The sequence below is a fragment of the Saccopteryx bilineata genome, chromosome 4 (genome assembly GCF_036850765.1).
Source record: "Saccopteryx bilineata isolate mSacBil1 chromosome 4, mSacBil1_pri_phased_curated, whole genome shotgun sequence".
Taxonomy (NCBI): Eukaryota; Metazoa; Chordata; class Mammalia; order Chiroptera; family Emballonuridae; genus Saccopteryx; species Saccopteryx bilineata.
The window spans coordinates 95,304,554-95,448,732 of NC_089493.1; the positions used below are offsets into that span (position 1 = coordinate 95,304,554).

The 144,179-nt window shown below is 42.2% G+C and overlaps 3 protein-coding genes, 1 long non-coding RNA gene and 2 pseudogenes across 4 annotated transcripts; 1 reads left to right on the forward strand and 5 right to left on the reverse strand.

Moving 5' to 3' along the window:
• Positions 1–14,827: 14,827 nt before the first annotated feature.
• LOC136334678 (uncharacterized) lies at positions 14,828–18,454 on the forward strand. Its single transcript, XR_010731205.1, has 3 exons — positions 14,828–15,168; positions 17,141–17,217; positions 18,346–18,454. It is a non-coding gene; the product is annotated as an uncharacterized lncRNA (long non-coding RNA).
• A 1,413-nt stretch (positions 18,455–19,867) lies between these two features.
• On the reverse strand, positions 19,868–43,560 carry LOC136335505 (cathepsin G-like). The gene is made up of 5 exons (XM_066276718.1): positions 43,453–43,560; positions 42,021–42,204; positions 21,742–21,889; positions 20,785–20,920; positions 19,868–20,618 (listed from the first exon to the last, which is right to left on the reverse strand). Exons 1-5 carry the CDS (start codon positions 43,558–43,560, stop codon positions 20,382–20,384), a joined length of 813 nt encoding a protein of 270 aa, XP_066132815.1. The 3' UTR covers positions 19,868–20,381.
• Positions 43,561–47,283: 3,723 nt separating this feature from the next.
• Positions 47,284–81,302, reverse strand: LOC136335506 (granzyme H-like; annotated as a pseudogene).
• Positions 81,303–86,148: 4,846 nt separating this feature from the next.
• Positions 86,149–89,028, reverse strand: LOC136334803 (mast cell protease 1A-like). Its single transcript, XM_066275500.1, has 6 exons — positions 88,816–89,028; positions 88,497–88,718; positions 87,776–87,923; positions 87,179–87,314; positions 86,746–87,003; positions 86,149–86,406 (listed from the first exon to the last, which is right to left on the reverse strand). Exons 2-6 carry the CDS (start codon positions 88,546–88,548, stop codon positions 86,245–86,247), a joined length of 756 nt encoding a protein of 251 aa, XP_066131597.1. The 5' UTR covers positions 88,549–88,718; positions 88,816–89,028; the 3' UTR covers positions 86,149–86,244.
• A 22-nt stretch (positions 89,029–89,050) lies between these two features.
• Positions 89,051–91,840, reverse strand: LOC136335507 (duodenase-1-like; annotated as a pseudogene).
• A 1,694-nt stretch (positions 91,841–93,534) lies between these two features.
• On the reverse strand, positions 93,535–97,002 carry LOC136334685 (granzyme B-like). The gene is given in 6 exon segments (XM_066275216.1): positions 93,535–93,777; positions 94,408–94,668; positions 94,850–94,985; positions 95,724–95,871; positions 96,817–96,897; positions 96,900–97,002. Coding segments are annotated over 6 exon segments (873 nt in total). The 3' UTR covers positions 93,535–93,633.
• Between the last annotated feature and the right edge of the window lie 47,177 nt (positions 97,003–144,179).

A 144,179-nucleotide genomic window follows, 5' to 3' on the forward strand; every position in this document is an offset into this window, starting at 1 on the left:
TATAGTTTCACTAATCCCTTTACCTTCTCTGATCACATGCCCTCATCCCTTCCCTCTGACTGCTGTCCCTCTGGTCCCTGTGACACTATCTCTGCCTCTATTTTGTTCCTCAGTTCACTTTGTTCATTAGATTCCACATATATGTGAGGCCATATGATATTTTTCTTTCTCTGCCTAGCTTTTTTCACTTAGCATAATAACCTCCAGGTCCATTCATGTTGTCACAAAAGGTAAGATTTCCTTCTTTTTCACAGCCATGAAGTATTCCATTGTGTATATGTACCACGGCTTTTTAATCCACTCATCCACTGACAGACACTTGGACTGTTTCCAGATCTTCACTATTGTGAACAATGCTGCCATAAACATGGGGGTGCATTTCTCCCTTTCAATCAGTGATTTGGTATTCTTAGGATATATTCCTAAAAGTGGGATAGCTGGGTCAAAAGGCAGTTACATTTTTAATTTTTTGAGGAAACCACATACATTTCTCCACAGTGGCTGCACAAGTCTGCATTCCCACCAGCAGTGCAGGAGGGTTCCCTTTTCTCCACACCCTCGCCAGCACCTATTGTGTGTTGTTTTGTTAATGAGTGCCATTTTGACAGGTGTAAGGTGCTATCTCATTGTGGTTTTAATTTGCATTTCTCTGATGATTAGTGATGTTGAACATTTTTTCATATGCCTGTTGGCCATTTGTATGTTCTCTTTGGAGAAGTGTCTATTCAGTTCTTTTATCCTTTTTTTTTTTTTGTATTTTTCTGAAGTTGGAAATGGGGAGGTAGTCAGACAGACTCCTGCATGTGCCCACTGGGATCCACCCGGCACGCCCACCAGGGGGCGATGCTCTGCCCATCTGGGGCATCACTCTGTTGCAACCAGAGCCATTCTAGCACCTGAGGCCGAGGCCACAGAGCCACCCTCAGCGCCTGGGCAAACCTTGCTCCAATGGAGCCCTGGCTGCGGGAGGGGAAGAGAGAGACAGAGAGGAAGGAGAGGGGGAGGGGTGGAGAAGCAGATGGGTGCTTCTCCTGTGTGCCCTGGCTGGGAATCGAACCCGGGACTCCTGCATGCCAGGCCAATGCTCTACCACTGAACCAACCAGCCAGGGCTCTTTTGCCCATTTTTAAATTGGATTGTTTTTCTTCCTGGTGTTGAGTTTTAAAAGTTCTTTATAAATTTTAATTATTAACCCCTTATCAGACATATTGGTGAATATGTTTTTCTGTTGTGTGGGTTGTCTTTTTATTTTGTTCGGGTGTCTTTTGCTTTGGCAAAAGTTTTTCAGTTTGATGTAGTCCCATTTGTTCATCCTGTCCTTTATTTCACTTGCCCATGGAGATAATCAGAAAAAATATTGCTATAAGAGATAGCAGAGAGTTTACTGCCCATGTTTTCTTCCAAGATGTTTATAGTTTCACTTCTTACATTTAAGTCTTTTATCCATTTTGAGTTTATTTTTGTGAATGGTGTAAGTTGGTGGTCTAGTTTCATTTTTTGCATGTACCTGTCCAGTTTTCCCAACACCATTTATTAAAGAGACTGTCTTTACTCCACTGTATGCTCTTACCTCCTTTGTCAAATATCAATTGATCATAAAGGCGTGGGTTTATTTCTGGGTTCTCTGTTCTGTTCCATTGATCTATATGCCTGTTCTTATGCCAGTACCAAGCTGTTTTGAGTACAAAGCCTTGTAGTATAACTTGATATCTGGAAATGCGATACCTCCCACTTTATTCTTCATTTTCAAGATTGCCGAGGCTATTTGTGTTCTTTTTTGGTTCCGTATAAATTTTTGGAATATTTGTTCTATATCTTTGAAGTATGCCATTGGTATTTTAATAGGAATTGCATTGAATTTAAAGATTGCTTTGGGTAATATAGATATTTTAATGATGTTTATTCTTCCTATTTATGAACACAGTATATGCTTCCACTTGTTCATATCTTCCTTGATTTTTTTGGTCAATGTTTTATAATTTTCTGAGTACAAGTCCTTTACCTCCTTGGTTAAATCTACTCCTAGGTACTTAAATTTTTTTGTTGCAATAGTGAAGGGGATTGTTTCCTTAATTCCTCTTTCAGACAGCTTATTGTTGGTGTATAAAAATACCATTGATTTCTGAGTATTAATTTTATATCCTGCTACCTTGCTGAATTCATTTATCACGTCTAGAAGTTTTTTGACTGAGACTTTAGGGTTTTCTATGTAAAGTATGATGTCATCAGCAAATAATGATAGTTTTACTTCTTTTCCAATTTGGATGTTTTTTTTTTCTTGTCTGATTGCTGTGGTTAGGACTTCCAGAACTATGTTGAATAAGAGTGGTAAAAGGGGGCACCCTTGCCTTGTTTCTGATTTTAAGGAGATTGCTTTTAAATTTTGCCCATTGAATATAATGTTGGCCGTGGGTTTGTCATACATGGCCTTTATCATGTTGAGGTATGTTTCCTGTATTCCCACTTTGCTGAGATTTTTTTTATCATAAATGAGTGCTGAGTTTTATCAAATGCTTTTTATGCATCTATTGAAATTATCATGTTATCATGTGGTTTTTCTCCATCCTTTTGTCTACATGATGAATCACATTGATTGATTTGCAAATATTGTACCAGCCTTGCCTCCCCAGAATAAATCTCACTTGATCATGATGTATGATTTTTTTCATGTATTGCTTGATCCTGTTTGTTGAGAATTTTAGCATCTAAGTTTATTAGGGATATTGGCCTATACTTTCTTTTTTCTGTAGTGTCTTTACCCGGTTTTGAAATGAGAATTATGCTTGCCTCATAAAAGGAGCTTGGAAGTCTTCCCTCCTCTTGAATTTTTTGAAATATCTTGAGAAGGATAGTGTTAGTTCTTCTTTGAATATTTGATAAAATTTGCCTGTGAAGCCATCTGGTCCAAGACTTTTGTTTGCTGAGAGTTTTTTGATAACTGTTTCAATTTCATTTGTTGTAATTGGTCTGTTTAGTTTTTTTGATTCTTCCAGATTGAGTTTTGGAAGATTATATGTCTCTAGGAATTTATCTATTTCATCTAGGTTGTTCAATTTTTTGGCATACTGATATTCATAGTATTTTCTTACAATATGTTGTATTTCTGTGGTATCAGTTGTTACTTCTTCACTTTCATTTCTAATTTTATTTATTTGAGTATTTTCTCTTTTTTTCTTGATGAGTCTGGTTAAAGGTTCATCAATCTTGTTTACATTTTCAGATAATCAGCTCTTGGTTTCATTCATCTTCTTTATTGTTTTTTTAGCCTCTATATCATTTATTTCCTCTCTGATCTTTATTATTTCCTTCCTTCTACTACCTCTTGGCTTTATTTCTTGTTTTTTTTCTAGTTCTTTTAGATGCAGAATTAAGTTGTTTATTTGAGCTTTTTCTTGCTTCTTAAGGTTTGCCTGTAATGTTATGAATTTTCCTCTCAGGACTACTTTTGCTTTGTCCCATAAATTTTGAGTTGTTGTGTGTTCATTTTTATTTGTTTCAAGGAATTTTTTTATAATAATTTTATTTTTTTAATGGGGTGACTTCAATAAATCAGGATATATATATTCAAAGATAACAAGTCCAGGTTATCTTGTCATTCAGTTATGTTGCATACCCATCACCCAAAGTCAGATTGTCCTCTGTCACCTTCTATCTTATTTTCTTTGCGCCTCTCCCCCTCCCCCTTTCCCTCTCCCTTTCCCCCCTCCCCCCCGTAACCATCACACTCTTATCAATGTCTCTTAGTTTCACTTTTATGTCCCACTTACGTATGGAATAATGCAGTTCCTGGTTTTTTCTGATTTACTTATTTCGCTTTGTATCATGTTATCAAGATCCCACCATTTTGCTATAAATGTTCCGATGTCATCATTTCTTATGGCTGAGTAGTATTCCATAGTGTATATGTGCCACATCTTCTTTATCCAGTTATCAATTGACGGGTTTTTTGGTTGTTTCCATGTCCTGGCCACTGTGAACAATGCTGCAATAAACATGGGGCTGCATGTGTCTTTACGTATCAACGTTTCTGAGTTTTGGGGGTATATACCCAGTAGAGGGATTGCTGGGTCATAAGGTAGTTCTATTTTTAGTTTTTTGAGGAACCACCATACTTTCTTCCATAATGGTTGTACTACTTTACATTCCCACCAACAGTGTATGAGGGTTCCTTTTTCTCCACAGCCTCTCCAACATTTGCTATTACCTGTCTTGCTAATAATAGCTAATCGAACAGGTGTGAGGTGGTATCTCATTGCAGTTTTGATTTGCATTTCTCTAATAACTAAAGAAGATGAGCATCTTTTCATATATCTGTTGGCCATTTGTATTTCTTCCTGGGAGAAGTGTCTGTTCATGTCCTCTTCCTATTTTTTTTATTGGATTGTTTGTTTGTTTGTTGTTGAGTTTTATGAGTTCTTTGTATATTTTGGATATTAGGCCCTTATCTGAGCTGTTGTTTGAAAATATTATTTCCCATTTAGTTGGCTTTCTGTTTATTTTGTTATCAGTTTCCCTTGCTGAGCAAAAATTTCTTAGTCTGATGTAGTCCCATTCATTAATTTTTGCCTTCACTTCTCTTGCCATTGGAGTCAAATTCATAAAATGCTCTTTAAAACCCAGGTCCATGAGTTGAGTACCTATGTCTTCTTCTATGTACTTAATTGTTTCAGGTCTTATGTTTAGATCTTTGATCCATTTTGAGTTAATTTTTGTACAGGGGGACAAATTTTAGTCCAGTTTCATTCTTTTGCATGTGGCTTTCCAGTTTTCCCAGCACCATTTATTGAAGAGGCTTTCTTTTCTCCATTGTGTGTTGTTGGCCCCTTTATCAAAAATTATTTGACTATATATATGTGGTTTTATTTCTGGACTTTCTATTCTGTTCCATTGGTCTGAGTGTCTTTTTTTCTGCCAATACCATACTGTTTTGATTGTTGTGGCCCTATAATATAGTTTAAAGTCAGGTATTGTAATGCCCCCAGCTTCATTCTTTTTCTTTAGGATTGCTTTGGCTATTCGGGGTTTTTTATAGTTCCATATAAATCTGATGATTTTTTGCTCCATTTCTTTAAAAAACGTCATTGGAAGTTTGATGGGAATTGCATTAAATTTGTATATTGCTTTGGGTAATATAGCCATCTTGATTATATTTATTCTTCCTAACCAAGAACAAGGTATATTCTTCCATCTCATTATATCTTTTTCGATTTCCCTTAAAAATGGTTTATAGTTTTCATTATATAAGTCCTTTACATTCTTTGTTATGTTTATTCCTAAGTATTTTATTTTTTTTGTTGCAATCGTGAAGGGGATTATTCTTTTGAGTTCGTTCTCATTTGTTTCATTGTTGGCATATAGAAAGGCTATTGACTTCTGTATGTTAATTTTGTATCCTGCGACCTTACTGTATTGGCTTATTGTTTCTAGTAGTCTTTTTGTGGATTCTTTGGGGTTTTTGATGTATAGGATCATATCATCTGCAAAAAGTGATACCTTTACTTCTTCTTTTCCGATATGGATGCCTTTTATTTCTTTGTCTTGTCTGATTGCTCTGGCTAGAACCTCTAGTACCACATTAAATAAGAGTGGAGAGAGTGGACAACCCTGTCTTGTTCCTGATTTAAGGGGGAAAGCCTTCAGTTTTGTGCCATTTAATATGATGTTAGCTGATGGTTTATTATATATGGCCTTTATCATGTTGAGATATTTTCCTTCTATACCCATTTTGTTGAGAGTCTTAAACATAAAATTGTGTTGTATTTTATCAAAAGCCTTTTCTGTGTCTATTGATAAGATCATGTGGTTTTTGTTCTTTGTTTTGTTGATATGGTGTATTACGTTAACCGTTTTATGTATGTTGAACCATCCTTGAGATTCTGGGATGAATCCCACTTGATCATGATGTATTATTTTTTTAATATGTTGTATTCGATTTGCTAGTATTTTGTTTAGTATTTTAGCATCTGTATTCATTAGAGATATTGGTCTGTAGTTTTCTTTTTTTGTGCCATCCTTGCCTGGTTTTGGTATGAGGGTTATGTTGGCCTCATAAAATGTGTTTGGAAGTATTGCTTCTTCTTCAATTTTTTGGAAGACTTTGAGTAAAATAGGAACCAAGTCTTCTTTGAATGTTTGATAAAATTCGCTGGTATAGCCGTCAGGGCCTGGACTTTTATTTTTGGGGAGGTTTTTAATGGTTTTTTTCTATTTCTTCTCTACTAATAGGTCTGTTTAGGCTTTCTGCTTCTTCTTGACTCAGTCTAGGAAGGTTGTATTGTTCTAGGAATTTATCCATTTCTTGTAGGTTGTTGAATTTAGTGGCATAAAGTTTTTCATAGTATTCTACAATAATTCTTTGTATATCTACGGTGTCCGTGGTGATTTCTCCTCTTTCATTTTGGATTTTGTTTATATGAGTTCTTTCTCTTTTTTCCTTGGTAAGTCTTGCCAAGGGTTTGTCAATTTTGTTGATCTTTTCAAAGAACCAGTTCCTTGTTCTATTAATTTTTTCTATAGTTTTTCTGTTCTCTAATTCATTTATTTCTGCTCTGATTTTTATTATCTCCTTTCTTCGGCTGGTTTTGGGTTGTCTTTGTTCTTCTTTTTCTAGTTCCTTAAGGTGGGAAGTTAAGTGGTTCACTTGGGCTCTCTCTTGTTTGTTCATATATGCCTGAAGTGATATGAACTTCCCTCTTATCACTGCTTTTGCTGCATCCCATAGATTCTGATATGTCATATTGTCATTTTCATTAGTCTGTATATATCTTTTGATCTCTGCACTTATTTATTCTTTGACCCATTCATTTTTTAAAAGTATGTTTTTAGTTTCCACATTTTTGTGGGATTTTTTCCCTCTTTTTTGCAGTTGAATTCTAGTTTCAAGGCTTTATGATCAGAAAATATGCTTGGTACAACTTCGATTTTTCTGAATTTGCTGATGTTGTTTTTGTGGCCCAACATATGGTCAATTCTTGAGAATGATCCATGTACACTGGAGAAAAATGTATACTCAGTCACTTTGGGATGAAATGTCCTGTAGATGTCTATCATATCCAGGTGCTCTAGTGTTTTGTTTAAGGCCACTATGTCTTTGTTGATTCTCTGTTTCGATGACCAATCTAGAGCCGTCAGCGGTATATTGAGGTCTCCAAGTATGAATGTATTTTTGTCAGTTTTTGTTTTAAGATCAATAAGTAGCTGTCTTATATAATTTGGTGCTCCTTGGTTTGGTGCATATATATTAAGAATTGTTATGTCTTCTTGATCAGTGTCCCCTTAGCCATTATGAAATGGCCATTTTTGTCTCTGAGTACTTTTCCTGTCTTGTAGTCAGCATTATCCGATATGAGTATTGCTACACCTGCTTTTTTTTGGATGTTATTTGCTTGGAGTATTGTTTTCCATCCTTTCACTTTGAATTTGTTTTTATCCTTGTTACTTAGATGAGTTTCCTGTAGGCAGCATACAGTTGGATTTTCTTTTTTAATCCATTCTGCTACTCTGTGCCTTTTTATTGGTGAGTTTAATCCATTTACATTTAGTGTAATTATTGACACTTGTGAGTTCCCTATTGCCATTTTATATCTTGCTTTCTGTTAGTGTTGTGTCTTGTTTAATCCTTCTCTTTTGTTTTTCTATCTTTTGTTTTTATTTGGTTGTATTCCATACATCTTTCCTCTGTTGCTATCTTTTTTATTTCATGTGCTTCTGCGGTGGTTTTTTCAATGGTGGTTACCTTTGAGTAATGAAAAGGGTCCCTACCCTGTTCATTGTAGTGAACTATTTTGTGAGTACTTTTGCACTCCATCGTCCTTTGCTACTGTTAATCTCCATCTTCTCCCCCCTTTCTTTTTGTTGTTGTCACAGTTTTAATTTGGTTTTATTGTGTTCTTCTTGGAACTTTTACTTGTGGCTCATTTTTTTTTTTGTTCTTTGTATCTGATAGGAGAACCCCCTTTAGTAATTCCTGGAGTGGGGGTTTTCTGATAATAAATTCCCTCATCTTTTCTGTATCTGTGAATGTTTTTATTTCTCCTTCATATTTGAAGGATAGCTTTGATGGGTATAGTATTCGTGGCTGAAAGTTCCTCTCTTTCAGGACTTTAAATATTGGGGTCCACTCTCTTCTAGCTTGTAGAGTTTCTGCTGAGAAATCTGATGATAATCTAATGGGCCTTCCTTTATATGTTGTATTCTTCTTTTCCCTGGCTGCCTTGAGAATTTTTTCTTTGCTGTTGGTTTGTGTCAGTTTCATTATGATATGCCTTGGAGCTTTGTTGGGGTTAAGAAAACTCGGAGATCTGTTTGCTTCTTGAACTTGAGGCTTTATTCCTTTCCACAGGCTTGGGAAGTTCTCATCTATTATTTGTTTGAGTATGTTCTCCATTCCATTTTCTCTCTCTTCTCTCTCTGATATACCTATTATTCTTATGTTATTCTTTTTGATGGAGTCAGATAATTCTTGTAGGGCTATCTCATTTTTTTTTTAATTTTTGAGTCTCTTTCTTCTTCTCTCTGTTGTGCTTCAAGTTGCTTGTCTTCTATTTCACTAATCCTCTCTTCTATCTGACCTGTTTTATTAGCTAAGCTTGTTACTTCGTTTTTCAGCTCGTGAATTGAGTTTTTCATCTCTGTTTGATTTTTTTTTTCAGTTTCAATTTCCTTGGACATATATTCTTTGTGTTCATTGAGTTGTTTTCTGAGCTCCCTAAATTGCCTTTCTGTGTTTTCTTATATACCTCGGAGGATTTTTAGGATTTCTATCTTTAATTCTCTGTCATTTAGCTCCAAGGTTTCCAGTATATTAAATTTTTTCTCCATAGATTTTTTCTCATCTAGCTGTGTTACCTCTCTTTCTTTTGTATCCATGATATTCAATTTTCTCTTCCTTAATGGCATCTGAGGGTGGTTTTGTTGATAGTATTAATGAGATTTAATAAAGAATAAAAAGTTAAAAAAATAAAAAATTGAAAAGAGTTGTTTTTTTTTAAAAAAATTAATAATGAAATAAAGAAAAATAAAATAAAATAAAAAATTTTTAAAAAAGGAAATTATTCCCCCCTCCTTTTTTCTTCTTTTCTCCTCTCCCCTCTTTCTTGAGAAAATCTTGTGGTGAACTGTGAATTATAACAAACAATGCCTATAATGAAGGGCCTGAGTTGGGGAAAAGTAATAAAGGACAAAAAAAAAAAAAGAAAAAAAAAATAGAAAAAAGAAAGGGGGTATGGACCCACAAAAAGCAAATAAGGAAAAAATTTGGGTTAAGAATAAAATGGTTTGCTTTTAGGTGTTGGTTGACTAAGAGTTATGATGAGAGGAAGAAGAGGAAAATAGAAAAATGGGGGGACAAATTAAAAAATTACTATTGTATTTAATGGAACAAGAACTAGATAAAATGGAGAGCCAGGGATGGGAGCACTGCTATTGAGTTAAAAAGGTGAAGTAAAACCACCCTAAAATGCCACAAATATAAGTTTGAGTCCCAGATAAGATAATTTGTTTGTTATTGAGGTTTGAATGAGAGGAGATGTAAAGGAGAAAGGAAGAAACTAATATAGAGGGAGAAAAGAAAGAGAGAGAGAGAGAAAAAAGAGGGAACCACTAAAAGAAGAAAAAAGAAAAAAGAGGAGAGAGCGAGAGAGAGACAGTTAAGGGTTTTGGAGTGCAACCCTCATAGAGAGAAAGAAAGAGGAGAGAAAAGATAATGGGAGATGTAACACTTATGGTTAGTGTAGTTCAAGGAGAGGAGAGAGTAAGACCGGCAGAGAGTTAATCAGCCAAATTGGAGGAGGAAGAAAATATCAAGAATGAAGATAAGAGAAACAAACGAACAAATATAATAAAATGGGATAGGTTATAAATTCTGCAGATTATTCTTGATTTTGAGAGGTTATCTTCTTGCTTTTTCTTTTCTCTCCCTCTTCCTGGTCGGTGACTCTGTACCCCGGGTTCTGCCCCTTTGGCATACTCAGGTAGAGGTTTGCAGTTGATAAGTCTCTATGGTGATGTCATGTGTTGTGCTTTAGTCTCATTGGCAGTGAGGCTCATTAGCATTTATAGGCTCTGACCGTGAGAAGTTAGTGTTCCTGGAGCCTTTCTCCTAGTCTTTTCTTCCTCAATTAGTAGCCTGATAATCCAGCTATGGGGTTGCTGCTGCCTCTACCTGGATAGTAAGAGGCTCATAGAGCTGGCAACTTCCCACTCTATTTCCACTCAGCGCAGGGCTCTGGGTAAGGCTCAATCAGTCAGAACTGCTAGCATAATCAGGCGGGGTTTCCGCCCAGTCAAAGACCTCTGGTTCTGCCACTCTGTCCGGTAACACAGGTGGGCGCCCACTTCCGGGGCGCTTGGAGGAAACTCTCACTCACTATCTGCGCGTGCAGACCAGGATATCCAGCCAGCAGTCTCATGCTCTGAGTGAAACCCCCAACCGCAGGGAAAAGTTGCAGCGTTGGAATTGGCTCTCGGCCCGTCCCTGTGCGTGGCTTTTGCAAGGCGCTGGGGCGGCCTGAGATTCCGCTTTGGCCCACACAAAGGCTCCTGACTCTACCCCTCTGTGCGATAACACGGGCGCGCACTGCCGAGGCACTCGGAGGTATCTCTCGCTCACTATCTGCGCGCGCAAACCAGGATATGAGGCTGGCTGCGTTTCCCTCTGAGTGAATCCCCTACCAGCACAGAAATGTTCCACCGTTGGAATTAGTTCTCGCTCCCTCCCGTGCGTGGCTTTCCCAGGGTGCTGGGGCCACCCAGAGATTCCGCCCTAGGCCCACAGAAAGGCCTCTGACTCTGCCTCTCTGTGGGGTAACACGGGCACCCACTCCCGGGGCTTAGGAAGAAATCTCTCGCCCACTATCTGCACGCCGACCAGGAGATCGGGTAAAATGGCTGCTCCGCTTGTCTTTCTTTGGGTTTGGCGCGATTGTTAGTTTGTATTGCCTGGGTTGCCACAGGATCAGTTTTTCCTCGGCTTGGATCTCCGTGCCACAGCCTGGTTCGGCCGTTTGTGCCGCGGCCTGGATCTATTCACTCCCTTTGCCCGCCTCAGTTTCTATATTCACGGATCCCAGAGAAAGCCACCCTGTTTAGGTTAGTGAGGAAGGCGGAGCATTTCTTACTCCCTATATCCTTCAGGGTTTGGTTATATATTTAGCCAATTTTTCGCTCGACCATACCTTCGGCTGTATTGCGAAACATGTGGAGGCTCCAAGGATAGGTTTTTCTGTTTCTGGTTGAAGATCTTGTTGAGTTTTGGGGGAGATTTATCGGTATCGCTTCCTACCCCGCCATTACTCTCTAAATTCTCAAGGAATTTTTTTTATTTCTTTCTTGATCTCATTGTTAACCTATTTGTTATTTAATAACATGCTATTTAGCCTCCAAGTGTTTGAATGTTTTTTGGTTTATTTTAGTTGATTTCTAGTTTTATGCCATTGTGATCAGAGAAGATGCTTGATAGGATTTCAATCTTTTTAAATTTATTGAGACTCATTTTGTGTCCTTTCTAACATGTGGTCTATCCTAGAGAATGTTCCATGAGCACTTGAAAAGAATGTATATTCTGCAACTTTGTGGTGAAAGGTTCTAAAGATATCAGTTAAATCCAATTTATCTAATGTGTCATTTAAGGGTACTGTTTTTTGTTGTTGTTAATTTTTTGTCTGGAAGATCTATTCATTGATGTTAGAGGGGTATTGAAGTCTCCTACTATTATAGTATTGCTGTTGATCTCACACTTTCTTTACATCAAAATCTGCTTTATATATTTTAGTGCTCATTTATTAGGTGCATAAAAATTTGTAATGGTTATATCTTCCTGTTGGATTGCTCCATTTATCATTATGTAGTAACCTTCTTTATCCCTTACTATATATAGCCTTTGGTTTTATCAGATATAAGCATCAGGACCACAGCTTTCTTTCATTTGCATTTGCATGAAATATTTTTTCCATCTCTTCACTTTTATTCTATGTTCATATTTTGTTCTGAGGTGGGTCTCTTGTAGACAGCATATGTACAGGTCCTGTTTTCTTATCCATGCAGCTACCCCATGTCTTTTTATTGGAGCATTTCATCCATTTACATTTAAGGTTACTATTTATATGTAGTTGTTTATTGCCATTTTATTCTTTAAATCTACAATTCTCTTATTCTAGATGTTTTTTCCTTTGCTCTTTTTACAGCGGGCCCTTTAACATTTCTTGCAGTACTGATCTGTTTGTAATAAAGTCCTTGAGTTCTTTTTTGTCTAAAAAGTGTCTTTATTTCTCTTTCAATTTTAAATGATAGCCTTGATGGATAAAGAATTCTTGGTGGTAGGTTCTTGCTTTGTATCACTTTGAATATTTTTTGCCAATCCCTTTTAGCCTCAAGTGTTTCTGTTGAGAAGTTGGATGTCATCCTAATGGGGGCTGCTCTGTAGGTAATTAACTGATTTTCTCTTACAGCTTTTAGTATTTTTTTTCTTTGTCTCTTAACTTTGACACTTTAATTATGATGTGTCTTGCTGTAGGCCTCTTTGGGTTTCTCTTTAATGGAAATCTCTGTGCTTCTTAAACTTTTGTGACGTTTTCCTTCATCAATTTAGAAAGATTTTCAGGTATGATTTCTTCAAACAGGTACTTTATTCCTTGTTCATTCTCTTCTCCTTCAGGAACCCCTATGATGCTGATGTGGTTTCTTTTCATGTTGTCACAGAGCTCTCTTAGAGTTTCCTCAGACTTTTGGAGCCTCTTTTCTTTTTGCAGCTCTGCTTTTGTTTATCTTGTCCTCTAAATCACTGATTTGGTCCTCTGCTTCATCCAGCTGTTAATTCCTTCTAATACAGTCTTCATTTCTGATATTGCATTTTTCATTTCTGACTGGTTTCTCTAAAATCCTTGAGCATCCTAAAAATCATTGTTTTAAACTCTGCATCTTGTATTTTGGTTACTTCCATCTCATTCAGTTCTTTTTTTGGGGGGGGAAGGTGTTTCTCTTGTTGATTCATTTGGGTCCCATTTCTCTGTCTGCTTATTTTGTCTCTGTATTAAGTAATGCTGTCTGACTTTGAAATTTTTGGGTGATGTTTATAAAGAAGATGGACTCAGTGGTACTGTTCTCCAGGCCACTTGTTTTCCTTGTTCTAGGAATGTTTCTTGAGGGTACTATTTTCCCTCTTGTTGCATGTGAGTATTAGATGCAGTTGGTCTTTTCAGGGGTACGTTTATCCCTTCAGGCTGGCTGGCTCTAAGGGTCAACCTGATTATATGTATGACTCACTGTGCAATGTCTGTCCTGTTGGGTGTGTTTATTCTGCATAGTGTCTCATACCTGCTGGACTCCACCTTTGGGTGTGCTGCTTGTGTAGGTAATTGAGTCTAGGGTTGGTGTTGTCTACCACCCACAACCGGTAGTGTTGGCTCTAGTTCTTCTTGGGTTGGTATCAGCTGCTGTTTGTAACCCCCTGTGGGCTGCCTGTCTGCAGCTACTACACTTTTCGCTGTTTCTGTCTGCATTTTCTATGTCTGTGTAGTCTGGGAGGGGCCAACCTTTGTATAAGGATCAGCTTCCTCCTGCTTAGAGATGACAAGAGCTCCATAAAAGCCCCAAGCTCTGTAAGATTTGTCTCCATTTTTCAGCTGCCCCTTCTCCTCTTACAACTGACTGGCTTTCTCACACAGAGTCTTCTGTAGTAAGAATGTAGTGTGGGCTCAGATTGATTTCACTCAACATTTCTACAAGTTGCACACTTGGTGGGTTAGGGCAGCTGAAGTCATGAATACAATGTTTGTGGGACCCCATACATCAGGAATCTCTTGGTCAGGAGCTCAGTACAGGAAATGTGGCCCCTACTCCAGAGCTTGATCCCTCAGCCAATGCTGGATATTTAAATTTTATTTCTCCCCAACAAGGTGAGCAGCAGGCTCAGACTGAGTGTGGCAGACAGTTCCCTCTGCAGAAGTTCTTCCAGCTGGTGAGACCCCGGTCTCAGGGAGGAGGACTGAGAGAGTCTTATCCTGGGGCTGACTGTGCCCCTCCCGAAGGTGGCTAACCTCCTTGACCAGATCCAATAATAGACTCACAGGGACTCACACTTTAAATGTCCATGCTCCAAGCCTCTCTCCCTTCCCTCTGTGGAATCTAGCCTAGCACAATAGAATATCTAGTGCTCAGACCAGCTGACTATGAAGCTCCACCCTATCCGATGCACATGAGCCACTATGCCAGTGCTGATCACAGAGTGGAACTCACCTCAGCTGGGCCTGGTGTGAGGCTCTTTTCCTTAGGATACCACTCTAGTAAGGGTTGTTACATCCTGAACCAATGCTTTCCACAGCTGGCCTCTGGATGTGCCAGCCGTGGACCTCCCAAGCAGGAACCCAGCACAAACCAGTGGGAGACACTGCCCGTGACTGACTCTCAGCAACCTTCTTGGAGCTACAAGCAATTCAGAGTTTGTAGCTGCCTCTGCTAGGCCCAGGTGTATATGGAAATACCAAGCTGCACTCCTAGGCTGGCTTTTACCCACTAAGGTCCTGGGGGAAAGTCTGCTCAAATGGCCAAGTTTTCTTGAGTCTCGCCTCCTGCAGCCTGTTTGTTGGCTTCTTTTGGGCTCAGCTGCTGAAAAAACACCTGCTAAAGTCTAGAGCCTGTGACAATTCAGTGATTAGGAAGGGTGGTGGGTGTGGCCTGCCCCTTGGCCCCAGGTGTCAGTCTGTCTAGACTTTTTTCATAGCCCTCAGTAGGGCGTGGCCCTAGGAGTCCAGTGGGTGTGGCCTCTGAGACCCAGAGGTGTACTCTGCCCCCCTCTCCAGACAGTTTCATCTAAGTGTCTTGTGAGGTGGAATCATCAGTCATACACTCGGAAGAGTGTGTGTGGGGGGAGCTCTGGTCTCAACACCAGAAAACTGAGTCACTGACATGCCCCCCGCTTCATGGCTTCTCAGAACGACTTGTCACCGTTCCTGGGGTAGGAGAGACTCCTGAGGGTGGAGCAGCTGCTTTTCCTCAGGCTGATGACACTCAGAGGGGATGCTCTGCCCAAGAAAGATGGCGACTGCTGTACTGGAGAATGCTCAGCACAGGGGTTCCAGTGGCTGTCCCCACAGTGTCTCTCCCTGGGCCTCCAACTTTACACTCTCCTCCTGCAACTCCAGTCCTCTCTGCTCTCCCCCGCCCAAGCCCCAGGTAAGTGGCTGTGAACGAGGTTTTCTGCGCAGATGCTTTAAAACAGTCTGCATCCAAGAAGTGTGTCTCTTTCTTGCAGATAGAAACTCGGCTCTCTTCACAGCTAAATGTTGTCTGGGCACCTCTTCTAGGCTCTGGGCTCTAGGCTGGGGCTCCGGGCCTGGGGTGAGGACCCACACCTCTCAGGGCAACCCACCCTGTCATGAGAGTCCCTCAGGGCCGCTGCTCACTCCTGGGAGTGGGGCAGCCCTTTCCGCATCTCCACCCTTCCTACCAGTCTCTGTGTGGTTTCTTCGGTGATCCTTGGTTATAGACTCCTCTTAGTTTAGTCCAAAGTTGGTCTTTCAAGATGATTGTTCTTAAATTAAATTGTAATCAAATTTGGTCCTGGGAGGTGGCAATTGGAATGTCTGCCTACTCTGTCACCATCTTTCTTCTAAGAATGATTTGAGCTCGTGAAGAGAACACTCTGGCTTCTTTCTCCCCTATCCCGAGTCAGACATGTAGTCAATCACCCAGAATTATTTGTTGAATATGTGAATGAAAAGTCTCCAGATTTGCTTGGGCTAGCAACTGGAAGAAGAGGCTGATGCATTGTGAACCCCAGTACAGATTTATCATTCTAGGCGTTTACCCTCAAGATAAAGAAGGAAAGGTACAAGGACTAGAAATCAGGGTGAGAGGGGAAATGCACTGGAGGAGACCTGGGTGGGAGCCAGTCTCCAGTAGGTGTGGGAACAGTGGTGAGGCAGCACTCTGATGGCTTGGTTAGGTTCTGGGTCTCTGCTCTGGTAGAGCTGAGAGGTTTGAGTGAGTGGGAACAGGGAGAAGGTGATGTCTAGGAAACTTGTTCTTTTGTCTTTGGTTCAGACAATTGCACGTGGGATGGATGAGCACTTCTAGCTTGGAGGATGGGACGTTATAGTTCCCACTTTCAGCATCTCCCCTTCACCAGGATCCTGTGCCATGCTAACAGGGTATTTTCAGGTGACTGGTATGTGAACTATGAAAAGGCGAGGTATCCCAGGACTCTAATGGAACAGTTTTCTTTCCTGCGATTTCTGCACACTATGGGGTGAGGCAAAAGTAGGTTTACAGTTGTTTATATGGAAAATAATAGAGTTTACAAATAATATGAGAATAAAATCTGTGTTCCACATACTCATAAATGTAAACTTATTTTTGCCTTACCCTGTATATATCCAGTGACAAATGAGCGGAAATAAGTAGCTCCATGTTGGGCAAATGAATTTGTAAAATTTGTATGGTGCTGGATAGCACCAGGTTTGTGATCAGTGAAATTGCAAATTACCTTTCTGCTTGGGAAGAGCTATTGTCTTGCTAATATTTGCTGGAGGACAGATTTTTGTGCCAGAAAGTATTGAAAAGAGAAGGGAGGAAGCCATATTTTTGCAGAGCTTGTGCAGAGAGAAGGAAGAAGATATGCAGATGGGGAACCAGAGATGAGAGGCTTTCATGAGCTCCATTGAGACCAGTGAGGCGTTTGATTCTAGGAGAAACTGAAGAAGATTCTCCTGGTTGTGGAACCGGAGAATGTGTCAGTGGCTTTGGGGGCCCTGTGTGTTTGCTCATTGGCTGATGCAAGACTTTAATAAAGGAATGACCCACCATTCTTTGGCTCCACTGTTTCTTTACTGTCTGTCTGAATCTAATGGGAACCTGCATGTGCATGGCTATTACTGGCCATACACTCCAACAATGCTGGACACGGGCAAAGCAGGTGGCCAACCACTCTTCAAATAACATTTACCGTCTTTGGAGAGTTGGGTTTTTTTGTATCACAGAGATGTTTAAAAATTACCTTTTAAATTTTGGTAAAATATACATAACATAAAGTTTACCTGTTAACCACTTCTTTAGGTGTAAAGTTTAGTGATATTAAATACATTCCCATTGTTTGCAACCATCACCAATGCCCCTAATATTTTCACTGCATCCATCTTCTTTTCAGGACAGTGAGTTGTGTAGAAAAGGCCGCAGAAGAAATGTCCAGGCCTCTCTGGCCCATCTGAACACATTCAGGAGAAGGTAGGAGGAAGCTCAGCTTCATCCTTGTGGTTGGGGACAGAGGATGACTTGGGGCAGGCTTGTGGGAGGTGGAGAGCCTGGTTCTGGGATGGTTATGTCTTCTGGAAAGCACACCATCAGGTCTGTAACAACCTTTCCAGTAGGAAAGCACAAGACAGACAGTTGTCTTAGACATGCTGAGTGTCAGGAAAAGATGTGGAAGTGAGATGGGTCTGCCCTGGGTATTTTCTGGGGATAAAGACCTGAGACTAGGAGGTGTTCCGAGACCCTCAGTACATGTGACAGAGAATAAAGGTTGGATGAGGATTTTTCTATTCTTTCTCTTCCTCAGCCCCATCATCAGGTAGTCTTTTCATTTGTCAGTGCAAACATTTAATAATGAGACTGTTATCCTTCAGAACATAAAATTAATAGAATTCCTATAGTTAGGTAGTAGCAAATATAGAGAGAACAATTGAGTATTGTCAATGATGCTTTCTTGATTAAAATTTTGTTGATAAATGGCTTATACTGAATATAATGCAAATGACTATGATAAGAAATTATCATAAAATAATGTTCAAATTTACCAAAGCATTTCTGTATATAGCCAGTTGGGCTTGATACGTGTTCAGTGAAAATCCATTCAGAGTGTAGAAACTGCAAAGTTCATGGTAAATGTAACACTACAAGGAATAATTGAAATTTTGATGATAGAAGACTCTCCCAGCTGATTTTTTACAGTCATCTCAAAATGTGTTTAAAGTGCCTGGCCTGTGGTGGCGCAGTGGATGACGCGTCGACCTGGAAATGCTGAGGTCGCCGGTTCGAAGCCCTGGGTTTGCCTGGTCAAGGCACATATGGGAGTTGATGCTTCCAGCTCCTCCCCGCTTCTCTCTCTCTGTCTCTCTCTCTCTCCCTTGCTCTCTCCTCTCTAAAAATGAATAAAGAAAAAAAAAGATTTAAAAAAAAATGTGTTTAAAGTGACCCTGGCCAATTGGCCCAGTTGGATCATTGGCCTGGCATGTGGATGTCCTGGGTTTGATTCCTGGTCAGCGAACACAGGAGAAGTGCCCATTTGTTTCTCCACTCCTCCCTCTCCCACTTCTCTCTCTCTTTCTCTCTCTCTCTCTTTTTCCCCTCCTGCAGCCATGGCTCTATTAGAGCAAGTTGGCCCCAGGCGCTGAGGATGATTTCCTGGTCTCTGACTTAGGTGCTAAGAAGAGCTCGGTTGCTGCGCAATGGAGTAATGTGCCAGGTGGGCAGAGCACCACACTCTAGTGGGCTTGCTGGGTGCAGTCCAGTTGGGGCACATGTGAGAGTCTGTCTCTGCCTCCCCCTCTCACTGAATAAAAAAATATGTGTTTAAAGTGTGATTCTAAGTTATGTGACTTAAATAAACTTTTACATGAATATAATATATTTTTTTAAAATAAATTTTTATTAATGTTAATGGGATGACATTAATAAATCAGGGTACATATATTCAAAGAAAACATGTCCAGGTTATCTTGTCATTAAATTATGTTGCATACCCCTCGCCCAGAGACAGATTGTCCTCTGTCACCCTCTATCTAGTTTTCTCTGTGCCCCTCCCCCTCCCCCTAACTCTCTCCCTCCCTCCCTCCTCCATCCTCCCTCCCCCCGCCCCTGGTAACCACCACACTGTTGTCCATGTCTCTTAGTCTCGTTTTTATGTACATGAATATAATATTGATATTATATTAGATTAGACAGTCGGGCTAATCTTTAAAATAAAAATCACACTATTTTAGTCAACATTTGAGTTGAGTTTGGTATAATTTTAGAGCACAAGAGCAGACCTATTGCACATTGAAAATGAGGACATTGGTCTAGAGTACAGTGAGGGTTGGTTGGCATGAGCAATTGGGAAGACTCAGGCTGTCAATGGACACTTGGGTTGCTTACATCTTTTGGGCATATCAATGGTGGTGTTGTGAACATGGGTATCCATTAAGTATTTCCTTAGGAAATAGATCTTTTTCTTTCTTCTAGGACTTGATAGTTTATTTTTATATTTAGATCTCTGAGTTATAGGAGAGTTATTTTGGGTTATGGTCTGAGGAGTGGATCCAATGTTATCCTCCTCCCCCAATATCCAGTTGTTTTAACAGCATGTATTCAAACATCATTGTTTCCCAGTGACTTGAGATGCCACTGTTGCCATATATTAAAGTGAACCTTGTATGGAATTTCAATTCTTTCCCTTTGGGCAGCCTGAGCTGCACACACCAGTGGCACGGAGTTTTAGAGTATACCTTAATATCTGCTGCGGAGTCCCTGCAATGTGGGGAATAGAGAGCTTGCTCTGGGAGACAACTGGCACTCCCCAAAGCTGTGGCGGAGGGGAGGTGGATGGGAAATGGGGGGGTTAGAGGCAGGGAGTGGCTCATCCTGTCCTCCAAGATGGATCATGGGAGGTTCATTTGTCTTAAGAAACTTCAGTTCTGGAAACATTTGTTTTGTACAGAATGATGTTTAATAACATGAGAAATCAAGAAATTGGTTATTTCCACTGTAGACATGGACATTTATTAAGACTCTGGTAAACCCCCTCTGCCCTGGAGAAGAACAATCAGTTACAGAGGATATTCGTTTGATTACTGCTATTTGAAATGTTTCATTGTTCTATTTATCCAGGGCAGGAAGCTGGAAACCCTGGTGAAGACTTCTGGAGGAGTCCCAGTACCATCTCCATAGGAGACAATGCCATGGGCCACACTGTTACATACCAATGGGCCTCCAGAGTCCCCCTGTAGATGATGAAAAGAACAGACACTAGCCAGGCTTCAGCACTTTATTCCTCCCCATTCTTAGTGCCCTAAGACCCAGCCCTCAGAGAGAGTAGAATTATGGGGTGCAGAAGTCAAGCTCTCAGGTCTCTCTCTGGTTGGGCTTCAACCCTGGTTATGATTAACCCAAGTCAAGCTCCCATTCCCCTCCCCATGAGAACACTGTACGTGTATGTGTTGTGGTCTGGTGCTCCTCCCCTTCCCTCAGAAACTGGATAGACGGGAAAAGCCCCCACTTTACTATGCTCTGGGCCCCAGCTGAGGCCCTGGGGATGTAGTCTGTTCCCACTGCCCATTTCTGCCTAGTACCCTCTGTCTCAGGTAGTTTGCAGATGCCCGTGGTCTTACCTGGAAGGCAGCCTTTCTCTCCCTCTAGTCTCCTATACAAATCTCTGTTTGGGCTTTGTAGACGTTACCAAAGTCACCGCTGCAGCTCTGATCCGTCTGCACTCTCAGCTGCACATCCCGGAGGATGTCTGATCCTCCTCTGCTCTGGCTGACCTGGCCCCAGCCAGCTGCAGAGCATAACGTTCCCGGTCTCAGCCTGGCCTGGGACCTAGGCAGAGCCACTGGCCTCACGAATCGATTCTGTCTGGCTCTACTTTGCAGCTGGCAGGAAGAGTGCAGGCCCTCAGGGAATGTGTATGTGGCACTCTCATTTCCCCACCTCCCCCAGACTCTGCCCTGCTTCCTCCTCCATGGTCCCAGGACAAGGAGAAGCTCCCATGCTGGAAGGAATTCAGCTGAGGGGGAGAACCAATCAGGCAGGTGATACCTTCAGTAACATGATGTCGTTCAGGAGGTTCTCCTCGCTATATTCAGGGTGGCGGATGGCTCTGAGCACAGGTATGCGCTGTTGGGTTCTTTCCTGCCTGCTGACGTTGTGGGCTCCCAGGATGACATTGATAGTGCTGCAATGGAATGGTGATTAGAGGTAGTTATAGCTGCACGAGCTAAAGCCCACCATCTCTGCAGGGCAGGTGGAGAGCCCAGGGAAGCAAGACTGCAGCTGAAGAAAGTGAGGGGCCCGAGGGCTCTGGGCTGAGGTCTCTGTGCTCTCTGCTTCTCCACAGCCTTGAGCGGGGGATAGTGGGAGCACAGGGACCTTAAGGATAAACTTGTAAATATGATAAATTAATAAATAGTTCAAATTCATATTGGAACTCCAATGCATACTTTTTGTCTCCTTTACTTCTTGAAGATTTACACTAGTCTGTTGTTCTCTGCTCACCACAACCTACTCAGTCTCTTTTCACCCCTTAAGGCAGGGGTCTCAAACTCAACTCAGCATGTGGGCCGCAGAGCAAGATCACAGCCGTTCCGCGGGCCGCACTAGGTCTACAAAAGGCAACTGTTACGCAACACTTTTCTCACTGCAGTTGAAAACAAACAAACAAAAAAATCAGTATAACAAGCACAATCGTACATGCAGTTTACTCAGTGTCACAAAACGACCAGAAACTGTAGTTTGCATCACAACTGCTGTTAACTAAGCTAATATCTAGCTAGGATGCTAGAGAAATGAAAAATACAAGTAGGCCCCTAGGCTTACTTAATTTTATCCAAAATATTTTGAACTTCGTGGATTAGTCTGCGGGCCGCACAAAATTGTTCAGCGGGCCGCAAGTTTGAGACCCCTGCCTTAAGGCTAGAACTCTGCTTTCAGCTGCCTGCTTTCATGAGCACTTCTGGGCCTGCGTACTGGACACCTGGATGATTCTTCATTCCTCACCATCCCCAGCAGTGAGCTGCTGTCATCACAAAGTCTTCTCGCACCAGGAACCCCCCACAAGCGCCTTGCTGCCCTGCAGTCTGGACTTGAAGATATGCCATGTAGGGGTGTGAATGTGGTCTGGCCTCTTGGCCTCCGATGATCTCCCCTGGAAGGAAGTATAGAGCTCTTATTTATGTGATCGCTGAAGCTGCGGTGAGGGTGAGGGCACCGCCTTGGTGGCTCTGGAAGAGCTAGACGGTGGGAGGCTACGGAGATGATGCAGGGAAGGAGGATTTGGTGGTGAGAATTGGGGTCTGCAAGGTACCACATTATTGGAGAGGGTTCCAGTGTTCTGCAAGAGACACTGGGGCTTCAAGCCCAGAACTCTGCCCCTCCTCCAGCCCCTCCTCCAGCCTCTTCTCCCCAAATGGAGAACAACTCTTCCTTCACACAAGTCTAGTTTAACCCACTTTAACCTCTCAAGTGGGAGAGAGCTTTGCTGTCCAGATGGAAACTGCACTGGGAGGTAAGAGAAAGGCACTAGAAGCAGGAGTGGCTGCATCCTCCCAGGAAGGCTGTTTAGGCAATTAATGCTGGAGTTTTCTCCAGACAGACTTTTAGCCCCTGACAGGAAGGAAGGATAGGGTGGGAACTTGAGGGTTCACGGTTCCATTTTTCCACTGATGTGATAGGTTTCATCAGCCCTGGCTCACCAGGAGTTTCGTCCACCAACCGTCAGTGACTTGGGGGAAGAGAGTAATCCAAGCTGACAACGGCTCTCCCACAGCTGCTGAATCATGCAGTCAGCAGAAATGGGAACCAGGGCACAAGGAGAGGAGCTTTGGCTATGGTGTCCTAGAACCCTAAACCCACTGACTTTAACAAAGTCTCAACAAGGCATAGAGCTGCTGGCTTCCTACTACCTCCATTTCCTATTTCTCTGGGATTGAGGCTTGCTTGTCCTCACCTGCAGATGCTGGCCAACTGTTGAAATCCTAGCTGATTCCATTTCTTTCCAGAAGTTGTTAGGGCAAATGAGTAGCTCTCTTTCCTGAGTAGGTGACAGGTGCTGTTAGAGAAGGGATATGGATGCACAAGGCTGTGCCACTGATAATTACTATCTCAGGTCCTCTGAGCCCAGAGAAACTCTCAATAAAATTATGACCCAGGTGAAGTCTTCTCTTTGACTTCTTTTTAGTCAAGGTGAAAGCTTTTGTGTCTCAGAAGGTTCTCTGCATGCAGAAAAAGCCCAGTGGCTTGATTTTGTTCAGAGCTACCAAATCTGTATTAAAAACATAAGATTCACTTTTATCTGGAATATGAAATTCATCAGTCAAATTCCCATTCTCTTCCCAGGATTATGGGAGTCTAAAATGGAAGTACATCATTGCCATGCTACCTATGATACATAAATTTAAAACTGGAACTTATCATTCCACATTGAGAGTAGACCCAGAAAAGTACTGCAGAATAACAAAATGGGTTGTGAGACACTGTTATAACTACCTGAGATATTTGTGTATGCGCAGAAAAACATTTTAATCCTGTATAATTTTTGTAAAAATGATATCAGCATTGAGAAGTAATACAATTCTTAAACTTTTAGGGCTCGTGATATGTCCACTTGAAAACTCTTCTGAAAGTTAAGGCTGTTTCCATATATTTAAATATGTGCAGGTGAACCTGACTGGTGACCATGCATTGAATATGTCAACCAGGGATGCTGAGGTATCAGGTTTGAATGCCCAAGGTCGTGGGTTTTAGCACAAGCTTGCCAGATTGAGTGTGGAGTTGCTAGCTTGAATGCAGGATCATCTACATGATTCTGGGATCACTGGCTTGATATGAGTGGTCACTGACTTAAAGCCCAAGGTCACTGGTTTGAGCTCATGGTCACTAGCTTGAGCAAGGTGTCACTGACTGAGCTTATATAGGCCCGGTCAAGGCATATATAAGAAGCAATCAATGAAAACTAAAGTGACGCAAGTACGAGTTGATGCTTCTCATCTTTCTATTCTCTCTTCTGTCCCTTTTTGTCTCTCTGCCTCTCATTCAGAAATAAATATACAAATATTTTCACTTCTTTTTAATGTTGTAAGGAATTAAATGGCTTCTCTAATACATGCTGTATGACTACAACATCATGAAATTCTTTATACATCTGAAAAACAATATACAGAAAAAAAAGATAAAGATAAAATTATATAGGGTTTATTAGTCCCTTAATGTTTGGGGTAATTTTACTTTATTGTTACTTAAAAGTTTCCAACAATTAATTTTTGTCTAAAAACAGTAGGCTGATTTGAAAACAGAAAGAGAATGAACAGCCTGCACTTGTGTAAAGGGGAGTAAAATTTATGCACCAATGATCTGGATAGAGATGTGGGGGGTGAGTTCACTAACAGTGACCTAGAATTTTATGTCTATCTTCCCAGGAAAAACAACCAAAACCAAAGCTGTTTAAATGTCTTAAAACCTTCAAAGCCTTGAAGAAGTACCAGTGCAGGAGTGATTATCAGGCCAAAACTGAAGGCATAATTGGAGTCCAGTTAGGTCACTATTTCTCTGAGGGCATTTTCTGAACCCAAAACATTTGAACCTGTAGGTTGATGACAATATAAAGTTAGGGGAGAAGAAAACAAAGACTAAGAGGCATCAAATTACGTTCAATCGGAGCCCCTTTTCACAGAAGGCCAGGACCTGGAAAGTCTGCGCCCTCAAAGTAACAGAGAAGAGGAAGGGACTAGTCCTTGCAAGTAATTCATGAAAGATTAGAATTACTTGAATTTTTCATGGAACCTCAGACCTTAAACTTGCAGTATCATGTTTCTGGATGTGTGCCAAAGTAGCTGGCAGAATCAAATGCAAGTCTAGAGGAAGTTCACTTAATCCAGACTTGAATCACACCTGAAAGTCATTTTTTTTCCAATTATAATAAAAAACATATATTCAAATGTAAACATGTCAATAAGCAAATAAAAAATGAGAATCCACGACTAAGAAACCATGTCAATAAGACCAGCAAAAAAAAATCCACTTCAATTATTGGATAATATTATAGACATAATCTGATGTAGATTACAAAACAAGTATGTTGATATAAAAACAAGTTTTTTCCCTGGCCAGTTGGTATAATGTTAGTCTGGTGTATAAATATCCTGGGTTCAATTCCTAGTAAGGGCACAGAGAAGAGGCAACCATCTGTTTCTCTACCACTCCCTCTCTCTCCTCTCTCTCTTTCTCTTCTTCCTAGTCATGCTGGATTAATTCCAGTGTTCTGGCCTCTAGCACTGAGAATGGCTCAGTGGAGTCTTCACCTCAGGTGCTAAAAATAGCTCAGTTGCCAAGCAACTTCCTCAGATGGACAGAGCATCAGCCTTATAGGGGCTTGCCAAATGGATCCTGGTCTAGAAGCATGCAGAAGTCTATCTCTGTTTCCCCTCCTCTAGCTTGGAAAGAAGAAAATAAAACAAGCTTTAAAAGAGGTGCAGGAAACAAGAAATTTTAAAAAAGACATACAAATAGAAAACAACTAAATATAATGTGTAAAAGTGAAAAATGTAATATACAAAATTAAAGTCACATTGGATAAAGGTAATAGCCTATTAGACAAGATGAAAAGAAAATTTGTAACTTGTAGTATCTCAGAAAATGATGTCAAGAATGGAACACAGCCTGACCAGGTGATGGCACAGTGGATAGAGCACTGGGCTGGGATGTGGAGGACCCAGATTCAAAACCCCAAGGTTGCCAGCTTGAGCATAGGCTCATCTGGTTTGAGCAAGGCTCACCAGCTTGAGCCTAAGATTGCTGGCTTGAGCAAGGGGTTACACGATCTGCTGTAGCCCCTTGGTCAAGGTACATATGAGAAAGCAATCAATGAACAACTAAGGTTCTGCAACAAAGAATTGATGCTTCTCATCTCTCTCTCTTCCTGTCTGTCTGTCCCTATCTATCCCTCTTTCTGTCTCTGTCACAAAAAAAAGAATGGAGCACAGAGAAATATAAAGATAAACATATAGAGAATAGTACAATTAAAAGATTGAACATATACACAATTGGAGTTTTGGAAGAAAAAGAAAGAATAGCAAAAAAAAAATGAGATGGTGGTTGAGGATTTTTTCAAATGTGATTAAAAACATCCAATTAGAGGTTCATAAAAATAAATAAAATTCCAGTAGAATATTAAAAAGAATTTATACCTAGAAATCTATGTCATAAAGAAATGGCAGTAATCTTAAGAAAGAGGAATTACTAGAGAAAAAAAGATGACTTTTAACTGAGTGGTGATTAAAGACTGAATTTTCACTAGCAATAATGAGTAAATGCTGCCCAGAATTTAGGCAGCATTCATGTTCATAAACATTTAGGAAGATTTTTAGACACATGTTATAAATTGATTAGTAATGATATAGAAGTCCCAAATAGCTGTTGAAAAAAATGATAAGACACATTGCCCAACAAATGAAAATTATACAGGGTGGAAAAAACAGGTTTAAAGTTGTTCATGTGGAAAGTAATATAATAATAAATAATAATAAAAGAGCTCACTCTGTTTTGTGTACTCACATCTGTAAACCTACATTTGCCCCACCCTGTATACTTTACAAGCACATATAGAATCTTTACAAAATACTGACCATAGATTAGGTCTTAAAAAGTGTTCAAAAGATTAAAATTATACATCATTAGCTGTAGGTCCATAATGAATTTAAACTAGAAATGCAGAACAAGGATATAAACAGAAAATCCACATATTTATAAGTATGGTGGAAGAGCAGGAGAAATTCCTGTGGGTAGAGGTGGTATTGGTAGAGCTGGTGGTGGAGTGGCCCTCCTCCTGCCTGTGGATGTGGTGCAGAAGGTCCTGGATGTATAAGAAACCAGCAAGTCCATGCTCCTTTGTTTGATGTTGCTGGGATTCTGTTCCAAGGTCTTTGAGTATTCATTCTTGTTTTTGCAACTCATTTGAGGTTGTGGTAAGTTTCAGAATTCTTCTCTTTTCTGTAATGGTCATTACTAATAGATGGGAAGATTGGAATCTAATCAGCTATATCTGAATTCTGAGTTCACCCCACCATAGCTCCACATGAGCTCTGGATCATGTTCTAGATTTTCCTACAAAAAACTGTTATCTGAATGGGCTGAACAGGAAGAAAATATGCAGTATGTTCCCCTATGTTTTTAAATATAAAGAAATAAACTGTTAGATAATCATAAGACATCAGAGTAATGGCAACATGAGAAATATGCCTGATCTTTCCCCTTGAAATTTTAACAAATTGAACAACTATGACACAGTGAAGAAACCTCAGCTGGGTTCACAGGCATGCCTGAAAGATCAACACACCAAATGAACTAAAGTTGTTTTTTTGTTAGGCTTATTAACAATACCACTCTCAAGGAAGAAGAAATATAATACCATGGCTACACAAAACAGAGATATAGTTCAGAAAGAAAATAAAAAATCTCCAGAAAAATATCTTAATCACATGAAAACCTTGAAGTTAAATGATAGAGAATTCAAAATTGAAGTTCTGAAAATACTCAACAAGATGTGAGAAGACAGCATTAGGCAACTTAATGAGCTCAGAAAACAGATTAATGAACAAAATGAATACCTCACCAAGGAGATTGAAACTTTAAAAACAAAGATGAAGAACTTAATATGTGAATTGAAGACTGAGGAAGCAAGTTTAGCTAATAGAACAAGCCAGACAGAGGAAAGAATCAGTGATATCAAAGACAGGTAATTAGAGATACTACAGAGAAAAGAGGAGAGAGACTCATGAATTAAAAAAATTGAGAGAGCTCTACAAGAATTGTCTCACTCCATCAGAAAGAGAAATATAAGAATAATGAGGCCTGACCAGAAAGTTGTGCAATGGACAGAGCATCAGACTGGGATGCAGAGGACCCAGCTTTGAAATGCAGAGGTCACCGGTTTGAGCACAGGCTCATATGGCTTGAGCATAGGGTCACCAGCTTGAGTGTGGGGTCATTGGCTTGAGCGTGGGATTATAGACATGTCTCCATGGTCACTGGCTTGAGCCCAAAAGGTCACTGACTTGAAGCTCAAAGTCATTGGCTCAAACCTAAGGTTGCTGGCTTGAGCAAGGCTCACTCTGCTGTAGCCCCCTGGTCAAAGCACATATGAGAAAGTAGTCAATGAACAACTAAGGTGCTGCAATGAAGAATTGATGTTTTTAATCATTCTCCCTTCCTGTTTGTCTGTCCCTATTTGTCTCTCTCTTTGTTTCTGAAAAAGAAAGAAAGAAAGAAAGAAAGAAAGAAAGAAAGAAAGAAAGAAAGAAAGAAAGAAAAGAAAGAATATTGGGTATATCAAAAGAAGAAGAGAGGGAAAAAGAAATGGAGATCCTATTCAATCAAATAATTGATGAGAATTTCCCAAGCCCATTGAAAGAGTTAGAGCCTTAAATCCAGAAGCAAACAGAACGCTGGGTTACAACAATAGAAACAGACCTACTTTAAGACACATCATAATAAAATTGTCAAAAATCAATGACAAAGAAAGAATCCTCAAGGCAGCTAGGGAAAAAAAAGAACATAACATATAAAGAAAAGCCTACTAAGTTATCATCACCAGACTTCTCAGTAGAAACTCTACAAGCCAAAATAGAGTGGACCCAAACATTCAAAGTACTGAAAGAGAAAAATTTCTAGCTAAAAATACTATATTCATCAAAGTTATTCTTCAAATATGAAGGAGAAATAAAGGCTTAAAGATATAGAAGCTGAGAGACTTTATTACCAGAAAACCCACACTGCAGGAAATGCTCAAGGGGGTTATTCAACTAGATAAAAAGAACAAAACAAATCAAAACTATAAGTAAAATCTCCAACATGGTCACAATAAAAACAAGAATAATCTGTGACAACAATAACAAAAAAGGGAAGAGGATAAAGATCTACAGTAGCAAAGGAGGGTGGAGTGCAGAAATACTCATAAGACAAAGGACTCTTTAGATTATTTATTTATTTATTTTAGAGAGAAAAGAGACAGAGAGAGAGAGAGAGAGAGAGAGAGAGAGTAAGAAGGGAAAGAGCAGGAAGCATCAACTCCTATATATGCCTTGACCAGGCAGGCCCAGTGTTTTGAACTGGAGACCTCAGCTTTCCAGATCAATGCTTTTGTGTGTGTGTGTGTGTGTGTGTGTGTGTGTGTGTGTGTGTGACAGACACACAGAGAGAGAGACAGATAGAGGACAGATAAGACAGACAGACAGGAAGGGAGAGAGATGAGAAGCATCAATTCTTTTTTATTCTTTTTTTTTTTTGTGGGAGAGACAAAGAGAGTTAGAGAGAGGGACAGATAGGGACAGACAGGAAGGAAGAAAGATGAGAAGCATCAATTCTTTGTTGCGGTTCCTTAGTTGTTCATTGATTGATTTCTCATATGTGCCTTGACCGGGGGCTACAGCAGACCAAGTGACCCCTTGTTTGAGCCAGCAACCTTAGGCTCAAGCTGGTGAGCCTTGCTCAAATGAGATGAGCTCACACTCAAGCTGGCGACCTCAGGGTCTCAAACCTGGGTCCTCCACATTCCAGTCCGACGCCCTATCCACTGCACCATGGCTTGGTCAGGCAAGAAGCACCAATTCTTCATGGTGGCATCTTAGTTGTTTATTGATTGATTTCTCATATGTGCCTTGACCAGGGGATTACAGCAGAGCAAGGGACCCCTGGCTCAAGCCAGTGAACTGGGGCTCAAGCCAGTGACCATGAGGTCATGTCTATGACCCCACAGTTAAGCCAGCAACCACATGCTCAAGCTGGTGACCTCAGGGTTTCAAACCTGGGTCCTCAGCATTCCAGTCCAATGCTCTATGCACTGTGCCACTGCTTGATCAGGCTCCAGGTTCATGCTTTATCCACTTATCCACTGCACCGCAACAGGTAAGGTGACAAAGGACTCTTGTACATGGTAACATTTTTCTCTTAATAACCTAGTGTTAACCAGCCATGAAAAATCCACTACTGATATACACAGCTTAAAAAAAAAAGAAGAAACAGGAAAGAAAGTATGGAATGCCACCAAACAAACACAACTGACAAAAACACAAAAGAGAAGAGCCAAACAAGCCATAGAACTACAAGAAAACAAAACATTAAGTGGCTATAGGAAATCCTCAAGTGTCAATAATTACCCTTAATGTAAATGTACTGAACTCAACAATAAAGAGCCACAGAATAACAGATTGAATCAAAAAGAAAACCCAACCATAACCTTCCTTCAAGAGACACAGCTAAGCTGCAAGGACAAAAGTAGACTGAAAGAGAAAGGTTGGAAAATTATTCTCCAAGCAAATAATATCCATAGGAAAGCAGATGTAGTCATACTCATATCTGAGAACTCTGACTTCAAGACAACAAAGGTAACCAGAGACAAAGATAAATATTACTTAAGGATAAAGGGGATATTGTATGAAGAAGACATAACATTTTTTAATATATATGTACTAAACCAGGGAGCACCAAAATATATAAGACATTTGTTAACTGATCTAAAACAGAAGCAGACAAAAACACAATCATACTTGGAGATTTCAACACATCATTGCATTGATGGTTTTAGATAGATAACCCAAATAGAAAATTAATAAATATCAGCCTTAAATGACACACTGGACCAAATGGACATAACAGACATTTACAAGACATTTCATCCCCAAATGTCAGATTATACATTCTTCTCCAGTGTGCATGGAACATTCTCAAAGATAGACCATATATAGGGCCACAAAACTAACCTTAACAAATTCAGAAAGATTGATATTATACCAAACATATTTTCTGACCATAAGGCTTTGAAATTAGAATTCAACTGTAAAAAAGAAGTAAAAAACCCCACAAAAATATAGAAATTAAACAACATACTTTTTTTTTTTTTTGCCAGAGACAGAGAGAATCAGAGAGAGGGATAGATAGGAACAGACAGATAGGAAGGGAGAGAGATAAGAAGCATTATTTTTTTTTGTTGTGGCACTTTAGTTGTTCATTGATTGCTTTCTCATATATGCCTTGACTGTGGGGCTACAGCAGACCCAGTAATCCCTTGCTCAAGCCAGCGACCTTGGGTCCGAGCTGGTGAGCTTTGCTCAAACCAGATGAACCTGTGCTCAAGCTGGTGACCTTGAAGTCTTAAGTTGGGCCCTCTGCATCCCAGTCCAATGCTCTACCCAATGCACCACCACCTGGTCAGGCATAAATAACATACTTCTAAAAAAACGACTGGGTCAAAGAAGAAATAAAAGCAGAGATCAAAAGATATATACAGATAAATAGGAATGACACATCAAAATTTCTGGGATGCAGTGAGAGCAGTAAGAAGAGGGATGTTTATATCATTACAGGCATATCTCCAGAAACAAAAAAGATCCCAGGTAAACAACCTAACATCACATCTTAAGGAACAAGAGAAAAAAGAACTAAGGCTGCAGAAGAAAAGAAATAGTAAAAATTAGAGCAGAACTAAATGAAACAGAGAACAAAACCTATGAAAAAAGTAATATAACAATGAGCTGGTTATTTGAAAAGATCAATTAAATTGACAAATCACTGGCTAGACTTACTAAGGAAAAAAGAGGAAGGACTCATAAAACAAAATCCAAAATGAAAGAGGAGAAATTACCAGAGACATCATAGATACACAAAAGATCATAGTAGAATATTATGAAAAATTATATGCCACCAAATTCAACAACATAGAGGAAATAGATAAATTCCTAAAACTATACAGTCTTCCTAGACTGAGTTAGGAAGATGTGGAAAACCTAATTAGACTTATAAGCAGAAAGGAAATAGAAACAATATCAAAACCCTCCCAAGAAACAAAGTCCAGACCAGATGGCTACACTAATGAATTCTACCAAATATTCAAAGACGCTTTGGTACTTATCCTTCTCAAAGTCTTCCAAGAAATAGAAGAAGCAATACTCTCTAACACATTTTATGAAGCCAATATAACCCACATACCAAAATCTGGCAAGGACAACATACACACATAAAAACAAACTACAGACCAATATCTCTAATGAATATAGATGCAAAGATCGTAAACAAAATAATAGCAAATTGAATATAACACCACATTAAAAAAATAATACATCATAATCAAGTGGGATTCATTCCAGGAGCACAAGGACAGTTCAACATACAGAAATCAATCAATGTAATATACCACATCATCAAAATAAAGAACAAAGATAATATGATCCTATCAATAGATACAGAAAAGGCATATGGTAAGATACAACATCCCTTTATATTTAAAACACTGAGTAAAATCAGAAGAGAAGGAAAGTACCTCAACATAATAAAGGCCATGTATGACAAATCATCAGCTAATATACTAAGTGGTAAAAAATATTAGGGCTTTTTTTCTAAAATCAGGAACAAGACAAGGTTTCCCACACTCTCCACTCTTATTTAACATAGTTCTGTAAGTTTTACTGGGAGCAATCTGGCAAGAGAAAGAAATAAAAGGCATTCATATCAGAAAAGAAGAAATAAAGCTATCATTTTTTGCAGATGACATGATTTTATATATGGAAAACCCCAAAGACTCCACCAAAAAACTCTTAGATAAAATAAACCAGTACATAAAGGTGCAGGATACAAAATCAATATACTAAAGTCTATTGCTTTCCTATTCACCAATGATGAAACTTTGGAAAATGTACTGCCTGACCTGTGGTGGCGCAGTGGATAAAGCTTTAACCTGAAATGGTGAGGTCGCCGGTTCAAAGCCCTGGGCTTGCCTGGTCAAGGCACATATGGGAGTTGATGCTTTCTGCTCCTCCCTTCTCTCTCTCTCTCTCTCTCTTTCTCTCTCTCTCTCTCCTCTTTAAAATGAATAAATAAATAAAGTTAAAAAAAAAGAAAATGTACTAAAAAAAAATTCCTTTTACAATTGAAACAATAAATAAATAAAAAAAAATACCTAGGAATAAACTTAACAAAGGATGTGAAGGACTATATCCTGAAAACTACAAAACATTATTGAAAGAAATTGAAAAAGACACAATAAAATGAAAAGATATTTCATGTTCATGGATTGGAAGAATTAACAAAGTTAAAATGGCCATATTACCCAAAGAAATATACAAATTTGATGCAATCCCCATCAAAATCCCAATGTCATTAAAAAAAAAAATAGAACAAAAAGTTACCAGGTTTGTATGGAATCATAAAAACCCTGAATATGGCCCTGGATGGTTGGCTCAGGGGCAGAGTGTCGGCCCAGTATGTGGAAGTCCTGGATTCAATTTCCAGCCAGGGCACACAGGAGAGGTGCCCATCTGCTTCTCCACTCTTTCCCCTCTCCTTTCTCTCTCTCTCTCTCTCTCTCTCTCTCTCTCTTTCCTCCTGCCATAGCCAAGGCCCCATTAAAGCAAGGTTGGCCCCAGGTGTTGAGGATGGCTCCATTGGCATCCACCTCAGGTGCTTTAATCGCTCTGGTTGCAATGGAGCAAAACCCCAGATGGGCAAAAGCATCGCCCTCTAGTGGGCATACTGGGCGGATCCTGGTTGGGTGCATGTGGGAGTCTGTCTCTCTGCTTCCCTGCTTCTCACTTAAGAAAAATAAGCCAAAAAAACAAACCCTGACTAACTATTGCAATCCTGAGGAAAAAGAATGAAGCTGGAGGTATCATTCTACCTGACTTCAAAGTACACTATAGAACCATGATAATCAAAACAGCATGGTATTGGTAGAAAAACAGACATATAAACCAATAGAACAGAATTGAGAGCCCAGAAATAAAGCCATATATAATATATATGGACAAGTCATCTTTGACAAAGAAACCAAAAAGACACGATGGAGAAAAGAAAGCCACTTCCATAAATGTGCTGGGAAAATTGGAAAGCCACATGCAAAAGAATGAAACTTGACTACAGTTTGTTCTTTTGCACAAAAATTAATTCAAATGAATCAAAGACCTAAATATAAGAACTGAAACAATAAATTACATAGAAGAAAACATAGATACTAAATTCATGGACCTTGGCCATAGGGGATAACTTACGAATTTGACCCCAAAGGCAACGGAAGTAAAGGCAACAATAAATGAATGGGACTGTATCAAACTATAAAGCTTCTGGACAGCAAATGAAACTGACAACAAAACAAATAGGCAGCCAACTAAATGGTAGATGATATTTGCAAACAACAGCTTGGGTAAGGGATTAATATCCAAAATACACAAAGAACTCACAAAGCTCAGCAACAACCAAGCAAATAATCCAATTAAAAAAACGGGGGCCCTGGCCAGTTGGCTCAGTGGTAAAGCATTGGCCTTGCATGTGGATGTCCTGGGTTCAATTCCCAGTCAGGGTACACAGGAGATGTGCCCATCTGATTCTCCACCCTTCACCTTTTTGCTTTTCTCTCTCTCTTCTCTCTCTCTCTCTCTCCTCCTCCTCTCCTGTGCTGTTTGATTAGAGCGAGTTGGCCCTGGGCACTGAGGATGGCTCCAGAGCCTCCACTTCAGGCACTAAAAAAAAGTTTGCTCTGGTTGCAGCGGGGCAAGGGCTCCAGGTGGCCAGAGCATCGCCCCTTAGGGGGCTTGGTGGGTGGATCCCGGTTGCAGCGCAGGTGGGAGTCTCTCCCTGCCTTTTCTCCTGTCACTGGAAAAAAAATAGTGGGGAGAGGACCTGAGCAGATACTTCTCCCAAGAGCACATACAAATGGCCAACAGATACATGGAAAAATGCTCATCTTCATTAGCTATTTGAGAAATTAAAATAAAACTACAGTGAGATACCACCTCACACCTGTTGGATTGGCTATTATCAACAAGACAGGTAATAAAAAGTGTTGGAGAGGCTGTAGAGAAAAAGAAACCCTCATTCACTGCTGGTGGGAACAAAAAATAGTACAATTATGAAAGAAAGGATGGTATTTTCTCAAAAAGTTAATAGTAGAACTACCATATGACCCAGCAATCCCTCTACTGCAGATCTACCCCCAAAACTTGAAAATATTGATATGTTAAGACATATGCATGCCCATGTTCATTGCAGCATTATTCACAGTGGCCAAGACATGGAAACAACCAAAATGTCTCTTGATAGAGGACTGAATAAAGAAGATGTGGTACATATATACAATGGAATACTACTCAGCCATAAAAAATGATGACATAGTGACATTTACAACATGAATGGACCTTGAGAATATTATACTGAGTGAAATAAGTAAATCAGAAACAGCTAAGATCTGTATAATTTCACACATAAGTGGCATATAAAACTGACACTTATGGACATAGATAACAATGAAGTGCTTACTAGAGGGAGGGGGACATAGGAGAGGTGATGAGGAAAGGGTGTAAGGAGGGACAAATATAAGGTGATAGAAAATGATTTGACTTTGGGTGATGAGTATACAACACAATCAACAGTTCAAATGCTATAGAAATGTTTACCTGAGACCTATGTATTCTTATTGATTAGTGTCCCCTGTTAAAGTTAATTTTCTAAATAAAATTAAGAATAAAAAGGAGTATCCTTATGATAGAAAAAGCTGTTAAATGCTCTCCATAAAAGTTACAATCATAAAAAAAGGGTTAATAAATTTTATTTTTTAAAATCAAGAGAAACAAAGGGTAATTTGTAGAGGGGGGAAAAGAAGCTTATAACACACATAACTAACAAGGCACTTACATGAAAAAGATAATCTAGTTAATAGAATAATGGGCAAAAGACTTCAACTGCCCCCTCTCCAAGGGGAAATCTAAATGGCCAATAAACATATGAAAGGGTATTACTCTCAGTAGTTAGAACCTCCCCCTTTAATCACAATGAGATACCAGTTACAGTTACCAGGTTGGTCCCAGCCCACTCATAGGTGAGAAACGTGCAAATTTCCATCAGATGCATGTCCAAGAAGGTCAAGCAGCATTATTCATGATAATTTCAAACAGAAAGACTTGGAAGGCCCAGCAGCAGCAGCAGCACGGATAATCAAGTTGTGGTGTATTTGGCATAATGGAATGTTGCATAGCAATGAAAACAAATGCCGAGCGCTACACGAAGCTACACAAATGAGACTCATACACATGATGTTAAGAAAAAGAACCCAGAAGACTGCATTCAGTATGATTCTCTTTGTATGAAGTTGAACACTAGCAAAAACGAAACTGCATTTCATTTTCTAGAGCAATGGATGATGCAGTTGTGAATGGCTTGCATAATAAATATATAATGTGATGTGCCATATTATATCTTCTCCTTTATAAGATTTCAATTAGCAGTCAAGACAATTTGACTTTGGATGATGGGTATGCAACATAATCAAATGTCAAAATGACCTGGAGATGTTTTCTCTGAACATATGTACCCTGATTTATCAATGTCACCCCATTAAAATTAATAATAATAATAAAAGAATTAAAAACAAACAAGAAAACCCCCCAAAATGGTGTGAGAAATACCTTTATGAATCACTTTCCAAACACATACACATATACAAATACACACTTACATAATTGTGCTTGGCTTGTGCAATAAATACATAATCTGATGTGTCAAATTCTACATTTTCCCCATATGGGATTCCAATTTGGAGTCCACTATTTAATAATGATGGGATAAGTTCCTTTATGAATAACTCCTTCAACACACACACACACACACACACACACACACACACACACAGCGCTTTAGACCTTATATTTATATAAAATAGAAAATTAAAACATCATTATGTGTGATGTTTACAGAATCACCTAACAACACATTTCTTAGAACACATCTCTGTCACTAAGCAGCACATGACTGTGTGCTTCTCTCTAGCCTGCTTTTTTTTTTTTTTTTTGTATTTTTCTGAAGCTGGAAAGGGGAGAGACAGTCAGACAGACTCCCGCATGCGCCTGACCAGGATCCACCCGGCACGCCCACCAGGGGGCGACACTCTGCCCACCAGGGGGCGATGCTCTGCCCCTCCGGGGGGTCGCTCTGTTGCGACCAGAGCCACTCTAGCGCCTGGGGCAGAGGCCAAGGAGCCATCCCCAGCGCCCGGGCCATCTTTTGCTCCAATGGAGCCTCGGCTGTGGGAGGGGAAGAGAGAGATAGAGAGGAAAGAGAGGGGGAGGGGTGGAGAAGCAGATGGGCGCTTCTCCTGTGTGCCCTGGCCAGGAATCGAACCCGGGACTTCTGCACGCCAGGCCGATGCTCTACCACTGAGCCAACCGGCCAGGGCTCTAGCCTGCTTTTGACTTAAGTGTACCAGGTGCACATTCTTCATGTGGCAAAATGTGATTCATGCCACAACATTAAAGTTTCCAAAGCATTCAATTGTATGTAAATTTATAAGATAATCCCCCAATTCGTCCTAGACATAGGCATTGTTTCTAGGATTTGAATTTTGTAACAAATCTTTAAGAAATAAACTTGGTCAGTTTATTTCAGTGGATAGAGCGTCAGCCCAGCATGTGGATGTCCTGGGTTCGATTCCCGATTGGGGCACACATGAGGAGTGACCATCTGTTTCTCTTCCCATTCTTTTCCCCCTTCTTTCTCTCTTCCCCTCTTGCACCCAGTGGCTAAATTGGTTTGAGCATTGGCCCTGAGTGCTGAGGATAGTTCAGTTGATTCAAGCATCGGCCCCAGACGGGAGTTGCTGGATGGACCCAGATTGGGGTGCATGTGGGAGTCTGTCTCACTACCTCTCCTTCTCTCACTTACAAAAAGTGAAATAAACTTGTCTAAATTCCTTGTGTGGATGATGGCTATGTAAAAAAGGGTTTTATACCTTTTTCTTAAGGATCTTTGTGAACACAGTGTGAAAATGCCATTGTCTCATTGTCCACACTGAATTTTTTTTTTTTTTTTTCATTTTTCTGAAGCTGGAAACAGGGAGAGACAGTCAGACAGACTCCCGCATGCGCCTGACCGGGATCCACCTGGCACGCCCACCAGGGGGCGACGCTCTGCCCACCAGGGGGAGATGCTCTGCCCATCCTGGGCGTTGCCATGTTGCGACCAGAGCCACTCTAGCGCCTGAGGCAGAGGCCACAGAGCCATCCCCAGCGCCCGGGCCATCTTTGCTCCAATGGAGCCTTGGCTGCGGGAGGGGAAGAGAGAGACACAGAGGAAAGCGCGGCGGAGGGGTGGAGAAGCAAATGGGTGCTTCTCCTGTGTGCCCTGGCCGGGAATCGAACTCGGGTCCTCCGCACGCTAGGCCGATGCACTACCGCTGAGCCAACCGGCCAGGGCCCACACTGAATTTGAGTGTTATTATTTTGTAATCCTTCCTGACCAGATAAGTACCTTTATGAATAACTTCCCCAGCGTGCATGTGCGCGCGTGCACACACACACACACACACACACACTTATACTTTAGAACTTAAATCGAATAAAGGTCTTAGAAATAAAAATTACTAAATCAAAAAAAAAAGGAAAAAATAAGTGTAGACATACTTAAAAATCATTTTAAAGAAACATGTATCATCAAAAACAGCCAGGTCTTCCTGATGCTCAGTTATTATAAATAATAGTTTTCTTCATAATGCACGCCATCCTGTGCCAAGTGTTCCTATCATGTGTAAAGCTGAAGACTAACCCTTCAGACTTTGTCCATTGGGTCCACACACACTGACCCTGGTGGCAGATATCCTGTCCACTCTGCTGCTGGCTCTGGGTCACACCCTGGGGCTCCATGGAGCGCCTCATGGCTGACTCTCTGGGTCTCTATGTCTATGTGAGATGTCTTCTGAGAGGCGTGTTTTACTGCTGTGAACGAAAGTTGCAAGTTGCGCCTTGGCTCGAGCACGTTCGGCCTTCACCTGCGCATCTCACACACACACATCCAGCTTTTCTCTCCCCTGTGCTTCCACCAGGGCCGTGACTCCAGGGAGCACAAGGCATAAGGATGTAGGGACAGTCTTGTGTGAAAAACAAGCTTTTATTTGCTTTTAATTTTATGTTTAAATGTGCAGGATTTTGCTACACTTATCCATTTGACTTGTTATTTTTTTTTAGGGAAGTTGTTTCTCTTTGAAGCACTTGATTCATTGCTTGTCCAGCTGCTGTGAATTTGCAGGATTCTGTCACATCCAATCACTGGTGATGCTGTTTGAAGGATACAGAATCTAAAATAAAGTTGTCCGGGTCACAGTGAACGGTTTTGCACTTGACATGCGGCATTTTGTGGGTTTGTGGACTGAGGCTAATGCCTTCCACATATCATGTAAGTAGAGATAAGACTGCCTTGCCTGCTTCCTCCCTGCCCCCTCACTTTGGACTTGGGCTCCATGAGTGGACTGGAAACCTCAGGACACGTAGCTTTCAACTTCACACTGCCATTCTGGAATCAAACCTGATCATACCTGTGAAACTGTAATGTGCAACAGCATAAAATACTGAGGTATTAATTATTTTCTAGACAGGATTTATTGAGAATCCAAATACAGATCTATCTGTGCTAAACTGGTGGTCTGTCTGGTGGAAGGCAAGAAACCATAATAATTTAGAGAAAATTTCTCATCGCTGAAAGTGTCCCTTAGGCAGTTACAGAGCCTCCTATGTTCCTGGCACAAGAGAGAGATGAGCGTTTGATCAGTTAATGGATGGCCAAGTGGAACTTTCCAGCCCTGCAGCTTGGAGCCCTCTGGCTCACAAAGCTGCCATAACCCAGCTTGCCAGCAGGGGGAGGCGGGACCTGAGGCCAGACCAGGTTGAAAGGGGCTGAGGCAGCTCAGTGGCTGAGCTCCTGGGGGTGTTGGGGTGGATGCAGGGACTGAGCTGGCTGTGCCCAGGGGGGAGGTGGACTGTGGCTCTTCTGATGGGCATCACGTGGGCTAGCAGTTTATATCTGGCAAGGAAACAATAGAGGAGAATTCACACCGGACATTGAGACCTCTATTAGAGAGACGAAAGAGAGGCTGGCTCAAAATAGGGGGGGCCTGAGGGAAAGAAGCTGGGGCCAGGGCGCTGGGATGGAAACCAGGGGCTGGTGTGGGAAGGGCAGCAGGGAGGAAGGAGGTGGACTGAGCTCAGTGCTGGCCCAGGGAAGGCAGGGCAGGGCAATGGGCCCTGAGGGAGCCTGGGGGCCTCACAGGAGCATCTCAGCCTCCTAAGATACATTCATTCTGTGGGAGCAGCCTGCCCCCATGGAGGGAGAGGCCCTGGAAACAGGAAAGTGAGCGTCCATGGCATGGCCCCCACGTCTCTGGTCTCTGGAGTTATTCCCCTTCCATTGACCTGCTCCTCCCTCTGTCAAATTGTTGGGGGTTGGTGATGGTATCTGGCTTAGAGAAGGTAAAACTTTTCTGAGGCTCAGAGAGGACCATATCTAGGGCAAAAAGATTTTCCTTTAATAATGAAATTTAGACTCAGTACTTGCTGAGGGCTAAGCTCTAAACAAGTGTGCTTGCCAAATGGGTGAGAAACTAGACTTCATGGAGTTGAGGGAAGACAAGAGAGTGGGGGGAGAAAGGAGGAAGCAAAACCCAGAACTGCCAGCAGAGGGCGACCTGGAGCAGTGTTGTTGCCTGTTGTTAGTGGTTCATTGAGTAAAACTTCAGTGGTGTTGGCTGCAAAGATATATTCATTATGGCCTTGTAACTTGCACTGACGGCCCCTATGGGATTTTTGCCTCTTTTCCTGGAAAGATGGTCAGGCCAAGAAGATAGTGAGTCTTACCCTGCTGGTAGGGGCACTTCATTGTTTTCTTTATCCAGAGGAGGAAGTGTGAGGTGCTCATGAAGACTCCTGGGAGGTTCCATTTCTCTATAGGAGAAGATACCCTGGGTCATATTCTCACACATGAAGTGGCCCCAGAGACTCCTTGTGGGCAGAAAATAGAAGAAATGTTCTGGGACTCCTTGTGGTCCAGTTAGGGGGTCTATGGGAGATTAGAACCAGGTCAGGCCTGGTTGCCTTTGTTTGTCCCAGGGCTACAGCCTGGCTTTGACTGCTCTTTCCAGCTTGACCCAGCTTGCCTTCAATCCTCAGGAAAATTTTGGTGACAATACTGCTGTGGGATGACTGATGCTTATCCACCACCCCAGATTTATCCAGGAGAAAACTCTAAAGACTGGATTTGTGGATTATGCTGTCCAAACTCTCAGGAAAAGCCATGAAGTGGTGGCCACTCCCATCCCCCAGAAAGTCCCCAAGTTCCTGTCTTCTGAGACCTGTCAAGGTAAATGCTGAACACCTGTCTTCAAAGTGGGTGTTCTTCTCTGGATGTCATACTTAAATCTGGGTGTCCCTGCTGTTGTATCTGAGGAAGTGGGATATGCATTCCTGGTTTTTCTAAATGGTCAATTTCAACTCCTGCAGAGTGGTTGCTAAACTAACTATCACTATGGGCCTCCAGCCGACCACAGTGCACTTCAGTCCTGGCCTCACGCAGTCCTCACCCCTGGGCGGGTGCAGGGGCTTCACAACTTTAGATGATTGAATGTTTCTCTCCAACTGACAGGGAAGAGGCAAGAGAGCCCAGGTCAGCCAGTGGCCTCTGGGCCTGGACACCAGCATGAGGCTGCAGTGTTGTTCTTCTGCCCTGAACCACTGGGACTGGTCAGGCAGCCAGGATGGAAGGGAAGGATGGAACAGGGCACAGTGAGAGGAGAAACAATGAGAACCCAGAACTGCAAGAGCAACAGGAGGTTCCTGACCTGCAGTAACGCGATGTCATTGGAGAAGTTGTTAGAATCATAGCCTGGATGGGAGATGGCTTCTGTCACATGAAAGACTGCTCGGTGTTCTGCTCCTCGATGCTGTGGTCCCCATGGTGACACTGATTGACCTGAACATGGAGCAGAGTGGGTGTGTGGGGTGGTGGAGTCACAGTGATAGATCCAAGGAGCTGTGAAGGGCAGATGACAGTTGGGGAGGGCAGGGTTTGGCTAGGGAAATTTGAGGCTGGAGGAGGCAGGGTCTGAGTGTCTGCTTCTCGATGACAATGAGTTAGTGTGCTGGGAGCCCTCTCTTGCCCTCAGACAATATAATGAAATTGGTTGGTTTTACACTGTGACCCCAATGTGTGCATTCATCTTCCACCACTGCTTTATTTACTTAGTGTGGTCTCTCTTCCCAACTGTGTCACTTACTGTCACCTCTGACCCACTGAGCCCAAAAGTTACCTGTTATATTCCTCAGCTTTTTATCATCCCAGTATTGATCTCAGAGGGTCCCTCTGATGACCTCTCATGGGCCTGCGTTACCAGGGTCCTGGGGAACTGTCCTGGGCTTCAGCCCAGGGGAGAAGGACAGTGTCCCTGTAAGGGTCTCAGTAGGTGAATGGTGGCTGCAGTTCCTCACCTTCCACTGCAGTGCATAGCTGACAGAACAAAATTCTCTCATACAAGGACACTTCACACCTGGACTCCTCCTCTCGAATGTGAATGTAGTTCTTCTCAGGGTGGGAGTGGAGCTTGGCTTTCTGCCCCCTAGTAATCTTCCTGAGGCATAAGGCCTGAATGTGGTGACTGCCAGTGTCTGTGGTCTAAAGGGAAGGGTAGAAAGGTGATGGTCAAGGTAGGGTGGCCTAGGTGCTGGAAAGACAATGGAGGGAGGGCTCTTTTTGGTCCTCCTATGAAAAAATAACTCTTTCTGAGCTTGAAGCTTCAAAACCCATCTCTAAGCAAGCAGGGTTAGTGCTTTTCATATCCTACTCACAAATGTACAAAGGAGGTAAGACCTATCTTGAACTGGTGGAGCCTCAAGGGATATGAAAAAGACTCAGTGAGTATTTCTGAGCCTGTGCTGACACCTCAATTCATGCTATTTCTAATAATCTAACCATGAGCTTATGGAATTGGTTTTCTAAAACCCTCATGTCCTAGGACCTAGCACTTCCATGTTCTCAGTGGACAGTTGTCAGAAGCTGATCAACAGCTGCTGGTTGACACAGTCACAGCAAAGAAGAGGCGCAATGATACTTCCCCCTTTAACCTTTTGAATTAATTTGGTTTTTTATCCCCCCTTTTCTGGGTGTGTGTGCTATCATTTATGGCACAGGGATAAGAGCACCGTGCTTTCTCCGCAGATTTGTAGTAATTTCCCTGGAAATGAGACAAAGGGTGTGAATTCCACAGAGAAGCCTATAAATCCCCTCTACCTGGGCCCATAGATATAGGAGACTGGCTATGATATCCCCCGAAAGGGGCCAAGCCTGCGGGAAAATTCTCTCCTATAAATTATGTTAGGGAAAAATAGATTGTGACTTATGAATAGGTCGGAAACAGTAACTATACATAAAAGCACCTTTCAGCCTTCACCTAATCCTTTACTTTACCTCCCTAGCCTTTTCATATAATAGAAAACTTTTCTGTTCCTCTTACATACCTGACCTTCAGATAGTAAAACAATCTGAGAAAAATAAAGCTAGAACTTAACTAGTATATGAATATAGTAGACAAATAAAATTTGACTAGACAATAGGACACTAGGTAAGGTAGAGTTGTTCATCAATACTGACCTTTTGGAAGCTTGCACAAAAACCGTTGCTGCTGTTTTCAAGTTACTGTATAACTGTACTTAGAATGACTTACCACTTCATTTATAACTTATAGAAATGTAGTAACTATAGTAACTGTTGCCTAGAATATTTACCCATATTGAAGCAAAAATAACTATTAATCAATGTATTCTGCATAACATGTAATTGTAACTGAGTGTATAAAAATAAAGCTATACTAGCCAATGGCAGAGATGCCTGGCAGATGAGCTAAAAAGAATTCGGCTCTCTTACTTGTTTCATGCCAACACCATCCATTCCTGTGGGGCCCCTGGATTCCCCCCGGGGCTGAACCCCATCAGACAGTTTTGGCTGCATAAATGCATAGACTCCAGTTCGCATTTGGCTGACCTTTGGTGGGATGCAAGCTCACAGGGATGGGGAGAGGGCACAGCCAGAGACAGTAGAGCAGCCGAGGGTTGGGAAGCAGGGGAGGTGGGGCTGAAAATGGGCAGCTCAGGCCTGGGGCAGAGCCAAGGCCACCAGGAGCTCTATGTGTAGTCATCCAGCCACTTCTGAGATTAACACACTGTGGGTCCTTTCCTGGGCATGGCCTCCCTTCACATTCAGATGATGGGTGACCAGGTGTGGTGTGTTCTTGTGTGAGAGAACTTTGTTTTGACAGCTGCTCACAGTGGTGTAAAGAGAGGGCTACAGCTAGCCTACACCTCCAGATATTTATCTGGTTCTGAAGCTGGGTCCATGATAACTTCTGCTACTGTACCGTTTTGTCTGAGGTGCCCTTTCCTGGGACAGAGTGAGAGGTTTTAATGACTTGTCTTTTGTAGCTCGATATATTTTTCCAAATTTTTTTTTTTGAACAGTCCACATTTCAAGTGTTAAGAGAGAGTTTCACAGTGGCTAAACCTTTTAGTGCCCAACCTTCCCCAGGGCCATCTATGTTGAGTGTCTGTCTGGCATGGATGCTAGTTTGGGGTTGTGATGGGAGCTGGCATTTAGAAAATTCCTGGGTCAGATGGAGGGAAAGTCCCTGTCAGTGTTGGGCTGAAGGGTCAGGAGTACAGGTGGTTTTGTGAGATGGACTCAGCCTCTGCAGTAAGGTGGTCACTCACCAGTCTCTGCTTCTGGGTAAGAGGTGTTTGGGCAATAGAAGAAAGATCAACAAGAGCAGGAATGGGTGCATCTTTCCTAAAGGTCAGCCCGGGTCAGAGCTGCTGGTGTTTCTTCTTTCCAGACACAAAGTGCCTGAGAGGAGTAAAGGAAGTGTGATTCAGTGGTCTCTAATTTTGCTAGGTGTCATCACATGGGTTGGTTTATTGAGACTTGGTTAGGTGACAATGGCACTGTCCTCACATTTGCACTCACCCTGCCAAGCCACAAGGCACAAGCAAGATGAAGAACAAGAAAGTGGAGACTGTGGCTACTGTCAGCAGAAGTCCCCTAGTGACTAACTCAACAATGCTTCCATTCTCAGTTTTTTTTCCATTCTGATGAAATCATGAGTAATTATTTAGCAAGCCAGGTCCAGGGATATGGGTGACATGGAGCCCGCCCTTAGAGCAGACATTCAGCTAGAGTCAACTGAGAATCTGTGGATGGAGTACAGGAAGGTCAGGGTTATGGCAAGCGGTTCATGAGGTGGAGGCTGACCTGCCTGAGGACCAAGTAGCCCTGGACACACCCAAATACCCCAAGCGGTAACCCCATTCTTATCTTACTACTACTGCAAACTCTTATTTTTGGAATGTATAGAATCTTCTCTTTAAATGTAAATATTCTGTGACATAGTGGGCTTCTTTCATCCCATAATTTAGAACAAAAGTTCTAGAACTTTGTTCACTGGATCCCGTGTCCTGACAACCCTGTCTCTAATGCCCCTGGTTGCAGGTTCATAAACAATTGCAAACAGGTTATCCCAATGCTCTCCCCTGTGTGACGGCAGAAGAAAGAGTGATGGAAAGGAAGGCATATGAGCTCTAACCGGTTCAATCCCAATTCTGTGCAGGGACAGCATCTTCTGAACACAGAGAGGAAGAGTGGGAGGAAACATGCTTAAGCATCAGTGATGATGAGCTGTGGGTGGTGGAATTCATGGTAGTTTTCATTTTCTTATGCACATGTTCTATATTTAACTATATGTCTGCCTGACCAGTGGTGGCTCAGTGGATAATGTGTCAACATGGAATGCTGAGGTTGCAGGTCAAAACCTTGAGGTCTCAGGCTCGTCTGTGAGGGGTGGCTTGACTGAGTGGGAGATTGTCCACAAAGTCTGAAAGCTCACCAGCTTGAGCCCAAAGGACAATGGCATGAAAAACCCAAGGTTGCTGGTTTGAGCAAGGGGACACTGGCAGGGCCCTGGTCAAGGAACCTAGGAGAATTTCAGTATACCACTAAAGTGAAGGCAACTATGAGTTGATTCTTCTCTCTCTTTTTCTCTCTCAAAAACCAACCAGCCAACCAACCAAACAACCAACCAAGCAAAGGCTATATATTTTTTAAAATATTTTTTATGGCTACATCTTTTTCTTTTCTAAAGCCAAGCACTTTATTTTAATTTATTTATTCATTTTAGAGAAGAGCGACAGAGAGAGAGAGAGAGAGAGAAGGGGTGGGGAGGAGTAGGAAGCATCAACTCCCACATGTGCCTTGACCAGGCAAGCCCAGGGTTTTGAACTGGCGACATCAACATTCTAGGTCGACACTTGATCCACTGTGCTACCACAGGTCAGGCCAAGGTTATATTTCTGTGATGACTATGTACTACTTTTATACCCAGAACACTTTCCTGTGGTCAAAGCACACTCACCAATACAGGTATTCAGCAACCACTTCTTTGTTTTCACCCCCTCTTCTCTAAGTTGTTTGTATTTAAATGACGTTCATTTTCTTTTCTTTCTTTTTTCACTTTCTTTTTATATGGGAGGAGGGGAGATAGACAGACTTCCTCATATGCCCTGACCAGGATCCATCGGGCAACCCCCATCTGGGGCCAATGCTTGAATCAACTGAGCTATCCTGACACCCAGAACCCACACTTGAACCAATCCAGTCGCTGCTTGTGGGAGGAAAAGAGAAGCAAGTCGTCACTTCTCATGTGTGTACTGAATGGGACTCAAACCAGGGATGTCTGCAAGTGGGACCCACATTCTACCCACTGAGGCAAACAGTCAGGACCAATGTTTGTTTTCTGAATCTAGTCTTACAAAAATGATTTAGAAATTTTTGAAAAATATATGAAAAATTCAGTCAGCAGGCATTAGGTTATATGACATTTGAAAAAATAAAATATTAATAATACCCTTAAACATATAGTTTTCATTATAAAAAGTTTCCTTTGGAGACAGACAGACAGATACACACACACACACACACACACACAAATATTGGGAGGTGGGGAAAGGCTGGCTAAGATCCAGATGAAAATTAACCTCAAGTTCATTTTGGGCTGCAAGTAGATGAGCTGCCAGCACGCCAGGGGCTGCACTGGGCTCTGAGCTCACAACAGGACTGGGACTGACACTTGAGCTGGGCCTGGGAACTGAAGGGCCCCTGAACCATCTCAGGCTCTCAGCTTCTCTGGCTGGTGGGTGGAGTGCTGCATGGGGTGGGCTACACTTTTCCACAATCTGCCCACCCATTTCTGGTAAGGTGGTCAAGTGACCCCTTACAAAGAGCCTCTTAGAATATTTTCCATCCAAATTCTGGATTTTTTTAATGTTGCTATTGATATTAAGAATGCATGGGTCAGGGTTGTAGTTGTGGCTTGAAAAAGGAAAGGAATATGGATAAGATTATAGGATGAGGATCCACTAGAGATGGTCACTTATTCCGGGGAAGAAGACTTCCTTCCCTGATGGAGCGTACAGTCAGCCTGGAAGGGGGAGCCGGCACTGAGGAGGCGCATTGGAAGGAGCTGGTATCACTCACATGATGTTTTATTCTAGGGGTGGAAGGGGCGGTGCGCTGAAGGGGAAGCTGCTAACAGACCAGAAATGTGAACAGATGGATGCAGGACACACAGTAGGTTACTAAAAAGGTTTTGGTGAAAAAGGAGGATCACAGTTTTCCACTGTAGACACACAAGTTTATTAAGTGTCCGGCACCCTCCCCTCCACTCCCTCTGCCTGACGCAATTCTAGCCTGTTCCCCAGAGAAGATGGGTGGATCAGTTCCGGGGTGCCTCAGTCTGGTCTCTGCAGTTGGAAACGTCTCATTGTTCTTTTTATCCAGGGAAGAAAGCTGGAGATCCTAGTTTCCACACGTGGAGGTTTCCCATTCTTTTTTCCATAGGAGACAATGCCCTGGGCCAGGTTGCCACACACGAGGGGGCCCCCAGAGTCTCCCTGTGGGCAGAGGAAGGAAGGACTGAGCTGGGCCTCTCCAGGTCCTGTCCTCCCGCTGCCCGGGGCTGGGTGGTCTCTGTTAGGGAGACTGCATGGGAGGTCAAGTCAGGGCAGATCAAGTCACCGTCCTAGTCTTGGATCTTCACCCTGACCCTGACTGCCTTTCTACCTCTCCCAGGAAGCCTCTGCCCATGAGTGGCTGTGGGACGGCCTCTCATCTGCTGCAGGGGGACAGGACCAGAGCCTGGATTGGTGAAAATGTGAGGACATAGGGCTATGGCTGGTTCCCCCCGCACCAGCTCCCCTCTATGTAGTTGTGCACTGGGCTAGGCATGGACAAGGCTGAGGATCTCACCAAAAAAGTAGACTGATTCTTCTCTGGGTCCCCCACACATATCTGTGTGGTCTGTTATAAGGGCTTTCATAGCGAGAGATGCACAGTTCATCCTTTTGAATTTCCAGCCTCACCTCATGCAGTTTATCTGTGTTGGTGTTCAGGTCGAGGCGCCCCCAGCTGGCCACCCTGAACACCATCCCTGGCTTCACTGTCGCCCCTCTCCCAAGCGGCCTGAGGGTGCCCACAGTGACAGTCAGGATGGCCTTTGTCTGTAGCTGAAGGCAGAGGACAGAATTCTAACTTATCGAGGGCCCATAGTCCCCATGTACAGTCATGGGGCTGCCTTCTTCATAGCCCTGAACAAGTACTGGGAAGGAGGACAGGAAGGATGTCACAGGAAATGTATACCCCCAGGTTTAAGGTGTACAGGAACCAGTGTGGTAATGAGCCCTACCTGCAGTAACATGATGTCTCTGACTTTAGGATAATAGTTTGGGTGGTAGATGGCTGTTTTCACTGGGAAGATGTTCTGGGTCCTTTCCTTCTTCCTGATGTTGTGGGCCCACAGGATGACTGTGATTGACCTGCCCAGGGGTTGGACTTCTGTCGTGAGGACAGTCACTCACCTGCCTCTACCTAGGGGGCCAGAAGAAAGGCCATCAGGAGCAGGAGTAGCTGCATCTTTTCAGAACAGCTGGGCTGCTCAGGTCCGAGCTCTGGTGCTTCTCCTGGACCTCTGACCAGGTGATGCCCTGCTGTTGTGGCCTTTATCACAAAAGAGTCCCTCTGAGAGCTGCACACAGGAAGTCACCACACGTAAGTCACACAGAAGTCGTCACATAAGGCTTCTTGCTGGCGTGGCTGTCGGGAGACCTGGCTTTGTCCAGGCTCTGTGCTAACTCTGTGGCACCTTTAGTCAGTCACCACCCCATCTTGGTACTTTTCTCTCTGATGTCAAAAGAGGATGAAGACCTACAACATGGTTCTCAAACATGTTTTAAACCGTGGAATCATTTCCTCAAAGTGAATGTTGTACCTGAACCAGTATGCAGTTTGGCAATTTTTTTTATTTTGGGGTGCGACTTTTAAAAATACAATTTTTGCTTTGTTTTTCATAATTTTCCTTTTGTATTTTTCAATGAAGAAGCCAGGTCCTTAGGATGTCTGAGGTGCAGGGATTTTTTCCATCTCCAAAGCAGTAGCTGTGTGACAATCTGCTCTTTCCTGGTAAATGTGCTCAAGTCATTGAGAGATTGCGTTGCTGCCTGCTTTATGTGCAACAAGATGTGACAGGCCGTGACTTTGAAGGTTAACATGAACCTAGAGCACAGGCCTCATGTCACAAAAGAGGGCTGCGTGTATTTGGGGCAGGAGGATGCTCAGCTCCCAGACAGGGCCCATAGGAGTGGCAAGCTGTGCAGGGGAAGAGGCTGGGAGTGTCTGGCGAGTGAACTTAATTCAGGGAGACCCTTACTCAGCAAAAATACCCCATTCTCTGTGAGTGGCCTTCTAGAGAAGAACTTCCTAATGTTGAAAAGTCTAGGCCGTCTTGGAAGCTAAATGGAGCAGTAACTATGCTGCCCTAAAGAGCAGAGGCTTTTCTCCTTTTTCCGGACCATGTGAGCCTCCCTGGGTCCAGTCTGATTGTGTACAAGATGAGCTTGCAGCAATGACAGGGCCATGTAGTGGCCTGTCCAATTGGATGGTATTTAGAGTCAAACTCTATTTGCCTTCTAGCAGATACATAATGCAATGTATGTACAATGACATTCATATGTCTTTTTTTTTTTTTTTTGTATTTTTCTGAAGCTGGAAACGGGGAGAGACAGTCAGACAGACTCCCGCATGCACCCGACCGGGATCCACCTGGCACACCCACCAGGGGTGACGCTCTGCCCACCAGGGGTCGATGCTCTGCCCCTCTGGGGCATCGCTCTGCCGCAACCAGAGCCACTCTAGCGCCTGGGGCAGAGGCCAAGGAGCCATCCCCAGCGCCCGGGCCATCTTTGCTCCAATGGAACCTTGGCTGCAGGAGGGGAAGAGAGAGTCAGAGAGGAAAGGGGGGGGGGTGGAGAAGCAAATGGGCGCTTCTCCTATGTGCCCTGGCCGGGAATCGAACCCCGGTTCCCCGCACGCCAGGCCGACGCTCTACCGCTGAGCCAACCGGCCAGGGCCACATTCATATGTCTTTTGTGCTTTTGTGCACTCACTGAATCTACTATGTGTGTATGGGTTTGATGACTCAAGGCTGCTGGGTGCTTGGGAGCTGGTGGTCTGGAGCTGTAAGGGGGTAGGGATGGCTTCAACTTTCTCTTTTGCAAAATGGAAGAGTAACGGGCTTGGTCTGTGACTTTTCCTGACACATAGCTCCAAGTAAGCATACCTTTCTTGAAGATAGTGAAGTCAAAGAGGCTCCTGAAAATCCTGAGATCTGTCTTGTCTTTGTTAAATTTTCATGAATTTCTGAAGCCCCTGTGATGTCAGGACAGTGCCACTTTCCAGTGGTCAGGAGATAAGTTTAGGGGTCTGGATATTGCAAAGCCTGTTCAGCACCTGACACGTTTTTAGTGCCCTGGAAAGGTCTCAGCAGGTAAGTGCTGGCTCTCACCTTCCACTGCAGTGAGCAGCTGTCAGAACAAAGTTCTTTTGCACAAGGACACCGCCACACTGGATCTCCCCCTCACCCTGAACGTGAACAAAGGTCATGTAGGGGCGGGAATGGGGCTTGGCTTCATGTCCCCCGATGATCTTCCCTGAAGGAAAAGGCTTTTGAGCTTTTGTGCAACCACTGAGTTTACCAGACAGATACGAGCTCAGCGACTCAGGAGAGCTGGGCACTTAGGAGCCAGAGCCAGTCTGGAGCTGGAAAGGGGTAGGGACTGGCCCCAACTTTCCGATCTGGAAAAGGGAAGAGCAATAAGCTTAGTTCGTGACTTTGCCGCCACACACACTTGGAGGTGAGCATACCTCTCTCGGGCCAGTGAAGGCCTCGAGCCTCTGAAAATTTTTCTCCTGTTTTGCCTCATTTCACGTGAATCTCTGAGGTCCCAATGGTCTGGTGATGTCAGGACATTGCCCTTTCAAGTGACCAGGACTTAAGTTATGGATCTAGAAGTTGCAGAGCCTGTCCTAGGGCCTGGCAGGTAGTGAGTGCCCGGTAAGTGGTGTTTGGTGGCTGCCCAGAGATGTTTGGGGTTGCCAACCACAAAGACTCATTTTCTAAAGAGGGAAACTGATAAGGGCCTGGGAAGAAAAGCAGAGCTGGGCGAAGGAACTGAGGGCCTTTGGGATGCAGCAAAGGCCAGAGCAGTCTTCTGGTGACAGTGATCCATGACTCTTCTCCTAAGCAGATCTTGAGGACAACATCTGTCTCATCACAGACACAGAAGCCAGGACTGCTCTGCCCTCTGCAGCGTCCCACCCTCGGCCTTGCAGTTCTAGGACAGTTCCACTCTCCAGATGGCAAAGGTAGGGCCTGGGGAGGGACAGTGCCCTCTGGCTGTCCTTGAGAATAGCCTTCTGCCCTGTTGTTTCTGCTGGTAGCTTATCCAGCATCATGCTGGGGGTCTGAGATGGTAGAGAGCTGGGGATCAGAACAGTCCTGGTGGGTAGTGGATCAGGCTGGGCAGAAGGGACAGGAGGTCTGTGCCCACTGTGGGATGGATTGGGCCTGTGAGGGTGGGGATGGTGACTCACTTGCCTTTGCCTTCAGGGGGAATAAAAAAACCTGTAAGATCAGGAGCAGGAATGGCTATCTCTTCCCAGGAAGTCTGCCAGGGTTGGAGCTGCTGCTGTTTGTGTGCTCTCTTTTAGCCCCTGGAAGAGGAAGGAGGTGCAGGTGGGCTCAGTGACGTGAGTTCTCTCTGGTTTGAAGTGCTTCATTCTTGGAGGCTTTCTATGAAAGCGTCCCTGCCCCCACACCTCCTGCCTGACAATGTTGTGGTGGTTTTGTGAGAAGCAGGCAGTGACCACATCAGTCCCCACAGCTGATGTCTCAGAACAGACACCTTGTCCAGCCAGAGCAGGAACCCAAGGGCCCAAGGTGGGGACTGTAGGATGTGGTATTGACCAGTAGCGGTACTGGACCCAGTAAGCTGAGTCCCCAGTGTCACATCCACCAATGCCTCATTTCCATGCTACTAAGTCCATCAGGATATTTTCTTTTGCACATGGGTGTTTAGGCCCTTCTTTGTCCCAAGGTAAAAAATATTGGAGATGTGTCTCCTTCCCTTAGAGAGCTGACCATCTGGTAGGGGAGGCAGGAACATCACTGAGCAGACCACTGTCAGGGAAGGGCCAAGGTAGAGGGGTGCACATGGGAGTAAGAGGCATGGCTACCATCTGCTAAAGCGACATAGCCCATCCGTCATCAGAGCTTCTACCCAGGGAATTATTAATATCTGCTTTTAATTTTCAAATACTCAGAGTGATAAAGCCTATCATTTTTGTCAATATTTTAAACAAATGTCCTGCAATGGACATGTATTGACCTAACTTAATAAATTACTGTGGCCCTAGAAAAAAGAGAAAATACCATAAGAATTTAATTAGTACTTTACTGATTGGGGTTATTTTGATTCATTGTTACTTAAATATTTTCAACACTTTATTTTGTTTTAAAAACATTAGACTAATTTAAAAATAGAATGGGAATGAGCAGCCTGCACATGTGAAAAAGGGTAGTAAAAGTATGCATTTAATAATTCGAACAGAGTTGTGGAAGTGAGTTTTAAAATTTTATGTCAACATTCCTGCTAAAAATAACCAAAAACAAGCCTTTTAAAAATGTTTAGGCCCTGGCTGGTTGCTCAGTGGTTAGAGCACTGACTCAGCATATGGACACACTGGGTTTGATTTCCTTGTCAGGCAACAAGAGAAACAACCATCTGTTTGTCTCCCCCTCCACTTCCCTCTTTCTTTCCCCCTTCCCTTTCTGCAGCAAGTAGCTCAATTGGTTCAAACGATGGCCCTGGACACTGAGGATAGCTCCACCAGTCCGAACATGTCAGCTTCAGGTCCTGAAAATAGTTCAGTTGAGTCAAGCATTAGCCCCAAACTGACCTTAAAAAATTGCCAGTGCAGGAATGTTTATCACTGGGGAACAATTTTGTTTTCATTTTCTGTTGTATGAGGTTTTAAAACTTTTTCTATATATTTCTGCATTGCTGATTCCAAATCTGAAATCCGTTTTTTGGTGCATGCTCTAGTTTTTATGCAATTTTAATTTCTTTTTGTTACAGTTAATAGCATGCATTGGGTTTTAAATTGGAGTTAAAGGGCAACGACTCTTGGATTGAACATAACCACAAGGCAATTAATGTTTTACAAACATCACTTTTACATAACTGTAGTTGTTTTTAATGTAAAAAATTATTATCTGATAACACTCTTCTTATTTTGTTTTAAAATTGAATCATGGCTTCTTTGAGTAGGTGTAAATGTAAGAATACATTTTGACACCTTTTGTTATATATGTCGCTGTTACACACTTCAGTGTCAAAAGTGCAATATTTCATCATTTGTGACACGTGCATATATTGCCTATTTTCAGGTTCCCCTTGGCGATCAAGACAAGAATTCGACTCCTCATATTGTGTGTCATGATTGTGAGGAAATGCTTCATGACTAGACAAAAGGAAAACACAAAGGAATGCCTTTTGGGATTTCCATGGTTTGGTGTGAGCCTAAGGACCACAGCAGTGACTGTTATTTCTGTCTGATTCATCATACAAAGGGCATCGGCAAGAAAAAACGGCATATGATCACATATCCTAATATTCCTTCAGCAATACGACCTACACTCTGAAACACTCCTGGTTCCATTTTTCAATGGTTTTATTTCTTCTAAGGACGAAGAAAGTGAATATGGTGATCAAGTGTATTTTAATAAGATGCATGAGGAAATGGTTGTAGAATCTGAAGGGTCTTCTTCTGATGCCAAGTAGTCATTAACCCCTCAGCACTTTAGCCAACCCAAATTGAATGACTTATTAAGAGATTTGGGCCTATCAAAGAAAGCAGCTGAGTTATTAGCCTCCAGGCTTCAAGAAAACAATGTACTTCACCGGTCAGCTAAAGTATCCCATTTCAGGAAGCGTGAACAAATTTTTGTGGACTTTTTTCCTGAAGACAAACACTTTGTTTTCTATCATGTTATCAGTAGTCTTCTCAGATAGCTAGGCATTACCACTTACAGTCCAACAGAATGGTGGCTATTTCTTGACAGCTCTAAATGGAGACTGAAATGTGTTCTCCTACACAACGGTAATGTTTATGCAGTGGTTCCAATTGGTTATTCAACTCATCTGCGAGAAGATTATAATGACATAAAAATTGTCCTTGACTTTCTGAAGTATGAGGAGCATAACTGGATCATTTCTGTGGATCTTAATATGGTAAATTTCCTGCTAGGACAACAGAGGGTTTCACAAAGTATCCTTGCTTTCTGTGTTTGTGGGACAGCCGAACTTGGGAGAAACACTGGACACAGGAGTGGCCGAAACATGAAGCTCTGGAAGTAGGGATGCAAAATATTATGAATGAACCTGTAGTTAATCAAGACAGGATTATTTTTTCCCCACTTCACATCAAACTTGGCTTAATAAAGCAATTTGTTCAGGCTTTGAATAGAAAAAGTGAATGCTTTCAACGTATTGTTTCTGCCTTTTCTGCCTTGTCTTTTGAAAAGATAAAAGCAGGTATATTTGATGGACCTCAAATTCGAACCCTCAATGTGATGAAGAATTTGCCAGGAAGATGAATAAGGAGGAGAAAGCAGCATGGCAGTCTTTTGTGGCAATTACAAAGAACTTCCTTGGCAACAAAAAAGCAGAAAACTATGAACTTCTGGTTCAAAAGATGCTGTTGGCTTTCCGTGACATTGGATGTAACATGAGCATTAAGATTCACTTCCTGAACAGTCGCCTTGATAAGTTTCCCAAAAATCTTGGAGCTGTTAGTAATGAACAGACTACTGCTGGAGCATCAAACGAGATTGTCCTCAACAAGTACACAAACACAAGAGCTACAAACGCAAATTTTGCCTGAATATTATTTAAATAAGTTTTGTGCAAATTTTTTGATTAAAATAGGTGTACAATAAGATGAAAACCTAAAATCTTGAATTGCAAAAAAACTAGCTCACAGAGAAAAACTAATGTCAGATTTGAGATCATACCTATATTTTCTGTCAGATTAGCAAAAACTATATTTTTGGGTGTGATGCAGATTTTAGTAATTTGTTATGTGTAGCATGAGATGTAAAAGGTTGAAAATTGCTGTGCTAGAGATTTAGTGATTGCAGTTAGGCAGAAAAAAAATGAGAGTAAGAACATGAATGGATATGTGATGTGGACATAAAGAATGCCAAGGAACCCACAGAGAAAATTTTGTAATTAACAGAGTAGTTTAACAAATTTGCTAAAAACAAAATGAATTTTAAAATTAATCATATTTCTATATGAAATTTTGAAAATGTTCATATTTAAAGGGCACCAAAATTCTCAAATAACTAAACATAAAGCTAAAAGGAGATGTGCAAGAATGCTTCAGTAAAACTATAAAATTATATTAAGAGAGAGTCTTAAGAAGACCTAAATAAAAATATTCTGTTTTGTGGATTGTCAGACAAAACATATTTTAAAATGTCAGTTCTTTAAAAAAATGTATAAATTCATTGCACCAATAAATATTTGCTAGAACTCAATTGATTCTATATATTTGTGATAAATGGCCAACTATAGCAAAGATACTTCAGGAATGAGATAAAAATGGAGTCTTGTTTTAGCAAATATAGCTAGAGTAATGAGATAGAGTGATACTGATAAGGGCATAGAGACATAGACTAATGGACCAGAATAGAGATTCCGCAGACATTAGGAGAGATACAGACATATTTGGACTTGTATATTTACATATTTATTTGGTGATTTAACAGAGTTTATTGGGGGCAATTTACATACAGGGTGCCCTGAGTGGCTGCAAGATGAAATGGATCCCAAAGCCACAAGCAGTCAGGTGTAAAAGAACTTTTTTTTTTCTTTTTCATTTTAGAAGAGGGGAGATAGTTAGACAGACTCCCGCATGCACCCTGACAGGGATCCCCCAGCAACCCCATCTGAAGCCAATACTCTGCCCATCTGGTGCCATGCTCACAATCAAACTACTTTTGGTACCTGAGGCAGAAGATTCACAGAGCCATCCTCAGTACCCCAGCTGATGCAACTGAACCAATCAAGCCATGGTTGCAGGAGTGGGAGGGGGAGAGAGAGAGAGAGAGAGAGAGAGAGAGAGGAAGGAGGAGAGGGAGGGGTGGAGAAGCAGATGGTCGCTTTTCCTGTGTGCCCTGATAGGGGATTTGAACCCAGAACATCCACACACCAGACCAATGCTCTACCACTGAGCCAACCAGCTAGGCTAGTATCTGAATGCTACATACAAGTTATGGAAAATTTCTTTCTAGGTGTAGCCAGGTAGATCAACCACCTCTGCCGGGCACCATCACATAGCAGGAGGCAAGGGAAGGTTGCTGATTTATGTCAGAATGAAAGTCAATTAAGATTAAACAGTCTATATGTGGGGAGGGGGTGGTTTCAAACAGCAACCTCTGTTCTGGTTGAGTGGACCCTTAATTTTGATGGTGGTTTCATAGCAGAGAGAGGGGAAAAGACTATTTCTTTTTTGTGCCCAATAATGGGTGTTAGGACGATAGCATCTTTATGATGACCTACAGGCAAATACATTGTCTATGTGAGAAAAAAAAGCTTAATCTTTATCTCATACCCTAGTCAATAATCTAGTTTAGGTGATTATGGATTCAAGTGTGAACATAGATTGGTAGATATAATGTAAGAAAGTCTTCATGATAGGTAAAAATGTTAAATGTTATACATAAATATAACAATTATAAAGAAAAAAACTGATGAATTTGATTGAATAAATTGGGACTTTGAGGCCCTGGCTGCTTGGCTCAGTGGATAGAGCATCAGCCCAGAGTATGGATGTCCAGGGTTAGATTTCCTGTCAGGGCACACAGGAGAAGTGACCATCTGCTTCTCTCCCCTTCCTTCTTCCCCTTATTTCCCTCTTCCCCTCCTGCAGCCAGTGGTTCAATTGGTTCAAGTATTAGTCCTGGGTGCTGAGGATGGCTCGGTTGGTCCAAACACATCAGTCTCAGGAGCTAAATATAGCTCAGTTGAGTCCAGCATGGCCCCAGACAGGGGTTTCCCGGTGGATCCCAGTCAAGGTGCAGGCAGGGGTCTGTCTCACTATCTCCTTTTCTTTCACTTAAAAAAACAATTGAGAATTTGATACATTAAAACAAATAGAAGAGACAAGATGGTCACGGAGTAGGCGGACATTTCAACTCCCACATCCCAGAACCAAAGTAGATTACAACTTAATTTTGAGAACACTTACTTGAAAGACCAACTTTGGACTAAACTAAGAAGATTCTACAGCCAAGGACCACCAAAGAACCCACACTGAGACTGGTAGGAAAGGCAGAGAAGCAAAAAGGGTTGCTCTGCTCCCAGAAGTGAACAGTGATCCGAAGGGACTCTCGTGGTGGGAAGGAGTGCCCAGCAAGTTGTGGGTTGTGGGTCCTCAGCCCCAGAACTGGAGTCCCAGCCTAGAGCCCTGGAGCCTGGAAGGGGCAAACTGACTGTATTTTGCTGAGAAAAGAGCCTAGATAATGTTTGAGAGAAGGAGACAGAACTCTCGGACTCAGGATCCTTATTAAAGGTATCGCACAGAAAGCCTCGCTCACAGCCACCTGCCCAGGGCTCCAGGAGCAGGGAGCACTGGGAGGACTGGAGATGCCAGGGGAGAGTGTGGTCTTGGAGGCAAAGGGGGAGACACTTTGAGAAATGGACACCATAACCCAGGGGTCGGAAACCTTTTTGGCTGAGAGAGCCTTGGACGCCACATACAATATTTTAAAATGTAATTCTGTGAGAGCCATACAATATGTTTAACATTAAATACAAGTAAATGTGTGCATTTTATGTAAGACCAACACTTTTAAAGTACAATAAGTCTCTGAATTCTTTTTAATAATGTTGTTATGTTGCTGCTAACCAATGACGAATAAAGTACTTCTTACCATTAATGTGACTTCTGGTGCTGCATGGTTTTGCTGATGGCTTTGTAGTCTGGTTGATACGTGGTGAGGTTAAGCTTCATGCAGGCGTTGAGACTTTCATCCATTAAACATGATTGTAGGTTGGTCTTAACATTCTTTATTTTTTTATTTTATTTTATTTTTTTTTGCATTTTTCTGAAGCTGGAAACAGGGAGAGACAGTCAGACAGACTCCCGCATGTGCCCGACCGGGATCCACCCAGCACGCCCACCAGGGGCGACGCTCTGCCCACCAGGGGGCGATGCTCTGCCCATCCTGGGCGTCGCCATGTTGCGACCCTCCTGGGCGTCGCCATGTTGCGACCAGAGCCACTCTAGCGCCTGGGGCAGAGGCCACAGAGCCATCCCCAGCGCCCGGGCCATCTTTTGCTCCAATGGAGCCTTGGCTGCGGGAGGGGAAGAGAGAGACAGAGAGGAAGGCGCGGCGGAGGGGTGGAGAAGCAAATGGGCGCTTCTCCTATGTGCCCTGGCCGGGAATCGAACCCGGGTCCTCCGCACGCTAGGCCGACGCTCTACCGCTGAGCCAACCGGCCAGGGCTTAACATTCTTTAGATGTGAGAAAGACTGCTACATGCATACGGCGAGCCAAACATAGACAGTACAGCAATATTCACACGCTGCAGTGTGTGGTATGTGACAGGAAGCACATTCCAAGTTTTGACAATCAGCTGGTCTGCAGGTTGAAGTTTTTTCATTTCTCCCCACTTGTGTTTGCTCGCCAATTCTGCTTGATGTTGTGCAAGTCTTTCCAAATCTTCATTCAGTGACTTGAACTTATTCACCCACATGTCTGAGGCCTTCAGGTCAGCAGCTTGTAGCTCAAAATCTCTGACAGAGGCACTAGGGATATAACTCAGGTCGGCGCTGTCCACTGCACACTCATATGGATGGGTGATGAACTTAAAAAGACAAGTGCACTCATGAAATTCTCCAAAGCGTGCTTTAAATGACTACAGGAGATTAGATGTGAAGCCCACTAGCTGCTGGAGATCAAGATGTTGAGCAGGGTCACTTGCTGTGCATGCATCTTTAAACTCTCCTAGTTTTTCAAGTGTAGTAAATGACCTGTTTCAATGTTGGCAATGAAGAGTTCTAGCTTGTTTTCAAATGCAAACACTGCTTGTTGAAGGCATAAGACTGTATTTCCAATGCCTTGCATTTTCACATTGAGCTGGTTCAGATGTTCAGTCATGTCCACGATATAGTACTTCAGGAGCCACTCAGTGTTAGCTAACTCAGGATGCTCGACATTTTTTTATTTCAAGAAAAGTCTGGATTTCGCTCAGACAAGCTGCGAAATGGCTGAGCACCTTCCCTCTTGACAACCAACGCACATTGCTATGCAGAAGCAGACCAGGATAATTATTCCCAACTTCATCCAGCAGTGTTTTAAACTGGCGATCATTTAAAGCTCAGGCAACAATAAAGTTGACCACCCGAATGACCAGTGACATCACCTCACCAAGCTGCTCGCCACATATCTGAGCACAAAGTGACTCCTGATGTAGGATGCAGTGCAAACTTAAAATGGGTCTCTTTTCATGTTCACAAAGAAGTGCTATGAATCCTCTGTTTTTTCCCACCATGCACAGAGCACCATCAGTACACATCGAATTAAGTTTATCCATCGGTAGATTTTTTTCTTTAGCGAACTCAGTGAAAGACTTGAATAAATTCTCCCCTCTTGTTGTCTCTTTCATAGGCAAAACAGCAAGACTTTCCTATGTAGTGTGTCACCGACAGCATACCTTGCAATTACACTGAACTGGGATAAATGGCTTATGTCTGTTGACTTATCCAAAGCTAGAGAAAAGAATGGTGCTGCATTTATGTCCTTCACTTGTGTTGCCTCAATTTGATTTGCCATCATGATGGTACGATCGTGAACAGTTCTTGCCAACAGAGGCATGTCTTTTATTCATTTGATTATCTTGTCTTTATCAGAAAAGTCATCAAAAAGTTCATTGGCAACATTAAGCATGAATGTTTTGGCATACTCCCCATCTGTGAATGGCTTTCTGTTTCTCACAATTGCTAAAACACCAGCAAAGCTAGCCAAATTCCAGTCACCTTGTTGGGTCCAAACACGGAGTTGCTGCTGATCAGCTTGCACTCTGCACAGTAGCTCTTGACATGCTTTCTTCCTGCTGTCTCCCGCTGGATATTTTGATACAAATGTAGTATGGCGAATGTCGAAGTGCCACTTTAAATTTGACCATTTCATCGATGCAATTTTATCATTGCATATTAAACACACTGCAGAACCTGCTTTCTCCACAAAGGCAAATTCCTCTATCTATTCCTGCTGAAAAATACGATACTTCTCATCTTTTTTTTCTTTTAGCCATCTTTTTTTTTGTCAAAGGGTTTCTGCAATTAGCTAGCTGACTACTTGATTAAAAGAAGGAAAGTTTACTTCCTGACCTCACAATGACCCGTGTACATTATGCATTATCCAATAAAAATTTGGTGTTGTGTCAGAGGACAGCTGTGATTGACTCCAGCCACCTGCAACCATGAGTATGAACAGTAGGAAATGAATGAATTATAATACATAAGAATGTTTTATATTTTTAACGTTAGTATTTTTTTCTATTAAAGATTTGTCTGAAAGCCAGATGCAGCCATCAAAAGAGCCACATCTGGCTCATGAGCCATAGGTTCCCAATTTCTGCCCTAACCCCTGGGCTTAGTCATGCCCCATATCTAAAGTGAACATTTTTTCTTGAAATAGCAACACCAACAAAGGGAAGAAATTATCCCCCCACCACCACCAGAGGCTCTCCTGCTCTAGTCAGAACAAAGAGTGGCTTAAAGGCAGGCAGGCAGCAAATTGGAGGCACAGGTAGTGAGCACTGAGGTCCGAGCTACACCACCTCCCCATGCTGCTGAGTACTCGCTGGGGGTGGACAGGCCAGTGGTGGAGGGCCTCGGTTGCAGGAGCCAGGGCGGTCCAAGCAAACGCGCACAGGCCTACCCGTGAAGGTGGAAGCCACCAGGGCTGCTGCAGAGGTTGGGGCAAGTGCATAGGCTTGCCCAGTGCTGAGCCTGGGAGACTGCAGACGCAGTCCAAATGGGCACACAGAGGCCAGCCTGTGGAGCCAGGAGCCACAGTAGCTGCTGTGGAGGTGGGAGCTTGCACACAATTCCACCAGCCCTTGGAGGCAGAGGGGGCCTAGACGACAGTGGACGTGGTCTGAGTGGCTGCGTGCAGGCCCGCCCATGAATGGAGAGGTTGCAGCTGCTGCTGCAGAGGATGGATCCCACAGCAATTATGCCTGTGGTGTGGGCTAGCCCCTGGCAGCAGCTGAGACTGAGGCAACAACAGAAGCAATCTGAACAGTTGCATGAGCCGCCCCGTGGCGGAAGCCACTGTGGGCCCCAGCAGAGATCTGAGCTTGCACGCAAGATAGCCCTGGGGCATAAGCCCACCCTAGGCTGTAGCTGGGGTCCAGGCGATCTCAGGTGCAGTCCAAGCAGGCATGCACAGGACCGCCAGGGTTGGTGGAAGCAACAGAGGCTGCGGAGGCAGGCTGCCACCTGCACTGCAGAGCCCAAACACTCAAGGTGGCAACAGCAGTGGGGGAGGTGGGGCGCGGTGGACAGACCAAGCTTCAGGAACACAGAGGCCACATTCACTGGTCCCCTGAGACCACACCCTTCTGAGTGCTGAAAAAGAAAACAAAACAAAATAAAATAAAATAAATAAAAAGTCTGAATAGAAAGACATCTGAGGCTAAGGGGCAAACTACATCCAATACCATACCTAATCACTGAATTATAGTATTAAACACAAAAAGCAGCCAGCAATAAAGGGCAGCAGAAAGTGGATCTCAGGGGAACTTGAACTTTTTTTTCTTCTTCTATTTTTCTGAAGCTGGAAACGGGGAGAGACAGTCAGACAGACTCCCGCATGCACCCGACTGGGATCCACCTGGCAAGCCCACTAGGGGGCAACGCTCTGCCCACCAGGGGGCGATGCTCTGCCCCTCCGGGACATCGCTCTGTTGCGACCAGAGCCACTCTAGCGCCTGGGGCAGAGGCTAAGGAGCCATCCCCAGTGCCCAGGCCATCTTTGCCCCAGTGGAGCCTTGCCATGGGAGGGGAAAAGAGAGACAGAGAGGAAGGAGAGGGGGAAGGGTGGAGAAGCAGGTGAGTGCGCCCTGGCTGGGAATCAAACCCAGGACTTCTGCATGCCAGGCCGATGCTCTACCCCTGAGCCATCCGGCCAGGGCCGGAACTTGAACTTTTAAAGGAACTTCCCCCAGGCCAAGAGTAGATAAAAGCTAGCCTAGGAGTGCAGCTGATATTTACAATGGCACCTGGGCCCAGCAGAGGCAGCCAAAAGATCTGGATCACCTGTAGCTCCAAAAAGGTAGATAAGAGACCTCACTGATCAGAGTCAGGCTCTGGCTAGGAAGGTTCCAGGGCAGACATATCCAGCAGCCAGATATGGAAAGCATCAGTTCATGATCAAACAACCCTTATTGCAGTGGTAGCTTAAGGAAGGGCTCCTCACAACTGACCCAGCTGAGACATAGAAAATGCCAACACAAATAGCAAAAATAGTAGTGATAGCAGATAAGCAGATTACAAACAACAGCTGATACCAACCCAAGAAGACCTAGAAACAACACAACTAAAAATTGGAGGCAGACAATACCAACCTTAGACTCAGCTAGCTACACAAACAACACACCCAAAGAAAGAGTGTATATACAACAAAATGGGAAGACAAAGAAATGCAATCCAAATGAATCAACAAGAAAAATCCTCAGAAAAACTGAATGAGGTGGAAATAACCAAATTACTAGATGCAAAGTTTAAAATAATGATTGTTAGAATGCTCCAAAATCTTAGAGCAACAATGGATGGACATAATGAACACCTAAATAAAGAGAAAACAAGCATCAAAAAGGATATTGAAATCATAAAAAAGAACCAGACAGAAATGACAAACACAATATCAGAAATGAAGACTACACTAGAAGAAATTAAAAGCAGGCTGGATGAAATAGAGCATCAAATCAGCAACTTAGAGGACAAGATAAACAAAAGCATGGAAGCAGAACAGCAAAAAGAAAAAAGATTAGTACCCTGTTGCCACCTTAATTCTGACCCCGTGAAGTTTCTACCAGGCTTTCTTCTGAATTGTAAGACTATAAACAACTCATTAAAGATATCTTGATTTTTTCCATATTTAAATGGAACCTGGCAGTGGCAAGATGGCGATGGAGTAGGCGATGTACCAACTTCAACCTCCTAGAACCAGACTGGATTACAACTTAATTTTAAGAACAATCATATGGAAAAACCAACTTTGGACTAAACTAAGAAGACTCTTTAACCAAGGATCACTGAAGAAGCCACACTGAGACTGGTAAGAAAAGGGGAAATGTAGAGAGGGCTGCCCAGCTAATGGGAGCGAGTGGCCGCCTGGAGGGACTTGAGTGGAAGTCAAGTGAGTTTAGTGGAAATGGGAGGGTCCTGGGCCCCAGGAATGAAGCTCCAGCCTGCAGCCACAGAGCCTAGAAGAGGCCTACAGACAGTATTTAGCTGTGAAACAAGCTAGGATATTGTTTGCGAGAAAGAGACAGATTTCTCAGATCCAGGATTCATCTTAAAGGGTCCGTGCAGAAAACCTCTTTCACAACCACTCACCTGGGGCTCTGGGGGACAGGGAAAGCTGAGAGGACTGGAGTAGCAGGAAGAGAGTATAATCTAGGAGGCACAGGGAGCAACATTTTGAGGGACAGCCACCCTAAGCCCTGGACTGAGTCACTTCCCAACTCTAAGGTGAATATTTTTCCTGGAACTGGCAATGAGAAGCAGGTCACCAGCCAAACAGAAACTCTCTGGCTGCAGTCAGAGCAAAGAATTGCTTAGAAGCAGGGAGCCATCAAGGATACAGTATTCAGTTCTAAGGTGTGAGCAGCATCACCACCCCCACACTACTGAGTGCTCACTGGAAGGCGGGTGGCAGCAGAGGAGGGGAGCAGGAGCACAGTCCCATTGGCAGGGGTGGAAGCCAGGGGCTGGCTGCTGCTGTGGCCTGGGCATGAAGGCAGTACCATCCAGCCGGGGCGGAGGTTGAGGCTGGGCATACGAGAATGGTCCCACCTGCAGTCTCACCCGCAGGGGCAAGGTGAAAGCCGGGGATCCAGCTGAGACTTGCGGTTGGGCATAGGAGTGCAGCCCAGCCCATGGGGCCAAGGCTTGTGGCCCTGGTGCAAGGACACAGTCTAGCCTATGGGGGTAGGAGTGAATGCTAAGGGCTGGCCAAGGTTTACAGCCCAGACATAGGAGCACAGTCCAGTCCATGAGGGCGGGGTGGAGGCAGGGACCTGGCCAGGGCTAGCAGTCTAAAAGAGTGAACACAGCCCCACACAAGGGGGTGGGGCAAAGGCTGGGGGCTTGTTGGGGCTTGCAGCCCAGGCACATGAGTGCAGTCTAGCTTAAGAGGGCAGTGCAGAGGCAGGGTTGGCCAAGGCCTGTAGCTTGGGCATGCAAACACAGTCTTGCCCGCGGAGGTGAGGCAGAAGCAGCAGCAACTGCCCCAGTGGACTGAGGCAATGCTGTGCCTGAAAGCCAGAGGTGGCAGCAGAGGGGGTGGCAGGCCTGCAGACAGACCACACCTATGGAACACAGAGCCACACCCATCAGACTCCTGTGACCACATCCTTCTTATACACAGACAAAATGAGAAATGCAACCCAAATGAATCAACAAGAGAAATCCCCAGAAAAAAAATTTGAATGACACAAAAATAACCAAATTACCTGATGCAGAGTTTAAAATAATGATTGTTAGGATGCTCAAAGATCTTAGAGCAACAATAGATGGACATAATGAGCACCTAAATAAAGAGATAGCAAGTATAAAAAAAACATTGAAATAATAAAAAAGAACCAGTCAGAAATGTTAAATACAATATCAGAAATAAAGACCACACTGGAAGGAATTAAAAGCAGGATGGATGAAGCTGAATATTGAATCAGCGAGTGAGAGGACAAGTTATACGAAAGCACGGAAGCAGAGCAGCAAAAAGAGAGGCTCAAAAACTCAGAGGAAAATCTAAGAGAGCTCTGTGACACCATGAAGAGAAATAACATCTGTGTCATAGGGGTTCCTGAAGGAGAAGAGAAAGAACAAGGAATAGAGAATCTGATTGAAGAAATTATAACTGAAAACTTCCCTAAATTGATGAAGAAAAAAGTCACACAAGTTCAAGAAGCACAGATTTCCATTAAGGATGAACCCCAAAGGCCAACACCAAGACACATCATAATTAAAATACATAAATTAAGAGATAAAAAAAGAATACTAAAACTGTAAGAGAAAAGCAGTCTATTACCTACAGAGAAGCTCCCATAAGGATGACATCTGACTTCTCAACAGAAACACTTGAGGCCAGAAGGGAATGGCAAGAAATATACAAAGTAATGCAAAACAAGAGCCTACAACCAAGACTTCTCTATCCAGCAAGACTATCATTTAAAATTGAAGGAGAAATAAAAAGCTTCTCAGACAAAAAACAAAAACAAAACTTAAGAAATTTATTACAACCAAACCAATGCTACAAGAAATGTTAAGGGGCCTGCTGTAAACAGAACAAAGGGGGGGGGGGAATCTAGTAAAAGAGAAATGTAGATTTAAAGAATTAAATGGCAATAAACAGCTACATGTCAATAATATCCTTAAATGTAAATGGATTAAAAGACATAGAGTGGCTGTGTGGGTAAGAAAATAAGACCTATATATATGCTGTCTACAAGAGACACAACTCAAAACAAAAGATACACATAGACTGAAAGTAAAGGGATGGAAAAATATTTCATGCAAGTGAAAATGAAAAAAAAATTGGGGTAGCAATACATACATCAGACAAAATAGACTTTAAAACAAAGCCTACAGTAAGGACTAAAGAAGATCACTATCATACGTAATGATAGTATGTTGGAGCAATCAAACAAGAAGATATAACCATTGTGAATATCTATGCACTAATATAGGAGCACATAAATATATAAAGCAGATTTTGATAGGCATAAAGGATGAGATCAACAGCAGTACTATAATAGTAGGGGATTTTAATACCCCACTAACATCACTGGATAGATCCTCAAGAAAGAAAATTAACAAAGAAAAAAGCAGACTTAAAGAACACACTAGATCAACTGGATTTAATAGATAACTTCAGAACCTTTCACCCTAAAACAGCAGACTATACATTTTTTTCAAGTGCTTATGGTACATTCTCTAGGAATGATCACATGATAGGACAAAAAACAAGTCTCAACCAATTCAAAAATATTGAAATCATACCAAGTACTTATCTCTGATCACAATAGCATAAAACTAGAAATCAACTACAATAGAAAAACTGAAAAACACTCAAACACTTGGAAACTAAATAGCATGTTATTAAATAACAAATGGGTTAACAATGAGATCAAGGAAGAAATAAAAAAATTTCTTGAAACAAATAAAAATGAACATACAACAACTGAAAATTTATGGGACACAGCAAAAGCAGTACTGAGAGGGAAGTTCATAGCACTACAGGCATACCTTAAGAAGCTAGAAAAGGCTCAAATAAACAATTTAACCCTGCATCTAAAAGTACTAGGAAAAGAACAGCAAGTAAAACCCAGAGAAAGTAGAAGGAAGGAAATAATAAAGATCAGAGTGGAAATAAATGGCGTAGAGGCTAAAAAACAATACAGAGAATCAATGATACCAAGAGCTGGTTCTTTGAAAAGGTAAACAAGATCAATGAACCTTTAACTAGACTCACCAAGAACAAAGAAAGGATTTAGATAAATAAAATTAAAAATGAGAGCAGAGAAATACCCGACACAACAGAAATACAAAGGATTATAAGAGAATACTGTATGCCATAAAATTAGGCAACCTAGGTGAGACGGACAAATTCCTTGAGAAATAAAATCTTTCAAAAATTAATCTAGAAAAACTAGAAAACCTAAATAGACTGATTACAACAAATGAGATTGAAACAGTTATCAAAGAATCCCCAATAAACAAAAGCCCTGGTCCAGATGGCTTCACAGGTGAATCCTACCAATCATTCAAAGAAGAACTAACACCTATCCTTCTCAAGCTATTTCAAAAAATTCAAGAGGAGGGAAAACTTCCAAACTCCTTTTATAAGGTGAGCATAATTTTGATTTCAAAACCAGGCAAAGACAACACCAAGAAAAAAAAAATTATAGGCCAATATTCCTAATGAATTTAGATACTAAAATATTCAACAAAATATTAGCAAATCGGATACAGCAGTACATAAAAAAATTATACATCATGATCAAGTGGGATTAATTCTTGGGAGGCAAGGCTGGTACATTTGCAAATCAATCAAAGTGATTTATCACATAAACAAAAGGAAGGATAAAAACCACATTATAATATCAATACATGCAGAAAGAGCATTTGATAAAATCCAGCACTCATTTATGATCAAAACTCTCAGCAAAGTGGGAATACAGGAAACCTACCTCAACATGATAAAGGCCATCTATAATAGACCCATAGCCAACACTATATTCAATGAGCAAAAATTAAAAGCAATCCCCTTAAGATCAGGAACAAGGCAGAGGTGTGCCCATTTACCACTCTTATTTAACATTGTTCTGGAAGTCCTAGCCACAGCAATCAGACAAGAAGAAGAAATAAAAGGCATCCAAATTGGAAAAGAAAAAGTAAAACTATCATTATTTGCTGATGATATGATACTGTATATAAAAGCCCTAGAGTCTCAGTCAGAAAACTACTGGACCTGATAAATGAATTCAGCAAGGTGACAGGATATAAAATTAATATTCAGAAATCAGAGGCATTTTTATACACCAACAATGATCTGTCTGAAAGACCAATTAAGAAAACAATCCCCTTTGCTATAGCAACAAAGAAAATAAAGTACCTAGGAGTAAATTTAACCAAGGAGATTAGAGACTTGTACTCTGAAAATGATAAAACATTGATAAAAGAAATCAAGAAAGATACAAACAAGTGGAAGTATATACTGTGTTCATGGTTAGGAAGAATAAACATCATTAAAATGTCCATATTACTCAAAGCAATTTATAAATTCAACGCAATTTCTATTAAAACACCAATCACATACTTCAAGGGTATAGAAAAGGTATTCCAAAAATTCATGTGGAATCAAAAAAGAACACGAATATCCTCAGCAATCTTGAAAAAGAAGAATAAAGTGGGAGGTATCACACTTCCTGATATCAAGTTATACTACAAGGCCATTATACTCAAAACAGATTGTTACTGGCATAAGAACATGCATATAGATCAATGGAACAGAACAGAGAACCCAGAAATAAACCCGCACCTTTATGGACAGGTGGTAATAGCATAAAATGGAGTAAAGGCAGTCTCTTTAACAAATGGTGTTGGGAAAGTTGAACAGCTACCTGAAAAAAAAAAAACTAGACCACCAACTTACACCATTTCCAAAAATAAACTCAAAATGGATAAAAGACTTAAATGTAGGCCGTGAAACCATAAGCATCTTAGAAGAAAACATAGGCAGTAAGCTCTCTGACATCTCTTGGAGCAATATATTTGCTAATTTATCTCCATGGCCAAGGGAAATAAAGGACAAGATGAACAATTGGACTATATCAAACCAAAAAGCTTTTCCTTTTGCACAGCTAAAGACAATATGAACAAAATTAAAAGTCAAACCACACAATGGGAGAACATATTTGACAACACGTCTGATCAGGGGTTAATAACGAAAATTTATAAAGAACTTGTAAAACTCAACACCAGGAAGGTAAACAATCCAATCAAAAAATGGGGCAAAACAAATGAATAGACATTTCTCCAAAGAGGACATACACATGGCCAATAAGCAGATGAAAAAATGTTCAACATCACTAGTCATTATAGAAGTGCATATTAAAACCACAATGAGATATCAGCTCACACCAGTCAGAATGGTGCTCATCAACAAACCAATACATAATAAGTGCTGGCGAGGATGTGGAGAAAAGGTAATCTTCCTGCATTGCTGATGGGAATGCAGACTGGTGCAGTTACTGTGTAAAAAAGTATGGAGATTCCTCAAAAAATTAAAAATAGATCTGCCTTTTGACCCACTTTTAGGAAAATATCCAAGAACACCACATCAATGATTCAAAAGGAGAAATACACTCCTCTGTTTATGGCAGCATTGTTTACAATAACCAAGATCTGGAAACAGCCCAAGTGCCCATCAGTGGATGATGGATTAAAAAGTGTGGTACATATACACAATGGAATACTATGGGGCCATGAAAAGGAAGGAAATTTTACTTTTTGTGATAACATATGGACCTGGAAACTATTATGATAAATGAAATAAGCCAGGCAGAGAAAGAAAAATATTGTATGACTTCACTCATTTGAGGAATCCAATGAACAATATGAACCGAGGAATGAATTAAAGACATAGGCGGGATCAAAGTTTCCAGAGAGAAAGTGGACAAAGGGAAAGGTGGTGATAGGATGGGATGAGAGTAGAAAAGCAAAATCGGGGGGAGGGCATTGTGGGGAGTAGGGCAAGGGGGATGTGGTGGGGAACAATGGGCAGGGGGAAGGTATTTGGGGGAACATTAGAATCTATATACACCCAATAAATTAAAATAAAATTAAATAAAAAACCCCAGAAAAACAAAAAACCCCAAATAGAAACAGAAGGTTATTGTGGATGGGGTAAAGATACTTGTAACACACATAACTAGCAAAGCACTGATATTCAAATTATGAAAAAGATAATCAAGTCAATAGAATAATGGGCAAAAGACTTGAACTGCCTCATCTCCAAAGAGGAAATCCAAGTGTCCAGTAAATATATGAAAGTGTGTTATTCTCAATATTTAGAACCTCCTCCTCAAATCACTGTGAGATACAGTTACAGTCACCAGGTTGGTCCTTGCCCCACTCGTGGGTATATACCCTAGAGAAACATGTGCAAATTTCTATCAAATGCATTTCCAAGGAGGTCATAGAAACATCATTCATGATAGCCCCAAACCAGAAACACTTGGAAGGTCCATCAGCAGCAGCACAGATAATCAACTTGTGACATAGTCGTATAATGGAATATTGCATAGCACTGAAAACAGATGATGACCACCACATGCAGCTACACATATGAAACTCACAAACATGATGTTGAGTAAAAGAACTCAGGAAGACTGTATTCGGTATGATTCTCTTTATGTAAAGTTGAACACTAGCAAAAATGAAATTACATTGTATAGAATGCATGAATAGGAGGAAATTATAATGAAAATCCAAGAAGTAATTGTCATAAAAGTTACAATACTAGTTAGCTCTGAGGTTGGAGAGCAGTGAGCACAATTGACCAGGAGGAGAAATATTGAGGATTCTGGAATGTTGACTATGCTCTATTTGACATAAATTTTGGCACTTGCTGTATAATTCTTCTTTAAACTATACAGTTACGTTTTGTGTATTTTCACATCTGTATATTTTGCAATAAAACTTTATAAGAAAGGTTTGTTTGTCTAAGGGTAGAGCTAAAAAATTATTTGACTGGAGAGGGGCATATATGAGAGTAGATGGGAACATGTACATTTTTAATTATTTATTTTCAATTTTAATAAAATTGTAATATTTGTACTAATAAGACCATGATGTGTATCACAATATCTACAGCTGGTACACATCTACTTTGGACTGTTTTATTACATTTCCATCAGTTACAATATTTCTCCTCTGGGATGTTGGGACATTGAAGTAGGCCGTTTCCCACCTCCTCGCTGCACCACATTGGCCACCAACAATGCAGCCCTTCAGGGCAGGCAGTCCCCCCTTTGAGCTGCTCTAGTCAGTCACCATCTAGTTGTTCTGGGCTCTGTGGGAGGCTGGGCCATGTGCTACTGAGGGATCCTGGATATCCTCAGGGCTGCCCTAATATCACTCTTAGAAGGATGTTTTGAGAGGTTCTTGGGAAATGGATATTTTAGAGTGTTCTTTTTCTACCTATTAAAAAAAGTTTGCTATAAAACAGTGTGCACCTTAGGCCCACAGTAGCCTCATACAACTTATATTTATCATGTCTCCTGATTGCATCCCTTTGTCTTGTACTTGATTTAATCTTGTGTGGTTTTGTTAGGTGTGTAGTAGGCTTTACTATCTAGGTTTGTGTATGTGCACCCATGATGTTCACAAAGTCACCTAATGACACATTTCTCAGAACACATCTCTGTCACTAAATGCACTAAATGGCGCGTGACTGTGTACTTCTCTCTAGCCTGCTTTTGACTTAAATGTACCAGATGTACATTCTTCCCTGTGGCAAAATGTGATTCATGTCATGTCACAACTTTAAAGGTTCCATAGTGTTTAATCATATGTAAGTTTATAAAGTAATCCCTCAATTAGTGCTAGACATTGTCATTGTTTCTAGGATTTTATTTTTGTAACAAATCTATAAGAAATAATTGTGTCCAAATTTTTGGTGTGGATGATGACTTGCTAAAAGAGCTTTTTAATAATGTGCTATTTAGTTTCCAAGTATTTGAATGTTTTTCAGTTTTTCTATTGTAGTTGATTTCTAGTTTCATGCCCTTATGATCAGAGAAGTTGCTTGATATGATTTCAATCTTCTTAAATTTATTGAGACTTGTTCTGTATCCTAACATGTGTTCTATCCTAGAGAATATACCATGAGCACTTGAAAAGAATGTATGTTCTGCTGCTTTAGGGTGAAAGGTTCTGAAGATATCTATCAGTATTAAATCCAGTTGATCTAGTGTGTCCTTTAAGGCTGCTGTTTCTTTGTTAATTTTCTTTTTTGAGGATCTATCCAGTGATGTTAGTGGGGTATTGAAATCCTCTACTATTATAGTACTGCTGTTGATCTCACACTTTATGCCCATCAAATCCTACTTTATATATTTAGGTGCTCCTATATTAGGCACATAGATATTTATAATGGTTATAACTTCCTGTTGGATTGCTCCCTTTATCATTATGTAGTGACCTTCTTTATCCCTTACTATATATAGCCTTTGTTTTAAAGTCTATTTTGTCAGATATAAGTGTTGCTACCCCAGCTTTTTTAAAATTTCCATTTGCATAAAATATCTTTTTTTATCTCTTTACTTCCAGTTTATGTGTATCTTTTGTTTTGAGGTGCGTCTCTTGTAGACAGCATATGTACGTGTCTTGTTTTCTTATCCACGCAGCTATGCTATTTCTTTTGATTGGAGCATTTAATCCATTTACATTTAAGGTTATTATTAATATGTGGTTGTTTTATTGCCATTTTATTCTTTAAATCTACATTTTTTAAAAAAAGATTCTCCCCTGCCTTTGTTCTGTTTACAGCAGGCTCCTTAACATTTCTTGCAGTATTGGTTTGGTTGTAATAAATTTCTTGAGCTTTTTTTTTTTTTTTTGTCTAGGAAGCTTTTTATTTTTCCTTCAATTATAAATGATAGCCTTGCTGAATAAAGAAGTCTTGGTTGTAGGCTAAGTTCTTGTTTTGCATTACTTTGAATATTTCTTGCCATTCCCTTCTGGCCTCAAGTGTTTCTGTTGAAAAGTCAGATGTCATTCTTATGGGGTCTCCTTTGTAGGTGATTGACTGCTTTTCTCTTGCAGCTTTTAGTATTCTTTCTTTATCTCTTAGCTTTGGTATTTTATTTAATTATGATGTGTCTTGGTGTAGGTCTCTTTGGGTTCCTCTTTAGTGGAACTCTTTGTGCTTCTTGAACTCTTGTGTGACTTTTTTCTGCATGAATTTTGGGAAGTTTTCATCTATGATTTCTTCAATCAGATTTTTTATCCCTTGTTCTTTCTCTTCTCCTTCAGGAACCCCTATGATGCAGATGTCATCTCTTCATGTTGTCACAGAGCTCTCTTAGAGTTTCCTTGGACTTCTTGATACTTTTTTCTTTTTGCTGCTCCACTTCTGTGTTTTCATTTATCTTGCCTTCTAAATTGCTGACTCAATCCTCTGCTTCATCCAACCTGCTTTTAATTCTACCTAGTGTATTCTTCATTTCTAATATTGCTTTTGTCATTTCTGACTGGTTCTTTTTTATGATTTCAATGTCTTTTTTGATGGTTGTTATCTCTTTATTTAGGTGTTCATTAGGACTATCCATTGCTGCTCTAAGATCTTTGAGCATCCTAACAATCATTATTTTAAAATCTGCATATGGTAATTTGGTTATTTCCATTTTACTCAGTTCTTTTTCTGGGGTTTTCTCTTGTTGATTTATTTGGATTGTATTTCTTTGTCTTCCCATTTTGTCTGTGTATACACTCTTCCTTTGGGTGTGTTGTTTGTGTAGCTAGCTGAGTCTAGGGTTGGTTTTGTCTGCCTCCAGCTTTCAGTTGTGTTGTTTCTATATCTTATTGGGTTGTCCTCAGCTGTTTTTTGTAATCTGCTGTGGGCTACTTGTCTGCTGCTACTTTTTGCTATTTGTGTCAGCATTTTCTATGCCTTGGCTCAGTTAGGTGTGAGGAGACTTTCCTTAAGATACCACTCTAACTACAGTTGTTAGGTCCTGAGCTGATGCTCTCCATATCTGGCCACTGAATTTACCAGCCCTGGACCTCCCTGGCTGGAACCTGTCACAGACCAGTGGAGGTCACTGCTTATGACTGGCCTTAGAAATCTTCTTGGAGCTACAGGCGATCCAGTATTTGTGGTTGCCTCTGCTGGGCCCTGATGCCATTGTAAATATCAGCTACACTCCTAGGCAGGCTTTTATCTACTCTTGGCCAGTGTGTGTGGCCTTTTTATTTCCAAGGTGTTGTCTTTCATCAACCGCCTGCTGCCGCTGCCTCCTTGGGAACTTGGGCACCAGCACTGCCAGCATATGGGCTTGCTGGTTGCAGCTTGGGCTGCTCTGTGAGTGCAGGGGACTCCTCGCCTGGCCGGGCTCTGCTCCCTGCAAGTGCATGGGCTGGCTCCGGGTTCCACTTCTCGCCACCACTGCGTGGGCCACTGGGCTCCATCCCCCCCCCCTTCGCATGGGCCAAGTGCCACAGCCACTGCTTCAGCAGGGCCCTCCCGCCTTTCTGAGGGTATTCAGCTGTTTGGGGGGCAGTGTAGCCCAGACCTCAGCACTCAGAACTTGTGTCCCTGCTTCTAAGTACAGTGGTACCTTGAGATACAAATTAAATTTGTTCTGTAACCGAACTCATAAGTCAGTCAACTCGTATATCAAACTGCCAATTCTGGACCCTTGTGCTAACACACCAACTAGCTGCAGCTTCCCGAATCATGACTTGTATCTCGGAATTTCGCTTGGATCTTGAACAAAAATACGAACCGAGTCGCAGCTCATATCTTAAAAAATTTTGTTTGTTGGTCTGTTCATATCTCACGGTACCACTGTATCTCTTTGCACTGACTGGAGCAGGAGAGCCTCTGGTGAACGGGCTAATTGCTTCCCTTTGCTGGCTTGGTTCTCCCAGAAAAAATGGTCATTTTAGGTTTGGGGAGTGACCCAGTATAGGGGTCAGGGTGGCTGTCTCCCACAGTCTCTCCCTGTGCCCCTGAGACTACACTCTCCTCTCGCTACTCCAGTTCTCTTGGAGCTCCCCGCTCCCGGACCCCTGGGTAAGTGGCTGTGAATGAGGTTTTCTGTGAGGTCCCTTTAACACGAAGCCTGGGTCTGAGAGTTCTGTCTCCCTTTCGCAAACAGTAACCTGCTCTTCTTTCAGCTAAATACTGCCCTTACGCCTCCTCTAGTCTCTGGGGCTCCAGGCTGGGGTTATGGTCCTGGGGCTGAGGATCTACAACTCTCTGGGCAACCCACCCCACTGTGAGAGGCCGTCTGGACCACCTCTTGCTCCTGGGAGTGGGGCTTCCCTTTCCGCATCTCTGCCCTTCCTACCAGCTCAGTGTGGCTTCTTCGGTGATGCTTGGTTATAGATTCCTTTTACTTTAGTCCAAAGTTGGATTTTCAAGATAATTGTTCCTAAGTTAAGTTGTAATCCACTTTGGTTCTGGGAGGTGGGAGTTGTAACATCTGCCTACTCTGTTGCCATTCTCCCTCTCTAAAAGAGTTTTTAAATACCTTTTTCTTAGGAGTCTTTGTGTACATGGTGTGAAAATGTCATTATCTCAATGTCCATTCTGAATTTGAGTATTATTATTTTGTAATCCTTTCTGATCAGATAAGCAAAATTATTACTGTTTTAAACTGCAGTGATTAGTTATTGAGCTTTGACTGTTTCCTAAATATTTATTGTTTCTTATAAGTTTTTTTTAGTTTTTTTTCTTTTATTACCATATCCTAGTTTTCTAGAGAAGTGGATAAGGTAGGTTTGAATAACTTGCATAATAAATACATAATGTGATGTATCATATTATACTTATTCTATTGTTGGATCTTAAATTTGGAATCTATTATTAAATAATTATGTGATAAGTACCCTTTTGTATAACCTCTACCCCAGCTTATAAACACACATGCACACATACACATTTAGACATTACATAGAAAATAAAACCACTAGATCAAAAGAGGGAGAAATAAATGTAAATGTACTTAGAAGTCATTTTAAAGAACATTCATTTTTCAAAGCAGCCCAGTCCTCATGATGTGCAACCATTATAATTATTAATTTTTCTTCATAATGTATGTCATCTTGTGCTAAGTTTTCCTATCAGGTGTAAGGGGGAGGACCAACACATCTGGTGCTGTCTTTTGAGGCAACATATCTGTGGTGGATATTCTGTCCACTCTACTGCTGGCTCTGGCTCACACCCTGGGGCTCTGTGGATCACCTCATGGCTGACTCTCTGGGTCTCTATGTCTATGTGAGATGTCTTCCCCTGAGAGCTGTGTTTTACTGCTGGGACTGGAAGTTGAGCCTTGGCTCGAGCACGTTCTGCCTTCACCTGCACATCTCACACACACACATCCAGCTTTTCTCTCCCCTGTGCTTCTGCCAAGGCCGTGGTCCCAGGGAGCACAAGGAATAAGGATGTAGGGACAGTCCTGTGTAAAAAACAAGCTTGTATTTGCTTTTTATCTTACATTTAAATGTGCAGGATTTTGCTTCTTCTATCCTGATAACTTATTTGTTCTTCTTTTTAGGGAAGTTGCATCTTTTCTTGATGTGGGTCCCCCTTGATTTATTGTCTGTCCAGTTGTAATTTTTTTGTATCCTGTCACATCCAGTCTCTGGTGTTTCTGTTTGAAGGATACAGGACTATATATCAAAGTTGTCTGAGTCATAGTAAAGTGTATTGCACTTGACATGTTGCATTTTGTGGTTTTTTGAACTGAGACTAATGTCTGCTACATGTCTTATAAGTAAACATAAGTATGTCCATGTTGCCTTGCCTCCTCCCTCTTTCCTCACCTCTGAACATAGACTTTACTGAATGGACTGGAACCTCAGAACATGTACTTATCAATTTAACACTGTCATTCTGGAATCAAACACGACCATGCATGTGAAACTGTAATATGCAAAGAATAAAATACTGATAATTTAATTATTTTCAAGACAAGATTTATACATTTATTTGTGCTAAACTGATCTGTCTAGTGGAAATAGAGAAACCAAGACAATCTAGAGAAAATTTCTCATTGCTGTATTTCTCCAATAGCAGATACAAAGCCTGTTATGTGCCTGATAGAAAGAGAGAGATGAACGTTGATCTATTGGTGGATGACGAAGTGCTTTCTAGCCCTGCAGCTTGGAGCCCTCTGGCTCACAAAGCTGCCATAACCCAGCTTGCCAGCATGGGGAGGCAGGACCTGAAGCCAGGCCAGACTGAAAGATGTGGAGACAGCTCAGTGGCTGAGCTCCTGGGGGATGCTGGTTTGGAAGGAAGGACTGAGCTGGCCCTGCCCAGGAGGTAGGTGAATTCTAGCTCTTGTGATTGACATTAGGTGGGCTGGCAGTTCAGGTCTGGTGAGGAAACAATAGAGGAGAATTCACACTGGACATTGGGAGCTGTGTTAGCGAAATGAGAGAGAAGCTGGTTCGAAATAAGGTAGGCCTTACGATAATCAAAACAGCATGGTATTGGCAGAAAAATAGACACTCAGACCAATGGAACAGAATAGAAAGCCCAGAAATAAAACCACATATATATGGTCAAATAATCTTTGATAAAGGGGCCAACAACATACAATGGAGAAAAGAAAGCCTCTTCAACAAATGGTGTTGGGAAAACTGGAAAGCCACATGCAAAAGAATGAAACTCGACTACAGCCTGTCCCCGTGTACTAAAATTAATTCAAAATGGATCAAAGACCTAAATATAAGACCTGAAACAATAAAGTACATAGAAGAAGACATAGGTACTAAAATCATGGACCTGGGTTTTAAAGAACATTTTATGAACTTGACTCCAATGGCAAGAGAAGTGAAGGCAAAGATAAATGAATGGGACTACATCAGAATTAAAAGTTTTTGCTCAGCAAGAGAAACTGATATAAAAATAAACAGACAGCCAACTAAATGGGAAATGATATTTTCAAACAACAGCTCAGATAAGGGCCTAATATCCAAAATTTACAAAGAACTCATAAAATTCAACAACAAACAAACAAACAATCCCATAAAAAAATGGGAAGAGGACATGAACAGACACTTCTCCCAGGAAGAGATACAAATGGCCAACAGATATATGAAACGATGCTCAGCTTCATTAGTTATTAGAGAAATGCAAATCAAAACTACAATGAGATACCACCTCACCCCTGTTAGATTAGCTATTATCAACAAGACGGGTAATAGCAAATGTTGGAGAGGCTGTGGAGAAAAAGGAACCCTCATTCACTGTTGGTGGGACTGTAAAGTAGTACAACCATTATGGAGGAAAGTATGGTGGTTCCTCAAAAAACTGCAAATAGAACTACCTTATGACCCAGCAATCCCTCTACTGGGTATATACCCCAAAACCTCAGAAACATTGATACGTGAAGACACATGTAGCCCCATGTTCATTGCAGCACTGTTCACAGTGGCCAAGACATGGAAACAACCAAAAAGCCCTTCAATAGAAGACTGGATAAAGAAGATGTGGCACATATACACTATGGAATACTACTCAGCCATAAGAAATGATGACATCGGAACATTTACAGCAAAATGGTGGGATCTTGATAACATTATAAGGAGTGAAATAAGTAAATCAGAAAAAAACAAGAACTACATGATTCCATACATTGGTGGAACATAAAAATGAGACTAAGAGACATGGACAAGAGTGTGGTGGTTACCAAGGGTGGGGGGGGGAGGGAGGACATGGGAGGGAGGGAGGGAGAGAGTTAGGGGGAGGGGGAGGGGCACAGAGAACTAGATAGAGGGTGACGGAGGACAATCTGACTTTGGGCGAGGGGTTTGCAACATAATTTGATGACAAAATAACCTAGACATGTTTTCTTTGAATATATGTACCCTGATTTATTAATGTCATCCCATTACCATTAATAAAAATTTATTTAAAAAAAAAAAAAGAAAGAAATAAGGTAGGCCTTGAGGGAAGAACTGGTGGCCAGGTATAGGGTCAATGTTGGACATGGTCTTTCCCCCTCCCCCATTCTTGGTGTCATGGTCACAGATCCTGGCCATGAACTGTGGAAGTAAGGGTTTAAAACTGCAGCTGAAGTTTTACTAAGGAGAAGGGATGTTATCAAAAAGAAACAGCACAGAATGACACATATGCTCCCCCCTTATCCCCTGTTTGTCTTCTTGCTTGCTGGCTGGCTCATAGACAAAGAGTCTCACTTGAGCAGTTTCCCAGGGTAGGTATAAAAAATGTGGCCTCCTTCAACAGGTTGTGGAGCTTTCACTAACCCACCACTATTGGTGCTGCCCCTGTATGGAAGTAATAAAGGCTATATCTGCTCCATCTGGTCCTCCTTTGCTGTCTTTGGTATCTTGCAACAACACCAGATTGATTTTCTGGATTTGGGCCTCCTGGGTTACACCAGGGCACTGGGATGGAAAACAGGGGCTGATGTGGGAAGGCCAGCAGGGAGAAAGGAATTTGACTGAGCAAGAGGAGCAAATAGGACCTGAGCAAGGCCAAGCATCTCATCCTCCTAAACTACAGTCCATGCTATGGGAGAATTCAGTCCCTACTGGAGAGAAAGGCTCTGGAAACAGGAAAATGAGTGCCCAAGGTATGGCCTTCTGGTCCCTGGGTCCTTGGACTTATTCCCCTTCCATTGACCTATTCTACCCTTTGCCAGATTGTTGGGGGTTGGTGACAGTATCTGGCTTAGAGAAGATAAGAACTTTCTGGAGCTCAGAGAAGACCATATCTGGGGAGAGATGGCTGTCCTTTAATAATGGAGTTTAGACTCAGTCCTTGCTGGGGACTAAGCACCAAAGACAATCTTTGGTGCCAAATGGATGAGAAACTATCATATATTGAATAGGTTTTAGGGAGGACAGAGGACTAGGGAACAAAGGAGGAAGCAAAACCCACAATTGCCAGCAGAGGGCGGCCTGGAGCAGTATTATTGCTTGTTGTCAGTGGTTCACAGAATAAGACTTCAGTGGTATTGGCTGTAGAGAAGTATTATGGCCCAGTACTCCCAATTGTCTGCCCCCATGGAATTCTTGACTCTGCTCCAGTAAAGATGGTTAGGCCAAGAGGATGCTGAAGCTTACTATTGTATATTAGAGGCACTTCACTGCTCTTTTTATCCAGAAGTGGAAGTATGAGATGTTCATGAAGACTCCTAGAGTTTCTTTTTTCCACAGGAGAAAATACCTTGGGCTGTATTCACACATGAAAGGCCCCACAGTTCTCTTGTGGCAGAAAATGTGAGAGATCAGGGCCCAGTGAGGCCTTGTTGTTTCCCTTGGTCCCAGGGCTTCAGCCTGGCTTTGACTTTTTTTTTTTTTTTTTTTTTTTTTTTTTTTTACAGAGACAGAGAGTGAGTCAGAGAGGGGGATAGACAGGGACAGACAGACAGGAATGGAGAGAGATGAGAAGCATCAATCATTAGTTTTTCATTGTGCGTTGCAACGCCTTAGTTGTTCATTGATTGCTTTCTCATATGTGCCTTGACTGTGGGCCTTCAGCAGACCGAGTAACCCCTTGCTGGCTTTTTTCCTCAAACCAGATGAGCCCGCACTCAAGCTGGCGACCTCGGGGTCTCGAACCCGGGTCCTCTGCATCCCAGTCTGATGCTCTATCCACTGCGCCACCGCCTGGTCAAGCTGACTGTTTTTTTTTTTTTTTTTCCAGCGTTTGACCTAAGCCAAGCCTTTCTTTCTAACCTTCAAGACACTCTGGTAACAGCACTGCCATTCGGTGACCAATTCTTCCTTACCTACCACCCTGATCCACCCATGGGAAAACACGAAAGACTGGATTTGTGGATCATGCTGTCCAAACTCTCAAGCCGAGAAATGAAGAAATGGTCACTCCCACACTGCAGAGCTCCCCAAGTTTCTCTCTCCTGGGACCTGTCAAGGTAAATGCTGGAAACCTGTCCCTGAAGCATATATTTTTTCTTCTTCTCTGGATGTCCTACCCAAACATGGTGTCCCTGCTTAGTGTCTGGGAAAGCGGGATTTACGTTCTTGATTTTCCTGAATGGTCTGTTTCACGTCCTGCAGAGTGGTGGCTAATGTGCCCATCACCATGGGCCTCCAGCCGGCCACAGTGCACTTCAGATCTGGACTCATACAGTCCTCACTCTTGGGCGGGTGCAGGGGCTTCACAACTTTAGATGATTGAATGTTTCTCTCCAGCTGATGGGGAAGAGGCAAGAGAGCTCAGGTCAGCCAGTGGCCTCTGGGCCTGGACACCAGCATGAGGCTGCAGTGTTGTTCTTCTGCCCTGAACCACTGGGACTGGTCAGGCAGCCAGGATGGAAGGGAAGGACAGAACAGGGCACAATGAGAGGAGAAACAATGAGAACCCAGAACTGCAAGAGCAACAGGAGGTTCCTGACCTGCAGTAACGTGATGTCATTGGAGAAGTTGTTAGAATCATAGCCTGGATGGGAGATGGCTTCTGTCACATGAAAGACTGCTCGGTGTTCTGCTCCTCGATGCTGTGGTCCCCATGGTGACACTGATTGACCTGATTATGGAGCAGAGTGGGTGTGTGGGGTGGTGGAGTCACAGAGATAGATCCCAGGAGCTGTGAAGGGCAGGTGACAGTTGGGGAGGGCAGGGCTCAGCTAGGGAAATTTGAGGCTGGAGGAGGCAGGGTCTGAGTGTCTGCTTCTCGATGACAAGGAGATAGTGTGCTGGTAGTGCTCTCTTACCCTCAGGCAACATTGTGAAATTTCTTGATTTAACATTGTGACCCTAGTGTAAGCATTTATCATCCACCACTGCTTTATTTGCTTTGTGTGGTCTCTCTTCCCAACTGCGTCACTTACTGTTACCTCTGACTCTCTGAGCCCATCTGTCATATTCTCAGTCTTTCAGGATGCCAGAATTGATCTCAGAGGGCCGCTCTGATAACCTCTCATGACTTGACTTATTAAGAACCTGGGGAGCTGTCCTGGGCTTTAGGTCCTGGGAAAATAGCAGGTTCCCTGTTGGGGTCTCAGGAGATGTATGCTGACTGTGGTTCCTCACCTTTCACTGCAGTGAGCAGCTGTCAGAACAAAGTTGTCTCTCACAAGGACACACCACACTGGGTCTTCCACATCTTGAATGTGAAATTAGTGCCTATTGGGCTGGGAGTGGGACTCAGCTTCGTGTCCCTTGATGAACTCTTCTGAAGGGCAAGGCTTGACTGTGGTGACTGCCAGTGTCTGTTTTCAAGAGGGAAGGCTGCAGAACGTGATGGTTGAGGTATGGTGGTCTATGTGATGTAAAGGCGGTGGAGGGAGGCTCTCTTAGGTCTTCCTGTAGTCGAATAAACATTTCTGAATCTCAAACCTCAAAATCACCCTCAAAGAAAGGGGGGCAGTGTTTTCTTTCCACGTCCTTCTCATACACATGTATGAAGAGATAAGTCCTATTGTGGATTGGTGGAGCCCCAAGGGATTTGAACAAGACTGTGAGTTTGCCTGATACTCAGAGCCTGTGCTCACACCCTGCTCTGTGCTATTTCTAATATCTACTCATGAACTTATAAATTTAGATTTTCTAAAACCCTCATGTTCTAGGGCCTAACACTTCCATGTTCTCAGTGGACAGTTTTGGCTGCATGAATGCATGGACTCCAGCTGGCATTTGGCTGACCTTTGGTGGGGTGCAAGCTCCCAGGGATGGGGAGAGGGCACAGCTGTTCTGACAGCTGCTCACAGTGGTGGAAAGAGAGGGCTACAGCCAGCCTACACCTCCAGATATTTATCTGGTTCTGAAGCTAGGTCCATGATAACTTCTGTTACTGTACCGTATTGTCTGAGGTGCCCTTTCCTGGGACAGAGTGAGGGGTTTTAATGACATGTCTTTTGTAGCTTAACGTCTTTTGCCTGATGTTTTTCCTTAACAATCCACAGTCCAGGTGATAAGACAAGCCCACAGTTGTTAAATCTTTTAGCACCCACCCTTCCCCCGTCCATCCTGTTGAGTGTCTATCTGGCATGGATTTTAGTCTGGGGTTGATATGGGAACTGGTGTTCAGAAAATTCCTGGCTCAAATGGTGGGAAAGTCCCTGTCTATGCTGGGCTGAAGGGTCAGACGTACAGGGCATTTTGTGAGATAGACTCAGCCTCCGGAATGAGGTGGTCACTCACCGGTCTCTGCCTCCGAGGGAAGGGGGTTGGGTGATAGAATGACCAGCGAGAGCAGGAGTGGGTGTGTCTTTCCAAAGGTCGGCCCAGGTCAGAGCTGCTGGTGTTTTTTCTTTTTCAGACACAATGTCCCTGAGCAGAGCCAGGGAAATGTGGCTCAGTGACCTCACACTTTCTAGCCGTGCCCCTCTAGTTTTGCAGGCTGTTATCACGAAAGGTGGTTTTCAAGGTTCTTTGGCTTAGTTAGATGACAATGGCACTGTGCCCACATTTACACTCCACTGCCAAGCCACAAGGCACAAGCAAGATAAAGAGTAAGAAAGTAAAGGCTATCGCTGCAGCCAACAGAAGGGTTAGAACCCCAGAAGTTCCTCAGTGCTTAAACAATGTTTCCATTTTTGGTTTCTGTATGTTTTTCCATTCTGATGAAATCAAGAGTAATTATTTAGCAAGCCAGGTCCAGGGATATGGGTGACATGGAGCCCGCCCTTAGAGCAGACATTCAGCTAGAGTCAACTGAGAATCTGTGGATGGAGTACAGGAAGGTCAGGGATATGGCGAGCGGTCTGCTTGGTGGTGTGACATGGAGGCTGGACTTGCCTGAGGACCAGGTAGCCCTGAACACACCCAAATACCCCAAGCGGTAACCCCATTCTTATCTTACTACTACTGCAAACTCATATTTTTGGAATGTATAGAATCTTCTCTTTAGATATAAGTACTGTATTCTGTGACATAGAGAGCTTCTTTTACCCCACAATTTAAAATAAAAGTCTTAGAACTTTGTTCATTGGATCCCATGTTCAGAGAACTCTGTATCTGATGCCCCTGGTTTGATCTTCATAAACAATTGCAAACAGATTATCTCAACGCTCTGTCCTGTGTGACAGCCGAAGAAAGAGTAATGGGAAGGAAGGCATATGAGCTCTAACCGGTTCAATCCCAATTCTGTGCAGGGACAGCATCTTCTGAACACAGAGAGGAAGAGTGGGAGGAAACATGCTTAAACATCAGTTATGACAGCCCTGGGCAGTTTACTTAGTGGTAGAGCGTCTGCCCGGGGTGTGGAAGTCCCAGGTTTGATTCCTGGCCAGGGCACACAGGAGAAGCGCCCATCTGCTTCTCCATCCCTCCCCCTCTCCTTCCTCTCTATCTCTCTCTTCCCCTCGCACAACTCCCCAGATGGGCTGAGCATTGCCCCTTGGTGGGCGTGCCAGGTGGATCCCTGTCAGGTACATGTGGGAGTCTGTCTCTCTGCCTCTCTGCTTCTCACTTAAGAAAAATACACACACACACACACACACACACACACACACACACACACACACATACAGACACACACACAAAATCAGTGATAATGACCTCTGGATGGTGGAATTCTTAGTAGTTTTTATTTTCTTATGTACAAGTTCTGTGTTTAACTATTTTCTATGATAAATATGCATTACATTTGTTTTTTGTATTTTTCTGAAGTGAGAGAGGGGGACAGTAGACAGATTCCCACAGGTGCCTGACCAGGATCCACCCAGTATGCCTACCAGGGGGCGATGCTCAGCCCATCTGGGGAGTTGCTTTGCTGCAACTGGAGCCATTCTAGTGCCTGTTGCAGAGGTCATGGAGCCATCTTCAGCGCCCGGGCCAACTTTGTTCCAATGGGGCTTTGGCTGTGGGAGGGGAAGAGAGAGATAGAGAGAAAGGAGAGGGGGAAGGGTGGAGAAGCAGATGGGCACTTTTCCTGTGTGCCCTGGCCAGGAATCGAACCTGGAACTTCCACAAGCTGGACCAACACTCTACCACTGAGCAAACCAGCCAGGGCCAAATATGTATTACTCTTACACTCAGAACTCTTTCACACAGTTGAAGTACACTCATGAATACTACATAGTCTTTTTTTTACCCTCCTCTTCTCTTAAGTTGTATGTATTAAAATAAGATCCCTTTTCTGAGTCCAGACTTATAAGAAAGAATAAAAAATTGTTAAAAAATAGAGGATAAATTTACTCAACAACCTTTAGACTTAGAACACTTTTGAAACAATAGATGAATATCCTTGAATGAATACTTTTCATTATATTGAGCTTCCTTTGGTGACAGACAGACAGACAGACACACACACACAAACAATGGGAAGAAGTATGGCATGTCTAACTCAGATCCAAATGAAGAGCATCTTCAAGGTCACTTCATGTTGCAGGGGGATGGCCTGCAGAACACCTGGGGCTTTACTGCACTCTGGGCCCAAGACAGGGCTGAGAATGACTCTTGAGCTGGGCCTGCGAGGACTGAAGGACCTCCTGAACCTTCTCAGGCTCTCAAGCTGGTGGATGGAGTGCTGCATGGGGTGGGCTACACCTTTCCACAATCTGCCCACCCATTTCTGTTAGTGAGGAGAAGTGGCCCCTTACCCAGTGCTTCTTGGGGAATCTCCATTCCATTTCTGGATTTCGTTATATTGTGATTGGCACTGGGCTGTGTGGGTCAGGGCTGTAGCTGTGACTGAAGGAAGGATGGCAATCTGGATGAGCTCAGACAGTCCTCTAGGAAGGTCACTTTTCCCTGGGGAGAAGACTCCCTTCCCTGATGGAACGTACAGTCAGCCTGGCAGGGGGAGCCGGCACTGAGGAGGCGCATTGGAAGGAGCTGGTATCACTCACATGATGTTTTATTCTAGGGGTGGAAGGGGCAGTGTGCTGAAGGGGAAGCTGCTAACAGACCAGAAATGTGAACAGATGGATGCAGGACACACAGTGGCAGTGGTGAGATTCAAATAATTTAACAACCAGTTCTCTGCCCTAAAGACCGTTTTAAGTTAAAAAAAATGATATACCGTAGTTTATTATTTCATGTATTTAATACTTAAATAAGAACAATAAAAGAGGTACACAAAACTAGATTAGGATATGAGTTTAAAATGTTAATGAAAAAGTATTAAATAATACCTGAAAAAAAACCAGTAAAACTGGTATTTAAGGTATTTTCAATGACAGCTTGTCACACCCTGGTTGTTTGGCACTTTTTCTCTCTATGTTGTATGTTGGTTTCGTGAAGTGACAGATAAGAGGGAATTAAAATGTAATATTTCATCAAAGGTATAATGAGTTTTATGAAATGAATAAATAAATATTATAAGCATAGTTCCATAAAATCTTTTTCACCTATGGACAGAATGAATATTACTACCAGCTCTTAGAACACGCTGTTGCACAGATGAATGTTAAAAAAGAGTGAGGAATGTAAATTTTTTATTTCAACACAGTACGGCTGCCCAGGTGCCCACCTTAGAGAGAACCCTGATTGCAAGTGCCATTTTAACAACCAGTTTGTCGAACTCAACAAAAAATTAAGTATTGGTTCTGCCAATCAGCATGAACCACCTAAATCCCACCACGGCCAATAGGTAACTAAAAAGATTAGTGAAAAAGGAGGATCACAGTTTTCCACTGTAGACATGCAAGTTTATTAAGTGTCCGGCACCCTCCCCTCCACTCCCTCTGCCTGACGCAATTCTAGCCTGTTCCCCAGAGAAGATGGGTGGATCAGTTCCGGGGTGCCTCAGTCTGGTCTCTGCAGTTGGAAACGTCTCATTGTTCTTTTTATCCAGGGAAGAAAGCTGGAGATCCTAGTTTCCACACGTGGAGGTTTCCCATTCTTTTTTCCATAGGAGACAATGCCCTGGGCCAGTTTGCCACACACGAGGGGGCCCCCGGAGTCTCCCTGTGGGCAGAGGAAGGAAGGACTGAGCTGGGCCTCTCCAGGTCCTGTCCTCCCGCTGCCCGGGGCTGGGTGGTCTCTGTTAGGGAGGCTGCATGGGAGGTCAAGTCACCGCTCTAGTCTTGGGTCTTCACCCTGACCCTGACCGCCTTTCTCCCTCCCCCAGGAAGCCTCTGCCCATGAGTGGCTCTGGGACAGCCTCTCATCTGCTGCAGGGGGACAGGACCAGAGCCTGGTTGGTGAAAATGTGAGGACATAGGGCTATGGCTGGTTCCCCCTGCACCAGCTCCCCTCTATGTAGTTGTGCCCTGGGTTGGGCATGGACAAGGCTGAGGATCTCACCAAAAAAGTAGACTGATTCTTCTCTGGGTCCCCCACACATATCTGTGTGGTCCTGTTATAAGGGCTTTCATAGCAAGAGATGCACAGCTCATCCTTTTGAATTTCCAGCTCTACTTCATGCAGTTTATTTGTGCTGGTGCTCAGGTCGAGGCGCCCCCATCCGACCACCCTGCACACCATCCCTGGCTTCACCATCACCCTTCTGTTGGGCAGTCTGAGGACGCTCACGGCAGCAGTGAGTTTGACCTCTTTCTCCAGCTGCAGAAGACAAGAATTCTAATTTACCAAGGGCCCATAGGCTCCAAGGACAGTCGTCCGGTTGCCTTCTTCATAGACCTGGGAGAAGTAAAGGGGACATACTGGGAAGGAGGTTACAGGAATGCAAATCCCAAGGTTAAAGGTGTGCAAGAACCAGAGGAGTGATGAGCCCTACCTGCAATAGCATGATGTCATTGGCTTTAGTATCAGGATCATAGTTTGGGTGGGGGATGGCCTCCTTCACTTTGATGACCTGCTGGGTTCCCTCCTTCTTCTTGATGTTGTGGGCCCCCAGGGTGACAGTGATAGTACTGCAGAGAGAGTACAGAGGGACACAGAGCCACAGCAGATATAGCCCACGGTCCGTGAAGAAAATAGATTGGTTGTAAACAGGGAAGACTGGAGTGGAGAGGAATTAATAAGAAATAGGGCTTTGGGAGAATGTCGCTGTGTGCTCTGCTTCTTGTCAGCTCAGGCTGTGGGCAGTTCCTGGAGCAGATGAGGGGGGCCCAGCCATGCGCTGAGCTTGCCTGACTCTAAGCATAGCTGTGACTCTTATATTTGCACCCTGGGCTCCAGGGCATAACTTCAGTCTCCTTTCTATGCTACCTTTGTCCAGTCCTTTTGTCCTCAAGACCATTTGCACTGAACTGTCCCTCTGTCCCCAAAGCTTACCTGTCCCCAGAACTTCTCTGTGTACTAGATCTGCAGCCCCTGGGAGGAGGCTTCCCTGTGTGATGTCTGCAGATGGTGGCCCGGGTCAACTACTCACCATCCCTGGCAGTGAGCTGCTGTCAGCACAAAGTCCTCGCGCACAAGGAAACCTCCACATCTGGCTGTATATCCTGGCTTCTTGACTTGAAGAAATGCCATGTAAGGGCGAGAGTGAGGCTCAACCTCATGCCCCCCGATGATTTTCCCTGAAAGAGAAATTCTCTCTGCTGTGTTCATGGAGCCAAAGGCTGGAGAGGTGGAGACAGGGAGAGACAGGGGCCGGGCTGGGAGGTGTTGGGTGGCAGACAGTGGGGTCTCTCGCTGTCAGCAGTAACCGAGAAGGGGTCCTGCAGGTTCCCTGGGCAACATTCCTGGCTTTCCATGTGACCACCCGTCTCAGACTCCCCCTGACTAGGAGGAGAGCAGTCCTGGCTCTGTATTCCTGTTGCAGTCACGCATGTGTGCAGACAGGGTTTGTGTTTGGAACAAGTGAAATGCCTGTAGATCCGGGAAAATCCTTCCTGACGCTCCCTGGTTTTTCTCTCCCTACTTGTCCCAGAACCCCTGACTCTGCTGGTCTGTGATATTCGGAAAATTGTGACTGAAAAATTACCTGAGAGACCTTGAGAGTGAACCAGACAAGCACAAGTGTTAAGGGGACCAGGGTGCCACCAACCCTGGGATCGACTGGGTCCTCAGCATCTGCTCAAAGCTTGGAGAAAAGGAGGAGTTTTGGGGTAGGATTTAAGACACTGAGTTAAGATCTTAGGGAGTCTTACTTTGATCACAGAAGCCAGTTCCTTCTCCATTTCCTGGGGAATTATTTCTCATTTCCAGCTTCTACCTTCTTGTAGAAGTCTTAGTAAAAGGTCCCACTTCCGCGGGACAAGGAGGGCTGGCAGCCCTCCTGGAGAGCAGCTTCTGCTGACACCTGCTGGGTGTTCATTCTGTATCAGACCTGCTAGTCTCTGAGGGAGGTGGAATCTAGAGTAGAGAAAGTCCTGGGGAGGACCAGGGCCAGGATGTGTCTGAGTGGAGCAGGTCAGCTCGGCTGTGCCGGTGTGGGATTGGGCTGCTGTCGTGGGGACAGTCACTCACCTGCCTCCGCCTGGGAGGCCAGAAGAAAGGCCATTAGGAGCAGGAATGGCTGCATCTCCTCAGGACAGCTGGGCAGGGCAGGTCAGAGCTCTCGCGCTTCTCCTGGACCTCTGAGGGTACCCTGCTGTTACGGCTTTTATCACACCAGGGTCCCTCTGAGGGTCACACACAGCTGGCTGTCAAGTCTTTAGGCCTGATTGGAGTAAAAGCTGATCAATTACCATATAAGCAACTGTCACTCTTTACTGAGTGCTGGCCAGGTCAACTGAAAAGAGAAACCACAGGCTACAAATAAGGCAGTTGGAGAGGTTGCATCAGCCAATAGCCAATCCCCGAGCCCCAGAAACCCTGGTCTCAAAGTAAGACATAGGCCTATGGCTGGTTCCCCTGCACCAGGTCCCCTCTGTGTGGTTGTGCCCTGGGCTGGGCATGGACAAGGCTGGGAATCTCACCGAAAACGTAGACTGATTCTTCTCTGGGTCCCCCACACATATCTGTGTGGTCTGTTATAAGGGCTTTCATAGCGAGAGATGCACAGCTCATCCTTTTTGATTTCCAGCTCTACCTCATGCAGTTTATCTGTGCTAGTGTTCTTGTCGAGGCACCCCCATCCGACCACCCTGCACACCATCCCTGGCTTCACCATCACCCCTCTCTTGGGCAGTCTGAGGATGCTCATGGCAGTAGTCAGTTTGGCCTTTCTTTGTAGCTGCAGAACACAGATGTTCTAATCTAGCCAGGTCCTACAGATTCTAGAATGGGGCTGCCATTTTCATAACCTTGAGAGAAGTAAAAGGATCATACTGGGAAGATGGACAGGAAGGAGTTCATGAGAAATGAAAATCCTGAAATTTAAGGTGTGCAAGAATCAGTAAGCAATAAGTCCTACCTTCAGTAACATGATATCATTGTCTTTAGGATGATAGTTTGGGTGGGGGATGGCCTTCCTCACCAGGATGACCTGCTGGGTCCTTTCCCTCTTCCTGATGTGGTGGGCCCCCAGGATGACCGTGATTGACCTGCCTGGAGAGCAGAGAGGGCCATGGAGATGCAGCACTTATAGCCCAGGGGCCATGAAGAAAAGAGCTCAGCTGAGGACAGGGCAGATTGGAGCGGATAGGAATTAGAGGGTGTGGGGTCGAGCATATCTGTCCTTTCTGCTTCCTGTCAGCTTGGGCTGGGGCTGTTCCTGGGGCAGATGAAGGGGGCTCAGCCATGCACCAGGCTTGCATGTGTCTATGCAAAACCGGGGATTTCTTACATTTGTACCATGGGCTCCAGGGCACAACCCCAGCCTCCTTTCTATGCCACTTTTGATCAGTCCGTCTGTTTTCAACAGGGCACTTGCCTTGAACTGTACTTTGTCCCGAAAGCTTACCTGTCCCCAGAACTTGTCTGTGTACTAGATCTGCAGCCCCTGGGAGGAGGCTTCCCTGTGTGATGTCTGCAGATGGCGGCCCGGGTCCACTCCTCACCTTCCAGAGCAGTGAACTGCTATCAGCACAAAGTCCTCACGCACAAGGAAACTCCACATCTTCTCGTTTAGTTTTCATTCCTGATCCAAAGAAATGCCATGTAGAGATGAGAGTGAGGCTCGACCTCATGCCCCCTGATGATTTTCCCTGAAAGAGAAATTCTCTCTGCTATGTTCATGGAGCCAAAGGCTGGAGGGGGGAGACAGGGAGAGACAGGGGCCGGCTGGGAGGTGTTGGGTGGCAGACAGTGGGGTCTCTCGCTGTCAGCAGTAACCCAGGAGGGGTCCTGCAGGTTCCCTGGGCAACATTCCTGGCTTTCCATGTGACCACCCGTCTCAGACTCCCCTGACTAGGAGGAGAGCAGTCCTGGCTCTGTATTCCTGTTGTAGTCACGTATGTGCGCAGACAGGGTTTGTGTTTGGAACGAGTGAAATGCCTGTAGATCCTGGAAAATCCTCCCTGACGAACACTGGGTCCTCTCTCCCTGCTTTTCCCAGAACCCCTGACTCTGCTGGTCTGTGATATTTGGAACATTTTGACTGAAAAATTACCTGAGAGACCTTGAGAGTGAACCAGCCAAACAGGAGTATTAAGGGGTCCAGGATGCCACCAACCCTGGAATCCATTGTGTCCTTCGCATCTGTGGAAAGCTTGGAGATGGGGGAGGAGGTTGGGAGTAGGATTTTTTTTCTTTTTTCTTTTAGTGAGAAGCGGGGAAGCAGAGACAGATTGCTGCATGCGCCCAGACCAGGGTCCACCTGGCATGCACCCTGGGTGTTGATGCTCTGTCCATCTGGGGCTCTTGCTCTGTTGCAACTGGAGCCAATTTTTAGCACCTGAGGTGGAGGCCATGGAACAATCCTCAGTGTCCAGGATCAACTCGCTCTAATTAAGCCATGGCTGCAGGAGGGGAGGAGAAGAGAGAGAGAGAAGACAGATGGAGAGAGAAAGAGAGAGAGAGAAGCAGAGAGAGAGAGAGAAAAGCAAGAAGACAAGGGGGAGGGGCAGAGAAGCAGATGGGCGCTTCTCCTGTGTGTCCTGACCAGAATCAAACCCAGGACATCCACATGCTGAGCCGATGCCCTCTACTACTGAACCAACTGGCCATGGCCGGGGGTAGGATTTAAGACACGGAGTTAAGATCTTAGGGAGCCTTACTTTGTTTACAGAAGCCAGTCTCCTCTCCAACTGCCATTTCCCGGGGAATTATTTCTCATTTCCAGCTTCTACCTTCTTGTAGAAGTCTTAGTAAAAGGTCTCACTTCCGGAGGACAGGGAGGGCTGGCAGCACTGGCCCTCCTGGAGAGCAGCTTCTGCTGACACCTGCTGGGTGTTCATTCTGCATCAGACCTGCTGGTCTCTGAGGGAGGTGGAACCTAGAGTTGAGAAAGTCCTCGGGTGGACCAGGGCCAGGATGTGTCTGAGTGTAGCAGGTGAGCTCGGCTGTGCCGGTATGGCATGGGATTGGGCTTCTGTCATGGGGACAGTCACTCACCTGCCTCCGTCTGGGAGGCCAGAAGAAAGGCCATCAGGAGCAGGAGTGGCTGCATCTCTTCAGGACAGCTGGGGTGGGCAGGTCAGAGTTCTGGCACTTCTGATCCCAGGGTGCACTGGGTTTGTGGCCTTTAGCACTCAAAGTCCCTCTGAGGGGCTCACACAGGAAGTGGGCACTGGTGGGTGTTCGAAATCACATAAGGCCTCCTGCTGGCTGGAATGCCAGGGGGTCTGGGCTCAGTTAGGATGTCTTAACTCTGTGGTACCTTCTTTCAGTCACCACCTCTCCTGGGACTTTTTTTCCTCCTCATGTTTCAAAAGAGATGAGGATTTATATCACAATCTCAAACTTGTTTTAAACCACAGAATCTTTTCTTCAAAGCGAATGTTGTACCTAAATCAGTATGTAGTTCAGCAATTAGTATCATTTTTTGGGCTACTTTTAAAAATACAATTTTTGCTTTGTTTTCCATTTTTATATTTTTTAATAAAGAAGCCAGGTCCTTAGTACATCTAAGGTGCAGGGATTATTTCCATCTCCAAGGCAGTGGCTGTGTGACAATTTGCTCTTTACTGGTAAGTGTTGCTCACTGAGGGGTTGTATTGCTGTGTGCTTTGTGAACAACAAGATGTGACAGGCCATGACTTTGAAGGTTATGTGAGCCCAGAGTACTGGCCTCATGTCACAGAGTAGAGCTGCGTGTATTTGGGGCAGGAGGATGCTCAGCTCCCAGGCAGGGCCCATAGTAGTGGCAAAACATGATGGAGATGCAGCTGGGAGTGTCTGGTGAGTGAGCCCAACTCAGGGAGACCCTTACTCAGCAGAAACACCCCATTTTCTGTGTGTGGCCTTCTAGAGAAGAACTTCCTAATCTTGCAAAGTCTAGGCCGTCTTGGAAGCTAAATGGAGCAGTAACTATGCTGCCCTAAAGAGCAGAGACTTTTCTCCTTTTTCCAGACCATGTGAGCCTCCCTGGGTCCAGTCTGGTTGTGCACAGGATGAGCTTGCAGCAATGACAGGGCCATCCAGTGGCCCGTCTGACTGGATGATGTTTAGAGTTAGGCTCTGCTGGAACCCGGGGACACTGAGGGTCCTAGGTGGGAGCGATATGAGGAAATGGCAAGCGCAGATGATTGTGTTCTGGAGGACAGGATCTGAGGGGCTGAGAACTCTCACTGGCTAGCAGGGCTCAGGAGAAGGGGCAGCCTGCAGACAGGAGGCCAAACTGGGCCTTTAGGTCAGAGGGGGAAGTAAAAGGACAAGAAGAGAAATTCAGCCCAGGAGAGAATGTGGCGCTTCTCAGGCCTTGGGTTCCTTCACCACCCCCAGAACTGCCACCTCCCAGCATGAAAGAGTGTCCTGCTCTGAAGGTGCCCTGTCCCCAGTGTGGTGGGACCCTGTCCTTGAGCTGTACCCCAGGCTGTCCCTGCTTGCTGTCCAGAACCCAGCACCCACGTGTTCCCTCCCTCTCTGCCGTCCAGCTCAGGGAAGGAGGTAAGACATTCGCACTGAGCCTGGGACCTGAGAGATTCATGTTTCCCCTAATGCTGCTCAGCTCTGCCCGGGCAAATGGGCAGGCCTTGCACGTACAGGTGCGCTAGGAGGTGCTGGTTAACAGCTTGGCATGGGGCTTGGACAGGTGGTGGGGGAGGGGCAAGGCGGAAGAACACAGCAGAATTGTCCCTTGGCCTTCTAAGCACAGAGCTGGTGCCTGTGCATGCGGGGCAATGATAAAACAGACACCAGCTCTTCCTGCTCAGCTGAGAGACATTTATTCAGTGACTGCACCACTTCCTTCCCCCAGAATGATTCTGAACTCGCTCCCGAGCAGACAGTCTGGTTCCACAGTTAGGGGTCCTTCATGGTTTTCTTTATCCAGGGCAGGAATCTTGTGACTTTGGTGCAGGCCCGTGGTGATGTCCCATTTTTAAGTCCATAGGAGACAATACCCTGGATCCCATTTTTACACAGGAGAGGGCCCCCGGAGTCCCCCTGTGAACAGAGAGAAGGAAGTACTGAGCCAGTTCTCTTGGTCCTGCTCTCCCTGCCACTCCAGGGCCCTTCTCAGAGAGGGCCGGCTTACACGGCCTCCATACGGGAGAAAAGAGGGCAGGCAGGCCCCTGTGGGCCCCTCTATCTGGACATCATTTCACCCCAGGTGCGGCTCCCTCCACTCCCAGGGTTCCGGATCCTCTCCCTATGGAGCGCTGTGGCCTGCGGCTCCAGTCTGCTGAGTAAGGACAGGAAAGCAGGCTGATGAGGCTTCCCTTAGCGTGGAGGACCAGCCATTGCATTAACCGAGGTGAGTGCCTGCTCTGAGGAGTCACCTGGGTGGAACATCTGCTCATACAGGGGACATTTCTGACTGCTGAGCCCTGGCATGGACAGGGGGGTTGTAAATTCAGCCTTCTGGGGAGACCATGTTAAGATTGACCCTAGGCCCTTGGTAGGCTCTCAGAGGTCCTATTTCTCCCCAGCTCTGGCTTCTCCTTTCTTTCTTCCTGAGGAGAAAGATCAGAGCCTAGAGGATGAAGGAGTCCCCCACTGCCTGGATGTCCAGGTCCCAGTTTTTACCCAAGCATCCCTCTCTCAGAGCCAAGCTAGGCAGATGCTCAGTATTACCATAAAGAAAGCCTTCTCTTCTGTCGAACTCCCCACGCACAGTTGAGTCTTCTTGTCGTAATAACGGCGTAGGTACTGTTCACACTCTGAATCATTCTGTACCGTGAGCTGTACCTCCTGCAGTGTGTCTGAGTATGGGCCATTCAGGGTGACCTTGCCCCAGCCGGCCACGGTGCACTTCTGTCCAGGCCTTGGCCAGCTCTTGCCCTTTGGCAGGGAGAGGGGCTTCACGGAATTAGTCAGCCTGACGTTTTCCTCCAGCTGATGGGGAAGAGGCAAGGAAGCCCAGGTCAGCCAGGAGCCTCTGGGCCTGGACACTGTGATGAGACCTGAGTCACTGGGATGGGTCTGGTGGTTGGAAGGTAGGAAGGAAGACAGACAGACCTCAGATGGAAGGGAACAAGATGAATCAAAGACCAAGAGCAGCAGGCGGAGTCCTTACCTGCAGCAGCATGATGTCATTAGAGTAGTTCTTGGAATTGTAGCCTGGGTGACGAATGGCCTTTTTTACCTGGATGACCTGCTGGGTCTTCTCTTGCTTTTTGATGTTGTGGGCCCCCAGGGTAACACGGTATGAGCTGCACATAGAGCAGAATGGTGTGTGTGTGTGTGAGGGGTAGAGTCAGAGAGATACAGAGCAGGAGCCATGGAGGGTGGGGACCACCAGGGCCGGGCAGGGCTGCAGCTAGGCCACAGGAAGGCAGGGCTGAGTGACTCTGCTTCTCCGTGAGACCGAGGTTAGGGTGCAAGGAGCTCTTTCCTGCCTCAGGCTGTACAAGAGATTGCTAGAGTGTGCATTTTGACCCCAATGCATGTGTTCATGTACCACTGCTGCTGTATTTGCTCAGTGTCATTTCTTTTCTTTATTTCCCTCCATATTTGAAAGAGAGAGAGAGAATGAAAGAGGAGGGTAAGGAAGAGAGAGGAGAGAGAGAAGCATCAACTTGTTTCTATTTCATTGTTCCTTATATTTGTGTACTCATTGATTGCTTCTCCTATGTGTCCTGACTGGGAATTGAACTTGTGACTTTTTTGTGCTAGAACGATGTTCTATCCATTCAGCCCCCTGGCCTGGTTCTGTCAATGTGGTTTCTCTCTTCCCAACTATGTCTCGTAGTATCACCTTTGACCCCCTTGGCCCAAAGCTTACCTGTCCTGTTTCTCAGCCTCTCATCACCCCACTCATGATCTCAGTGCTCCTCTGAAGTGCTCTCCTGGGCTTGAGTCACCAGGAGTCAGAAATTTGCCATGGCTGCAGCCCCAGGGAAAAGGATAGGTCTCTGGAAAGGTCTCAGGAGGTGAGTGCTGACTCTCACCTTCCCTTGCAGTGAGCAGCTGTCAGAACAAAGTTCTTTTGCACAAGGACACCGCCACACTGGAACTCCCTCTCACCCTGAACGTGAACAACAAAGGCCATGTAGGGGCGGGAATGGGGCTTGGCTTCATGTCCCCCGATGATCTTCCCTGAAGGAAAAGGCTTTTGAGCTTTTGTGCAACCACTGAATCTACCGGACAGACATGGGCTCAGTGACTCAGGACAGCTGGGCACTTGGGAGCCAGAGCTGGTCTGGAGCTGGAAAGAGGTAGGGACTGGCCCCAACTTTCCAATCTGGAAAAGGGAAGAGCAATAGGCTTAGTTCTTGACTTTGCCGTCACACACACTTGGAGGTGAGCATACCTCTCTCGGGCCAGTGAAGGCCTCGAGCCTCTGAAAATTTCTCTCCTGTTTTGCCTCATTTCACGTGAATCTCTGAGGTCCCAATGGTCTGGTGATGTCAGGACATTGCCCTTTCAAGTGGCCAGGACTTAAGTTATGGATCTAGAAGTTGCAGAGCCTGTCCTAGGGCCTGGCAGGTAGTGAGTGCCCGGTAAGTGGTGTTTGGTGGCTGCCCAGAGATGTTTGGGGTTGCCAACCACAAAGACTCATCTTCTAAAGAGGGAAACTGCTAAGGGCCTGGGAAGAAAAGCAGAGCTGGGCGAAGGAACTGAGGGCCTTTGGGATGCAGCAAAGGCCAGAGCAGTCTTCTGGTGACAGTGATCCATGACTCTTCTCCTAAGCAGATCTTGAGGACAACATCTGTCTCATCACAGACACAGAAGCCAGGACTGCTCTGCCCTCTGCAGCGTCCCACCCTCGGCCTTGCAGTTCTAGGACAGTTCCACTCTCCAGATGGCAAAGGTAGGGCCTGGGGAGGGACAGTGCCCTCTGGCTGTCCTTGAGAATAGCCTTCTGCCCTGTTGTTTCTGCTGGTAGCTTATCCAGCATCATGCTGGGGGTCTGAGATGGTAGAGAGCTGGGGATCAGAACAGTCCTGGTGGGTAGTGGATCAGGCTGGGCAGAAGGGACAGGAGGTCTGTGCCCACTGTGGGATGGATTGGGCCTGCGAGGGTGGGGGTTTGATCACTCACCTTCTTCGGCCCCGGTGGGGAGTAAAACAGCCAGCAGGATCAGGAGCAGGAGTTGCCCCATCTTCTTAGAAAGACTGTTCAGTTTGAAGTTACTGGTGTCTCTTTGCCTTCTTGTATCTCCCTGAAGAGGAAGGAGGTGCAGGTGGGCTCAGTGATGTGAGTTCCCTCTGGTTTGAAGTGCCTCATTCTGGAAGGCTTTCTATGAAAGCTTCCCCGCCCCCACACCTCCTGCCTGATGATGATGTGTGGGTGGTTTTGTGAGAAGCAGGCAGTGACCACATCAGTCCCCACAGCTGATGACTCAGAACAGAAACCTTGTCCAGCCAGAGCAGAAGGGCTCAAGGTGGGGACTGTAGGATGTGGTATCAACCAGTAGCGGTACTGGACCCAGTAAGCTGAGTCCCCAGTGTCACATCCACCAATGCCTCATTTCCATTCTACTAAGTCCATCATTTGCACATAGTTGCTTTGGCCCTTCTCTGTCTTGTGGCCAAACATATTGGAGATGTTCCTCCTTCCTGTGAAATAGTGATTTTCAACCTTTTTCTTTTATTTATCTCATGGCCATATCCTCTAATTATAAAATTTTGCAGCACATCAAAGAATACTTTTTCCTGATCTGACAATAAAAAAATAGGTATAATTTTGTTTGATTTCCTGAAAGAAATAATATTAATTACTTTTTGCTCCAAAGTGACTTAAAAAAAATCGGGTGTCTATACTTGTATATAAGGATTACTGCTACAAAGTATTAACCAATCAGATGCAACCTTATTAAGTAACGTGACCAATAAGATGTACCTTTATTTTAAGGCCTGCATATTTATAGTTCAAAACAGGGCATTCACACCATGAGTTTTGTGTATTGGCTGTTGTTATGTTTTTATTTGATGATCTAAGGAAAAGAGGTCAATATCTCTGACTAAATTTTCAGATATCGCATCTTTTAAAAATTCTTGTGCACACCAATGTGCAGTGACACACTGGTTGAAAATTGCTGCTTTAGAGAGTTGACTCTCTAGTGGGGAGAAAGGGACTTCAGTGAGCAGACTAGTGTAAGGGAAGGGCCATGGTAGGGAGATGCACACAGGAGTATCAGGGATAGCTACCATCTGCTAAAATGATATAGAAGCTTATTCATAATCACAGCTTCTGCCCAGGGGATTTTCAACATCTCATTTTACTTTACAAATACTCAGAGTGATACAGTCCATCACTCTTTTCAATATTTTTTAGCAAGTGAACTTCACTTGACATGTATTGACCTAACACAGTGGTTCTCAAAGTGTGTGCCAGGGTACACTGGTGCGCCCTAGAAGATTTCCAGGTGTGCCCTATGGTATTCCAGAGAAATATGTGCCTGATGGGGACCAAAAACCAACAGGGTTTTTGGAGTTTAGATTTTTGGGGGACAGGGGTGTGGGGAATTAGCTGTAAACTGACAGTCTGCCCAACTCCCCACCTCACTTTCCTGATTAGGTTGCAAAATGCTGTTAAGCTGTGGTGCTGGATTGTTTATACTACCCCCATGTTCCCCAGAAAGACTGGAGGCAAGTTTTTTCTATCCTTTGTTTGGTGTAAAGTTAAGATGATATGTATGGTTGGGGTTTTGGATTGATGATTAAACATAAAGAATTTTCTCTTGAACCTTTTTGGATTTCTTTTCTTTTTTTTTTTTTTTTTTTTTTTGTATTTTTTCTGAAGCTGGAAACGGGGAGAGACAGTCAGACAGATTCCCGCATGCGCCCGACCAGGATCCACCCGGCACGCCCACCAGGGGCGATGCTCTGCCCACCAGGGGGCGATGCTCTGCCCCTCCGGGACGTCGCTCTGCCGTGACCAGAGCCACTCTAGTGCCTGAGGCAGAGGCCAAGGAGCCATCCCCAGCACCCGGGCCATCTTTGCTCCAATGGAGCCTTGGCTGCGGGAGGGGAAGAGAGAGACAGAGAGGAAGGAGGGGGGGGTGGAGAAGCAAATGGGCGCTTCTCCTATGTACCCTGGCCGGGAATCGAACCCGGGTCCCCCTCACGCCAGGCCGACACTCTACCGCTGAGCCAACCGGCCAGGGCCGTAGAGTGGTAATATATACTCATTAAGAAAAATATCACTTGTTTGCTCATCTCCCAGAGACAGTGTCACCATAAGAAGTCCACCTTAAATACTTGGGGTCATATTATACATACAATACAGTAACTTTACTTTAGCCTATGAGGTAAGAATTTCCCCTATGTTCTTAAAAATCTATTATTCAATACCACTATAACCTCTTTTTCTTAGTTGAGAAGCTGAAATGCAATTCATTTTTGAAATTTTCAAAAATTTTAAAATTAATTAAAGGTAGTGGTATTTCATTTATCAAATATTTAATTTGATATTAAATGGTATTAAGTGGTATTTAATTAATCAAAGGGAGTGGCTTTGGTTTACATTTCCTTAATGACTAATAGGTTTAGCATGTTTTCCTGTGTTTTCTGGTCATTGTGGATCTTTGGAAAAGGCTGACCTTTCCTGCCACCCTCACAATGTGGGTAAATTTTTCAAGAGTTTGTCTGGGATCCTGAACACAGCCACCTTGTCATACGATGGCTAGGCTGAAAATGAAATGAGAAGGGAGCTCAGGGAAACTTTTCTTTACCTCCAATGCAGGGAAGTTCTTGCAAATCCAGAGGTAGGATTACCAAAGGAAGGGAGAGGAAAGCGTCCCAAGGTGGAAGACATATGGAAAAGAGTGTGAAACAGGTTCCTTCTTAAGAAAGAACCTTATGTGAGAAAAACCTCACTGAAGAGACTGAATTTCTTTTTTTGATGTGTCCAAAGTTGAGCCAAAGTAAAAATTGGTGAGATTCATTTGTGACTTATAATTTTAAAAATCTGTGTCTAAGTAAAAAATGATAATATAAATCTGGAAAATATGCAATGATTAATCAGATTGTTGAGCAAATGAAACAATAATGTCTAATGTGTTAACACTGGCTAATATTTATTGGTTTCTAACCATACATTCTCACTTCACCTTTGAATGAGGTATTGATATATTTTTCATTTCACAAACGATAAAGCTAAGATGTGAGAAGGAGAGGGGTTTGTTCTATATCTCTCAGCTCATAAGAATAAAGGCGGAACTGTGATTAGAATGCAGGGATGTGATTCCATAGTCTGATCTTATCCACAGCTCTACAAACATCATCATTTCTTAAACTCAAGGAACCTGGAGAAAATGAAAGGGGTATTGAAGAATAAAATTTCCTGTCTATATCTCTAATGTGGAACTCTGGTTCTCTCAGAAGAGAATGGTTTTTCAGTGGCGACCATATTGTGATGACAAAGTTCATTTGGATCACATATTTCCTTTACTCTTATCCTTTATTCCCCTGATGTTCTTCCCCAGCATGCAGGAGAATTCCATACCTGGCCCATGACAGGCAAGTCCCTTGGGTCTTGGGCCTTAGCCTTTACCAAATCACACCTAGTACCTATTGCAAGTGGGCAGGGCCATTCTTTTTAGACACAACAAGGGCAGATGACATGACATTCTGACACTCATATATGCATTTGAGACTGCTTCTATAAATCAACTTCCCTGAGCTTGATGATTCTTTTAAGTTATACCTAAAATCAGAACCTATAGGCATAAGAGGTCAGAACTTGACTGATTGCATTTGACCATGGGACTCAGCCATACTGTTGAGAAGAGATTTCTGCTTCAGTTAGGGGTTATCCCTACATTCCTATTAGGAGGCTGGGATGACAGTTCAAATTTATGGAGTGTTTACATGACATCCAAAACAATTTTGAGGGAAAGACCTGTCAGTTGAGGAGAAGTTGGGTCATGTGTTGGAGTGAGGAAGATTGTACTTCCATCTGTTCTCTGTAGTAGTAAAGATGGGGAGAGAGGGCAGGGATGGAGAGAGAGAAACATCTCTAGAACACATGTACATCTATGAGATTTGCAGAGGTTTTGTATCTGCTGGAACACTCTTTTTCTTATTGCTCTCTAACAATAAAGAGGAAGGATTGGGTGTTGGGTTGGGGATAATTCAGTAACACTGTGGAGTGGGAGAATGTCTGGAGGATGAGTAGAGAGAGGACTACAGAGAAAGGGGGAAAAGAAGTGGGCTTGGGTGAAGGCAGTGTGCCCTCCCCCACCAAACTGGCAATAAGTGTAACAATAGAGGTCCCCTCCCCAAATCTACTAATGTTGAATGCCCTTCTGGGTGGGAGTGAGTTGGGATGGAGTGATGTTCTGTGTTGTGATTTTGTCTTTTATGTGACTTTGAATCATACTCAACACCCTCCCAAGCCCTGCACTCCCCACCTAGCTATCTTTATCTCCCCAGAGACTTTGTTCACCAAGCCCTTTTTTCCCTCAAAGCACTTCTGGCCTCATAAGGCCAGAAGATCACACCTCATCCTTCTAGAGTGAATGGGTTCTTTCTCTTCCCACCTCGCTCAGGGTGTGCACTTTCTTACCACATCTGCATGGGATGTGGCAAAGGGCTTGGTTTGGGGTTGGTAAGAGAGATGCTACTGAATCATTTACCAGAACCTCTGACATATGAGCAAACTGGTGGGTCTTTCTTCTACTTCATAGTTCAGGGCTGATGGAACAGAGTCTTGTGTTTGGAAAATCTAAATCACAAGTTGGGAATGTTTGCATCACATCCCTATCTGTCCCCAGTCTTGGTATGCCATCTTCTAGTTGTAGATACTTCCCTGCTGTTAAGTTCCTTTCTTTCTGACCAAACACTAGGAAGTAACACGGGAACTATATGTGAACAATGTAGAAGATCTAGACCAGTCAGCCAGCCCTCAGGGTCCACCCAGGAGAAATCAGGCATCGCAGTAAGCTGCTGGCCCTGAGAGCATCTCACTGAGGGAACTGTGGCAGGATGATTTGCTGTGATATCAATGACTGTACAGTTCCCTCTTTATTCTCTATGCTCAGTCATGTGACATTTTTAATGTTCTCCTTTCTCACGTTTCTACACCTGGAGGACTGAGGATTCATTTGTTACTGGACCACGTTTAATTCATTAAGGCATTGAACTCCACACTTGAGCCTACTTGGAGTCAGCTCTCTGGCCCCCTTTGGCATTACATGCTAAGACTTTGGCTGTACAGCTACAACCATTTTAAATACCTACCAGTATGTGGTACCAATAATTCCTGGGGAAATAATGAGTACCAGAATCAATGAGATCAGCATTGGTTTGTGTTTATAACTAGGCTCCTAATGCCCAGAAATCTCATCTTTGTCACAGTCTCACAGGAGCAGAAGGTCGGGCTTATTTCTTGGCCTTATATTGATTATGAGGGTGTTCACCCTGGGATGTACTGGGTGTCCCAGAGGAGAAGGCTTTCACTAACAAATGAGCCCCCAGGGACTCATGCAGGGATCCACTGGGGGTGGGGTGAGTGTGCATCCTAGGTATCTTTAAGTAATTTAGGCTGTCATTTGGGAGTTCTTTTTTTCTTAGCAAGTATAGCATAGGGGAAGTCAGGAAAGAGGGGAGGGAAAGAGCATTAATATGAATCGTACCTTACTATGTTCCAAAACATATATAATTTATGTATGCTATCCCATTAAATTTTCTAACTTCTACATTGGCATTATCATTAAGCATATTTTCAAATAAAATAAACTCAGAGATGTTAAGTTATGTGCCCAAGGTCACATGGTTATAGTGGTGTTAAACACACACACACACACACACACTCAATTTTTTCCTGTCAAATGGCAAATGGTCCTTTATACCATTCTAAGACCTGGTGGGAGCCACAGCAGGAAGATACTAGCTCAGCAAAAATCTTGTTCTGACAATTAGAATTTTCTTGAAATGGTGGCTCTGGTCGCCCAGGTGCTTTCTCTCTAGGGAATTGTTACCACAGAGGCTAGCATATCTCTTAGTCAGGGGCCCTGTAAGGTTATCATAGGTGTGGGCATAAAATGACTTTTAGGACCCTTTGTAGGTCTGATCTTTTATTTCTCAGTTGGAAGAGACCAGTCCTTGGGGTTAGGAGCTCTGGGCTCCTACTTATTTATGTGGCTCAGTTGCTAATCTTGCACCTCATTATCCTCATCTTGCAAGAAGATTGGGCTATGCAGAGGCTTTTAAAACATTGTTAACATAGAACCCTTTCCTTGAATGGATTATATATGTATCAAATGTAACTTTTTTTTTTAAGTCTTTTTTTTTTTTTTTTTGTATTTTTCTGAAGCTGGAAACAGGGAGAGACAGTCAGACAGACTCCCGCATGCGCCCGACCGGGATCCACCCGGCATGCCCACCAGGGGCGATGCTCTGCCCACCAGGGGGCGATGCTCTGCCCCTCCGGGGCGTCGCTCTGCCGCGACCAGAGCCACTCTAGCGCCTGGGGCAGAGGCCAAGGAGCCATCCCCAGCGCCCGGGCCATCTTTGCTCCGATGGAGCCTTGGCTGCGGGAGGGGAAGAGAGAGACAGAGAGGAAGGAGAGGGTGGGGGTGGAGAAGCAAATGGGCGCTTCTCCTATGTGCCCTGGCCAGGAATCAAACCCAGGTCCCCCGCACGCCAGGCAGACGCTCTACCGCTGAGCCAACCGGCCAGGGCCTCAAATGTAACTTTTTGAAATCATATATCTATATCTATCTCATCTATATATCTATCTATATCTATATATATATACCTGTCATCTATATCTATATATATCTATATTTATAGCTATGTACATAAACACATGCATCCATATTTTTATATGTACACATTTTATGTGGTTGCATGCACACATATGTATTTATGAGTACATGCATTTCTGTGTGCTTGTGTTTACAGTTGTATGATATTTTTTTGTTTTGATCTCTTCATTTCATTCTCTGAGGATGGTCTTGGTGCACCTTTGTTTCAGAGTTTCAGCCCTCAGAAGCTATGTGAAGTCAGCTGTTCTCTCCTCATGACAAACGTGCCAAGATCTCTAAAACATTCTGCTTAGAGGTCTTTGTGGTCAACAAGATGTGTGAAGACACATCCTCGAAGGTGACAGAAATGCAGAGGAGATATTTTCCCTTTGTGAAAATGAATTTGTTATTGGTGTATATGTGTTTTTGTTGAGGAGTACTCATCTACAACTGCTATTGAATTTAAGTCCAAAGCAGTACCCTCGATTGGCATCAAGACCTGGGAAGGGATGGCAGCTGGGCATGCCTGTGTGGGGTTCACTGTACAGAGGCAACATGGCTCCAGCAGCAGAGGCATCTGGGAAGTGTGGTGCTCTCAGTGCTGAGTTCTCTGTGATTCTCTGCAACCTCACGCTGGGCTCCCGGCCCCAAAGCCAGAACGCTGCCACCCAAAGACACATCATGTCCCAGGAGGAGGTTAATGAATGTATAGTGTGTAACAACCACCTGATGATGTCTTTTTTTTTTTTTTTTTGCATTTTTCTGAAGCTGGAAACGGGGAGAGACAGTCAGACAGACTCCCGCATGCGCCTGACCGGAATCCACCCGGCACGCCCACCAGGGGCGATGCTCTGCCCACCAGGGGGCGATGTTCTGCCCATCCTGGGCGTCGCCATGTTGGGACCAGAGCCACTCTAGCGCCTGAGGCAGAGGCCACAGAGCCATCCCCAGCGCCCGGGCCATCTTTGCTCCAATGGAGCCTTGGCTGCCGGAGGGGAAGAGAGAGACAGAGAGGAAGGCGCGGCGGAGGGGTGGAGAAGCAAATGGGTGCTTCTCCTGTGTGCCCTGGCCGGGAATCGAACCCGGGTCCTCCGCACGCTAGGCCGACGCTCTACCGCTGAGCCAACCGGCTAGGGCCTGATGATGTCTTTAACTTAGAAATGCATTGCTCCTTCAGTTGGTCTACATGACTAGCCACCATATATATGGTTTTGATAGTAACCTCCTATAAAAAGGGGATGCAGTTCTGGAAGGGTGTGGACTTGGCCTGGCCCACCATCACTGGGGAGAAGTAGGTGCTCTGCTTGCATATGTAAGTTTCTCCTATTGAAGTTCTTATGAATTTGGATAAGGCTATATGTCAGTTCCTTATAATGGATTCTGATATTAGACTTTTGGGGCTTTCTCCCACTTCTGGCTAGGCTGACCCCAACACAAGGACACCCAGTGCCACAGAGAGTCTCATATCATATGTGAGTCCTGCCAGCTAAGACTGTAAGGGTCACTGTGCACTTGGACACTAAGGATGTAGCAGGAACCATGACAGCCTGTGGGTAGAGGCTGTTCATCGTTGTTTCTGGCACCCTGTGCACCTGCCGGATCTGATGTGATTTAAGGAAGATGAGGAAGGTGGCATTTCTCTATATCAGGTTATTACTGAGTTCATACTCATGAGGCACCCTATATGCAAACCACAAAGCAGTGGCTACCCCACTTGTGTTTTCACTCCCCACATCTTTCCTCCACCCGGAGGGGGCTCCACTGATGACAGAACTGTAAGCTCATATTCAGTCCCATAGACTGCGGCTCAGAAGTCAAATGTGATGATGCATGTGGAACCTGGAAGTTGTAACACAAGAGAATGTTATTATCCTCTAAGGAGATGCTGTACATTGTGTGGATTTCCATCACAGATTCAGGCCACTCTGACTGACCCAGACAAGGAAGGAGACTTAGGGAAATTCTAAGGAAATCCTGTAGGCTGTCAGTCTCATGAGGGCATGGCTGGTGACTGCCATATTCACTTCTGAGTTTCCAGTGCCCAGCACACCATGGGTGCTCAACATCTATTTGTTTGCTAATTGATGGCAATGTAATGACTTCTGGTCCTGCTGCAGAGACTGCCTTTCTTACTCACTTGGTAGATACGAGCCAGGTGGGAAGCACAGGTCTCAGAGGAGAAGCCAGGTTACCAGGGACGACCGAGACACCTGCTGCATGGGGCTGAGGCTGAGAGTGAAAGGCCTATCAGGGAGCTCAGAGCCCATGGGGATGTGGGGTTGGATGTGAGGGGCTCAGCACAGCAGCTGTGGAAAGAGGTCAGGCTGGGTCATCACACAGCATGAGTTTGTGAGAGGCTGGTAGGAGGTGGGCTGGGGGAAAAACTGAAAACAGGACAAGTGTGAGCAGAGGGATCAGAGGCAGTACCAAGTGACTGTCATTCAGTCATTCAATAAAGGAGAAATAGTCCTTTCCATCTAGAAATGAACATTTATTATAACCACGGCAGCCTCCACACAGGGAGGTCCGCTCTCTTCCCTAAAGGACATTGTCATTCAGAGAGGGGCTCAGCGGAGTCACTGCTCTCACTGATCCCCTTCTCCAGGGCAGGAAGCGCAGGGTGCTGGTGAAGACCTGGAGGTGCTCCTTTCTTCATCCAAAGAAGGCAATACCTGGCCATGTTCCAGAGCCTCCTAAAAGCGGAGAGAGGAAAGACAGAGTTAGCTTCTTCATAGTCTTGCACTCACTGCCTCCCCAGGGGGGCGGTCTCCTTTACGAGGTTGTATGGGGTCCAGGGATAGTCCTGGGGCCTTTGGCCTTGAGTGTGCTCCCCACTCCACCCTGGTCTAGCTGCCACCCAGCGAGCTTCCATGTGGCAGACACTCAAAGCTGCTCACCTACACTGTCGGCCGTGGTCTCACACAGGTACAGGATCCCTGGAAAACCCAGGCTGAAGGCTGAAATGCCCTGAGGGTGGCCGATTTTCTCCATATAAAGGCTCCATTCAACAACCAGTAGCCACACTAGTGACAACCCTGAGAGCGTCCTTATCTCTATTCACTCCTCACAGAGGGAGTGGCCTTTTGTGAAACAGCCACCCCAGGGGACACAATTTTCAAATGTAAACTTCCAGATAAGATGCTGTAGTATTTCTTGTGCCCACTGTAACAAGTCATTGCCAACTTTAAGGCTTACAAACACAGAAACTTTTTCTCTCACAGTTCTGGTGGCCAGCAGGTGACATCAGCTTCATGGGAATGATATCAGAGTGTCAGCAGGCACGTTCCCTCTGGAGGTTGTAAGCAGAAGTTTGTTTTTTCTCTTCAAACTTTAGGAGCTCCATTCCTTGGCTCATGGTCTCTTCCTTCATCTTCACAAGATACAAACATATAATTACAGGAAATACCAATAAGCCATGATAACAGGCAAAAATTAACAATATTTGATATTCACCACCTAGTTACAACCAATGACTTGGTGTATATTTTCTATGCAAATGCAGGGGTCCTCGGGTTACAACAGTCTTGACATATGATGTTTTGAGTTTATAACGCTCACTCCCATAAAAACTTAAAAAATATTTATATGTGAGTGTTTCGGCTTATGCCATTAGTATCATACTTATGAACTATGTGGGTGAACTAATTTGGTTGCATGTGGTGGAAGAATACGCAGTAAGGTGGCATTTAATTGAGAGAGTTGGCATCCCAGTATGCTTACCTATACCGTTTTGGATGGTTAAAAGCGCAAGTGTTCTGTTTGTGTTGTTTTGTTTGGCAACTCTTTGTCCCTCATCATGGCTCTTAAACAAAAGTCAGAGTCTTCAGATGGTAGTGTTTTGAAGAAGAGGAAAGCATCACGATGGCTGTCACAGAGCTACTGGCATCACATGGAGAGGAGCTGTCTGCTGAGGACCTCATTCAGCTGGAGAAGCAGCTGATTAAAGAAGAAGAGAGAAACCCCAGAACCCAAGAGATTTACTACCAAGGGTTTGGCAGAGGTTTTTCTATGGTAGAGAATGGTTTGCAAAAGTTTCAGGCTGAGAGCTCCAGCAATAACACACTCAGTAAGGTCTACAGAGCTATTATGGATGCCTTGCAATGCTATGGGCAGGTTTTGGAAGAGAAGAAATCATTAACCTTTCAAACAAGCCTGGAATAATTCTTTAAGAGGGTAGAGAGGCCTGCAACATATCCTGTACTCTCTACATCAGCTGCTTGTCGAGTTGAAACACCTGTAATATAGGTAGAATCATCCACAGCGTCTCCTGCATGTTCCTTAGGCAATCCTGATTCACCTGACCCAGTATCTCCAGCACCTTCTGCAGGTTCTCCTGCCTCTCCAGCTTCCTCCTCGCAACAGGATACTCTCTCCCACTTTGCAATGCTCCTTCCAGTGTGCAAGCCAACCATAGAAATAAAGGTAAGGAATTTTTTTACATTCATTTTCTTGTCATTTTTTTTGTTACTACAGGATAGTGTACAGTACAGTATTTGTATGTCTTTTTCCTTTTTCTGTGGCTTAGTTGTGTTTTTATGTTCTATATTATAATTTTACAACTGTGTTAAGTGACTTAGGCTAGTGTGTGTTTCGACTTACACCAAAAATCAGGTTACTAAATGTTGTAAGAACATAACTGTGTCATAACCTGAGGACCCCCTGGATGTATACTGAGAAAAAAAATTTTAGAGAATGCCATACATAGGCTCAGCCTCATAGTTTTTTTGAGATATAACTAGGACAGCACTATATAAGTTTAAGGTGTACAGCATAATGACTTGACTTGCATATATTGTGAAAATATTACCACAACAGTTTACTTAGCACACAACATTACTCTAAAGAGATTTGTCTTGGTCCCTGTGGCACTTGGGCGGGGGGAGCTCACCTCACCCTGTATTCTAGGATATTTTCAGTGATGTCTTATTCATGCATTGTTGTTAGTTGTTCTTGTGATGGGGAGGGAAGTTGGGAGTGACTTGTGTGGCCTTATTGGTGACATTACTCTTCTACACAAAATATTTTGTAACCTGCTTTTGTTACTTAGTCAACATGACTATCAGGAAGTAGTGATCATCATCTTCACTGCTGCTGCTATTTTGTGATTTGTATATGATATGAACCTACAACAGTTTACTTACTCATTCTTCTTTTGCTTTATATCAAGATTGTACACACTATTTTAGCAGTATATACAGCACTGTAATAAATAATCTTCATGTATAGTTGTCTCATATTCTGAGCCTAAGTCCTTAAAGTGGGTTTGCTAATTCAAAGCAAACTTGGATTTTTTTTTTTACCTTTTTTTTTTTTTGTATTTTTCTGAAGCTGGAAACAGGGAGAGACAGTCAGACAGACTCCCGCATGCGCCCGACCGGGATCCACCCGGCACGCCCACCAGGGGCGACTCTCTGCCCACCAGGGGGTGGTGCTCTGCCCCGACCAGAGCCACTCTAGTGCCTGGGGCAGAGGCCAAGGAGCCATCCCCAGCGCCCGGGCCATCTTTGCTCCAATGGAGCCTTGGCTGCAGGAGGGGAAGAGACAGAGAGGAAGGAGGGGGGGTAGAGAAGCAAATGGGCGCTTCTCCTATGTGCCCTGGCCGGGAATCGAACCTGGGTTCCCCACATGCCAGGCAGATGCTCTACCGCTGAGCCAACCGGCCAGGGCCACACACTTGGATTTTTAAAAACTTATTGTACACATTAGTAATCACGATCTGAAATATAAATTGTACCAATTTATATATTCGCTATCAGAAATATATAATATATGACCTACAGTGGTGCAGTGGGTAGAATGTGGACCTGGAATGCTAAGGTTGTGGGTTCAAAACCCTAGGCTTGCCTGATTAAAGCATATATGATGAACAAGCAATGAACAACTTAAGTGAAACAGCTATGAGATAATACCTCTCGCTCCCCATGCCTTCCTTTGTCTGTAAAACCAATAAATAAAATCTTTAAAAAATACATCAGGAAATCAGTATGGTAGTTCCTCCACACTTACACCTGTACTGAATATTGTCATTCTTTTAAATCATTGCCAGTCCAAAAGGCTATAGTGTTATCTTGATATTTAATGATTTTCTTCTTTGGTAGTGAGAGGGTGCAAACAGCCAGTTAATATTTTAGCCTGGTTTCTATATGGTTTAAAATAATATTATTTTACATTCTTTTATGTGAAAATACCATATATAATATTTTTTATTTTGTTATTTAGGCTGTTTCTAATCTTTGATAATTTTCAATAATGTTGTGATAAACATCTTTATGCTCATAGTTTATTGTTAATAGCAGGTGTATGTATGTTTGTTTCAAGTTCTATTTTTAGAACATACTCCTAGTGATAGAGTTATGTGTCATATAATACAAACATTTTAATTGAATTATTTAATCTTTTCCTCTTGCTGCTGGGAAACTTACTAAAAAGAGAATACATCCAGGATCCTGGTCATCACAACTCTGTGGTTCTTACCCAGTCATTAATACAGTGCAATACCATTTCATCATTGTGTTTCCCATTCCTGGAATCTTAACATTATGGCCAGGGTTCCTATCAGGTGCTAACAATTCATGAGGAGAAAGAGGCTTAACCCACCCTTGTGAGGATCAAGGGGGTAGGTGTGGATCTCCATCCCCTCTCTTGCTAAAGCTTTGGCCCCAATAGCCATATTTAGTACATTGCACCCATCTAGTGCAAAATATGTACTTTTGTACATGAACTGACCATTTAGGTAAATCTTAGGAATGTTTTCTTGCCACAAGATAATTAAATGAGAAATCAACAAAATGGTAACTAAAACAATCCTTGTAAATAGAAATTCAAATAACTCACAAGTCAAAACAAAAGTTGAAAAGATATAGAAAATATTTTGCATTGAATAATGACAATAATAGTACTTAAAAATTGAGGAATGCAGCCAAAGCAGTTGGAGGAAAATTTAGTCTTAAAACATATATATATGGGGAGTAACATCAGAGAAATGGTGCCATGAGGAGAGCGACCGACAAATCTCCCCAAAATTTCAACAAGTTCATCAACCAGAGACAGAAAAATCTATCCTTGGAGTGTCCAGGAGTTCCACACACTGAAGGCGAAGCACTATCAACAAGACCACCCTCAGATGCCATTAAAAAAAAGGAAATCGAATATCATGGATACAAAAGATAGAGAAGTAGCACAGATAGATGTGGAAAAATCTATGGAAAAAAAATTTAATATATTGGAAACCTTGGAGCTAAATGACAGAGAATTTAAAATAGAAATCCTAAAAATACTCAGAGATATACAAGAAAACACAGAAAGGCAATTCAGGGAGCACAGAAAACAACTCAACAAACACAAAGAATATATTACCAATGAAATTGAAACTATAAAAACAAATCAAACAGAGATGAAAAACTCAATTCATGAACTGAAAAATGAGGTAACAAGCTTAGCTAATAGAACAGGCCAGGTAGAAGGTAGGATTAGTGACATAGAAGACAAGCAACTTGAGGCACAACAGAGAGAAGAGAGAGACTCAAAATTAAAAAAAATGAAAAAGCCCTACAGGAATTGTCTGACTCCATCAAAAAGAATAACATAAGAATAATAGATATATCAGAGGGAGAAGAGAGAAAAAATGGAATGGAAAATATATTCAAACAAATAATAGATGAGAATTTCCCAAGCCTGTGGAAAGAACTAAAGCCTCAAATTCAAGAAGCAAACAGAACTCTAAGTTTTCTTAACCCCAACAAACCTACTCCAAGGCACATTATAATGAAATTGGCAAAAACCAATGACAAAGAAAAAATTCTCAAGGCAGTCAGGGAAAAGAAGAATACAACCTATAAAGGAAGGCCTATTAGATTATCATCAGATTTCTCAGCAGAAACTCTACAAGCTAGAAGAGAGTTGACCCCAATATTTAAAGCCCTGAAAGAGAGGAACTTTCAGCCAAGAATACTATACCCATCAAAGCTTTCCTTCAAATACGAAGAAGAAATAAAAACCTTCACAAATACAGAAAAGATAAGGAAATTTATTATCAGAAAAACCCCACTCCAGGAAATACTAAAGGGGGTTTTCCAACCAAATTCAAAGAAAAAAACAAAACAAAACCACAAGTAAAAGCTCCACCAAGAACACAATAAAACCAAATTTAAACTGTGACAACAAAAGCAAAAAAAAAAGGGGAGAGGATGGAGATTAACAGTAGCAAAGAACGATGAAGTGCAGAAACACTCATAAGATAGGGTACTACAATGAATATGGTAGGTACCCTTTTCATTACTTAATGGTAACCACCATTGAAAAAACCACCACAACCCCAATATTTAAAGTCCTGAAAGAGAGGAACTTTCAGCCACGAATACTATACCCATCAAAGCTATCCTTCAAATACGAAGGAGAAATAAAAACATTCACAGATACAGAAAAGATGAGGGAATTTATCATCAGAAAACCCCCACTCCAGGAATTACTAAAGGGGGTTCTCCAATCAGATACAAAGAACAAAAAAAAACAGAGCCACAAGTAAAAGCTCCAAGAAGAACACAATAAAACCAAATTTAAACTGTGACAACAACAAAAAGAAAGAGGGGGAGAAGACGGAGATTAACAGTAGCAAAGGACGATGGAGTGCAAAAGTACTCACAAAATAGTTCGCTACAATGAACAGGGTAGGGACCCTTTTCATTACTCAAAGGTAACCACCATTGAAAAAACCACCACAGAAGCACATGAGATAAAAAAGATAGCAACAGAGGAAAGATGTATGGAATACAACCAAATAAAAACAAAAGATAGAAAAACGAAAGAGAAGGATCAAACAAGACACAAAACTAACAGAAAGCAAGATATAAAATGGCAATAGGGAACTCACAAGTATCAATAATTACACTAAATGTAAATGGATTAAACTCACCAATAAAAAGGCACAGAGTAGCAGAATGGATTAAAAAAGAAAATCCAACTGTATGCTGCCTACAGGAAACTCATCTAAGTAACAAGGATAAAAACAAATTCAAAGTGAAAGGCTGGAAAACAATACTCCAAGCAAATAACATCCAAAAAAAAGCAGGTGTAGCAATACTCATATCGGATAATGCTGACTACAAGACAGGAAAAGTACTTAGAGACAAAAATGGCCATTTCATAATGGCTAAGGGGACACTGAATCAAGAAGACATAACAATTCTTAATATATATGCACCAAACCAAGGAGCACCAAAATATATAAGACAGCTACTTATTGATCTTAAAACAAAAACTGACAAAAATACAATCATACTTGGAGACCTCAATACACCGCTGACGGCTCTAGATCGGTCATCCAAACAGAGAATCAACAAAGACATAGTGGCCTTAAACAAAACACTAGAGCACCTGGATATGATAGATATCTACAGGACATTTCATCCCAAAGTGACTGAGTATACATTTTTCTCCAGTGGACATGGATCATTCTCAAGAATTGACCATATGTTGGGCCACAAAAACAATATCAGCAAATTCAGAAAAATTAAAGTTGTACCAAGCATATTTTCTGATCATAAAGCCTTGAAACTAGAATTCAACTGCAAAAAAGAGGAAAAAAATCCCACAAAAATGTGGAAACTAAACAACATACTTTTAAAAAATGAATGGGTCAAAGAAGAAATAAGTGCAGAGATCAAAAGATATATACAGACTAATGAAAATGACAATACGATATATCAGAATCTATGGGATGCAGCAAAAGCAGTGATAAGAGGGAAGTTCATATCGCTTCAGGCATATATGAACAAACAAGAGAGAGCCCAAGTGAACCACTTAACTTCCCACCTTAAGGAACTAGAAAAAGAAGAACAAAGACAACCCAAAACCAGCCGAAGAAAGGAGATAATAAAAATCAGAGCAGAAATAAATGAATTAGAGAACAGAAAAACTATAGAAAAAATTAATAGAACAAGGAGCTGGTTCTTTGAAAAGATCAACAAAATTGACAAACCCTTGGCAAGACTTACAAAGGAAAAAAGAGAAAGAACCCATATAAACAAAATACAAAATGAAAGAGGATAAATCACCACGGACACCGTAGATATACAAAGAATTATTGTAGAATACTATGAAAAACTTTATGCCACTAAATTCAACAACCTACAAGAAATGGATAAATTCCTAGAACAATACAACCTTCCTAGACTGAGTCAAGAAGAAGCAGAAAGCCTAAACAGACTTATCAGTAGAGAAGAAATAGAAAAAACCATTAAAAACCTCCCCAAAAATAAAAGTCCAGGCCTGACGGCTATACCAGCGAATTTTATCAAACATTCAAAGAAGACTTGGTTCCTATTCTACTCAAAGTCTTCCAAAAAATTGAAGAAGAAGCAATACTTCCAAACACATTTTATGAGGCCAACATAACCCTCATACCAAAACCAGGCAAGGATGGCACAAAAAAAGAAAACTACAGACCAATATCTCTAATGAATACAGATGCTAAAATACTAAACAAAATACTAGCAAATCGAATACAACAACATATTAAAAAAATAATACATCATGATCAAGTGGGATTCATCCCAGAATCCAAAGGATGGTTCAACATACGTAAAACGGTTAATGTAATACACCATATCAACAAAACAAAGAACAAAAACCACATGATCTTATCAATAGACGCAGAAAAGGCTTTCGATAAAATACAACACAATTTTATGTTTAAGACTCTCAACAAAATGGGTATAGAAGGAAAATATCTCAACATGATAAAGGCCATATATGATAAACCATCAGCTAACATCATATTAAATGGCACTAAACTGAAGGCTTTCCCCCTTAAATCAGGAACAAGACAGGGTTGTCCACTCTCTCCACTCTTATTTAATGTGGTACTAGAGGTTCTAGCCAGAGCAATCAGACAAGACAAAGAAATAAAAGGCATCCATATCGGAAAAGAAGAAGTAAAGGTATCACTTTTTGCAGATGATATGATCCTATACATCGAAAACCCCAAAGAATCCACAAAAAGACTGCTAGAAACAATAAGCCAATACAGTAAGGTCGCAGGATACAAAATTAACATACAGAAGTCAATAGCCTTTCTATATGCCAACAATGAAACAACTGAGAAGGAACTCAAAAGAATAATCCCCTTCACGATTGCAACAAAAAAAATAAAATACTTAGGAATAAACATAACAAAGAATGTAAAGGACTTATATAATGAAAACTATAAACCATTGTTAAGGGAAATCAAAAAAGATATAATGAGATGGAAGAATATACCTTGTTCTTGGCTAGGAAGAATAAATATAATCAAGATGGCTATATTACCCAAAGCAATATACAAATTTAATGCAATTCCCATCAAAATTCCAATGACATTTTTTAAAGAAATAGAGCAAAAAATCATCAGATTTATATGGAACTATAAAAAACCCCGAATAGCCAAAGCAATCCTAAAGAAAAAGAATGAAGCTGGGGGCATAACAATACCTGACTTCAAACTCTATTATAGGGCCACGACAATCAAAACAGCATGGTATTGGCAGAAAAATAGACACTCAGACCAATGGAACAGAATAGAAAGTCCAGAAATAAAACCACATATATATAGTCAAATAATTTTTGATAAAGGGGCCAACAACACACAATGGAGAAAAGAAAGCCTCTTCAATAAATGGTGCTGGGAAAACTGGAAAGCCACATGCAAAAGAATGAAACTGGACTACAGTCTCTCCCTCTGTACAAAAATTAACTCAAAATGGATCAAAGATCTAAACATAAGACCTGAAACAATTAAGTACATAGAAGAAGACATAGGTACTCAACTCATGGACCTGGGTTTTAAAGAGCATTTTATGAATTTGACTCCAATGGCAAGAGAAGTGAAGGCAAAAATTAATGAATGGGACTACATCAGACTAAGAAGTTTTTGCTCAGCAAGGGAAACTGATAACAAAATAAACAGAAAGCCAACTAAATGGGAAATGATATTTTCAAACAACAGCTCAGATAAGGGCCTAATATCCAAAATATACAAAGAACTCATAAAACTCAACAACAAAAAAACAAACAATCCAATAAAAAAATGGGAAGAGGATATGAATAGACACTTCTCCCAGGAAGAAATACAAATGGCCAACAGATATATGAAAAGATGCTCATCTTCTTTAGCTATTAGAGAAATGCAAATCAAAACCTCAATGAGATATCACCTCACACCTGTTCGATTAGCTGTTATTAGCAAGTCAGGTAATAGCAAATGTTGGAGAGGCTGTGGAGAAAAAGGAACCCTCATACACTGTTGGTGGGAATGTAAAGTAGTACAACCATTATGGAAGAAAGTATGGTGGTTCCTCAAAAAACTGAAAATAGAACTACCTTATGACCCAGCAATCCCTCTACTGGGTATATATCCCCAAAACTCAGAAACATTGATACGTAAAGACACATGCAGCCCCATGTTTATTGCAGCATTGTTCACAGTGGCCAGGACATGGAAACAAACAAAAAGCCCATCAATAGATGACTGGATAAAGAAGATGTGGCACATATACACTATGGAATACTACTCAGCCATAAGAAATGATGACATCGGAACATTTACAGCAAAATGGTGGGATCTTGATAACATGATACGAAGCGAAATAAGTAAATCAGAAAAAAACAGGAACTGTATTATTCCATACGTAGGTGGGACATAATAGTGAAACTAAGAGACATTGATAAGAGTGTGGTGGTTACGGGGGGGAGGGGGGAATGGGAGAGGGATAGGGGGTGGGAGGGGCACAAAGAAAACAAGATAGAAGGTGACAGAGGACAATCTGACTTTGGGTGGTGGGTATGCAACATAATTGAACGACAAGATAACCTGGACTTGTTATATTTGAATATATGTATCCTGATTTATTGATGTCACCCCATTAAAAAAATAAAATTATAAAAAATAAAAAATAAAAAATAAAAGTTAACAGAGATGGTTCAAAAAAAGAAAAAACCACCACAGAGCACATGAGATAAAAAAGATAGCAACAGAGGAAAGATGTATGGAATACAACCAAATAAAAACAAAAGATAGAAAAACAAAAGAGAAGGATCAAACAAGACACAAAACTAACAGAAAGCAAGATATAAAATGGCAATAGGAAACCCACAAGTGTCAATAATTACACTAAATGTAAATGGATTAAACTCACCAATAAAAAGACACAGAGTAGCAGAATAGATTAAAAAAGAAAATCCAACTGTATGCTGCCTACAAGAAACACATCTAAGCAACAAAGATAAAAACAAATTCAAAGTGAAAGGCTGGAAAACAATACTTCAAGCAAATAACATAAAAAAAAGCAGGTGCAGCAATGCTCATATCTAATAATGCTGACTACAAGACAGAAAACGTACTCAGAGACAAAAAACAGTCATTTCATAACGATTAAGGGGATATTGAATCAAGAAGACATAACAATTCTTAATATATATGCACCAAACCAAGGAGCACCAAAATATATAAGACAGCTACTTATTGACCTAAAAACAAAAACTGACAAAAATACAATCATACTTGGAGACCTCAATACATTGCTGATGGTCTAGATCGGTCATCCAAACAGAAAATCAATAAAGATATATTGGCCTTAAACAAAATACTAGAGCACCTGAATATGATAAACATTTACAGGACACTTCATCCCAAAGCGACAGAGTATACATTTTTCTCTAGTGTACATGGAACATTCTCAAGAATTGACCATATGTTGGGGCACAAAAATAACATCAGCAAATTCAGAAAAATTGAAATTGTACCAAGCATATTTTCTGATCATAAAGCCTTGAAACTAGAATTCAACTGCAAAAAAGGGGAAAAAACCCACAAAAATGTGGAAACTAAACAACGTACTTTTAAAAAATGAATGAGTCAAAGAAGAAATAAGCACAGAGATCAAAAGATATATACAGACAAATGAAAATGACAATACAATATATCAAAATCTCTGGGATGCAGCAAGAGCAGTAATAAGAGGGAAGTTCATATCACTTCAAGCCTATATGAACAAACAAGAGAGAGCCCAAGTGAACCACTTAACTTCACACCTTAAGGAACTAGAAAAAGAAGAACAAAGACAACCCAAAACCAACTGAAGTAAGGAAATAATAAAAATCATAGTAGAAATAAATGAAATAGAGAACAGAAAAACTATAGAAAAAACTAATAGAATGGGGAGCTGGTTCTTTGAAAAGATCAACAAAATTGACAAACCCTTGGCAAGACTCAAGGGAAAAAAGAGAAAGGACTCATATAAACAAAATCCAAAATGAAAGAGAGAAATCACCACAGACATCATAGATATACAAAGAATTATTGTAGAATACTATGAAAAACTATATGCCACCAAATTCAACAATCTAGAAGAAATGGATAAATTCCTAGAACAATACAACCTTCCTAGACTGAGTCAAGAAGAAGCAGAAAGCCTAAACAGACCAATTAGCAGGGAGGAAATAGAAAAAACTATTAAAAACTCCTCAAAAATAAAAGTTCAGGCCCAGATGGTCATATTAGTGAATTCTATCAAACATTCAAAGAAAACTTGGTTCTATTCTACTCAAAGTCTTCCAAAAAATTGAAGAAGAAGCAATACTTCAAGACACATTTTATAAGGCCAACATAACCCTCATACCGAAACCTGGCAAGGACAGCACAAAAAAAGAAAACTACAGATCAATATCTCTAATGAACACAGATGCTAAAATACTAAACAAAATACTGGCAAATCGAATACAACAACATATTAAAAAAATTATACATCATGATCAAGTAAGATTCATCCCAGAATCTCAAGGATGGTTCAACATACGTAAAACGGTTAACATAATACACCATATCAACAAAACAAAGAAAAAAACCAAATGATCTTATCAATAGATGCAGAAAAAGCATTCGATAAAATACAACACAACTTTATGTTTAAGACACTCAACAAAATGGGTATAGAGGAAAAATATCTCAACATGATAAAGGCCATATATGATAAACCATCACCCAACATCATATAAATGGCATAAAACTGAGGACTTTCCACCTTAAATCAGGAACAAGACAGGGTTGTCCACTCTCTCCACTCTTATTTAACGTGGTGCTAGAAGTTCTGGCCAGAGCAATCAGACAAGAGAAAGAAATAAAAGGCATCCATATCGGAAAAGAAGAAGTAAAGGTATCACTTTTTGCAGATGATATGATCCTATACATCAAAAACCCCAAAGACTCCACAAAAAGATTACTAGAAACCATAAACCAATACAGTAAGGCCACAGGATACAAAATTAAAATACAAAAGTCCATAGCCTTTCTATATGCCAACAAAGAAATATTAGAAAACAAACTAAAAAAAAAAAAATCCCCTTCACGATTGCAACAACAACAAAAAAATACCTAGGAATAAGCATAACAAAAAATGTAAAGGACCTATATAACAAAAACTACTAAGCATTGTTAAAGGAAATCAAAAAAGATACAATGAGATGGAAAAATATTCCTTGTTCTTGGATAAGAAGAATAAATATAATCAAAATGGCCATATTACCCAAAGCAATTTATAAATTTAATGCAATTCCCATCAAAATTTCTATGACATTTTTTAAAGAAATGAAACAAAAAATCATCAGATTTATATGGAACTATAAAAAACCCCGAATAGCCAAAACAATCCTAAGGAAAAAGAATGAAGCTGGGGGCATTACAATACCTGACTTCAAACTATATTATAGGGTCACGACAATCAAAACAGCATGGTATTGGCAGAAAAATAGACACTCAGACCAATGGAACAGAATATAAAGTCCAGAAATAAAACCACATATATATGGTCAAATAATTTTTGATAAAGGGGCCAACAACACACAATGGAGAAAAGAAAACCTCTTCAACAAATGGTGCTAGGAAAACTGGAAAGCCACATGCAAAAGAATGAAACTCGACTACAGCCTGTCCCCTTGTACTAAAATTAATTCAAAATGGATCAACGACCTAAATGTAAGACCTGAAAAAATAAAGTACATAGAAGAAGACATGGGTTCTAAACTCAGTGGCCTGGGTTTTAAAGAGCATTTTATAAGTTTGACTCCAAAGGCAAGAGAAGTGAAGGCAAAGATAAATGAATGGGACTACATCAGACTAAAAAGTTTTTGCTCAGCAAGTGAAACTGACAACAAAATAAACAGACAGCCAACTAAATGGGAGATGATATTTTCAAACAACAGCTCAGATAAGGGCCTAATATCCAAAATATACAAAGAACTCATAAAACTCAGCAACAAGCAAACAATCTAATAAAAAAAATGGGAAGAAGATATGAACAGACACTTCTCCCCGGAAGAAATACAGATGGCCAACAGATATATGAAAAGATGCTCATCTTCATTAGTTATTAGAGAAATGCAAATCAAAACTACAATGAGAGACCACCTCACACCTGTTAGATTAGCTATTATCAACAAGACAGGTAATAGCAAATGTTGGAGAGGCTGTGGAGAAAAAGGAACCCTCATACACTGTTGGTGGGAATGTAAAGTAGTACAACCATTATGGAATAAAGTATGGTGGTTTCTCAAAAAACTGAAAATAGAACTATCTTATGACCCAGCAATCTCTCTACTGGGTATATACTCCCAAAACTCAGAAACATTGATACGTAAAGACACATGTAGCCCCATGTTCATTGCAGCACTGTTCACAGTGGCCAAGACATGGAAACAACCCAAAAGCCCTTCAATAGGGCTTATCCAATATCCCTGATGAACTTAGATGCAAAAATCCTCAACAAAATATTAGCAAACCGGATCCAGCAATATATGAAAAAAATCATACACCATGATCAAGTGCGATTTATTCTTGGGAGGCAAGGCTGGTACAATATTCGTGAATCAATCAATGTGATTCATCACATAAACAAAAGAAAGGAAAAAAAAACCACATGATAATTTCAATAGATGCAAAATAAGCTTTTGATAAAATCCAGCACCCATTCATGATCAAAACTCTCAGCAAAGTGGAAATACAAGGAACATACCTCAATATGATAGAGGCCATTTATGAGAAACCCACAGCCAACATCATACCCAATGGGCAAAAATTAAAAGCAATCCCCTTAAGATCAGGAACAAGGCAGGGGTGCCCCCTGTCACCACTGTTATTCAACATAGCCACAGCAATCAGACAAGAAGAAGAAATAAAAGGCATCCAAATTGGAAAAGAAGTAAAACTATCATTATTTTCAGATGATATGATATTGTATATAGAAAGCCCTAAAGTCTCAGTCAAAACACTACTGGACTTGATAAATGACTTCAGCAAGGTGACAAGATATAAAATTAATACTCAGAAATCAGAGGCATTTTGTACACCAACAATGAACTGTCAGAAAGAGAAATTAAGGAAACAATCCCCTTTACTATTGTAACCAAAAAAATAAAGTACCTAGGAGTAAATTTAACCAAGGAGATTAAGTACTTGTACTCAGAAAATTATAAAACATTGATAAAAGAAATCTAGTTAAATACAAACAAGTGGAAGCATATATTGTACTCATGGTTAGGAAGAATAAACATCATTAAAATGTCTATATTACCCAAAGCAATTTATAAGTTCAATGCAATATCAATTAAAATACCAATGACATACTTCAAAGATATAGAACACATATTACAAAAATTTATATGGAACCAGAAAAGAACATAAATAGCCTAAGCAATCTTTAAAAGAAAGAATAAAGTGGGAGGTATCACCCTTCCTGATATCAAATTATACTACAAGGCCATTGTTCTCAAAACAGCTTGGTACTGACATACGAACAGGCTTATAGATTAATGGAACAGAACAGAGAACCCAGAAATAAACTTACACCTTTATGGACAACTGATATTTGACAAAGAAGGTAAAAGCATACAATGAAGTAAAGATAACCTCTTCAACAAATGGTGTTGGGAAAATTGGACAGCTACCTGCAAAAAAATGAAACTAGACCATCAACTTACACCATTTACAAAAATAAACTCAAAATGGATAAAAGACTTAAACATAAGTCATGAAACCATAAGCATGTTAAAAGAAAACAGGCAGTAAGGTCTCCGACATTTCTCGCAGCAATATATTTGCTGATTTATCTTCACAGGCAAGTGAAATAAAAAACAGGATAAACAAATGGGTCTATATCAAACTAAAAAGCATTTGCACAGCTAAAAACAATAAGAACAGAATAAAAAGACAAACTACACAGTTGGAGAACATATTTGACAATACATCTGATAAGGGGTTAATGAAAATCTGTAAAGAACTTGTAAAACTCACCACCAGGGGCCCTGGCCAGTTGGCTCAGCGGTAGAGCGTCGGCCTGGCGTGCAGGGGACCCGGGTTTGATTCCTGACCAGGGCACATAGGAGAAGCGCCCATTTGCTTCTCCACCCCCCCTTCCCCTCTGTCTCTCTCTTTCCCTCCCGCAGCCAAGGCTCCATTGGAGCAAAGATGGCCCGGGCACTGGGGATGGCTCCTTGGCCTCTGCCTCAGGTGCTAGAGTAGCTCTGGTCTTGGCAGAGCGATGCCCCCCAGAGGGGCAGAGCATCACCCCCTGGTGGGCGTGCCGGGTGAATCCCAGTCGGGCGCATGCGGGAGTCTGTCTGACTGTCTCTCCCAGTTTCCAGCTTCAGAAAAATACAAAAAACAACAACAACAAAAAACAAAACTCACCACCAGGAAGACAAACAATCCAATCAAAAAGTGGGCAAAAGAAATGAATAGACACTTCTCCAAAGAGGACATCCAGATAGCCAATAGGCATATGAAAAAATGCTCAACATCACTAATCATTAGAGAAATGCAAATTAAAACCACAATGAGATATCACCTCACACCAGTCAGAATGGCGCTCATCAACAAAACAACACAGAATAAGTTCTGGTGAGGATATGGAGAAAAGGGAACCCTCTGCACTGCTGGTGGGAATGCAGACTTGTGCAGCCACTGTGGAAAAACAGTATGGAGATTCCTCAAAAAATTAAAAATTGAACTGCCTTTTGACCCAGCTATCTCACTTTTAGGAATATACCCCAAGAGCCCCATAGCACTGTTTCAAAAGGAAATATGCACCCGCATATTTATGGCAGTATTTTTCACTATAGTGAAAATCTGGAAACAGCCCAAATGTCCGTCAATGTACAAGTGGATTAAAAAGCAGTGGTACATTTATACAATAGAATACTATGGGGCCATGAAAAAGAAGGAAATATTACCTTTTGCAACAACATGGATGGACATGGAAACTATTATGTTTAGTGAAATAAGACAGGCAGAAAAAGAAAAATATATGATTTCACTCATTTGAGGAATCCAATGAACAATGTGAAGTTAGGAACAAAACTGAGACAGAGGAGAGATCAAAGGGACCAAAGGAAAACAGAACAGAGGGAAAAGGGGATGATAGAATGGAATAAACCTGAAGGAAGGGAAGAGGGCGGTACTGTGAGGGGTCAAAGGAGACGTTGAGGGGAATACGAGGGCGGGGAGATGCATTCGAGGGATCACTAGAATCTATGTAAGCAAATAAATTAAAATCAATTAAAAATTGCATTGATCTGTAGATTGCTTTAGGTAGTATAGATATTTTCATGATGTTAATTCTTCCTATCCATGAACACAGTATATGCTTCCACTTGTTTGTATCTTCCTTGATTTCTATTTTCAATGTCTTATAATTTTTCGAGTACAAGTCTTTAACCTTTTTGGTTAAATTTATGCCTCCATACTTTATTCTTTTGGTGCAATAGTGAAAGGAATTGTTTCCTTAATTTCTCTTTCAGATAGTTTATTGTTGGTGTATAAAAATGCCACTAATTTCTGAATATTAACTTTATATACTATCACCTTGCTGAAATTATTTATCAGGTCTGGTAGTTTTCTGACTGAGTCTTTAGGTTTTTCTATGTACAGTATCATGTCATCAGCAAATAATGAATGTTTTATTTTTTCTTTTTCAATTTGAATACCTTTTATTTCTCCTTCTTGTCTGATTACTGTGGCTAGTACTGTCAGAACTATGTTGAATAAGAGTGGTGAAAGGAGGCCCCCCTGTGTTGTTTCTGATCTTAAGGGGATTGCTCTTAATTTTTGACTATTAAGTATGGTTGTGGCAGTCAGTTTGTCATATATGGCTTTTATTTTGTTGAGGAATGTTCCATGTATTTCCACTTTGCTAAGAGTTTTGATTAAAAATGGTTGCTGGATTTTATCAAATGCTTTTTCTATATCTATTGATATGACCATGTGATTTTTATTCTTCCTTTTGTTTATGTAATGAATCACATTTATTGATTTGTGAATATTGTACTATCCTTGCTTCTTTGGAATAAATCCCACTTGATCATGATGTATGATCTTTTTAATGTATTCTGGATCCAGGTTGATAATATTTTGTTAAGAATTTTAGCATCTATGTTTATGAGGGATAGTGACCTATACTTTTCTTTCTTTGTAGTATTCTTATGTGGTTTTGAAATGAGGATAGTGCTTGCCTCATAAAATGAGTTTGGAAGTCTTCCCTCCTCTTGAATTGTTTGGAATAGCTTGAGAAAAATAAGTATTAGTTTTTTGAATGTTTGGTAAAATTCTCCTTTGAAGCCCTCTGGTCCAGGACTTCTGTTTGTTGGAAGTTTTTTTGTTAACTGTTTCAATTTCATTTGTTGTAATCAGTCTGTTTAAATTTTCTGATTCACCCAGATTTAGTTTTGGAAGATTGAGAGAAATCTATTCTCAATAAACATTTGATAAAATTCAACATTCATATGTGATAACAAAGTAAACTTTTAACAGATCAAAAGGTATATGGGGGAGGGAGGATGCATTTGGGGCAACACTAGAATCTATGTAAACACAATAAATTAAATAAAAAACAACAAAAACAAAAACAAAAACAAAAAGGTAGATAAAATTTTTAATGTAATAGACAATATTTGTATAACCTAGGGAAAACATTTAATCAAGCACTCATCTAGAAAGAAAACTAAAGTTTTCTGTATTACTCAAGAAGGTAAGGAAACCCTTCTCTCCAGGTTGCAGGGCATGCCAGATTTTTCCATCAGGATGGGTGGTCTTGGAAATGGTCTCAGTGAGATCTTTTTAGAAATATCTACAGAGATGAAAGGTGGAGTGGATCTGAGGAAGAAAGCAGGGCTGGGCAGAGATAGGAAAGTTTGGCAGCCCTATGGGCTCCTTTTCTACCTTTAATCCCAGTTCCTCTGAACCAGATTCTCTCACTCTGAGGTCTGCTCCTGTGTTGTGGGCCTCAGCATTTTCTTGTCCAGGGGAGATCATCACAGCATGGAGGCCAAGCTCCATTTTTGCTGTGATAGACATGCTTGCAAATTACTGTGAGGTAGTGTGTTTAGGTATGAGAGAAGTCGTTGTGATGATCCCTCACTGAGTTGGATGATGAAAAAGCTTTGGTTTCTTCCCCATGTTTTGGACAACCATAGTCAGAAGTTTATAGGGACAGTTGGGGGTGGCAGTGAGTTCTCAAGGGATCTCTTCATTGCTGATGAAAAACAGAAAAAGAAAAGACATTATTCTGTGCTGTTATTCTTGGTGGATTAGTTCTTCTTGGTCATCTGTCTAGGAAGAGTAGTGCCTTACTCTTTACTGTCCAGAGCCAGGCTCACAAAGTGATCTCTGTAAGTCCCTTTTTTATGATTAAACATGTTGGGCCAGCTCTCTCTCTCTCTCTTTCTGTCATCCATGCTAGTTGTCTATCCATTTTGAACTCAGAGGGAATAGTATAGGCATAGCACTTGTCTTCTTCAGGGGTCAGATGACATTATCCACTCAGCTACAATCTCATCACAATGCCCATGATTCCACAGCTAAAAGTCAGTTAAACCTAAAAACTCCCTCTTATAAAAGTCTACCAGAACTTATATACGATTAGCTCATGCTGGGCTCAGAGATTCTGTTCTTCACAAGTACAGCTTTCTTTTGTTTAGCAAGCAATAAACTCAGATTTAAAAATTTTTTTTCAGATACTGAGCTATGTTCTCTTCCTGTGACACTCCTTGCATTACTCTAGATAAGTCCCACACATTGAATGACCAAGGTGTGAAGCAACTGGCCTTCTCTCTTAGCTCTTGCTGGGCAGTAGTGGTCAGCTGTGACAGTATCACATATCTCATTGCATTGTGTTTTCCTTGATCTAATTCTCTTCCTATCTTCCACTGCTCTGGGCTTGCACCTCCAAAATAAATCAGTCACTGTAATACTTGCTTCAGACTCTGCTTGTTATGGGAGTCAGGACAGGATGAACTGGTAAAGTACAATATTGGACAATTTTCTCCTTGTATCTCAGGCAGGAAGTTAAAGCTCAGAGAATCTTCTCAGTAAATACAAACATGAGAATGTCCCTGAATACCACTCCTTTAAAATACTTTTTTCTCATAGTGTACCCTCACTGTTGTCTTTGGATATTTCTCCCTTTTGCTCACCAAGGTTTGTGATGGTGTTTATTATTGCTTTTTAAAATGAGTCTCTGGCAGACTGATAAGAAATTTTCTTAAATATATTCTGTTGGCAAAGCTGGCATTGCTACTTGATAAAGAGCATGCTGAGATGTCCAGCTCACCGAGGGAAAGAAGCATATCTTGGGCCTTCTAAAGGTGAAGCATCTCATGGGGAAAATGAGGTGTTCATACAGCAAATACTGTAGTCATAAAGGCAGAGCTGGGGCTTGAATCTGTGAAGTCTGCAGAGGAAACTGCTGGCTTCAGAAGAGGTGGTATTTCCCCCCTCTCTTCCACATTCTTCATTCTTTCAATCTTCCACTTTTGTGGTTATACAAACAGTGACACAGCAGAAAGATAAGTGAATGTGCACTATCTTGTGCTCAATGACAGCCTTGGGGACAATGCATGCACAGAGCTTTATTTAATGTTGTTAGGGAAAGAAGATGATGGTAAGGCATAGAGGAAAATATAAAAAGAGTGGCCTTCAGGGCAAGGATGGATGTGGAATAATAAGGAGAAGGGTAGCAAGAGAGAAACTGATAGTTCATAAGTCACGAGTAGATAGAAGACTGTTGAAGAATCAATGATGGAAGAAAGAATGGCTTTTCAGTAGCTCTTGGGAGGTGCAGGAAATCAGGCTTGTATGAATCTTGTTGCCAAGGACATTGTTGCATTTTTCTCAATCCATGGAGCACAAGCTTTATTTCTTACTTTTCCATCTCTGTATTTCATTTCTGCCATTGACCTCATCCCCTTTGCCTTTTTAAAATTACTCTTACGTGGTGTGGTGTGCTGCCCCCTTCCTACATGTCACTACCTTCCTCCATAAAATTTCCTTCCTAGAAACATGACATTGTAAAAGTGGAGGACATTGTGTATTTTTAGTGTTGCCTCTTTATATGAAGAATGCATTTCATCTTTAGGAATTTCAAAAATTCTTTCTCCAGAAATTTATCCTAGATTTTTCTTTATTACATAAAATGATGGTACAAAGTTGTCATCTGATATCTTGCTTCCAACCCAAACAGTAGCCAGGCTATGGGGAGAGGGTACACATGATATACTCAGGAAAACTTTCAGTAGACAAACAATGGGAGCATTCTGAGTGGAATCCATATTTGATGACTCCGCGTCATGGCATCCAGATGGAACGTAGACATCTCAACTTCACTTGGTCATAGTATAACCTTTACTTTACTTTCATTGCCCTAATTTTTTTTACAGGGACAGAGAGAGAAAGAGTTAGAGAAAGGAGTGGATAGGGACAGACAGACAGAAATGGAGAGAGATGAGAAGCATCAATTATCAGTTTTTTGTTGCTACACCTTAGTTGTTCATTGATTACTTTCTCATATGTGCCTTGACTGTGGGCCTTCATCAGACTGAATAACCCCTTGCTGGAGCCAGTGACCTTGGGTCCAAGCTTATGAGCTTTTGCTCAAACCAGATGAGCCCCTGCTTAAGCTGGTGACCTCGGGGTCTTGAACCTGGGTCCTTTGTATCCCAGTCTGACACTCTATCCACTGCACCACCATCTAGTCAGGCATCATTGCCCTAAATTTAATAGAAAAATAAAATAATCCCTTGAAAACATTCTATAAAATGATGCAGAATACTTGGAGGGTGAGTTAAGACTGATAACTCATTTTGGTTAGTCAATAACCACAAACTTGCAATATATTGCTGTCACCACAAACCACCTTTCCATGGTCACTGTTTCTCAAGAGCTGTTGTTGCCTCAGTGGGAACCTCAAAGGCCACTGTGGGCTTCAGATCAAAGCCAGAGAAGCTAGTTCCTAAAAATTTTGAGACATTTCATTATTTGTAGTGACATGAGAAAGCCAAATCACTGGAGCAGAAGAGAAATAGTCCCTAAGGCCTTTTATATAAAACAGATGGAGATGGAATATCCATGTCTGGGCAATTCTTTCATTCAAAAAGGATAATTTAAGCACTTTCTGTGTGTGGCATTCTTCCAAACACTGGGAGTCACATGGTGAGCAATAGCAGATTTAGTTTTTAATTTTGATGAATGAGACATACATTTGCCAAATAAACACCTGTGTTTATGATTATGAATGATGACAAGTACTCTGGTGGAAAGATATAAGAGAATATGACAGGTTGACCTGAACTTTACAGGGTTGGGGAAGACTTTCCTGAGAAGGCCATATTTTCCAGTCATGCAAACATATAGTTGAAGAGGGTAAGTGTTCCCTGATATATTCAAGTATGTATCTTAAAGTAATTTCACATCCAGATGATAGAGAGTGGCTGAGCATTATGAAAAATAAAGAAAAATTTTGCCAGAAATGAATTTTATCTATTTTCCAGAAAATGTGTAGTATTCAATGACAATAGGCAGAAATTATTAAATTAATAAAAATAATAGATCTTTGAAAAAATTTTAAGTGAGAGTAGGGGAGATGAGAAACAGATCCTCACATGCACCCCAATGGGGATCTAACAGGCAGCCCCGAACAGGGACTGATGTTCAAATCAACTGAGGTATCCTCAGCTCCTGAATCTGACACTTGGACCAATTGAGCTACTGGCTACAAAAGGGGGAAAGAGAGATAAACAACTGGATTGGGAAATTATATTAACAACTATGTGTTAAAAAATTGGTATTGAAAATATATAAGGAAGAGTGACGTCATGGAAATGGCGCCGTGAGCAGTGCATCCGACAGATCTCCCCAAAATCACAACAAATTTATCAACTAGAAACAGAAAAATTTATCCTCGGAGCATTCCGGAGTTCCACACAAACTGAAAGCGAAAGGACTGTTATCACTTGAATCTGAGAAACGAGGGTGTAGAGGAAGCTACCACAGGGACATTCATTCAAGCCGCAGTGTGCCTGAGGTGAGTCAGCCCACATTCGGGAGCAGCGAACAGCCGCCGGCGCGCGCCCAGTCCAGTTGCAGAGCGAGTACCGCCCACACTCGGAAGCGACGAGCCGCCGGTGCGCGCCCGGTCAAGTTGCAGAGCGAGCACCGCCCACACTCGGGAGCCGCAGAGGGAGTGCGCCTGCGGTGAGTCGGCCCACACTCGGGAGCGGAGAGCAGCCACCGGCGCGCGCCCAGTCTGGTTGCAGAGTGAGTACCGCCCACACTCGGGAGCGGCGAGCAGCCGCCGGTGCGCGCCTGTTCCGGTTGCAGAGCAAGCACCGCTAACGTTCCCAGCGGCCCGCGCACTGCGAGTGAGAGACCCCAGCCACCGGTGCCCAGAGCACCCCATTCGCGCACATGCCCTGGGCAATCCACGCGCCCAGAGTGCCCTACTGGCCCGCACACACAGGGTGCCCCATTATCCTGCGCCCGGTGCGCCCCAGCCGCCAGCAGCGGGGTGAGCGGGAGAGGCACCAAGGCGGTCTTCCCTACTTGGGAGATTCTCTCCGTGGGCGGGGCACCTCACCCAGTTATTCAAGCTAACAATCAAGCGTTGGGGGAGGGGCGCTCAGGCAGCCTGAAATACCTTTGGGAGCACAGCTGCGGACCCAAACACTGAAATTAGCTTAACCCATGAAATCTGCGCACCCACGGGTTCTAATTGATAAGATCTCTCTCAGTTCAGCGATCCAAGACAAGAGGCGTGATATTTTTTAGTGCCTCTCGCTAAAGGGGCGGGGGCAACTTCTGATTGATAGAGCCTCCATATTCAGGGATAAACGCTAACAAGAGGGACTTGGCAGATAATAAGATCTATACTACACTAGTCGCAAGCAGAGACTAGTGCCTCTTCTTCCCAGCCAAAACAGGCTACAAAGTGTGGAAAGCCTGGGTTGAGTGGTCCAACTGAATGCTAGGCGCTAAACAGTCACCTTGACAACAATTGACTCCCACCCCTGCCTGATTACACTGGAGGCTCTGACTGCCAGAGCCTTTCCCAAAGCCTTGCGCTGAGTGGGGATAGAGTGGGGATTTCCCAGCTCTTTGAGCCTTTTACTCCCCAGGCAGAAGCAGTTGCAGCCTTATAGCTGGATCACCAGGCTGCTAATTCAGGAAAGGGGGACTAGGAGAGAGAATCCAAGAAAGCAAACTCTCTCATCATTGGACCCTGCAAACGCCAACAAGCCTTGACTACCAGCAAGACTAAAGCCAATTATATGACATTGCCATAGAATCCCATCAACTGCAAATCCCTACCTACGTGTGATACAGGGGCAGAGCCTGGGGTACAGAGTCACCGACCAGGAAGAGGGAGAGAAAAGAAAAAAAAAGAAGTTAACCTCTCAAAATCAAGAAAAATCCACAGACTTTACAACTTGTTCCACTAATTTTTTGTTGTTGTTGTTTGTTTCTTCTATCTTATTGCCTTTATTATTATTATTTCTATTTCCTCCACCTCGGTCCTTCTATTCTCTGCCCATCTTATGATTCCCTTTTCTTGAACTACACTACCCATGAGTGTTACATTTTATTTCTCTTCTTCATCCTCACCCTCCTTTAAGGTTATACTCCAAAACACTTAACTCTCACTCTCTCCTCTTTTGTTTTTTTTTTTTTGTTTTGCTTTATTTTGTTTTTTTCTCTTCCTTTTTTCTCTTCCTTCGTTTTTCTCTTTTTCTTATTTTTTCCTTTCTATTCGTTTTTTCTTTTCTTGTTTTACTTTCCTCCCATTTAATCCTCAATCACAAACAAATTAGTTAATTTGGGACTCAAGGGTTTTTTTTTTGGCTTTATTTTTCTTTTTTGCTTTTGTTTTTGTTTTTTTCTTGTTTGTTTGTTTATTTTTGTGGCATTTTGGGTACTTTTTACGTTGCTTTTTAACTCACTAGCATTCCTCCCAACCCAAGGTCTCCATTGTATTTAGTCTTCGCTCCACTTAATACAACAGATTTTTACTTATTATTTTTATTTTTTTCTTCTTTATTATTCTTTTTTTCCTCCTTTTTTCTGGTTCCCTCTTATCCCTCTCATTATATCTCTTAGTCGACCATCACTTACAAGCAAATCATCTTACGCTTGTCTAAGATTTTCTTCCTTTTTTTTTTGCATTTAGTAGGTCCCTACTCCCTTTTTTTTGCCCTTCGAACTCTTCACCCCAAATCAGGCCCTCCATTATAGGAAGTTTTTGTTCCATTTAGCATAATATAATTCACAGGTCATCACAATATTTCCTTGAGGAGGGGAGAGGAGGGAAAGAGAAGAAAGAAAAAAGGGGGAAATAATAAATTATTACTGTTTTTTATTGTGGGGTGTTTTACCCTTTTTTTTTTTTTACTTTTTACTCTTTATTAATTCTAATTAGTGCTATCAACAAGACCACCCTCAGATGCCAATAAGAAAGAGGAAATCGAATATTATGGATACAAAAGAAAGAGAGGTAACACAAATAGATGTGGAAAAATCTATGGAGAAAAGAGTTAACATATTGGAAGCCTTGGAGCTAAATGACAGAGAATTTAAAATAGAAATCTTAAAAATACTCAGAGATATACAAGAAAACACAGAAAGGCAATTTAGGGATATCAGAAAACAAGTCAATGAACACAAAGAATATATTACCAAGGAAATTGAAACTATAAAAACAAATCAAACAGAAATGAAAAACTCAATTCACGAGCTGAAAAACGAGGTAACAAGCTTAGCTAACAGAACAGCCCAGATAGAGGATAGGATTAGTGAAATAGAAGACAAACAACTTGAGGCACAACAGAGAGAAGAAGAAAGAGACTTAAAAATAATAAAAAACGAGAAAGCCCTACAGGAATTGTCTGACTCCATCAGAAAGAATAACATAAGAATAATAGGTATATCAGAGGGAGAAGAGAAAGAAAATGCAATGGAGAATATACTCAAACAAATAATAGATGAGAACTTCCCAAGCCTGTGGAAAGAACTAAAGCCTCAAATTCAAGAAGTAAACAGAACACCGAGTTTTCTTAACCCCAACAAACCCACTCCAAGGCACATCATAATAAAGATGACACAAACCAATGACAAAGAAAAAATTCTCAAGGCAGCCAGGGAAAAGAAGAGTACAACATATAAAGGAAGGCCTATTAGATTATCATCAGATTTCTCAGCAGAAACTCTACAAGCTAGAAGAGAGTTGACACCAATATTTAAAGCCCTGAAAGAGAGGAACTTTCAGCCATGAATACTATACCCATCAAAGCTATCCTTCAAGTACGAAGGAGATATAAAAACATTCACAAATACAGAAAAGATGAGAGAATTTATCAGCAGAAAGCCCCCACTCCAGGAAATACTAAAGGGGGTTTTCCAACCAGATTCAAAGAACAAAAGAAAACAAAACCACAAGTAACAGCTCCACCAAGAACACAATAAAACCAAACTTAAACTGTGACAACAAAGGAAAAAAAGGGGGGAGAGGATGGAGATTAACAGTAGCAAAGGACGATGAAGTGCAGAAATACTCATAAGATAGGGTACTACAATGAATATGGTAGGTACCCTTTTCATTACTTAATGGTAACCACCCTTGAAAAAACCACCACAAAAACACTTGACTTAAAAAAGGTAGCAACAGAGGAAAGAAGTATGGAACACAAACGAACAAAAACAAATGATAGAAAAACAAAAGAGAAGAATCAAACAAGATACAAAACTAACAGAAAGCAATTTATAAAATGGCAGTAGGGAACCCACAAGTGTCAATAACTACACTAAATGTTAATGGATTAAACTTACCAATAAAAAGACACAGAGTAGCCTGACCAGGAGGTGGCGCAGTGGATAGAGCGTCGGACTGGGATGCGGAAGGACCCAGGTTCGAGACCCAGAGGTCGCCAGCTTGAGTGCAGACTCATCCGGTTAGAGCAAAGCTCACCAGCTTGGACCCAAGGTCGCTGGCTCGAGCAAGGGGTGGCTCGGTCTGCTGGGGGCCCGCGGTCAAGGCACATATGAGAGGGCAATCAATGAACAACTAGGGTGTTGCAACGCGCAATGAAAAACTAATGATTGATGCTTCTCATCTCTCTCTGTTCCTGTCTGTCTGTCCCTGTCTATCCCTCAATCTGACTCACTCACTGTCTCTGTAAAAAATAAATAAATAAATAAATTAATTAATTAAAAAAAAAGACACAGAGTAGCAGAATGGATTAAAAAAGAAAATCCAACTATATGCTGCCTACATGAAACACATCTAAGCAACAAGAATAAAAACAAATTCAAAGTGAAAGGCTGGAAAACAATACTCCAAGCAAACAACACCCAAAAAAAAGCAGGCGTAGCAATACTCATATCTAATAATGCTGACTACAAGACAGAAAAAGTACTCAGAGACAATAATGGTCATTTCATAATGATTAAGGGGAAGTGGAATCAAGAAGACATAACAATCCTTAATATATATGCACCAAACCAAGGAGCACCAAAATATATAAGACAGCTACTTATTGACCTTAAAAGAAAAACTAACAAAAATACAATCATACTTGGAGACCTCAATACACCGCTGACGGCTCTAGATCGGTCATCCAAACAGAGAATCAATAAAGATATAGTGGCCTTAAACGAAATACTAGAACACCTGGATATGATAGACATCTACAGGACACTTCATCCCAAAGCGACAGAGTATACATTTTTCTCTAGTGTACATGGAACATTCTCAAGAATTGACCATATGTTGGGCCACAAAGACAGTATCAGCAAATTTAGAAAAATTGAAATTGTACCAAGCATATTTTCTGATCATAAAGCCTTGAAACTAGAATTCAACTGCAAAAAAGAGGGGGAAAAACCCACAGAAATGTGGAAACTAAACAACATACTTCTAAAAAATGAATGGGTCAAAGAAGAAATAAGCGCAGAGATCAAAAGATATATACAGACAAATGAAAATGAAAATACGACATATCAGAATCTCTGGGATGCAGCAAAAGCAGTAATAAGAGGAAAGTTCATATCACTTCAGGCCTATATGAACAAACAAGAGAGAGCCGAAGTAAACCACTTAACTTCACACCTTAAGGAACTAGAAAAAGAAGAACAAAGACAACCCAAAACCAGCCGAAGAAAGGAGATAATAAAAATCAGAGCAGAAATAAATGAAATAGAGAACAGAAAAAGTATAGAAAAAATCAATAAAACAAGGAGCTGGTTCTTTGAAAAGATCAACAAAATTGACAAACCCTTGGCAAGACACCAAGGAAAAAAGGCACAGGACTCAAATAAATAAAATCCAAAATGAAAGAGGAAAGATCACCACAAACATCATAGATATACAAAGAATTATTGTAGAATACTATGAAAAATTATATGCCACCAAATACAAAAATCTAGAAGAAATGGATAAATTCCTAGAACAATACAACCTTCCTAGACTGAGTCATGAAGAAGCAGAAAGCCTAAACAGACCAATCAGCAGGGAGGAAATAGAAAAAACTATTAAAAACCTCCCCAAAAATAAAAGTCCAGGCCCAGACAGTTATGCTAGTGAATTCTATCAAACATTCAAAGAAGACTTGGTTCCTATTCTACTCAAAGTCTTCCAAAAAATTGAAGAAGAAGCAATACTTCTAAACACATTTTATGAGGCCAACATAACCCTCATACCAAAACCTGGCAAGGATGGCACAAAGAAAGAAAACTACAGACCATTATCTCTAATGAATACAGATGCTAAAATACTAAACAAAATACTGGCAAACCGAATACAACAACATATTAAAAAAATAATATATCATGATCAAGTGGGATTCATCCCAGAATCTCAAGGATGGTTCAACACACGCAAAACGGTTAACGTAATACACCATATCAACAAAACAAAGAACAAAAACCACATGATCTTATCAATAGATGCAGAAAAGGCTTTTGATAAAATACAACACAATTTTATGTTTAAGACTCTCAACAAAATGGGTATAGAAGGAAAATATCTCAACATGATAAAGGCCATATATGATAAACCATCAGCCAACATCATATTAAATGGCATAAAACTGAGGACTTTCTACCTTAAATCAGGAACAAGACAGGGTTGTCCACTCTCTCCACTCTTATTTAACGTGGTGCTAGAAGTTCTGGCCAGAGCAATCAGACAAGACAAAGAAATAAAAGGCATCCTTATCAGAAAAGAAGAAGTAAAGGTATCACTTTTTGCTGATGATATGATCCTATGCATCGAAAACCCGAAGGACTCCACAAAAAGATTATTAGAAACAATAAACCAATACAGTAAGGTCGCAGGATACAAAATTCACATACAAAAGTCCATAGCCTTTCTATATGCCAATAATGAAATATTAGAAAACGAACTAAAAAAAATAATCCCCTTCACGATTGCAACAAAAAATATAAAATACCTAGGAATAAACATAACAAAGAATGTAAAGGACCTATATAATGAAAATTACAAAGCATTGGTAAGGGAAATCGAAAAAGATACAATGAGATGGAAAAATATTCCTTGTTCTTGGATAGGAAGAATAAATATAATCAAAATGGCTATATTACCCAAAGCAATGTACAAATTTAATGCAATTCCCATCAAAATCCCTATGAGATTTTTTAAAGAAATGGAACAAAAAATCATCAGATTTATATGGTACTATGGGAGACCCCAAATGGCCAAAGCGGTCCTGGGGAGGGAGAGTGAAGCTGGGGGCATTACAATACCTGACTTTAAAGTATATTATAGGGCCACGATAGTCGGAACAGCATGGTATTGGCAGAAAGGTGGACGCTCGGGCGAGTGCAACAGAGTAGAAAGCCCAGAAATAAAACCACATATATATGGTCAAATAATCTTTTATAAAGGGGCCAACAACATACAATGGAGAAAAGAAAGCCTCTTCAACAAATGGTCTTGGGAAGGCTGGAAAGCCACATGCAAAAGAATGAAACTCGACTATAGCCTGTCCCCGTGTACTGAAATTAATTCAAAATGGATCAAAGACCTAAATATAAGACCTGAAACAATAAAGTACATAGAAGAAGACATAGGTACTAAAATCATGGACCTGGGTTTTAAAGAACATTTTATGAACTTGACTCCAATGGCAAGAGAAGTGAAGGCAAAAATAAATGAATGGGACTACATCAGAATAAAAAGTTTTTGCTCAGCAAGAGAAACTGATATCAAAATGGACAGACAGCCAACTAAATGGGAAATGATGTTTACAGACAACAGCTCAGATAAGGGCCTAATATCCAAAATTTACAAAGAACTCATAAAACTCAACAACAAACAAACAAACAATCCCATAAAAAAAGGGGAAGAGGACATGAACAGACATTTCTCCCAGGAAGAGATACAAATGGCCAACAGATATATGAAAAGATGCTCAGCTTCATTAGTTATTAGAGAAATGCAAATCAAAAGTACAATGAGATACCACCTCACACCTGTTAGATTAGCTATTATCAACAAGACGGGGAATAGCAAATGTTGGAGAGGCTGTGGAGAAAAAGGAACCCTCATTCACTGTTGGTGGGACTGTAAAGTAGTACAACCATTGTGGAGGAAAGTATGGTGGTTCCTCAAAGAACTGCAAATAGAACTACCTTATGACCCAGCAATCCCTCTACTGGGTATATACCCCAAAACCTCAGAAACATTGATACGTGAAGACACATGTAGCCCCATGTTCATTGCAGCACTGTTCACAGTGGCCAAGACATGGAAACAACCAAAAAGCCCTTCAATAGAAGACTGGATAAAGAAGATGTGGCACATATACACTATGGAATACTACTCAGCCTTAAGAAATGATGACATCAGATCATTTACAGCAAAATGGTGGGAACTTGATAACATTATACGGAGTGAAATAAGTAAATCAGAAAAAAACAAGAACTACATGATTCCATACATTGGTGGAACATAAAAACAAGACTAAGAGACATGGACAAGAGTGTGGTGGTTACCAAGGGTGGGGGGGAGGGAGGACATGGGAGGGAGGGAGGGAGAGAGTTAGGGGGAGGGGGAGGGGCACAGAGAACTAGATAGAGGGTGGCGGAGGACAATCTGACTTTGGGTGAGGGGTACGCAACATAATTTAATGACAAAATAACCTAGACATGTTTTCTTTGAATATATGTACCCTGATTTATTAATGTCATCCCATTACCATTAATAAAAATTTATTTTAAAAAAATAAAATATATAAGGAAGCCTTTAAAAACCTTAAAGAATCCAAACAACTAACTGTTATGTGTAGAGCTGTATCAGACAATTCTCAGAAGACCAAATACAAATGGCTAATAATGATTCTAAAGATAATGAACCTCATCAGTAGTGAGGGAAGTGGTAAGAAAACCACTATGATTTACCATTTCACACCAAGAAGACTGAGAAAATTTTTTAAGCTTTAAACTACTAAGTATTGTGGAAGTATTAATTGGAACAATAACTTTGTGAAACAGTTGGATGATATCAAACAAGTGAAAGCACTGATATTCTATAACCTGGCCAGTCCACTTTAAGAATATACCCTAAAGGAATCCTTACACATGTAAACATAGAGATATAATAAAGATATTCACTGCCATTGCCTTTCAGAAAAAAATTGGAAACAACCTAAATTTACTGAGAATGGAGAAATAAACTGTGTTATTTGAATGCATTGAAATATTATGCAGCCATTAAAATGAATGAACTATACTTATATATATCAACATGGGAAAATATCAAAACATATCATGGATTGGTTACTCCTAGGGAGGGAAACAGGATGGCTAGGATTCTGAGGTGAGAGGAGTATTTTTATTTTTTAATGCTTTTTGAACCTAAATTTTGTGTGGAGTAAACATATTTCTTTATTAAAAAGTACAATTAACTTTTAAAATGTTGAATAATAAAATGTTTGTGGATGACTGGTATAGAATTTAAAAATGTTTTAATATAAACAAAATAGATAAACCAGCTTCCTTCTGCTCCCCTCCTTTTTAACACTGCTCAACTCATAGTTTCACTCAGAGTTGGGCTCTGCCCAGGGCTTCCTGTCTGAGCTATGGCACTGCCTGAGCACCAAAACTCTTGGCTTTCTTCCAGTATTTTCCTCTGTCGATAAAAACAGCAGGGGAAGAAAAAAACAGCAAGGAGACATGAGATATCAGAACCTATACAAGCCAGGAGAGGCTGGGGCCATTGTCTTCTCACCCTCTTTCTATCTCTGGGGCAAGGACATGATGTGCAGAGCACACCTGCCCTGGGCAGCCTCCTAGGAAAGTCAGCTCCTCTGGCTCATCTGCTTAGTGTTTGTCCTTTATCAAGTCAGTTTACTTCCTCCCATCTGAAAGTTATCCCCATGTGCTGGCTGAGTTAGAACTAGGTACTTTTCTGAGATTTATTGTATACATTGTCAGAATAAAAACATAAATCGCCTAATGTCTACTATGTAACCCACACAGACCTCTAAGTCTGATGACTCTGAGTTCAGCTTTTTAATGAGGGAGAGCTAAAAACTGGAGGCTAAAATCTAAGGTCTAGCCTCAATGCACAGTTTCCAGGGTCCCAGATCACTAGCTCAGTCTCTTCTCTCATTATTAAGTCCCTCTTTTTTGACTCCTGCTAACCTAGATGTTTCCTTTCCATTGGAGGCTGAATTCATCTTTAAATATCTTAGATGGAGATGATAATACTCTCTTTCTTAATCCATTGAATGAGTGTTGAATGTTTTGACCTTCTGCTGATATCTCATGACCCCTAAAGCCCAGGGCGACTTTGTCCTGACCTCCCAGGTCAGAATCAGTTGAGTATTGTATTCGGTGCCCCTTAGCCTGCTCACAGGTCTCCTTGCTCAGGAGCCTGCTCTTGCTTCTATAAAGGCCTAGGCACCTTCTCATAGGGTTTCTGTTCAGGTTTCATAAGAGTCTGAGTGATTTAGAGCCTGATACAGAGAAGGACTAATGTCTCAGGAGGGAGATACCACAAATTCAACTTTTCAGGTGACTCTGTACTGTCCCATGTTTCATTTAAAAGCTTTGTCAGAACCTGAGGATGGCAGCAGAGTAGGCAGAATCATAGTCCCCCAACTCACACCACCAAACTGGATTATAAACTAATTTATGAACAATCAGCGTGAAAAACCAAATCTGGACTACAAGAACAGCTCTCAAAAACCAAGGAGCAAAGAAGAAGCCACAATAAACCTGGTAGGGAGCACCTCAATCTCTCCTGCTTACAGGAATGGGTGGGTGAGGCTGAGAGCCCAGAAGGGATCTCACTCCAAGGAAAAGAGCAGTAAATACTGCTCACAGCCACTTGCCTGGTGACCAGGGAATGAGGGGTGTTGAAAGGGCCAGCTTGTCTTCCAAAAAGAAAGGGGAGAGAGAGACACACACACAGTGAGGGGCAGAGGAATGCAGGAGATGACCTGAAAAGCTGACTCATTCAATGCTGAAGGCGACCATAGCTGGGGGAGGGGCTGATCCTTCCACAAAAGAGAATACAAAGTGCTTCCAGGTCACAAATCTCCAGACATCTCTCCAGATCCAATCAGAACAATAAGACACAGCTGAAAACAAGAAGTGGGGAAGAGGGGCAGGAACTCAGGTCTCCATGGAAATCTGAGATACACCTCACCCTACTGAAACTGAGAAAGCAACCCAGCCCCAGAGAGATTAACTGGCACAGCTCAGGTTACACACACCGCATTCCTGGATACAGTTTCAAATGAACCCCTGCTGAGATTAGCAAACAAGACAATCACCTGTTAAGAAAATAAACACATCAAAACTTCAAAGCAGCCCAAATCCGAAAGTGGATTACAAATAATAGCTGATGCCAACTCAAGAAGACCTAGAAATAACACAATTGAAAACTGGAGGCAGACAACACCAAGCCTAGACTCAACCAGCTGTACAAACAAAACAGCCAAATACATAGATATGAGAAGACAGAGAAGTGCAATCCAAATGAAACCACAAGACAAACATCCAGGAAGTAAACTGAGTGATATGGAAATAACCAAACTTCCGAATGCGGAGTTCAAAATAATGATTGTAAGGATGCTTAGGGATCTTAGAACAACAATAGATGGTCATTATGAACACCTAAATAAAGAAATAGCAAGTATAAAAAAGGATATTGAAATATTAAAAAAGAATCAGTCGGAGATGACAAATACAATATCAAAAATGAAGAACACAATGAAAGGAATTAAAAGCATGATGGATAGAACTGAAGATCGAATCAGTGAGTTGGAGGAAAACTGGAATGAAGGCATGAAAGCAGAGAAGAAAAAAGAAAAGAGACTCAAAAAGTCTGAAGAAACTCTTAGAGAGCTCTGTGACAACAAAATGAGAAATAACACCTGCATTATAGGGGTTCCTGAAGAAGAAGAGAAAGAACAAGAAAAAGAGACTTTGTTCAAGCATATCATAGCTGAAAACTTCCCTAAATTAATACACTGAAACTGAGAAAGCAACCCACCCCCAGAGAGATTAACTGGCACATCTCAGGTTACACACACCGCATTCCTGGATACAGTTTCCAATGAACCCCTGCTGAGATCAGCAAACTCTTGAACTCTCACAAGTTCAAGAAGCACAGAGAACTCCATAAAAGAGAAACCCAAAGAAACCTACACCAAGACACATCATAATTAAAATACCAAAGCTAAATGATAAAGAGAAAATATTAAAAGCTGCAAAAGAAAAAAAGACTATTACCTACAAAGGAGCCCCCATAAAGATGACATCAGACTTCTCAACAGAAACACTTGAAGCCAGAAGGAAATGGCAAGAAATATTCAAAGTAATGCAGAATAAGAGCTTACAACCAAGACTACTTTATCTAGCAAGGCTATCATTTAAAATTGAAGAAGAAATAAAAAGCTTCCCAGACAAAAAAAAAACAAAAAAAAAACAAACAAACAAACTCAAGAAATTCATTAAAACCAAACCAATGCTGCAGGAAATTTTAACGGGCGTGGTGTAAACAGATCAAAGTGGGAAAATATAGCAAGAGGAATACAGCTTTAAAGAATAAAATGGCAATAAACAACTACATATCAATAATAACCTTAAATGTAAATGGATTAATGATCCAATCAAAAGACATAGGATCACTGCATGGATAAGAAAACAGGACCCATACATATGCTGTCTACAAGAGACACACCTTAAAACAAAAGATGCACATAGACTGAAGGTAAACGGATGGAAAAAAAATTTCAGGCAAATGGAAATGAAAAAAGTGCTGGGGTAGCAATACTTATATCAGACAAAATAGACTTTAAAACAAAGAATATAATAGAGATAAAGAAGGCCACTACATAATGATAAAGGGAACAAACCAACAGGAAGATATAACTATTATAAATATCTACGCACTTAATATAGGAGCACCTAAATTTATAAAGCAGACTTTGATGAATATAAAGGGCTTGATCAACAGCAATACTATAATAATAGGAGATTTTAATACCCCACTAACATCACTAGATAAATCATCAAGAAAGAAAATTAACAAAGAACCAGCAGACTTAAAGGATACACTAGATCAACTCAATTTAATGGACATCTTCAGAACCTTTCACTCTAAAGCAGCAGAATATACATTCTTTTCAAGTGCTCATGGTACATTCTCTAGGATAGACCACATGTTAGGGCGCAAAAGTGGTCTCAACAAATTTAAGAAGATTGAAATCATATCAAGCAGTTTCTCAGATCACAATGGCAAGAAACTAGAAATCAACCACAACAGAAAAGCTCAAAAATTCTCAAACACATGGAAACTATAAATAGCACGTTGTTAAACAATGAATAAATTAAGAATGAGATCAGGGAAGGCAAGATGGCACTGGAGTAGACTGACGTACCAACTTTCACCTCCTAGAACCAAAGTGGATTACAAACTAATTTTAAGAACTATCATCTGGAAAAAAACAACTTTGGACTAAACTAAGAGGACTCTTCAACCAAGGAACACTGAAGAAGACACACTGAGACTGGTAGGAAAAGCGGAAACGCGGAGAAGGCTGCACAGCTCCCTGGAGCGAAAGGCAGCCGGGAGAGACTTGCATTGTGAGAAGTGAGCTTAGCAGAGAGGGGAGGGTTCTGAAACCCAGGAACAAAGCCCCAACCCGCACCCCAGAGCCTAGAAGAGGCAAATGGACAGTATTTAGCTGGAAGCAAGTCAGGATACTGTTTGTAAGAAAGAGACTGATTTCTCAGACCCAAGATTCTTCTTAAAGGGACCGCACAGAAAACCTCTCTCACAACCACTCACCCAGGGCCCCGGAAGACTGGGAGAGAGGAGAGTACTGAAGTAGTAGGAAGAGAGTGTAATCTAGGAGGCACAGGGAGAAACATTTTGGGGAACAGACACCCAAACCCCTGGGACGAGTCACTCCCCAAATCTGAAATAAATATTTTCCCTGGAAACAGCAATACCAGCAAAGGGAAGAAGGACACCAGCCAAACAAGCTCTCCCGTGGCACTCAGAGAAGAGTCGCTTAGAGGAGGGAGCTTTCGGGACTATAGTAGTGAGTGTTAGGGTCTGAGCTGCAATGCCCCCACCCGATGGCTGAGGGCTCATTGGAGGGCGGGAGGTGGTGGGACATGGAAGCACGGTTCTGTTGGCAAGGGCAGAAGCCGGATGGCCACCACTGGGCCCAGGTGTGAGCTCAGTCTTGCCTGGAGGGGAGGAGGGGGTGTGCAAAAGCGGTCAAGCTCAGCTGTGAGCCGCCTGCAATCGAGCCTGTGGGATAAGGGTGGGAACCCCGGAAGGGGTGGAGACAGGCCCTTGAGCAAGGGCGCAGGAACACAGCCTTGCCCCACCCTCTGAAAAGAGGCTTGTGGCCTGACTTGGGAGTTCCCTATCCCACGGGGGTGGAGCCAAAAATCCAGAACAAGCAGAGCCCCGCTACTTAGTGTGGGCACGCAGTCCCGCCTGGCCTGTGGAGCCAAGGCTTGCAGCTGTGCCAAGAGCAGGCTCTTCCTGCAAAAAAAAGGGTGAAAGCCCGGAAGAGGTGGAGACCCGCAGGTGAGCAAAGGTGCTTGCAGGTGCCCTCAAGGACAAGCATAACAACACCCATGGGGGAGGGACAAAGGCCAAGGTGACCAAGGCTTGTACACACGAGCATGTAATCACAGCCACTCCCGTGAAGGAGAGGCAGAAACCACAGCAACAGCCCCAATGGGCAGGCACCGGCAATGCCCATACCTGAACTCCCTAGGCAGCAACAGCAGAGGGGGTGGTGGGCCTGAGAACAGACCATACATAAGGAACAGAGGCCACAACCAGTGGACTCCATTGGACAAAACTTTCTTATACACAGAGAAGATGAGAAGGCAGAGAATTGCAACACAAATGAATCAAGAGAAATCCACAGAAAAGGACCTGAATGAATCAGATATGACCAAATCACCAGATGTACAGTTTAAAATAACGATTGTTAGGATGCTCAAAGATATTAGAACAACAATAGATGGTCATTATGAACACCTAAATGAAGAGATAGCAAATATAAAAAAGGACATTGAAATAATAAAAAAGAATCAGTCAGAAATGACAAATATAATATCAGAAATGAAGAACACAATGGAAGGAATTAAAAGCAGGATGGACGAAGCTGAGAATTGAATGAGCGAATTAGAGGAAAAGATAAATAAAGGCATGGAAGCAGAGCAGAAAAAAGAAAAGAACCTCAAAAAGTCTGAGGAAACTCTAAGAGAGCTCTGTGACAACATAAAGAGAAATAACATCTGCATCATAGGGGTTCCTGAAGAAGAAGAGAAAGAACAAGGGATAGAGACGTTGTTCAAGCATATCATAGCTGAAAATTTCCCTCAATTAAGGCTGGAAAACATCTCACATGTTCAAGAAGCACAGAGAACTCAATTAAAGAGAAACCCAAAGAAACCAAAAGCAAGACACATCATAATTATAATACCAAAGCTAAATGATAAAGAGAAAATATTAAAAGCTGCTAGAGAAAAAACGAGTATCACCTACAAAAGAGCCCCCATAAGGATGACATCAGACTTCTCAACAGAAACACTTGAGGCCAGAAGGGAATGTCAAGAAATATTCAAAGTAATGCAGAACAAGAGCCTACAAACAAGACTACTTTATCCAGCAAGGCTATCGTTTTAGATTGAAGAAGAAATAAAAAGCTTTCCAGACAAAAAAAAAAACCTCAAGGAATTCACTATAACCAAACCAAGCCTGCAAGAAAAGCTAGAGGCCTGTTGTAAACAGATCAAAGGAGAAAAAGAATATACCAAAAGACGAATACAATTTTAAAGAATAAAATGGCAATAAACAACTACATA

Bases quoted from the DNA above. Each gene is read 5' to 3' on its own strand.
- LOC136335505 (XM_066276718.1), bottom strand. From the start codon at position 43,560: ATGCGAACTGGAGTCTATGCATTTATGCAGCCAAAACTGTCTGATGGG. The intron at 20,921-21,741 runs GTGAGGAATGAA...ATTCCATTGCAG, and splicing joins GCAGCTCACTGCTGGGGATG to CACTATCAATGTCATCCTGG. The intron at 20,619-20,784 runs GTATCACCTGCC...TCTTCCTGCCAG, and splicing joins ACGACATCATGTTACTGAAG to CTGCAAAGTAGAGCCAGACA.
- LOC136334803 (XM_066275500.1), bottom strand. From the start codon at position 88,548: ATGAGAAATAATTCCCCAGGAAATGGAGAAGGAACTGGCTTCTGTGAT. The intron at 87,004-87,178 runs GTAGGGCTCATC...TGTCTTCTGCAG, and splicing joins ATGACATCATGCTATTGCAG to CTGGAGAAAGAGGTCAAACT. The intron at 86,407-86,745 runs GTGAGATCCTCA...CTCTGCCCACAG, and splicing joins AGAATCAGTCTACTTTTTTG to GGAGACTCCGGGGGCCCCCT.